The sequence below is a fragment of the Mercurialis annua genome, linkage group LG6 (genome assembly GCF_937616625.2).
Source record: "Mercurialis annua linkage group LG6, ddMerAnnu1.2, whole genome shotgun sequence".
Classification (NCBI taxonomy): domain Eukaryota; kingdom Viridiplantae; phylum Streptophyta; class Magnoliopsida; order Malpighiales; family Euphorbiaceae; genus Mercurialis; species Mercurialis annua.
In genome coordinates this window covers 559,779-663,755 of record NC_065575.1, presented here as the reverse complement: position 1 = coordinate 663,755, position 103,977 = coordinate 559,779, and the positions used below count along the sequence as shown (strand labels likewise).

Below are 103,977 nucleotides of genomic sequence, written 5' to 3'. Positions count from 1 at the left end.
CAACGATTGCCTTCTCTGTACGTGTGTCTGATACAAACACTCCAGTTTCTATCCAAGATGTTTTTGATAGCACTGATGATGTTTGTGTTTGCATTGATACTGTTGTCAGTTCTCAGGAGAGCCTCCACAGCTAACTTGCTGTCTATTTCTAAAATAATCTTCTTGTAACCATGCCGCCAAGCTATATCGAGACCATCGAGAGCTCCCCAAAGTTCAGCTTGCAAAACCGAGCAGTTGCCGATGAATCTGCTATAGCTAAACATCCAAACCCTTTCATTATTTCGAGCAATACCACCTGAAGCCGCCATGTTAGTTGATTTTAAATATCATTCTCATTGATCTCATAAGTATCATACCAGATTCCATCTTAAATATCATGCACAGTTACAACTAATTAATTAGGATTAGTGTTTAGGTTATGCAACTCAATAATTTGATCAAAATCGAGTGAATTAAGCAACATTTTATTTATTCTTTTCTACTCAAAAACCTATCAAATATTATACATCTCATTAGTACCATAAATATATTTTTCAAAAAAATAGAGCATATTAAATTTTAAAATTTTAAAATACATGATATATAAATAATACGTAACTTAAATGATATTGAATTATTGATACATGGTAAAGATACACAAAAGGCATATCTCTTAAACACTATCCATATACAAATATATTTCCACCTTAAACAACACTAAAAAATATCCAATTCTATTGAGTTTGAGTCATAGTGACCATTTATCATAAAAACGACTATTATTATCATGTGGTCAATTATTAGGATTTTTGACGGAAGGAAAATCCGTTTCTGTGCCTCTTGAAAATTAATTCTCAAATTTCGGTTTACGCCCACTGAATCCGCAATATCGGTGTTGTTAAATTTATTTCAAACTACTTCAAATTTATATGAAACATTCCCAAAATAATTATTGTTGATTTTTAATGGTTGCAAGCATTTGTGTGTTATTATTACGTGTTTAATGAGATTTTATTAATCGCTGAAATTTGTCTTTGTTTTTACTTTTGAGACTTAAAATGCAACATTTAATAACTTGAATCATTTTGTAAGTGCATCAAGAACAAAAATTGGAGCCCCCCCCCCCCCCCCCCCCCACCAAAAGCTATTTTCATATTGTAACAAAACTTAAAAAGATGTTTTAACTGTCAATTGAATGCATTAGTTGATTTTCATGTGTACAATTTTATCTATAAAAATCAGATTGAAATCAAATTTTACACAATAAAATATTTTAATGAAGTATTTGAGACTAAATTTCATATATTGAAAAGCTAACTAAGGCACTTTGAGATCCAATTTTGTATGATCAGCATTCCATTTAAGACTAATTCAGTTAGAAGCCAGTGATACAAGTTTCTAAAAATTTAGCAAATAAATTAATAAAAATAATAATTCAAATGCTGAATTAATTATTGTTTTCAATATTAGTCTCCTTCATTTCAGTCAACTATTCTCCTAGATTTTTCAAAATCAATACATCAGTTCCAACTGAAAAAAATAAGTTCAAAAGACTTTCAACTGAATTTGAATTATCACAACAAACAGCAATTGGGTGCTAATAATTCAAATGGAAAAAATGACCAGAAAAATCCTCCAATATTTAACTTTTGTCTATATATATTGTCATGAAAAGAACTGAATAACAAAAAAGTTACATCTCGACCAAAACCCAAAACGTTCTTTATTCATGCGGCAACAATCACAATAACTCTTACCTTTGGAATCTGAATTCCAGTATTGTAAGCAAACAATCTCTCATAAGGTTTTTTAATGACTTGTTAGCCCTTAGATTTCTTCTATTTGCCTTACGTAGATGGCTTGTTTACTTCTTTTGGAATGGGATAAAAGATATTCCACCCATATATACTCTCAAAGGCTCCGGAATCTCTACACCGTCTTCCTTCTGATAGTTCTCCAGGATGCAACAAAGGGTCCTCTCTGTTGCGGTGAGGGTAGAGTTCAATAGGTGAACGTATTGTTTTGCCTGCTCGTTGCTCTGCAAACGAGTAGAAAACAATTATTAGAACATGAGAAACTTAAACAGAAATTTATTTTTATGAAACCACGAGGAAAAAAGAAAAGATCAATGTCTACTTCTATGCGATTTCAGTTTTGAAACCTTCAGAGTTCATTTTTCTCGGAGCCATATGAATGTACTTTTAACAGTTTTATAGATCAATGTGCATTTCGACTGGTTTATTAGTCGTTCAAAAGAATGACTGCCAAGGATGCTATATACTCCTGCCATTCATCTTTCCTCTTTAATCTATTGAATTTATTGTCTAAAATCCAAACTTCTATTCAAATTTTATCAAAACCGATATTTTATTCCAGGCATTCTAGATCCTCACGTCCAATTACACTTACCCTGCCCATTTCACAAAATGAAAAGGAATGCAAAAATGATTTGAAGGAATTCAATAACATAAACTGTCGATGAAATGGTAAAAGCTGTACAGAGGGGGCCTAAAAGAACGAATTCATTATTTGGAACTGGTCCGCTTAGATAACCACCTATATGCAAATTCAAGTTGATAGAGAACAAGGTCCAATAGCAACTGGTACTACCTACAATAAGTCGAGCCAATCAGGCACTATAGTTGCAACATAGTTCTATATCCTAACATCAATGAGAGTTGACCACCTTTGAGAACTTCAGACTGAAGCATGGCTCAAGGAAGCTCACGTTATCAAGAGATCACAAGAACTCCTTACAAGTAATGCAAATGGGAAGATAAAAAGGTAAGAGAAGGTGAAAATTACTTGAAATAGTAAAAAGGTAAGAGAAGGTGAAAACAACTATCTAATAAAGGGGGGTATCCTAGGAAAACCGTATAGCATTCTCCTAGGGCAGCTCAGTTATTCAGTCTTATGGTCATGCTTCTTGTTTCTTAGTCAGTGCTTCAACTTTATGGTGATTTTATATCTCTTCCTTTCTACTTTTAGAAAAAAGAACTTGTAATATCAAAAAGAACAATTTGATAAATAAATGTCTTTCAACATGTACGGTATTTTTTATTGCTTTCAATTAGGAAAGCAGCTTTTATAAATCCAACATGACTAAAGAAGATATATGAATAGCTACCTACACCCTAGCTACACAAAATGAAGGTTGAAGATGTTCAAGAGCAGCCTAGCTTTATTTGGAAGTCCATTTTGCGATTATAAGTTGTAACCTAAGCTTAGTGCCGCTGCATTTAGATATCATACAAAAGAAATTAAAGATTTAACTATTTTGAGAAATTGCTACAAGTATCTGAAAAAATGGATTATACTCGAGTCCATTAATTTCCTCTTAACAATGCTTATTTGTCCTCCTTTGTTTATCTATCTCCAAAGAGCATTTTATTTTGTATTAATCTACCCCCATGAATTCCCACTTTTCTTAATACTGATGTATCATGGTTTTACGATCTTAACCCGTTCAACCATCATCTCAACTCCCACATGATTTTAGTTACAAGATAATGAATTAAGACTTATACAAGGACACATACTAGAAAGTTCCCTATTCACAGCAAACCATTTGACTTATTCATTTTTCTCCCCATGTAGCAAAGTTCTTAAATTTTGCAGGCCAGGAATATGGAGGAACTATTAGCCACATATATATGGTAAACATGGAGGCATAATTTAACAAATGAAAGAAGGGACTGGGACTTACCTTTTTCTGTCCATATCGTATTTCTAATTTTCTTGATTGATAGTCTGTGCAATTTGAACAGGAGACCAACTCTCTGTATGCTTTGGAAGCAGGAAACCATGCTTCCAAATCATACTTTTTTGCAGCAGCATCATTCAAAGCACCAGTAACAATAGCCACAACTTGGTAGGGGATGTTAAGCTGTTTGAGGAGGAAACCGTTAGAACACTTGACGTTTACTTTATCATGTATATGAGCTTGATAACAGAGAATAAATGAGGTATTTCCATGTAATCAATCCACTTTTGGTTATCAAAAACTATTGTTTGTTTGTCTGAGATTGCATTTACCAATTACTAAAACTTGTGGCAGGTGCCACATAAATAGCAAGCAGTGTTCAATTGAAACCCATTATGCATTGTTTTGAAACCAAAATAAAAAAAAAGAACTAAAAGATAAACATTAAATATAAGCACATTCTAAGTTTCCAAGACAAGGATAACATACCATCTTGTAGAAATCCTCGGAGTTCTTGATCATTTCCTCAAGCATATCCCAAGAATCGTTGCCATTTGGGCTGGTAATACAAAATTGCTCCACTTTTTCAAATTGATGAACTCGGAAAATTCCCAAAGTATCGCGACCATGTGTACCAGCTTCTTTACGGAAACAAGATGAGTATCCAGCATACCTGGCAAAACAGTATAAAAGTAATGAGACTAAATAGAATTATAGTTTTATGCTACAGAGACAGAGAATTGCAGCTTAATTACTTGATCGGTAGCTGTGAAGGATGAATCCAATCATCTATATGATAAGCACATAGCGGTTGTTCAGCTGTAGCGATTAAATATTTGTCATCTCCTTCACCAGTCACCTATTAAAAACCAGGTCACTTATCCTCACATTTAAGATTAATTGAAGCACAAATAGAAGGCAATTACCAAATAGATGAAAAAGATTGTTTTACCAGTATTTTCAGTTGTAATGAATTCACGGGACAAAACGGAACTATAGAAATAAAGTGAAGTGGTATTTTAAGACACAATTATTCACCTTCTATAGGTCTTCATCAAATTTTGCTAACCGAGCACAGTTCATAATTATTAATTCATTGATAAAAGCAGAACTAATGAAATAAACTGAAGATTGATTTTTTTTAAACAACTGTTTCACCTTGTATAGCTCTTCATCAAATTGTGCTAGTTGAGCACATTTTGCCATGATGTCTTTCCTCATGAAAAAGGGAGTCTGCAAGGCTGTGTATTCTCTCTTTTGCAAGAAATCTAGCGCAAAATTGATCAATGCCTGATTAAGCCTCACACCATCACCTTTCAAATAGTAGCCTCTACCTCCGGCTACATTGGCACCTAATCATTTAAAGTAGATCACTATTAAAACAAATATTACATTGCATACGAAAACAAGTACCACATAACAATGACCAATCCACGAATCCTAGAAAACTTTTATAATATTTCAGTCAACAATGAAATGCGGAAAAAAAAAAAGAAACGCAAAAATTACATCTTTTTAGTATTTATAACGAGGCCACTGCTATGCACAAGAATTGATAAAATTATTTTTAAGAATTAAATATTTTTCATTAAATAAACAAATGCAAAGCCCAAGGCTTGAGTACCTTTCTTGGTATCAGCGATTCCCAGAAGCTCAACAAGCTCGACATGATTTTTCAATTTAGGCTCCATCCGTTTCTCACCCCACTCACGAATAACAGCATTATTAGCCTGATAAATGTAAGAAATTCAATGTATTAGCAACAATTAAATGATACGCATTCTACTAACAACAAAATAAACAAAACACCGCCACAAAACAGACCTCATCGTTACTAACAGGAACAGAATCATGCACCAAGTTTCCAACTTCTTCCAGCTTCTTATTCAAAGCAGACGCAGCCTCACTCACTTCTTTTTCCTTTTCACCAGTCAATTCTTTGTTCTCATTCGAAGGTTTAATCAGTTCACTCGCATCCGCCCCTGCCTTCATTTTTCATTTACATCAAAAAATGAACATCAAACAATTCATAATATTCCACTAAAGCATAAGTAAACTAATTTTCTTTGAAATATAACTAAACTAATTAACTGAGGGAAAAAAAAACTTACAATTTTCAGTTTAGCAATTTGTTTGTTGATCTTATTAAACTCTTTACGGAGATTATCGACCTCATATTGACCTGATAAAAACAAATAAGAATTAAACGAATCAAAGCAATGAACAAACTAAAATTAATTACTTAAGAATTGAAAAATTAAATGAAGCTAGATTTACGCTGTCTCCACTCCTTGTCGAGGAGAATGATCTCGTCAACGACATTAACATTAGCAAAACGACGGCGTTGTGATTCGCGGATGAGTTCAGGGTTATGGCCTTTGTCTTCTCTGAATAAGTTAATGTCCAACATTTCTTCTTCTGTCACTAAGCACGGAGCAGTTTGCCGCCTGTGGAGAAATTGTTACACGTCTTCGGCCGCCGGCGACTGAGGAAGCGGCGATGGTGTGTGAGTGCGAAGCTTTTGTTTGGCTACTTCGAGGTGCGGACGAAAAGGGACAAAAATAGAGATGACCGTAGGGTTTATCTATAACGGCGTCGTATGATGACTTTTTTCAAATAAATGTCTTTATATTTATAAAATAAATTTTTTAATAGGCTTAATGCCTTCAAAAACCACGACCTTTCATCCTCTTTTCAATTCTACCATAATATTGAAAAAATTTCAATTGTATCCCAGTTTGCATTTTTTTATTTTAATTGTACCCTAAAACATAAAATTGACCTTTATTTATTTGACAAAAGTTCAATTTTTTTAAAATATGGTCAATTTAATATAAAAAGTTAATCTAATAAAAAAATGGTCAATTATAGAATTTTTGCGAAATAAAAAAAGGTTAATTTTATGTTTTAGAGTACAATTGAAATAAAAATGCAAAATAGGGTAAAATTGACAGATTTACAAAGTCAGGATATGATTGAAAATGAAATGAAAGGTCAGGATTTTTTTAAGACATTAAACCTTTTTAATATACGTCTTTAACATATATTTTTTTCAATATTATGTCTTTACATTTTTTTTTTGTAATTGAGGGAGAGGGCGCTTGTGGGAGGAATTGAAGTTACGATCTTTACAGTTTGCTGTCCAGCATTCATATCATTTAAATTACAGCTCGTTAAAAATCTTTATATGTCCTGATTTTTTGTAATACCCCAAAATATTTTAAGATAATTACGTCGTGCCACGTGTCGTGATTTCCGATAAATTAAATTAAGGAGAATTTAATTTAATTATATCGGAAATTCAAGAATAAAATTTAATGAGTCAATTAGCGGGATTAAAGGAATTAATTTTGAAAATTTGGATGTGGATACATTTTGGGGCTAAATTGTAAATTTTGAAAAGTTTAGGGGCTAAAGTGCAAATTAGCCAATTAAGCCCGAAAATAGAAATTTGGAGGATTTTAGATGAAAATCTATATTTTAAGTTAGTATTATTTATTCGGAGATAAATAATACGTATTTGAATTAATAGAAAGATTAATTGAATAAGTTTTGGACTAAATTGAAACTTTTGAAAAGTTTCAAGGACCAAAGTGCAAATTAGCCGGTTATGTACTAAAACCCTTCAGATGAAGGAATGAAAGATCCAGAGTCTTCATTCTTCATCTCTTTCTCATTTCTCTCGCTCCGTTCCTTACGGTTCGTCGCGCGGTTTCCGTTTCTCGTCCGTTTCCGACGTTTTATAACTCCAAACGATCGTATTCTCGAGGCGAATCACGGTAAGCTTGACGTTTTACCGTTTCGTTGATTATATTTTGAGTTATATCGATTCAAAGTTTTAGGCCACGAAACGATTTTATCGTTTTATCGAGTATAGGATTGAGATATAGCGTTTTGAGCTCAGAATACGCGTTTTGGTTGAGTTTGGAGCGTTTTTACGTATATAGCAGGTCGGAAACCCCGGAAATCGATTCCGGGGGATCGTGCACGACAGTACACGATCGTGTACTTGTGGTACACGAACGTGTACCATCAAGGTACACGAACGTGTACCTCCCTGCACGAGCGTGCGCCCTTCGATTCTCGCACCCCGAACCTTCGTACCTCGATTGAATTAATGGAATTTACGTATTGAATCGGAAATCGAATAGTAGATAACCTAATGAGGTTATAAGAAGATTGAATTGGAAGTAATTGCGATCCGTAAACGAGTTTGATATCGTTTAATGGGATATGCGTGAGAAGCACGACGATTAATGAAAGTAAAATGTGTCGAATCTTGAGTCTAGAGTCAATCTTAGAATAGGATCCTGATGTGAGTCAAATGTTTTGAAATTGTTTTAGATCCAGCGAGGCAAGAAGGAGCTGGACCAGGAGTTCGGGAAGCTTGACGTTTCTAAAGCCCCGACGTATTTTTGGATAAGCGTTTTCAGTGAGTTTATATGATTTGCTTTTAAAGTATTTATTTAAGCAATTATTTTATATTGCTTATTAATTGAACCGCATGTTTTATATGTGAAACTTTTATACGAATTGCATATGCTTGATTTGAAACCAGTATTGATCCGATGGAACGTGCTACCTATTGGGCGACAATAGGACTGTGTGATCACCAGTTTTGATATGCCTCAGCTGGGAGCTGATGATGAACATGAAATTTACGATTGGGTTATGATTTCGATACGAGAGTGAACTCGGCTACAGTGTAGCCTGGAAGTCCCCGTATCTAGTGGCTGGGCCACCAGCGAGTTGGACTCGCAATTGATATTTATGATTGGGTTGATCGATTGATTATTAGTATGTTTGAAGATTAAGGTTTCAATCGGATCCTGTACTTGGCTGCATACGATTGATTATGATTTTATGTTTTATTTGAATACTTATTAGTAAATGTATGAACTCACTCAGTATATCCCAATATACTGACCCCTCACAGATTTCCTTTCAGGATAAAGACGCTTTGAAGCAACAGACTTCTATCCTACTCCCAAAAGTCTGTATTTTTTAGTATGTAAAGAAACAGTACTTTACTCTTAGAGTTGCAGTAGATAAGTATTTTGTCAGTCAGCTTGTATATAAAATTTTCTGTAAATATTACTTTAACGTTTTAAAGTTTTAAACGTTTTACGCTTGCTGCGTTATATATATTGTGACTGCCAGGGGATATGTGTGCATGGTACGTGCGCTTCTGCATGACACGTGTTTATGTATGTCATGCATGACGTTTATGTTTCGCGGAAAATTATTTTACGTTTTTAGGCTTGCTACGGGTTTCGGAGCAACCACTCCCATTCCCTAGCGCCGGTCTCGGCTCTAAGATTGGGTCGTGACATTTTTTTTAATATTCTGAAATTTTGATATTTAAAAATTCTACGCTTAAGTTAAATTTTATTAAATTATCATGTTTTTATTTCTTTGGACTGTATATTAGTGGTATAATATGTCTTTTATGTAATTTATTTTTATACATAAATATAACACAATAATTACCATATTTCAGCTAGTTAGCTAGACTATTTGTATGAATTTTTTTAGGTAAACTCAATTTACCGCATCATCTATGAACTAAGTGTATTTTCATAATTTCGTTTGTTATTTGCATACACTTTTAAATAATAATATTATAAGAATATCTTCATTTTAATGAGATGCTATGATATGATTGGTTTAGTCCACGGATGATGTGGTGGACTCAGTCTACCTAAAAATTTCTTCTATTTATATACTTAAATTAAACTTAACATTATTGTAAAATAAATTAAAAAATCAGGACACAATTATAAAAATTAAAAGATTAGTGTCTAGTTGGGATTTATATGAAGTTCAGGTGAGGCAAGAGATATATTTTTCTTTCCTCAAAATCCAGGAATTCATTCTCTCCATACGTTGTCGTTTGCTGCTAAGGTAGTCTCTGATATGCTTCCCTCTTCAAATTTCCAATTGAAAAAAAAAGTTGATAATTGAGTAACTTCACCTGCTTTCTTATTTTAATTGTTAAATTTCTAGGGTTTCAGTAATTAGAAGGTGAAAAAATGGCTCATAGGCTGTTAAGGGATCTTGAAGCTGATGGATGGGAACGCTCGGATTTTCCGATTATTTGCGAGTCTTGTCTCGGTGATAATCCGTATGTCCGTATGGTAAAATCTCAGCCCTTACATTTTTATTATGTTTTAACTTAATTATGAGAGCTTGTTTGATTTAATTACGTGGGTTTGTTAATTTTCTTTAGTGGGTTGTGTTTATTTATTGTAGACAAAAGCTGAATTTGATAAAGAATGCAAGATATGCACGCGGCCGTTTACAGTGTTTAGATGGAGACCTGGTAGGGATGCACGGTTTAAAAAGACTGAGATTTGTCAAACGTGTAGTAAGTTGAAAAATGTTTGTCAAGTTTGTCTTTTGGACCTTGAGTATGGTTTGCCTGTTCAAGTTCGAGATACGGCCCTTCATATTAACTCTAATGATTCCATTCCGAAAAGTGATGTTAATCGTGAGTACTTCGCTGAGGAGCATGACCGCAGGGTATGTTTTTTCTTTCGTAAAAGATACTACATATGTGTTCATGACACTGACAGTAATGTAAATTGCGTAGTGTTTTGTGTGTATCAATGTATCTTACTAAGGCGTTGTTGTATAGAGTGCAATAGACAAGTATGATGCATTGCTTGTAGCTGTAGATTACGACAAAGTTAATTACCTTAATCTGTTAATTGGGCTATGTTTTTTACAATTATGCCTTTATCTTCAAAGAACATTGCTTGCAATTGGAAACTGTGTAGGCCAATCAATGCAGTTGTAGGTTGATTTGAATAAAACAGTAGCAGTAGTAGTATATGTTCTGTACCTGAATTTCTTTGATTATTTGACCTGGTGCTGACTGCTTTGGTTAATGCAATGATGCTTTTGATTTAGAAATTTGCTGTCCAATTGACTTTGTTTGAAGGAGAATCTGACATTGATCATTGTAAAGTTTATTTCATTTACATGTTCTATTGTCCGTGTTAATTTGACATCTATTATTGCTCAATGCAGGCGAGAGCTGGTCTAGATTATGAATCTTCATATGGAAAGGTGCAAGCAAGTGATACAATTTTGAAGCTTCAAAGAACAACACCGTACTACAAAAGAAACAGAGCACATGTTTGTAGTTTTTATGTACGAGGTGAATGCACACGAGGTGCTGAATGCCCTTATAGACACGAGATGCCTATCACTGGGGAGCTATCACAGCAGAATATAAAAGACCGTTATTATGGGTAAGTTAAATGGATAATTTCTTTTCTTTCAGTATGTTTTTGTCTTACTTGGGATAACTTTCTTTTATTATGAGCTAATATTTATGTGCTTATTCCTGGTTCTAGTTTCCATTTTCATTTTTTTGCTGAATTTCTGAAGCCTACAGTTTTCACGATGCGCCTCTTATAGTCCTCTCATTTCATGCTACACTGATTATTTAGCATTTAGGATTGGTAAAGCTTCTAGAATTATTCATATGCCTGGATAGTTTGCTCGCTTGTAATTCTAGAAGGAAAAGGAAAAGAACTTGAGTAAATTCTGTTATCTTTACTACCAATCGTAGTCCAAGTACTTTCTAGATCGTCCATGACAGTCCATGACAGACTTGTTTTATCTTTAAGATGAAGAATCTTACAGGTTTTAATCTGATGTTGCATAGTATTTTTTGACATTGCTGACTCTCATTTATGTGCTACATGAGTTAGAAATGAGAATTTGCATATTTCTTGACGAGAATCTGCAAAATCCTTCCTCCAAGATTGCCTGTTTATGTAAAAATCCATCTGTGTATTTGTTTGTGTTTCTGAACCGTGAATTTGTTTGTTTTTGTCGAATCGATGTAATCAAAATGTTGCCTTTTTACTTGTTATTCTTCTTGAGTTTTTGTTGTTTTTGAGAACATCAAGGTGTGTTGGTTTTGTCAAACATTAATTTAATAGGTCAAAGAATTGATTGAATGCGATGAGCCTGAGCAATGTGGCTTTAGTTGATAGAACTTCAATGATTTGGATTATTAACTTTATTATGTGCATATAAAATATGATCCTACATGCTAGAGTTAATAATACCATAACTAGAAAGTCACCTAGCAGTTTGATACCGTGAATCGATTTATTATTTGATTCTGGTATTAAAATCTCTATGATTGAAAAGTCTAGAGTCTGATCTTTGACAAGCCTGTTTAATTAATTAAATTATTTGAGCATAAGATAAAGTGAGTTTGTGCTAATTGATGCTTCAAGTTCAGTGCATGTGTGTGTAAAAAGTTAATAAAACCATAGTTGGAGTCTCATCTGACAACTTGGAACTTTGAGTTATTTGGTTGTTTGATGCTACCGTTATAAGGGTCGTGCTAATGCACAATTGCATCCATAAACCTGTTTGCCTGTTTGCTGAACCTTGTGCCTCATCAGATAGGCATCAACTGGTATTCATATATGTAACAACTATTTTCCTCATATATTTTTTTTCAAATATCTGCAGAGTTAATGATCCAGTGGCTTTGAAATTACTTAACAAGGCTGGAGAAATGCCTTCGCTGGAACCACCTGAGGATGAAGGCATCAAGACCCTCTACGTGGGCGGCCTTGATGCGAGGATCACTGAGCAGGATTTGAGGGATAACTTCTACGCACATGGCGAGATTGAATCAATTAAAATGGTGCCTCAACGAGCAATTGCTTTTGTAACCTACACAACCAGAGAGGGTGCAGAAAAGGCTGCAGAAGAGCTATCTAACAAGTTGGTTATTAAGGGTTTGAGGCTGAAGCTAATGTGGGGCAGGCCCCAAGCCCCGAGACCTGAATTAGAAGGTACAGAAGAAGCAAGGCAAGCCGCCTTGGCTCTCGGCGGAATGCTGCCGCGAGCTGTTATATCTCAACAACAGAACCAATTACTTCCACCTGGGACTCAGGACCAACCTCCTCAACCTATGCACTACTTTAATATTCCGCCACCCCCACAGCCGGAAAGAGCTTATTATCCATCGATGGATCCTCAAAGAATGGGTGCACTTGTTCCGTCGCAGGATGGACCTCCAACTGGGCCGACAGTATCTGGGGAGAACAGAAATGCGATGGAGAGGCAGCAAGGTCATTATCCTTATCAAGGTATGCCATTGCCGCCACCTCCTGGGCAACAATATCAGCAGCAACAGCAGCATTACCCTCCATATGGATATATGCGACCGATGCCACCTTATCAGCAGTACCCACCATATAACTCTGCAGCTCCTCCACCACCACCTGCTCAAGGTATCCATCAGCATCAGCATCAGCATCAGCATCAGAATCCGAGGCCGCCGCCGCCACCACCTAGGGCTGACCTAGCAGCTTCTTCAAGCTCCGGACCTCCACCTTCAGGACCTCCACCTTCAGGCCCCGGACCATCAGCTTCATCCAGTTCATGAAACCCGGGTGTCAATGAGATTTTGTGTTTTTACTTGGGATTGTAATTGCGTTTGACATGCACCCTAATATATGAAGTTGGATAAATTCATAAAATCAGGAGGCGTATTTCATTACTTTTTGTCATCAAAATTATGATCCTATGGATAAATAGAGTTAATTTTTGGCTGAACTATTTAGATGTACATCTTTCTTTCAAGGTTGATGTTGTTCCTGTAATTGCTCAACATCGGTTATTGTTTCTGTAACTTAATCGAATTTAAACTAAGAAATGTGAAGCACTGGTGGTGGTTAAACTGTGGCCACGTCTAGGTTTAGGAGTGTGCATTTAATTCAAATCAAATTGAATCAAACTGGAATTCTCCTTTTGCCAAAGAACTAAAATTTTGAAAAAGTATTTACAAACTAAATTGAAATTAACTGGTCAGTTTGGTTGGTTTGATTCGATTTTAGTAAATTTCTAAACGGAACCGAATATCCGATTTTTTTACAATTTATAACAGAACTAGCTTGATTCAGTTTGTTGGTTTCGGTCGATTTTGCGTACATAAAATTAGTTTACATATTTTTGAAAACAAATAAGATTTTAAATTATTAGTTGAACTACTTCCAAAGTGTACATTTTAAATACAAAAATTTCATCTCCATGACACTTGAACGTGTCCAATTAAACACACATTTAACCAAAGGGACTTTTAGAAAAATATCTAAAAGAACTTATAAATTTAGGGGAAATTAATAGTTAAATCCTAAATAATTATAAAAAATACTTCACATTTTGAAAATATTATAAAATTAACATTACTACCTTCATATCCGGTTTGTAACCTATAAAATAAGATAGAAGCTAACCGGACGGTTAACTACCCGATACAAATAGCGCCCACTTCTATTTATGAGCTATCGTAGTTCTTAAATGTTGTTTTCTTTTTATTAGCGTCCGTGTCTCTGGAAGTTTCTTTTCGCTCTTGTTATTCAATTCCTGCTATGCGTAAGAACTCAAAAAGAATTGAAGCATCCGAGTAAGTTCCTGAATTTTCAATTGCAAATCAGTCAATTTGATTTTGTCGCAGTTCAATTACTACTGTAAACTCATATGTTCTTGATTTCTTTAAAAATTATCTGTTCAATATTATTTGTTTGATGCTAGAATTAAGTGAAATATGTATATTTTTACATTGCTATTGATATTATAATTTAAATCACATTTTTATGACTTCAGTTATACTTGCAACATCAGCTTAGGATTATTCAATGTTTTTTTTACTGAGTTTGTTATTTCTAGGGTTTATTAGTAAGCCAGAGCTTGTTCATGACTATACTTCAAAATTTATTATTGGTTTGTTTGGTTTAACAGCTGAATTGGCTTATAGTCGATCACACTACAACGCCTCTTTTCGATGGTGAAGGGTCAAGCAGTTTCTGTGAAAGATACCGTTCACAAATTGCAGCTTTGTCTTCTTGAGGGCATAAAAAATGAAGACCAGCTATTTGCAGCTGGATCTTTAATGTCCCGTAGTGACTATGAAGACGTTGTTAGTGAGCGTTCTATATCTAACCTCTGTGGTTATCCACTTTGCAACAACTCTCTGCCATCAGATCGTCCTCACAAGGGTCGGTATCGCATTTCATTGAAGGAACACAGGGTTTATGATCTACATGAAACGTATATGTATTGCTCTTCTGGTTGCCTTGTTAATAGTCAAGCTTTTGGTGGGAGCTTACAAGAAGAGAGATGCTCAGTTTTAAATCCAGTCAAACTTAATGCGATTCATAGGATGTTTGATAACTTGAGTTTAGATTCTGAGCTATTAGGAAAAAATGGAGACCTAGGAATCTCTAATTTGAAGATTCAGGAGAAGTCAGAAATTAATGTTGGGGAAGTATCTTTGGAAGGTGAATCAAATGCAATTGAAGGCTATGTTCCACAGAGAGATCGTGTTCCAAATCCTTCTCGAAAAAATCGTAAAGAAGGTTATTATTAATTTTCAGTTTTGTATTAATTCTTGCTACTCTTGAAACATGTTTGCCCATATCATACTCTTTGGAGGTCAATTGTTTTTTTATTTTGACAAGCTTGCTTCTTTAATATCTTGTTGAATCAATCTTTAGCTCAGGTTGCACATTTGTAGGATTGGTAGATTCTTCACATCTGCTGCATATAGTTCAAAAAATAGATAAATTTTGATTTTACTAAGCCATATAGCTGTAAGAATAAAAAGGAAACCTTACACATTGTTTCTTGTCCTTCTAAATTTCTATTGGATCCTAAAAGGCGGAATCTGACAATGATATTTTCTTTTCTTAGGGATCCCTTTTGTAACTTCTCTTCCATCTTTTGTTTTGTCAGCAACCTCATTGTACATCAAATCTAGGAGATTTCCATGCTGAACTTGTTGATATTGCGAACTACATGGCTATTTCAGAATTTTTTGTTTGATGGTTCTCTTTTAATATTAGTGAGGTTTTTATCCTTTCTTTATACCTTTTTGATTTGCTGATTATGATCTTTCATAATCATGTTGTCGTGAGCTACCTAAATTAGCTTCATGAAATGTTGCAGGGTCAAAAGCTATTTGTACCAAACCAGTCAGTCAAAGGGATGATTTCTTCAGTGACATGGACTTCACTAGCACTATAATAACTAGTGATGAGTATAGCATTGCAAAAGCCCCATCCAGCTTAACAAGCTCAGTCTCTGGTGTTAAATTACAAGAGAAAACTGCAAAAGAAAGTAAAAAAGGCTTAAAGGATAAATCATCTTCTCCTGGAAAGCAGGACCCTAAGACATCAAAAAAATTAAAAGGGGGAAGAACTAAAAAGGTCTTAAAAGAACGACATAGCAGTCAAGACCTACCTTCATCTTCAGATTGTACTCCTGAAGTTGAAGAAATATCTCAAGCCTTGAAAGCTGCAAATTTGAGTGAATCGGTCCTCAAACCCTCTCTTAAATCTTCTGCTGCTAAGAAATCTAATTGCTCCGTTACTTGGGCTGATGAGGAAGCTGATAATGCTGGAAGCAGAAATCTTTGCGAGGTTAGAGAAATTGAAAAGACAAATACATATTGTGGCATACCAGAGAGTATGGAAATAGGAGATGATGATAACATGTTGCGCTTTGAATCAGCCGAAACATGTGCCTTAGCATTGAGTCTGGCAGCTGAAGCTGTTGCATCCGGAGATGCTGTTGCAAATGACGCCCGTAAGTTTTATGCAATTATTTTTGCTTAAATACAAATCTGAATTTGTTCCACTGTGAGGTTTTGATGAATTACACCTACATTTTTTTTTTGAAGCCACTGAATGAATATCTCGACTTCTTAATGGCACAACACATAAGTTCAGGGTATTGAAATCTAGGAGATTTTAGCGCTAGTCCTTGTATTTTAAAATCTGATTCATGTAAATTTGTAAGGTGGAATATGCTTCAGTCCCTAAGGGTTGTATATGAACAAAAACAAGAGTTGTTCTAGAAGTTTCTATGTTAGTAAATGTTTCCATTCTATTCTAATTGAATGAGCTAGGGGACACATTTCTTAGAGAAAGTGCATTTTAAAGGAAATTCTTAGGTTTGACTTGTGAGGAGAATGATTTAAGATGATTTGGAAGTCTTATACTTGTGGAATAAAATCATGCAAATTAGAACTGAAAATTACATATAGCCTATCATAATTAACTTGGGATTAAGGATTAGTTGAGTAGTTGTGTTTGGCAATTTCCATATGAAACCAATGTTTTGCTGGACATAATTTAAAATTTTGATTAAGATTTGTTCTTGCTCATTTTCTTTTATATGTATGTCCAGTGTCTGAAGCTGGGTTAATTGTATTACCTCCTCCACATGATTTTGGTCAAGGGGTTAACATGGAGAACACTGATATGCTTGAACAAGAACCTGCTTCTCTCAAGTGGCCAACAAAACCAGGGATTCCACATTCAGATTTCTTTGACCTTGAGGATTCATGGTATGAAGCTCCACCAGAAGGATTCACCTTATCGGTAAGTAATGGAGTTCAAATCTCTGTCGCGTTTATTTTATATTTATTATTTATATTGTCTCTCATTTTCAGTTATCCCCTTTTGCAACAATGTGGATGGCACTTTTTGCATGGGTTACTTCATCTTCCTTGGCTTATATATATGGGAGAGATGAAGGTTCCCATGAAGATTATTCATCTGTTAATGGGAGGGAATACCCTAAGAAGATTGTTTTGAGAGATGGTCGTTCTTCTGAAATCAGGCTGACAGCTGGGAGTTGTCTTGCACGTGTTTTTCCTGCAGTCGTTGCTGATCACAGGCTATCAGTACCAGTATCTACACTGGAGCAAGGAGCGGTACTTATTCGGGAACTTTTTATTTTATTGCAATATGAATTATGTTAATGTACTTGAAATAATACCCTAATTTATACTCTCTTCATCCCATTTAGGAAGTCCCTTTGTCATTTTATGCATATATTAAGAAGACATAAATTATATCTGTTTTTCTTGTTTTACCTTTATTAATTGTGCTTTGGAATTACACATATCATTAATTGTCTGATAAAATATGTTTAACCATTAAAAAAGGAAAATTGTGCTAAAAGATACAATGTAACTTTTTAAGTGGGACATAAAAAAAATATGCAAAGGGATTTTCTAAATGGGATGGAAGAGTAGTTATTTAGGAAAAAATATTCGTCTTGGTTGTAACATCAAGATTTTAATAAGCTAGTTTTTCATTATTGTTGGACCTTAGTTTAACCATGTATAGCTAGAACTGGATCCAAATAGAACATCTGTGAAGCAAATGAATAATGCCTTCATGCTCCAAGTGTGAGCAACTAGTGTCTTATATTCAAATTAAAAGTTAATTGTCTAAAATCTTTTTGCTACGCTAATTTAAATCGGCAAGGGAGCTTAGTTGGTGAACTGTCATACTTGTTCTTTTACTATTATTTAATTTTGGGAAAATGAAATTGGTTTTAAGTAAGATAGAGCCTGAAAATTTTATGTGTGGCACATAAACTGAGGAGAAATAATTGTTTTTGACTCTGATATGGCGTAAAACATGTTCAATGTAGGGGCACTTGTTGGACACAATGTCCTTTGTTGATGCACTTCCCGCATTTAAAATGAAACAATGGCAGGTCATTGCTTTTCTCTTCATTGAGGCTCTCTCTGTATGTAGGATTCCTTCACTTGCTCCTTACATGACTAATAGAAGGATGGTGCTTAACCAGGTGAGACCCTGTATATACGTTGTCTATTTACTGTTTTTCCTGTCATTCATTTGAGAAGCATGTAATATGAAGCGAACTGTGCATGAATTTGGCTTATCTAAGATCTCTGGTTTAATCTCGTGCAAAGTAATTTAGGTGATGTCAAAATTCAATCATGACTGTTGGGTATAGTTGCAAGCATAGTTGTCAAATTGAGTTTCAAATCGAGAATTGAAATACTTAATTGGAGAATCAAATTAAATTGTAAGATTCTATCCATATTTGTATTATTAGCTAAAAAATATATACTCGCGTAAACTATATATTTTTAAAATTTGAATCTACATTATTAAACTAGAAAGACCTAATGATTAATTAAATTGAATCTTTTCTTACTTCCAGTTACAACCAAACTTTTTAATTAGTATAATTATATCTAAATTTCAAAAGAAGTTCATAATTGTGTCCTAAATTGAGGCGGGTGTGTGTCAATCCTTACGTGTAAACGCTGTATGGAGTTGACGAGGGATGGAGGCAATGATGTGAAAAGGTTTGTTGGGGTGGAAATTGAAACGTTTGTGATTTTATCCAATACCCAAATTTTTCCTTTGTTGTTTTCCTTTCCCATCATGCTACTAGTTCCGAGGATTTATAAGATATCATCAACTCAAAATCAGTATCGTATATATGTTAATATCTTGTTTTCTCTTGTTGCTTGTTCAAAGTCCACCATCATCTTCAAAACATTCATTGATATAGTCATCGATGAATTATCTTGAGGTAATCTAGGATCTTAAACTTCGGTGATCTATCCATCATCGGATTTCATATAACACAAACAAAAAAGATCATATCTCTCACCTCTGGCTTCCCTTTTTGTTTATGTTTACTCATGTTGAATATGATATTTCAAAAACACAAGCATTTTATCTTTGTTGTTCCAAAAATCGATTTCCCTATTAGGAATGGACATGCTCAAACTCAAATGTTCTCCAATTTCTTTCACATCATGCAGCATCATTACATGTGAGACTTAAGACCCATATAAAAACACTTTGAAGTTCTTTACATTCTTTTGTCTAGCTTTTCCACCATAATTTTTTTTTTTAGAAAAAAGAACTAATTGAAATTATTTTTAAAAATTAACTTTATAATAGTCATATTAGCGATTACAAAACAGAAATTGTTTCAACTACCCAAGAGAATTAAACTTTGATTTTGTTTGAATATAACTGTGATAATAGGGACTGTTTGGTCGCAATTGTTAAAAGATATGTCTTCTTAGTATTCTGCTCTAATCCCCTTCTTTGACCTAAATTGATATCTTCAATAACATAACCTTTAAAGAAAGGAACAATACCATGTGGAATTTTTTCCTTTCTGTTTTCAAGATGCAAGAATTAGTTGATATAAGGCAGCAGACACCGAAACTTTTGTTCATACATAAAACTACAACGAACTTTCCTTCTCGATTACCTCTCTCCAAAACATTGCATATTCCAATATTTCTTGTTAGCTGTGATTCATAGTTACCCTATCCACTCTTAAGATTTTGTTAGATGTTTATCTGCAAATTTAAGGCAGTATTGGCATTTGATATATTAGTGTCGCTTTACGTGTTCCACACATGGCTTGTAGTGTGACTCGTCAAATAATAATAATTATATTTATTATAAATTATGAAAATTATTTTTATGTTTAATTAATAATTATTTCTATAATTATAAATTATATATTTAATTATAAAATATCAAATAATTGTTAGTTAATTAGGAATACTTTATCTTATGTATAGAGAATATAAATAAAAAATATATCAAAAAAAAAATTCAATAGTAATTTATAAGAAGTAGTTTATCTTAATTTGAATTTTAAATGATTAAATAATAATTAAAATAACAATTATTAAATCTTTAAAGTATTCTATTTTAGTTAGTACTCTAGACAATTATCTTGACATAGTATTCTAAGTAGTTTATTATAATTAGTACTTAACTCTAATAATTATCTCAATAGTTTTTTATTTAATAATTATATTTTATAAAGATAAAAGGGTATTAACATAAATGTGTCTGCCAATATATAGGCCATACTATTATCATTGATTGCGTAGGAAACAACTTTGATAGTTGTGCATCATATTAAGGAGAAATTTGTACATATATTTTGTCCAGCAAATCAGCTGAGACAAAGCCAATGATATTGTAACACATCAACAAAATAATGTCAATAATGTAATGTAGTTAGTTAAAAAATTTATACATTCAACGATGTGTTGTAATATTATTGATTTTGTCCACGGATGATGACATGGTGAATAAAGTTATTGTAAATATTTTTCCAGATTGAGATGTTACGATGTGACGATATGGGAATTTATTAGCCCTTACAAGAAAATCTAAGAACATGACTGGATTACCGACTATCTTACTGCAATTCGTAAGCTTAATAGGAGTAGATCCTTGCAGAACCAAACTGCTCATTTACTTAATGATATTCATTGCCTTAAGGGTCATGATACTTATATTTGTTTTGTTAAACAGTCTGCAAATGCAGTAGGCTAGTAGCCAATGTTTTAGCTGCTTATATTAGCTCTAGAGAGTCTGTATGGATGCATAGACTTCCTGTGTATGCTTTGAGCCAACACCTTCATGATGTATCTATTTCTCATTTATAAAACTTTACTTTTCACACTAAAAAAAAAAAAAACATGACTGGCTTTGTTGTTGGCCAAATAGGTGTTGGCTGGTGCCCGAATAAGCGCAGAAGAGTATGACGTTATGAAGGATCTTCTGATGCCTCTTGGCCGAGACCCTGAAGCACGAGGTGGAGCATAGTGTTTCAAATACATATCAGTCCAATGTTATGGATGGAAGTCGAAAACGTGAACTGTGGTTCTCTGGAAAAATATAGGTTTCATGAGTTTAGTCCTAGACATCAATTTTGATACTTGTGATAGAAAAAAAAGATGTCTTTAAATCATATGTATTGATTCCCACTCTTTCTTTCTTCATTTGTTGTTATTATAGTTTCTGGGTTTTGGTGATTCTGATTGCAACTTTTTATTTGTTCAAGACATTGGATATATGTTAGATAGTTAGCTAGCTTTTATGCTGTTGTTAAGGAAGCGTTTAGATTGTGATCCCATAACTAACAAACAACTCCTAAGAATTTCGTAATTTTTTGTGATTTTGTTTGCTACTTTCATCTGGGTATTGTTTGTTGAAAACATTGCATATATGCTAGTTAGCTTTATGTTGTTGTTGTTGTTAAGGAAACATTTAGATTGTGATCCCATAACGAACAACTCCTAAGAAGAATTTAATACAATATTAAGTGCGAGAAACCCAACAGAAATATCTATGGGTTTCAAGGCAACACGGAAATCCATGGGAAAAGGCTATCGCTTGGTCCCTCCAACATTGTCCTCCGCAGCTGTGAGCTCAAGAATACCGCTTGGGCAATTGGTGTTGCAGTATATTGCCCTGACAAGACTGTAAAAGTCTTCGTAAAAGGTGCTGATACATCCATGTTTAGTGTGGCGGGATAGATCTGTATATATGAATGTGATACGTGCAACTGAAGCCAATCTTTACAATTACTCTTTAATGCGTTTGAGAACTCTTGTTATTGGGATGCATGAATTGAGCGAGTCAGAATTTGAGCAGTTGCGCTGCTCCTTTGAAGCAGCTAGCAATAAAAGGTTGCTAGCAGTGTGGAGAGTGTCTCAGCATGCTTGGTTCTTCTGCCATCGAAGATAAGTTGCAACAAGGTGTACCAGAAGCCATAGAATGTCTTGGGTCAGCAGAAATTAAAGTATGGGTTTCGACTGGGGACAAGCAAGAAACTTCCATATCAATTGGTTACTCTTCAAAACCGTTGACTAATAGAATGACCCAGATTATAATCAACAGCAAGTCTAAGGAGTCATGTAGACAGAGTTTACAGGATGCTTTGATAATGTACACCACCGCTGCTGCTGTAAGCCAAGTGGTCTTGATTATTGATGGTACCAGTCTAGTTTATATACTTGACACTGAACTTGAAGAAGAGGTAATATATAACGTCTTAGCTCATGTTTCGCTCTTTTCACATTCCTGCATGCATCTGCTGATTTTGGCATTTTGCAGCTATTTAAATTAGCCAGTAAATTCTCTGTGGTACTCCGCTGCCGAGTAGCACCATTGCAAAAGGCTGGAATTGTTTCCCTTGTGAAGAACAGAACAGCTGACATGACGCTGTCTATTGGAGATGGTGACTTTCTCTTGCTTTGCAATTGCTTTAAACCAGAATTTTATGCTTCTAGGCAAATAACAAACACTTTGGGAAGCATAAGGATATTACAAAAGTATATTTTATTTTCTATTGTTGGTTTTCTATGCTAATCTGGTTGTGAATAGGTGCTAATGATGTTTCAATGATCAGAATGGCTGATGTTGGAGTTGGCATCAGTGGAAAACAAGGTCGGCAAGCTATAATGCCATCAGACTTTGCAATGAGGCAGTTTGAGATTCTTAGTTCCATTGGTCCATGGGCATTGGAATTACCAGCGGACGGCATACATGATAGTATGATACTGAATAATTTTTACAGGAAATTTATATTTGTTCTTGTTTTATTTTGGTGAGTGTTCATTTTCTTTTCTTATGCCTAATATATTTTACACAGAAGAGTCAGGCATTGAATTTGAATGCTAATTGCTGAATTCTAACCGACTCTGAACTTTAACGCTTGTTGTTATGAGATTGAATTGCTGTATTCTATCATCCGTTTTTTGCAGGTACGTGCTCTTTACAAGTTTCGTGTTGACAACCGCAATCAACGAGTGGAGCAGTATGCTGTATTCTATTTTTTATACTTCGGTGTCAACCATTGTTGTTGGTATTCCTGATAAGGACCTAAGTAGACGGAGTCTTGAGAAGTATTACCAGCTGTATGGAGGTGGGCAGAGACAAGAGAGCTATAACTCTTGTAAACTGTTTTGTTTATGCTTGCTTGCTATAATTGTCGCAGCTCTAGTTCCACGATTTTTCGTAAAATTAATTCATCAATACGCAATGCTGTCTGATATTTAGATTACAAGAGAATATTAATCTTATAAATATGAAAAAATTGTCATTTTTGTTGTTTATCTTCTTATACAGTTGAGTGTAAATTTAGGGGACCAAATAGAACATTAGTTACACAAATTCTTTTGTTTGATAAAGTTATACAAATTCATACAATTCTCAACTTCGACTATATCTCTTGTCCACAATGTTAAAATATTTTAATTTTAATTTTTATAAGGCCTAATGCCTTAAAATCTCCCGACCTTTTAGCCCCTTTTCAATTCTATCCTGACGTTGAAAATTTATCAATTTTACCCTATTTTGCATTTTTACGTTTCAATTGTACCCTGAAATATTAAATTAATGTATTTTTCATTTGGAAAGTTTTTAAAAACATTTTACATGTCTAGCATATATTAATTATATGTTTTTAAAATTTATTTAAATTTAGTTAAATTAATTAAGAATTTAAATTAATGTTAATTTGATTATGGTTTTTAGTTAGTTTTTAAAATAAAGGACTTATTTATACTTTTTGAATAAAAAAGAATTTAATTTCATCTTTAAACTTAGTTAATTGAATGATTTCATCACTTAAGTAAAAAAAATTACAAAAATTAAAAAATTGGGGTACAGTTGAAAATGGAAAATTCAAAATTGGGTAAAATTGACAACTTTTCAACGTCAGGGTGGAATTGAAAAAACATCTAAAGGTGAGGGGTTTTTGAGTGATTAGGCCTTTTTATAAATAATGACACGAGACTTTAAAATGAAATGGAAGAGTAATAATTATTTGATATTTTATTTACTTGTTGAAGTAGGATCTGATTACTAATTTTTCAATAGATAATTAAATATTTATACTCCTAAAATTTTAACGCTTTAGTTACTTATTCAGTTCATCTTTGATAGCGATTGTTTATACAAACTTAATTTTTTAGTTAGAGTAGAACATATTTTGAGAACCGTCTAATAAGCTTTAAAGAGAGAAATAAATAGACAGTTTTAACATTTTTATATAAATTAAGTCAAATGTTTAGCATTTTATTTTTTATTCTTGACCAAATTATTTTAGATATACATATCTTTGAATTTTTTATTATTTAAAAAGCATATATTGTACATTACTAAAAATAGTATATTTTTTATTTTCTAGAATAATAATTTATTATAATTTGACAATTGTGAATATTTGAATTAAGGTTTTAAGTTAAAAGAGATGATAGAAAAATAACAAATTTATTATTAAAATTATTGTATACTGTACTTTTTCATTAAGTTAGGATTATGTATCAAACAATTATTTTATTTAATACCGCAAAAACATCAAATTTGTTGACAAAGTATCTAACGGAGTTAAAACACGCAGGTATTATGTGCACCATTTTTTACAGCCACTTTAAGGATGTTAAATATCGCCCTAATTTTCTTAATTACCACACTAATTATTACAATTTCGACCTTTTGCTAAAAATTGAAAAAAAAAACACATTATGTTAGCACTCCACTTTAAATATTTTCGAGGGGCCAATCTGTACGTTTTGCAGCAAGAAAATGAATTAAGATGAAAAAGCTCCTCTGACGTGTCTCATTCTGATTACACCAAGTGGTCGGCCAGCAGTGGAAGCCAAATAACAAAAAGCGACGTAGTTTGGCAAAAATAAATCGCGGACTTTATTTGAGAATTGAATTAGATTTAATTCAAACTTCGGCGTCCGTATCTCTAGAAGTTTCTCTCATGTTCTAAATTCCAATCCCATTCATTTACCTCTATCCCCAAGAACTTACCAGATACGAACAAGGAATTTAAGCATCCAATTCTATAGAGTAAGTTCCTAAAAACTGTTATTTTTTCTGATTCAATTTCAAATTTATCAGTTTATTTTTCGCAGTTTAGATTTAGTCGCAATTCAATTAGTGTAAATTCATATGTTCTTGATTTTTTTTACTAATTATGTTCATTTGTGGTCAGTGATTTAGTTCTTGAATTAGTTAGTTTTTAATTTCTCGAGTTTGTTAAACATACTGAAAATAAATTTTAATTGACTGATTTTACGGAATTTTAAGGCTCAGAAGCCGAATTTGAAATTGAGTACGAATGTAACCTAAGTCCTGTTAGTTCAATTTTATTCTTCATTTGTTATGATTTATTAAGATTTAGCCTGTTTTTATTGTCTTGCTACTGCACCAGATGTCTTACTCTAGAAGGTCAAGGTATTCCGCTTCGCCTTCCCCATACAGGCGGTACAGCAGGTCGGTGTCTAGGTCTTTGTCGAGGTCAAGGTCGAGGTAATAATTGCTGAGCATTGTTGTTTTTGTTTATTTTGTGGCGGTTGGGATGTGATTAGGTCATTGCTTACTGTGTTTTAAATTGGTTAGCAGGAGTCCGTCGAGGGATGTGGAAAATCCTGGTAACAATTTGTATGTGACAGGGCTGTCACCTCGGATCACCAAGAGAGATCTTGAGAAGCATTTTTCTACTGAGGGAGAGGTGTGTCCCGGATAAATAATATCTTATCTATCTTTTGATCTTTCCATTACAATCTGGAGACACTATAAATTTTCCTCACAATAGAACCGTATTGGATTTATAAGTAGTCGTGAAAAAAGCAAGCCCTTTGTTTCTGGATTTAAGGATGAGTTCTGTTTTGTTGCTGTGCTCTAAACATTAGATATTTGGTGTTGTAGGTGATTGATGTGCAACTCGTGGCTGATCCATGGACTAGAGAATCTCGTGGATTTGGTTTTATAACCATGTCCTCTCTTGCGGAGGCTGATCGTTGCATTAAGTACTTGAATCGCTCAGTTCTTGAAGGCCGAGTTATCACGGTGGAGAAGGTAAAATCTTCGCTTTTTGTTCATGAGAGCCAACTCGTATTTTTTGGCTTGGCTACTTTGATATAGTTAAATTTGTCTTGAGTATTCTGGATGATTTGCTTCTTGTGAGTTTGAAAGTTGTTTGCTTTGCACTTGAAGTTTTTCTGGCAGCAGGTCAGCTGTGTGTAGCAGCTCTTCATCAAACTTCAAAGTTCTTACCACAACTAACCAAACAACTCAAAAACAGATCAAGCAGTATCAGATTGTTAGGGTTGGATGCCCTGCATTTCTCTCTTTATTTAGCAATTAAAAGTTCAGCTATTTAAGTTTATGGACCATTATTTATTTTTATCAATTATTTTTCTTTGAGTTCTAATTTTATATGTATGTGGATGAAAAAAGAAAAAGAAAATTGGTGTACTATTATTTGACATGATGTGGCATAAATTGATGAATTGATCCAATTATCTTCTGTTAGGCTAAGAGGCGAAGAGGACGAACTCCTACTCCTGGAAGATACATGGGGCTTAGAACAATTCGTGGCAAGTGTAAGTGGCTCACATAATATGTTGGTGATGCTCCTTTGAGTTTCAGGTGTTCATTGTATTTCTAATGTTTCTAAACTGAGTTGTTTGTTGCAGTGCGACGCAATACACCAAGTTATTCTCCCTGTCGGTCTCCCAGCTATCCTTCTTATCGAAGGAGCCGAAGTGGTTCACGTTATTCATCTGAGCGCAGTAGGAGTAGGTCGTATTCTCCCTACTACAGAGGCCGTCTCCGATCATATTCACCATATTATTACAGTCGCCGACATCGGTCTTACTCTCAATCTCAATCTCCTTACAGCAGGCGTGATTCGAGGTATGACTCACCTGTCGACCGGTACTATAGAAGACATTGGCATGACTCTGATTCTTATAGTCCACCTCGAAGGTCAAGGAGAAGTGCAAGGAGCTACTCACGCAGCATTTCTCCTAGTCCGAGGAGGGGCTACTCTGTTAGCCTCTCCCCTTCACCGAGGAGGAGTTACTCTAGAAGCCCGTCTCCAAGAGTGAGGAAGAGCTCAAGCAGTAGATCTCGAAGGGCTATGGCTTCACCGAGGCGGAGTTACTCTAGAAGCCCGTCTCCAAGAGTGAGGAAGAGCTCAAGCAGTAGATCTCGAAGGGCTATGGCTTCGCCAAAGCGTGAACCTAGTTACTCTAGGAGTCCCAGTGCGAGTCCTAGTTCCAGATCTGGTTCTAGGTCTGGTTCTCCTTCATCTTGAGGAGTGGAAATTTGGGTGCTACTGTATTTCTACGGAACATGTGGCTTGTAGTTCTTCCCTTCATGGCTCGGTGTGGAATATAGCTTCGTATAGATTAAAAGCCTGTCTTCTGAATAATTGTTGAGTTGTAATGTTAGTAGACATTATTATGGTAGCTTTGTACTAAAAATTGTTAGCTTCACTGGTCATATTTTGTTCTTGTAAATTGTTTTGACTGGTTATTGATGATGGAGATGGAAAAATTTAAGAATCATTTAACTTGTCCTAGAATTCTGTTGGCAAAACCCATACAGAGGCCCCTCTACTTTATCATTTTTATTCGAGAGGCCCCTATTTCAAAGTTGTTCACGTTTGGATTCCTGTACTTGGCAAAATCCAATTTTTACGCCCTTACTTGGACGGAATTTGGCAAGTGTATCTCACCGTTAACTAAGAAAACTGCCGTTAACTTTGAAAAAAAATATTACATAATGCCACATCAACATTCCCTTTAAATAAAGAAAGAAAATTTGAAGGAGCAAATTGATATTTTACCATCTTCTCCGAAACTCAGTTTTGTAACAAACTGAAAACAAAACTCCGCCTCTCCATCGCCTTTTTGCCTTCTCCATCTTCGACGGTTCAGCAACCTCTCCGTCGCCTTTTCGCCTTCGCCATCCTCGACGGTCCAGCAACCTCTCCGCCGCCTCTGCCAACTGAAAACCAAACTCTACCTCACTTTTATGGTGCCTGAAACCGATCTAGATTCGACGTTTCTGCTGCTACCGCCGCCTCTGCCATCTGTTGCTCCTCGCATGTCTTTGCCCTGTCAATTATCGAACAAAATCTAACTCTTATGTTAAACCTCCCATAAATACAGTGCCTCTCCTACTTTTAATCTCCGCCACTCGCCGCCTTTTCACCTCCACCATCCTCAACGATCCTGCCGATGCCGATCGAGTTTTAACTATACTCTTGTATCTTTGTGATGGGATTAGGGTCTGAAAAACTCATAAAATTTTGTGTTGTCATTACCTTCATCTTTCATACAACAACACTAAAATTTCTGCAACTATTTTGTTTCATTTGTTCTAATTGGTTTCTTGTTTCTTGTTTCATTAATTTCAGTTTGCTGGTGGATTTTGCTGCATACCTATCAAGTGTTTGGTAAATTGCCGCTGAGAAAATTCTTTGTATATGAAGCTCGGCCATTTTGTGTACAATGGAGATGAAGGATGTTGGAGATGCTCTGTTTTCATGTGGTCCATAGAGTTTTTGAGAATGTCAGTGTTTTGTAAGAAATAGGCATGCTGCACGCATTTACATTGTTACTGGTGTAAGCTATTCTTGATTTCATCCCTTTGCAAATACATGAATCTGCATAATTTTGTATGAATGATCATATTTTTTTGTACTAAGAAATAATAAATTTTTTCTCTGCTTTTTGTTCATGGCCCACCATTTAACATCTGACTACTGCATGCGTGGCATAAAAATTGATGGATTATTTATTCGACTCTCTTTGACGGCAAGTGAGATACACTTGTCAAATTCCGTCCAAGTGAGGGCGTAAAAATTAGATTTTGCCACGTACAAGGATCCAGACGTAAACAACTTTGGAGTAGGGGTCGTTCGAATAAAAATGATAAAGTAGAGGGGCTACTGTATGAGTTTTGCCAATTCTGTAGTCATTTTCAATCCATGGTGTCTAAATGATACTTCAAAAGGAAACCATATTGTTTAACATTAAATCTTGTAATTTTAATTATTACTATTATTAGCTTTAATCTATTGACAGAATAAGTTAGTACTTCTGGATTTCATTTGGAATTGGAAAATGCATCGGTATACATCACTGTACTCTGAAACTAGGCATAGAAGCTTGGTTGTCAAATACAATGCCCCATACATCCCCTTGCTTAACAATACTCTCAATCCCAGAAGGTGAAAATTCCTGAAAGTTCTCAGAAACCAATTCCTCTGGAAAGAGAAAAAGTATCCCGGTCCGAATTGTTGTGTGGATTCATAACATTCTTTCCTTCGAACACGGAATCTCCAGTTTCCAAGTTTGATTCATCTTCTCCAACTTGAGCAAGAATTTCAACAAAACCTATCTAATTTTACATAATTGTTAATTATTTTAATCCATTTAAAGTGAAATTCTCTTTTAGCATGAATTTCAAAATTTTAAAGAGGATAAAATATAACTTGGCATTAAATATAAGATGTAATTTTTTTTTTCACGTGACAATCTCATAGTTAGCTAACGTATGTTTAGGATTTAACCATACAACTTTCTCTAAATTAAATACAAATACAATTAAATTTCTCTATTAGTCGATAGAGGAGCAAATATATATATATTTTTTTTTTTGGTAAAAGTACCATTGTATTAAAGCTCAAAACTAAGCAAAACTACAGATCCAATAGCTTATAAAACGCTAAGGACCACAAAGCTATACAAAATTAATCCAGTTCCTATACAACTCAGCAAAACTAAGATTCAGACTTCTTTTACCATACATCTTCATAAGTACATCTTGTCTGATCCAATGTTTAATCATTCTGGCATCAATCACCTCCTTCTCAAACACAATTCTGTTTCTACCTCTCCAAATGTGGTAGATAGCGCAAACAAAAGCCATTCTTCTAATACTTGCCAGAATATTCTTGCCCACAGCTTTCTTTCCAAACCAAGCCCATTCCCTACTCCAGATACCAGGCTGTCTATTAATCAAACAAGCTTTTAAAACACAACCAATGATATTACTAGTTATATCACAGTTAAAAAACAGATGCTCTACAGACTCCACACTTCCTTTGCAGAAAACACAGGTATCATCCTGGATATATCCCCATTTTTTAAGCCTATCTTTAGTTCTGATTTTCTTCTTAATCACCAGCCAAGCAACAAAAGTATGTCTAGGCACATACCCTTTTCCCCACAAAACTTTCCACCATGAAACACTTGGTTTGTTCTCTCTAAAATGAAACCAAGCAGAGATAATGGAGAACTTACCTGCTTTGTTTGCATTCCAAATAATACAGTCTTTGATTGAACTGTTAACAATATACTTCTCTTTGATCTCATTCCAAGCCTTAGCAGTATGGTCATCTATGGGATCAGGGAGATGCCAATTACCTCTGCTAAAAAGATCTTTAACACAAGCATTCCTAGGGATATCAGAATCCTCAATTGAAATTTCTGGAAACACCTCAACTAAAGATCTGCCATCAAACCAGGGGTCAAACCAGAAGGAAATATCACCTTCTCCAAGCTTGTAAGTGAAGCAACTCTTAGCCATATCTCTGAGCTTAATTAAGTTCCTCCAGCTCCAACTTGCACACAGGGGTTTAGTGATGCCCCAAAAGCTTATCAACTTAAGTTTGTTCTTAATGATCCACAGAGCCCAAAGAGAGTCTTTTATAGTCACCAGATCCCAAATCTGCCTCATTACAGCCATTTTATTCCATAACCTGAGATCTTTGACTCCCAAACCTCCTTCTTTCTTGAGGTTACACACATCCTTCCAAGCCACCAGATTGCCATATTTGTAATCAGCTGAACCTTTCCAAAGATAGTTCTTACAGATTCTTTCAACCCCTCTTATAACTGCCACAGGAAGAACAAACATAGTACTCCAGAAAACTTGGATGCTGAATAAGACAGCGTTGATTAGCTGAAGTCTACCAGCATAGGATAGGTGTCTCATAGTCCAGTGAGAAATTCTTTTAGTAATCTTCTCAACAAGAGCATTGCAATCCTCCTTAGATAACCTTTTGCTAATTAAAGGCACACCTAAGTATCTGATAGGTAGGGATCCCTCCTGAAACTTAATCTCATTCAGGATTTCCTTCCTAATGCTCACCTCCACACTGCTGAAATAGATGCAGCTCTTCTGGTTATTCACTTGCAGGCCAGACACCTCATGAAAATGATCCAACACTTGAGCAATCTGCTTGATACTTCTCAGCTTTCCCTTACAAAAGATGAACAAATCATCTGCAAAGCACATATGCTTAATCTTTAAAGCTTTGCAACCAGAATGATAATCAAATTCATTGTCTTGAATGTTATGCAAGGCTCTGGAAAGATACTCCATCACCAAAACAAACAGCAAGGGAGACATAGGATCTCCCTGCCTAATTCCACATGCCCCCTTGAAAAAACCTTCAGGACTACCATTAATCATCACAGAGTAAACAGGGGTCCTAACACAAGTCATAATCCATTTAATGAATTTATCTGGGAATTTAAGACCTATCAAAATCTCTTCAATGCAATCCCAATTAATTGAGTCATAGGCTTTCCTCAAGTCTATCTTCATGGCACAGTCCTTCTTTCCTTTGCTCCTATGGTAGTTATACACTAATTCATGAGCAAGGAGGATGTTATCCCCTATCTTCCTTCCTGGCACAAAGGCAGACTGAGCCTTATCCACCAAATATCCCAGGCACATCCTCAATCTGGTTGAGATAATTTTGGTTATGCACTTATAAAGTACATTGCAGCAAGAAATAGGCCTGAAGTCACTTAGCTTATCTGCATTATCAATTTTAGGGATAATGGTGATGATAGTGCTGTTCAACTGCTTCAGAAAGTATCCATTCTCAAAGAAATCTCTGATGGCTTCACAAATATCATTTCCCACTATATCCCAACTCTTCTTGAAAAATAAACTGCCAAAACCATCTGCCCCTGGAGCTTTATCATTGCTAATGCTAAACATAGCATTCTTGATCTCTTCATTAGTCACAGGTTGACAAATCCTGATACTGTCCTCCTCTCTAATACTCACCCCAGTGTTTAATACCCTGAAATTGACATTGCAAGTTCTATTCTTGTAGTTACCAAACAGGTTTTTATAGTAACTAACTATATTGTCAGTTATGCTAGCCTGATCAGTAACCATCTGACCATCAATACATAAATGGCTAATTCTGTTGGTTGAATTCCTTTGTTTGACAGACTTGTGGAAGAAAGCAGTATTCAAATCCCCCAACTCAATCCACTGAACCCTAGATTTCTGTCTATAAAACACCTCTTCCCATCTTAGCAACTGCTTTAAATGCTTAACACTAGCTTTTTCTTCATCCAAAAGCATAGCATTTAGAGGGTCCATCTGGACTCTTCTCTGAGTATCTTCAACTCTACTCCTACTACTAATAACTTGGTTAGAAATGTCACTGAACTTGGATCTATTCAAGCTTTTCAAATCATGTTTAAGCATCTTCAACTTCTGAATAACAGTGAACATCTTATGACCACTCACACCTCTATTCCAACCATTTCTAATAATATTCATAAATTCGGGGCACTCACACCACATATTAAAGAAACGAAAAGGCTTGGGTTTATGAACAACAGGATCATTGAACATAATAATAAGGGGAGTATGATCTGAAATACCTTGGCTCAAGATTTTGACCTCAGCGCACTCAAATCTCTGCATCCAGTTTTCATTGACAAGAACCCTGTCTATCTTCCTCCATACCCTGTTGCTTCCTTCTTGGTTATTAGTCCATGTAAACAGACTGCCTGACCACTTTAGTTCAATCAAATTAGTCATCTCAATACAACTCTTAAAATCATCACAGTCTTCTTGATTAACAGGATTGCCTCCACATCTTTCACTATCTGTTAGCAGGGCATTAAAGTCACCCATAACACTCCAAGCCTCATTACAATCTCTAGAGATCTCAGTAAGGTCTTTCCATAAATTCTTCCTGTTAATAGCATCATTTGCTCCATAAATGAAAGAGCAAACAATGTCTTTCCCATCCCCTATTGCATTAATGTGAATTAATTGCTCAGACTTCCTCAAGCAAATTACATTCCACATATCTTCCTTAAAAATCACCCAAATTCTACTCAAATTGCTACAATCCCCATTATGAATCAACTTCCAACCCTTAAGACCCATCTTCTTCCACACTTTCTCAATGTTAATCTGCCTCACTCTAGTCTCCACAATAGCAAATAGAGTTAACTGGTTTTTAGCAATCCAATTCTTCACCTCTATTTGCTTAATGGGGTCATTAAGACCCCTAATATTCCAAACACCTATCATTTACCCCTGTCGGGGGGAATGTTAGGTTTTCTAACCCTCTTATCTCCAATAACTCCAACTGCTCCAATTCTGGATCCACCTGCTACCATAGTATTAACCAGGCCAGCTTGAGTGTTAACAATCACTTTAGTTTTTCCTTTAGAGACAGGGCTCTTAGTAATCATTTTCTGAGGTTCATTAGCCATGGGTTTGCTCTGGCTTGAATCCATAGCTACCTTACCCTCATCCTCCTTACTACCTTCCACTGCCACATTCACTTCCTTTACTGTCTCCTTCTGCTTCCAGATCTTTTGAACAGTTTCTTTGTCTTTACATTGCTGAGTATTGTGCCCCATAACCTTACACTTAGTACAAGCCTGAGGTCTCCACTCATAGTGAACTTTCTGAACAATCTGATTCCCTAATTCATCCTCTAATATTACTTCCGGTGGAAAGTCCCCAAACACCTCCATCTCTACTAAAACTCTAGCATATGATAACCTCGAAAGGTCACTAGTACACTGGTCCGTATACATCGGCCTTCCACACAGGCTAGCAATTCTACCCAACATATTTGGCGTCCAGAACTCCCATGGGAGATTTGGAAACTGGATCCAAATAGGAACCTTCATCATCTCATCAATCTGGAAACTCATTCTCTTCTTCCAAGGCTGTAACACAACCGGTCTTCTATCGAAGAAAACTGGACCATCATATAGAGCTTGCCTTTTACTCACTTCATCATCAAACTTAAGAAGGAACATCTTAGGATTAACCTGAATCACTTCCTCCAACCCATCCTTACGCCATCGATTCATTAAGAAATTCTGAAACCTAAAGAATTTTGGTTCCGTACCTATCACAGAACAAACCAGAGTTTTCTTCCATTTCTCTTCTTCTTCACTGATCTCAGTAGAGTGGAACTTGACCACTCTATTCCCATTACTCACAGATGGTGGATGATATTGCAGTTCCTCCCCATTCTCCTTTTCTCTATTTGCCGTGAAAAGAGATCTCCAAGATTTTGCTTCCACAGCCTTCTCCTCTACTTTTCCAACTCTATCTTCTTCCTCAACTAACTCGTTAGGGTTGATCTCAGAACCTGGTTTCACCCCTATCCTAGATCCAGTATTATTCAAGCTTTTCTCACTCGTACCAGCCTTCATGCTCTCCGATTCATCTTTGTTAACATCATCCTCAAGATTGGCTATTGCCTCTCCTGAATTATTTCCCAACATCTCTACAGCTGCATCTTCTTCTATGTTTTCTTTCTCCAAAACTTCCTCCACTAGTTGAATATATATATATTATTTGAATTAAAAATACATATTAAAAAATTAAAATTGAGTATTGTGGAATTGCTTATTTATTTTATATATTATTTTAAATAACTTGGTATAATTGGCAATTACTTAACAAAGTAATAATTGAATATTTTTAATTTTATAGTATAAATTTTAAATCATATATATGATTGCGAAAAAATTTAATATTTAATTAGAAATAATTATCACGTTTTTTTTGTTTGTCTTATAAAAAGATTTCGATAATATTTTTCTTTTTTTCAAAGATAGGTAGATATATAGATAAAAAAAAAGGAAAATTACAGGTAAAAAGTTCAAAACACAGAAAATTATCACAAACATGAGTCTAAATTTGTCATGGCAGTGTTACCGAGCTATATTTGTGACTAGGCGCGTCGACATCCTAACCCGCCTAGTCCATCGAGACTGAGCTACTTCCAGAACTGGGCGAGTGATCTACATTCACACCGGGACGTGACATCGTGGGCCTCGTCCGCATTTCTCGATAAACGGGGGCAAACAACGTTTAACAGTTATCCATCAAAGGAAAGCTATAAATATTCTCATTTCAGCAGTGAGCAGAGGTTAGCTATTCACATCTTTACAAAATTACCTTAATCTCTTGTACAATATATTGACTTTATTATTGGAGTGGTTTCCAAACTAACCCAGCTTGATTTCTTCTCACATTATTCTCTGTGCAGGTGCTCCATTCCTGTTCATTTCGAGAGTTACTCAAGAGAGTCAGTTAGAGCCAATTACTAACAAACATAAATGCATACTGAAAGAATATATTTGCACAATAAAACCTTATTTATAAAAGAAAAGAATTCAGGTACAAAGATATCCAGGCCATTTAGCACTTCACATTAAAAAATAGGGCTTTTTATATAAAATATTGTTTTTTTCTCTAACATTTACTTTTTTACTATCCATTTTAAATTTCTAAATCTTTAGTTAATAATCACCCATGGCCCCTGAACTTTAGGGTTACGGACACAAAACGGGCGCTAAACCCCATGATTTTTGTGACAGCGCTCACAAAACCCCCTGAGACCAAAAATCACCGATTTTTGTAAAAAAAAGGGTGACGTGGCAGCGATTTTCAAATGTCAGGACTTCATATCAATCCATGTTCGGTGTCAGGTGACACCTCACCAAAAACACCAAATAATTTAAAATACCCCCAATAATACAATTAAAAAAATTAAAAATTAATTCAACCCAACCATTCAAATCAAACCCAAATAAACTTAAAAAAACCACTTCACCCCCTACCCTAATCGCCGGCCACCTGCCTCCGGCCACCACTGCCTCTGGCTATGGCCGGAATTGTTTTTCCCGGCCACCACCTTTGTTCTTCGAGTGATGGTTTGTTCTTGAGTGAAGAACAGACCACCCCGGGGGTCTGTTCTTAGGAAACGGCCGGCCGGAAAATATTCCGGCCGTTAATCAAAGTCACATATTCAGTCATAGAACAAGAGTGGAAAATTACAAGAATGTTTCAAAATCACGGGTCCTGAAACTAACCAAACTCGACCACATTGGTTAACTATGTACGTGAACTTCGTGTTGCTACCTCGAAAATATTTTTAGTAACCGAGTCTATCTAAAATTTTATCTATAACTATATTCATCTCTTGTACAAACACATAACTAAAAGTTATAAAAGACATACGAATGTGTTAAGCTTATTTCTTTATGGGATAAAAGGAACATATAAACTTATTAAATAAATAAATAACAAACAATATTTTTAGGCTTTAGCATGGTTACATTGGCATAGCACTGCAGTAACTTGAATGAGCGCTAAATTGGAGCACAATGTAATAGCTGAACTTGTTTACAGCATCTGCTTCTATTCAGGTCTTACATGATAACTATTTTCTTTTCTGGATTCTCGGCGATTACGGTACCCGGCACTCCTTTATATTCCATATCTCGTTGGCGTATTGAGCAATTGTGCGATCGCTGCTGAATTTTCCGCTGCCAGCGGTGCTTAATATTGACATTTTCAACCACCTCTTGCGATCCCTGCAAGCAACATTTCGAGTTTTCCGCAGATCAGTGACCGGTTCACTTGACTTTACATATTAAATCTAGGTGTCTCATTGCAGGGTCATGGAAAAGGAAATAAAAGGAAGGCTTGTAAAACAAATTTTCCATCCCTACAGGCTTAAGTGATCGTCTTTTTGTCTGGTAATTGGGTTATTTTGTCAAGGCATCCTGTCGCAGCAATATGAATCTTAAAATTAAGTCAAATTCAGAACTAAAACACTCGGTATCTTACTTGTAAGCTTCATCTACTCTGTCCTGTGCGTCCAAATAGCTTGGGAAATCATGCCCGACAAGAAAATAATCACCACAACCATAACCAGAGTTGCCCTCGAGAGACTGTAAAAGTGGATTGTAATCGTAGCTTCCAAATGCTCCGCTTCTAACGAATTGCTTGGCCTCTTCAAAGCGAGGATCTGGTTTGAACTGCAAAATTGGCCAAAGTATTAGACAAGAAAACACAGTTCATCTCACTATGGAATCAATAAATGAAAGAGTGGAAAATTAAGAAATTTAATTTCTAAGCAACAGAACAAAACAATCTGAAAAATCAAATTATCGAATTAGATTTTCATACTATCCTTTTTCTTCCTATGCACAAGCCACAAAGAATGACTCACATTATCGAAACAAATCCGATAGAGTATATATGACTGATGACTTGAAGTAATTTACTAGCTCATTTTAACTCATTATCTAAACAAATTCATTACAGAATATAAACGACTGATGATTCGAAGTGATTAACTAGATCTTGTTTTCAACAAGTTCAGTCACTCATCACTGAAAATTTGTAAAAGTAAAATCGGGATTCAACTTGCAGTAACAATGCCAGTGTTAGTCGAAGATGTTCTTACCAGTCCATCCTCTCTTTCCTTGCGCAGTTTAGGGACTTCATCGGCTGTTGCACCAAAAAGAAAGAAATTTTCCTCCCCTACTTCCTCTCTGATTTCCACATTAGCCCCGTCGAGTGTTCCTATTATAAGGCAACCATTGAGTGCAAACTTCATGTTGCTTGTGCCACTTGCCTCCATTCCTGCGGTACTAATATGCTGTGATAGCTCACTTCCCGGAATCAGCATCTCTGCTACAGATACATTGTAATTTGGAACAAATACTATCTGCAAACAAATTTTTGAGTGCAAATCATACGTTGTTAATGCACAGTAGGAGTACATATGTGCTTATCATTTCTGTGGATGAAACACATTGCTTTAAATGTAAAATAACTGGGTATAGTAACAAAATTCAAATGGACTGGTGATTTGATGCAAGATTTAAAATTTATGATTAAGTATCTATCTCAAGATCTTGTCAATCCTCATGGAAAATAGGTCCAGGATCATTTTTTAGTAATCAGTTAAGACTTCTAGCAATTCAATAGCTAAGCAGAAAGACAAGTCTAACAGAAAATAGCTGAATACCAGAAACTGAAGGTCTCCGAGAAAATTGTATCACTAAACATCACTTTTCTTAATGCCTTGAGAGGATTTATTTTTGCCTCTATTTGTTATCTCTCTTGGCCTTTCTAACCACGGCTTCCCTCCACCATAAGTGAGGATTATCAATAAATACCATGGCGACCCAACTTTTCATTAAAAAAAAACATTACAACTGAAGTGGGAGGCTGACAGTGGGTTGATGGGCTAGTCTTTCAGGATGTAGTTCACATGGTCTGAATGGGGATATTCCCCGTCAATTACAAGGTTTTGAGGAACAAGTAGTTTTAAAAGTGAACCTGGAAAATAGGTGATGTTCTAAAAGCATTACTGCACACATCGCCATATTAGATTTCTCCCCATCTAATAATATTGCTAGCTAAATCAAGGTCTACAGGTGCAGTCAAAGTCTCAATATAAAGTCAGCAAGGAATTAAGTTTCCCTGATGAAAGCCCTATCAGCTCAGTTCTCATTCATGACTAATTTTCAGATGTCATTTGATGAAGAGCTAACTTTAAACAACACTTTGCTCGACTCAATTAGACAAATGAAGTTTCCACGTTAAAGTACGCTTTTTGGGCAGCACACATGAACAACAATTTCGAAGAGTTCAGGTTTTGGACCTTTTGGTTAATTGATACAATGGCTTCTATTGACATCTCAACTCTTAGACTAGCAAATAAAACAAGATTTTCTTAACAGTTTAAATGCTTAGCTGAGCAAATTTGTTAAAGCTCATTTGTTTGGAGATGATTGATGAATGGGCCAAGTCCAAGCTAGTATAGGAACTGTTTTATAATGTACCAAGAGCATTATATTCACCCAACATCCAATTTAAACTGATTACCTTCAAATAGCTATTGACTTCAGGATCAGTGTTGACAACAGCACCAACATCATTTACCAGCTTCACTATCCTTTTAGCATTCGTGTAAGTTGCAAATGCTTTTCCTCCAATCATAATAGTGCGCGGAGTTGTCTTTTTCCGCTCTTCAGCACTCATCTCCTGCCAGAGTCCATATAAAGGAAATCCAAAATTAGCAATTGAGTCACGCAAAATCAAACGATAAAGAGTATTAAGCATGGAATATGGTGATACAAACGCGTGATAGCTTCGATCATTTAAAAACAAGCAATAACTTCCTCAGAAATCAACTCCACTCACCTAAACTAGAAACTGCATTTCTAACTTCTCATCAGGAAGCTCTCACATACAGTACAATTAATAAGAAACAAAAACTCAATCACTAAAACCAGCAGCAATTTCACCACAAATTTGGCTCGTCACCAGTTCTAATCACCTAGAGCATAGCATAGCCTAACATTTAAAAATGAAGCTACAGTAAGAAGGAAATTTTTGTCATAATTTATTTTCATCAGAAAGAATATTCAAAAGAAAAAAAATAAAAAAATTGCAGTATAACAATGAAAGATGATGACAAATGTGTTGATGGGGAAAAATACAATTAAAATAATAATCCCCATCCATTACTTTGCAGTGTGGTGTCCGCAACTAAGGAGGAAATACGGCTTTGGCATCACAAATTGCTACAGCCTACAAACACTGAGTAGAGAAACAACAGATATTGGATCCTAAACTGATAAACCATTATGCGATATATTGCTAAGCAGGGCCATATGCTGGTTTATTTGAATTAGATAGTCGTTTATTAAGAAGAAAGAAACATGAAAGAGGAGAAAGAAAGAAAAAGGAAGAAAGCGGAGACCTTGTACCTTTAATTTCTTGTACCTATAGACGGCACCCAAGATATTCATAAGCTGCCTTTTGTACTCATGGATTCGCTTTACTTGTATGTCAAACAGACTATCTGGATCGATGCTTTCACCTGTCACTCGCAATATGTACTGTGCCAAACGCTGCTTATTAGCCATCTTGGCAGAGTCCCATTGAGCTTGGAGGTCTGAATTCTCTGCAAACTATTTAAAAGAACACCCATAATTAATAACAAATGGAAGCATTTCAAAGTTCATTCACACGTGTAGTAGCAGATAGCCAGATACTTACTTCTCGAAGACCTACAAGCAGGTCAAGGTTGGTAACCCATTTGTCAGTTTTTAACCATTTTGTGATAATGTTACTGAGCTCAGGACTACAAAAACGGAGCCACCGGCGAGGGGTTATGCCATTTGTTTTATTTTGGAACTTTTTCGGCCATATTGAGACGTAGTCTGAAAACAGTTCAGCTTTTAAGATATCACTATGTAACTGGGCAACACCATTAACCTGCAAATTTGAGTTACTTTGAAATTTTAGATGAAGCAAAGTTCAATAAATTAAAGAGGACAGAAGAGAACAAAGGCAAGAAATTATCCAAGTTTAGGGGTTTCCAGTTGAGTGATGATGCCTAGGGACTTCTAAAAATTAGTAGACCATGAGCAAAATAAGAAAAACTAATAAGAGGATGACAAGCAGGTATGAAAAACATTGTTTTATAAAACAATTATATGCTTGGGTAAAATTTTAAAGTCTTAACCAGAATAATATCGAGTTCTGATAAAAGGAGGTTCTGAGCTACGGGAAACTATCTGCAAGTATATATCATGCCCACTGGCCAGTTCAAAGTTATCATCATTAAATAGTGTGATCAACATGCTTATCAGTTATCAATTCAATTCTAAATGCTGAGTCTTTGGAATTCCACAGAATTGGATCTCTTACCGTATGTGAAGAAACTACACATAAGTTTGCCATCCGAACAACCGGCTTTTGAGGATTGTTATCCAAGATGCGCATGTTCGGAAGCTTGCTCTCAAGATCAACTCTACTGCTACGTATCATCGCAATGAACTGCATAATTTTCATTTTATTTTCAAATAGTGAAGTACATGTTTAAATATTCAGGAATGCAAAAAGTGAGATCATATACCCTCTTGTCTATTTCTTCTATAATCTCCATATGACGTGGAAGAAGTTTCCACATCACTGCTTGTGACCACTTCTCCAGTGCTTCAGGAAGGACTGTGTGATTGGTATAAGCGACAGTCCTGTTTAATTAATAATTTTCAAATATCCGTCAATATCTCAGTAGATAAATGAAAGGTACGTTGTGGAGAAAATTCATAAAAGAAGAAGCACTACAAGAGAGACACATAAAGAAAATCAAGTGAAAAGTCACCTCGTTGTCAACTCCCAAGCTTCATCCCATCCAAGTCCTTCATCATCCATTAGTAATCGCATAAGCTCTGGAATTGCAAGAGTAGGATGAGTATCATTCATTTGTACTGCAACTTTGCTGGGAAATTCAGACCAGTCCCATGATCCCTTCCCAGTTCTTCTCTCCTTAAATCTGAGAATGATATCCTGCATTTGGTCATAAGTTAGAGTAGGCTGTGAAGAAAATTACCCTAACACCCAGACATACAATGATACAAATGAAATATTAGAACAAAGAGAAACATGAGTTTGTTACTACTTTCTCAAAAACATCCGCTCAATTTCAATCCATTTATCAAGGGAAAATCAAAGAGAGTATGTGCTTAAGCATACACATGATGGAGAGTACCACAAGCCATGAACAAAATGAATAAAAAAAAGATCAAAGAACATGGTTAATTCCCCTACCTGAAGTGATGCGCTACAAAGGAAATACTGTTGTTTTAGTCGTAAAAGCTTTCCATCTTCTGTTGCATCCCCGGGATAGAGGACTGCACATATCTGCATAAACACAGGTTAAGCTTTTGGCAAAAATTGGAATATTAGACAGCTATGCATGCCTTATTATATGTTAAATTTTTCTTTATTTAACATTAGATATTATGCAAACACCTTTTATGATCAGAAACTAAGACATTCTCTTTATCACATGAAAAAGATGCTGACAAAATGACATTTTCTCATGATATAATTAAAACTGACCTGCTGAGCTCGAGAATGAAGTTGTGCAGCTGATTCATACTTGCCATCATTAAATTGGAACAGGTTGAAGTCCTCGGCGGATGCTTTTGCTTCCCATAGACGAAGACTATTGGTATTCTTGGTTTTGTATCCTGGAATTGGCACATCATAAGCTAAGGCTTGCACGACCTCTCCGCCAACCCATTTTCGGCTGTATATACAAGAGGAACCACCTCACAGTAAATTGCACACCATAGGAAGGATAAAAAGGACCGATAGACACTTTGTAATGTGAAAGTGATTATGGCCCTTTGTTACAGGAAGAAATCATTATGCACTTTGAAGTAAGGTAATTAATTAAAAAATGATTCACAATTAATTTAACACTTACGATCCATCTGGAGTGACCTGGACTTGACCAAAGAATCGGACAGGAAAGACAACATCGTGCCTGACAACTTCCCAGGGACTGAACTTCTGCATAAGTTCAATCAATTAAAATGTCAACAAGTTCACATGATGTTTGTGCCAAAATTTGACGTAGGAACAAACCTCAAGCCAGTCCTCAGCAACTTCTTCTTGGCCCTCCTTGGCGATCCGTTGTTTAAAGAGCCCATATCTGTACCTCAGACCATATCCCCAAGCAGGCAAATTTAAAGTTGCCATTGAGTCTAGAAAGCATGAAGCAAGTCTGCCTAAGCCACCATTTCCAAGTGCTGCATCCTTCTCCTATAATATCAATAGCAGAACGCATGTTAGGAGTGAAGATAAATGAACATTCCATAAACCTTAATTATGATTACAAAACGTAAGCTAACATAGATCTTCCAAAAACATATTTCACAATCCAGTAATCCACTAGTCACATTTATGAACTCGATCCTTTTGTTTTACACCATCAAATCAGAAATGATCTCTGCTAACGTCCAATGGACACATGCCAACAAGGCAGTAGAAACAATACAGGTTGAGAAAGACATTTACCAAAAAAACAAAAAACCATTTCGAGCATGTTTGAAAATAAATACCGAGTTATCATATCGATAGAATTCCAAAATTGGATTCCAGCCCCGCTATTTCTAGGGATGATTAGTTTCAAAGATCAGAGAGAGCTAAATAATCAGTAACTTGGTGAGCACAGTTGTAAGCAGAAGTAATTAGTTTTATGAAAAGAACTATTTAAACAAAACATAAATGCAAATCGACAATAGACTTACCTGCTCGACAATTTCTTCAAGTTGATGCCCCAACTTATTTAAAGCATCAGCATATGCACCTTGAATATCCAAGTTCCCAATTGCATTCGTCAAAGCTCGTCCTTGAAGAAACTCCATGGACAAGTAGTACGTCTGCTTTGGATCAACTTTATGATAATGAAGATAGGTCTCATTCCATTGCTACACAGATTAAAAAAAAAAAACATAAACATCATCACAAATAAATTGCAAAAACAACCATAATCTTTCTTCATTACTTTTTTTAACAAAATTGAAAATATTTTATCTAAAGTTCGAAAATAAACTTTCTGAAGACACAAACTTTCTGTTTCCAGATAAACTAAGAACATCTGAAGACATAAACTTTCTGTTTCCAGATAAACTACACATAATTAACAATCAATATGAAAACTAAAACAACATTAAAACAATAAATAACCATATAATAAGTAAAAATAGGAAATAAATACTTGAATAAGGCGATCACGGACACTCTGAGCAGTGGCATAGTAAGCTTGTTCTGGTTCAAATTTGAAAAGAGAGAAATGAGGAGAGTATTGTGCATGGTAATTGATATTAGAAGCAATTTCTGATGGATCATTAGCTAATGGATTTGCAGTTGGTGGGATTTTAGAGGAAGAAACTGCTGATACAGAAATGCTTCTACTTCCATTGCTTTCTACACTAGCCATTGATTCTTGATTCTTCCCAAAATAAAAAACAAGAAAAAAAGCTGAATCTTTTTTACTTATTTTGAGGACCCAGTGGCAGAAATAACAAAAAGATTGTGAATTTGGAGAGGAAAAACAAGTGGGTGATTGAGTTTTGAAAGGTTAGAACAAAAAGAAGTGAGATATTTGTAGAATATGCGGTTCTTTTGTAATTGTAAAGAGGGAAGAAGACAAAACAGAGAGAGAATCATGAAAAAGAAAAGATGAGTGAGATTGATTGAAATGGGAAGATAATGAATCACATGACGAGGGAGTGAGAATGGAGAATGGAGAGATGGGCACGTAATGAGGGTTGCATACTCTTTACTACTAAAAAGCAGAGTGCACGTGTGGCTTCATTCAATGAAAGATGCCTCAGCTTCCGGATCTTGAATTCACTTCATAACTTCATTTTCCATGTTCTTCATCCCCGTGAATATTCCATATTTTAGATTTTGCTTTCATTTATAGTTCAAATTTATAATGTTACTAGTTTTATTTTATTTTTAGACTTTTAGTTTCAATATTATCCATCTTTTCATATTGGAATATTTCCACTTAAAAAATTTCTAACATATATTTTTCATATTTGACAACTCTTGAGAACAATTAGTGTAAATTATCCCATAATACATCACAATACTCTATTATTTCTTAATAATATGATATTAATATTGACAAAATCAAACTCTTAAAATGTAAAAATATAATGAATTTCATAAAAAAGCAAAAGTATCATAAGAGATTCTTTTACATAAATAAAATATAATGATAACTTAATTAATGATATCTTACTTTATTTTATTTTGGGACAATGATATCTTATTTATTTATGAGCTTTATAGTACTCCCTCCGTCCCAATAGAGTTGTCCACTTTGAGAAAAAATTTGTCCCAAAACTATTTTACACTTTTAAAAAGTAACTAAATTTTACACTCAATTTTTCTTTATTACCCCTATTTAAAATCTACTAATGAACAAATTGAAAGTAAATTGCAAGTGTATCCTATATTAAATAGGGGTATGACAAGAAAAGTAAGTAAAATTTTATAAAACTTATAAACAATAATTGTTTTTCTTAAACTGTGTGATAAAGGCAAAGTGGACAATTCTATTGGGACGGAGGGAGTATATTTTAAATCAATTGAATTAGTCCATAATTAATTTTCATTTTCATAGTAGTAAAAAGTAACCATCTTATAAAAATTGATTCAATAAAATTAGATATACATCTTTAACAATTAAAATTGCAGAATTTCAACACTGCTTTGGATTTAGCTATCTTAATGAGCAGTTCAAGAACAGATCAATCGAAGATTAAAGACTGCAAACAAAACCACCCACTTCTCAGACTTCAAGAACATTAACTTAGCAAGAAAATAATTGTTTGAAGAAATCTCATATTCTCTCATGCAGAAATAAACTTATACTCTCCTTTAATCCCAAATGTTCTTTCTCTGCTCTTCTTTGGATCTCTTGCAGGAAAATTTGCAGACTGATGATGAGATGAAGATGCTGAGGATGAAGATGCAGATGCAGATGCAGAATTTTCTTTCAACTCTTTTCGGATTCTCCATAGAATCTCAACACATTGTTCCATGGAAGGTCTTGATGGTCTTAGAGAGGCAACACATTTGCTAGCTAATTCAAGGATTTTCTCTACTGCCATGTTTGAACCAGGACTTCTCTTTACCCTTGGATCCATAACTAATATAGCTTCCTTCTGTTTTAATTTCTGCATTGCCTGCACATTTAGATGCTCTTCATGATTAGTAAAGGGAAAAAGTTGTTTATATCAGTTTAATCTTATAATGCACGGGAAACTTGCCGAGTCCTACATTTCAGCGTTTCAGCGCTTCGTTTCATTTTCAGAAACGCTTCAGAAACTTTATCTTCATAACCTATACTTAAAAAATGTAGTTTCACTCTTTCTTATTTTAATACTTTTCTGTGTCAGCGATTCTTATTCGGTGCAACAATTTAGTAATGCGAGCCAGAAGAACAGAAAGCTGAATCATGGCGCTTCTTAGTTTGAGGACTGAAATCAACAACAATTTTCTGAAAATTCAAATATACACTACTACTGTTTCATAGGGATGTGCATTTGGTTCTAACCAAACCAAATAGAAATTTTATATTTTATGAAAACCAACCAAATTTTTTAGAAATCTAAAATTTATAAACTAAACTGAACTACTTAGGTCGATTGTTTTTTTTGGTTCGTTTGCTCTAAAACTTAGCTGAATTTTTTTTATGCTCAGACCAAATCAAACTGAACCAAAAAACTGAAAATTTTATTTATTATCAAACTAAACCGAACTAAATTTATCCGTTTGGTTCAGTTTTTGCACGCCTCTAAGCATATATGAATAAAAGAAAATTGAAGGACTCACCCATCTTACAGTTACTTTCTCTTTCAATGGTCTCTTATGATCAATTGGATGTCTTCCTGTCATCAGTTCAACAAGCAAAACACCAAAAGAATAGACATCACTCTTTTCAGTGAGTTGATATGTCATAAGGTATGCAGGATCTAAGTAGCCTGTTGTTCCTTTGATATTAGTTGAAATGTGAGTATCACCAGAATCCCCAGCTGTCAGTCGTGCGAACCCGAAATCTGCTACTTTGGCACGGAGTTTTTCAGTAATCAGGATGTTTGATGCTTTTATATCTCTGTGGATTATAGGATGATCTGTCAGAAAATGAGTGAGTTTTTTCAGGCTTATAAAAAAATTATATTATCCGAACACAGCGATATGCACAATCAATTATCTTGAGTATCAAGTCACCTGTATACATATGAAGATAGGTAATCGCATGAGCTACATCAATTGCAATGTCCAGACGTTGAGCGATCTCTAGTCCATTTCCTCGTGTGCCTACACCGTGAACATTATCATCTAATCATAGAACATCCGCATACAAGGACTCTTTAAACTTTAATCCATACACTCCCATTTATTAATAATTGTAGCATGGTATTAAATAAGCAATCATTGATGCACATGCACTTACCATCCAGATGTTGTCGAAGATTTCCATTGCTGACGTATTCAATAACAATGACCCGCTCGTCTCTATGCTCTAGATATCCATATAATCTCACCAAATTCAAATGTTCAATCTTAGAGAGGGTAAGTACTTCATTCTTGTATTCCAGAGACAAACGCTTGTCATAATTATTCTGCCACAGAGTTTCAACTAGTTATTGATGCCACATTTCATTTCCTGCCATACATTACAAATATGTACCTGTTTAGCACGCTTTACTGCAACAAGAGATCCATCTTTGAGCTTCCCTTTATAAACTGTTCCAAAACCACCATCTCCAATCTTATTTGCTGGAGAGAAATTTTCAGTTGCCTTATAAATCTCTTCAATGGTGAAATTGACTGTTCCAACCATTCTGCTTGCAGTGCTAGAAGATCCATAAGAACTAGAGAAAGTGAATCTTGAATTACTCTTACTGCTTCCTGTTGAAAGATCAGTTGAAACTGCAGGTTGTAAGCAAAATTAGATTCTGAATCAAGAATAAAAGTTTGACTTTTTCTCGCATAAAAATGCAGAGTAAGGAAAAGTATAGCTTACAGGAAACCTTCTCAACCAGATTGTTGCTTTTCTTTGCAACAGTTACATCTCCTCTAGCCTTTTTTCGCCGGAAAAGGAAAAATGTAAAGACTCCAGTAACCTTGCGTATATATTTCAAGACAGGATATGTTCTGGTTACAGAATTGTGTCTTCTTTGGCTTGATTGTAAATTGTAGGGAGTAGATGTGTTCCTCATTTGCAAAGACATCAGATGTGTATGCCTTGTAAAAATTGATTATCTATGTGTATATATCATATTTATAGGACTAATTCAAACAAAAATACTTTTCTTTTTGTCCTATAGGAAAGATGTTCAAACACAACAGACTTTTATATTATTTAACCAAGTCAATAGAATCCCGCCAATTAGCACATATATGTATTAATTGTTTTATCTTAGAATCAATTATATTTGACCAAATCTGCCTATGATAGAGCTCTTACGCACTGATCCCATTTAGCCAATTGTCAAGTAAATCTGGCCACCTGAAACTTGGCTCCATATATCTCATAACATACAAGCAGTTCTATCTGAAATTAAACATCATATTATAGAAAAATAAGGATGGGACAAGAATCGAACAACCATGCTGCCGGGAGATTACATACTCCTCCATATGATCATAGCCCCCAGATGTACAAAATAAATGTCAAGATGGTATTACTGAGCAAATCTAGAATTATACCTCCTCGCACGAACTTTGCTAATTGTGTCGAGTCAGAAACTCTGACACACCTGAAGCAGTGAACTATATACTCGAGGGGCTACAAAGATAGCCTTGTACATTTCTTATTTTCTTTGATATCATACAGAACAGGCAAAACAGAAGTCAAAACAAGCAAAATCTAAACTCTATATCCTGTGCATGAGAGTATGACCCCAACTTCTGTACTACCTTGAACAGCTCTCTTTGTTGCAACAACAGACCGCATTGTATAATCCAAATCTTGTCTAGTATTTTGTGAAGGGCATAACTTGTTCTGATAACTGTCAGTCAAAAGTGTAAACGCAGTTCATTAAAAAGCTGAACGGCAGAACCAAACTACTTAATAGGGCCATAACTATACGATGTGTATCAATTATTAATCTAGCATGCATTCCAAATTGCAAGAAGTGACGATGAATTTCAACTATTTGTGTTTTATCACTTGGAACAAAAATGTCAAATGCCAACAGGTTTTCAGTGCAAACTATGCTTAAAATTGTTTCCCAGGCACTATGAGGATACGTAAATGAATGGAAAATTCACTATAACAAAGAGAAATGAAAAGACAATGAGAAAGAAGGGAAGTTGTTTATACTAACCCAATTAATCAAAATTCACCCTTTCTCCAGTAGAAAAGATAATATAGAATGTGGCAGAGAGAAAATATAGAAGTGATGTAAGCAACAGAAATCCTTGGAAAGAGCCAACCAGATCAACAAAGAAACCAGCTCCGACAGTTCCCACTATGGCAGCTAAACTTCCAGCAGTATTTGATATTCCTAAAACACAGTGCAGACAAGTTAACACATAAATAAAGATCTAAAACCTTTTTGACACCGACTACTTCCTCAACAGTTTCTTAAACATTCTACCCCTTAGTTATCTCGTTTACTTCTCCAACCAAATACTATACTTTTGAACTCTAGCTCACCCCACCATCCTTTCCCCATTAACAAGCCTATGAGTTGTTTTCCTTTGATCTATATCTTCTACATGAATATATTTTCTAGTAAAAATAATCGGCAAGCAGCATATTGCAGCAAATCATATAGAACCCAATTAAAATTATATTTACCATGTATGACACCAGAATACTTCGGAGCGATCTCCTGAAAAAAGAATATATGAAAGGTTAGAGAAACACAAAAAACAAATTCTACCATCTTATAATTTGAGTTTTTCTCTACACCAACCTGAAAGTTCACAAGAAAACCAGAATGACTAAAAGCTTTCAAGGCAACTGCTACTGTAAGCCAAGCAGATGCAACAAGTGGGCTTTTTGCAGTTGTCAAACCAATAAGAGCAATCCCTGGGCCAATAAAACCAATTGACTGCACGAGACAAATTAAACAATTAGCATGAATAAAAAGAGAAAGCCAGATCATAGATATACATGCAAACAACCATTAAAAAAAGGCATTGCAAAAGTTGTGGAAATAAAAAATGAAGTCTCAAGGAGTATTTTTACATAATTTGTAAGCAGGATTATGGAAGAGAGAGAAGTGAGGTGTAATTCAGTTGCAGTCATATCTCTGAACAGATATAAATTCTCTCAAAGACCTTTATACACCAAAGATAGATAAGACTTAAACAACACTTACATAATGCTTATATTGCCATAAATTAAACTATAACATACAGAATAGGTGTGAGAGAAATATTCAGAAACCATGTGTGTGCAGAAGTTTAACATTTTTGACTTGACTTAAAGGATATGTATTATTTGTTGCATTTCTAGGACATCAAAAGACATACTAACCTTAACGAGAAGTCAAAAATTTAATTTCACTAATTTACTTATTTCCTCCTGCTTGGACTAAAACTAGATGTGTAATGACCAGCAGTCGGTTGTAAAGTTGTATATTTAACATTAGAACAGATGAGATGCATATAGATTGTATACTAAATACACCTGCATGGTCTTGCGAGTCAAAGTAATGCTTATGCCATTCCTTATCATCAAGTCTGACAGCATGCCACCAAAGTATCCCATAAATGCCATAACACTCCATGGAACAGCACTAAACCATGCTGCTCGTTTGAGGTCGACATGATAAATCTGCAGTTGCATGTTACCCAATATCACTTGAAATAATCTGCGGAAAACCCACAGTGAATAAAGAATAAGTATAACTAGCCTGGCTCTTGGCCTTACCGAGTTAAAGTAGATAGGCATCCACGAAAGAATGACAAAGAATCCCTGCAGAAATATATTATTTTAAATTAGTGCCAAAAACAATAATGCTAAAGTCAAAGGAATATACTCAAATTTTTGTATCATAGAACTTAGGGCTGGGCCCTATGGTAGAATGACCTATAGTACTACAGTTCGAGTAATGATCAAGAAACAGATACATGAATACAAGTAAATAGTATGTCAGACATACCCAGCTGTGCATGGAATTTGCAACAATTAGAGCCCATGTAGGCATTTTAGATAACAGGCGTTTAAAAGGTGGGATCATTCTTGTTGTCTTTGGTGTATTCTCAACTGGGTAAGATTTCTTCTTTGCCTTTAGAATGTAGTCCAATTCACATTTTGATATCTGAGAACTTCTGTCGGGGGAGCTTGATATTGCAGATAACCAAACCAAAACCCAAAGGAATCCAGATAGACCAAAAATTACAAATGGCCCAAATATACCACCTCGTGACATTAGGATTGGGGATAGCGTGAGTCCAATTGCACATCCAAGCTGAAATCCAGCCATCGCAATTCCAACAGCCCTGGCACGTTCCGTCGGCGGAAACCATCTAAAAGAAAAGGGAGTCATATAATTTCTTCAACAATTTAGCTTCACCGCTCTTTAACTACAAAAGACAAGTTGTAGTGAGGCTACCATTAACTAATACCTCGCCACCATGTTGTTCATACAAGGAAGAGCCACACCTTCTGCAATGCCAAGCAAGGCTCGCATCGCCATTAGAGCCCACAAAGAAGTTTCAGCTGCAAAGGGAGTAAGAAAGGTAGCTAACGACCACAGGGCGACTCCCCATCCCATAACTACCTTACCCCCATAATGATCCACTAAAGTCCCCCCAACTATGGGCGAAATTAAGTATCCCCACAGAAAAGAAGACTGCCACAACGAATATCTACCAATCAATCACAACTCAACAAATAATTAAAGACAAAGTACTAATCAGTAGCCAATTGTTTATAAGCATTACATATTCATAATTACTATGCAATGAATTTGATTGTAGAAGAATTACCTGAACAATCCCAGAGAAAGCACGGGTCCAACCATGAGCAAGAGACAAAGGAACAATAGCCACAGACATAACAACGCGATCTGCATTACATAGAGATAAAGCTAATGCAAGCATTGCTGCTACTTTTATTCTCTCTGATGTTATAAACTCTCTAAAATTACCACTTGATTCTCCTTCTATTACCTCTTCTTCTTTAGATAACGAACTGAATTTAGCAGCGGCATCTTCCGATGAAACCCTAACTCGAGAGAATTGGTTTCTTTTAGCAGAATTATGATATTGTAACTGCCGGAAATGTAATGAATTAGCGTTTCGAGGATCGGAGAAACGAGAGGGAGCTGGGGAATGAAATGGAATTGAAGTGAAACGTTTCGGATTTGTTATGGTGTTCTGGTGTTTGAATTGAGGAAGAGAGTGATTTAGAGCTACTGAATTACAAGAAGACGACTTCATTTTTGGATTAAATTTGAAAAATGAGGGAGTGATGAATTTGTTTTGTTGAACTCTGTTCTTATCAGCTGAGTCCAGAGGCAGGCCATATTCCACGGTGTCGTTTTGTTAGCTGAGTAGTAAGTACCAGTGTTTAGTCTAGTTGCCTTTTCTTTTAGAAACATTAAAAATGAATAAATGAAAGGTTGAGAGATCAAGATTTTTTTAGCTTAATCAAAATTCAAAGATTCACTAAAATTAAATTTCAATTTCGTTTGTTCTGGTAGCAGTTGGAATTCAAATCTTATAGTTCAATAGTTGGAAACGAATTTATGTCGATATAATGCTTTACTATTATTCTTCACCGTACCAATAAGATATAGTTCAAATTGTACAAGCGTTAAGCAACATTGTCCTATGGTGGATTAAATTAAATCTTCCCTACCTCTATCTGTTATCTATACATATTATTTAAAATACACAAAATTGACGAACTGTGAATTTTTTTTATTCAAAACCACGAATTTAAACTTTTTTGATCCATTGTGCTACATTGTGCTAAATTGGAGGTGAAATGAACCACTGTAGAATATGTTGCATATTCTCTGGCATGAGAAGGCACAGTTTTGCAACCGTCTATAATCATCAAACAATGTTTTTTTCATGGGAAATTCTTACCTGGACCGGTTTTACGAAGAACCCCTCTCCCGTGAGTAAACTCCGCTATTTACATGAGAAGGAATGAATGATCCATGAAGATCTGGTGTGATTAAGAAATTCCCCTAATTCTATAGCAAGACGCACTTATTAATATTACTCTGCACTTATTAATATGACTGCAATTATGAAACATCCACTTCTACAAACATCAAGGACTATCCTGGTTAGCTTCACTATATAATCACAATGTTAAAAATACCACATTTTTCAAACTAGACCATTGAAAAATCATAAATAAAAATCAATCAAATAGAATCAGATAGTGATGTTAATCAGATATGCTAAAAGAGCAATTTGAAAAAACTATTCCTCTGCCAATACACATAATCATTTTTTTCATTGAGTAATGTAAAGCTTACGGGTACAAAAAGGATATTCATACACAACAAGATGCAAATTATTGCTGTGAAATGACACGGTAAGTGTACAAGCGGTTACCTAACCTAACAAGAGAGACATAATCACATTTTGCTAGTATGTTTACCGAATAATGAATGCCGGCCTTCAGCAATTATCTCCCCTGTTGCTTTATTTTTCACAAGAACACTTGTTCCAGCATACCCTCCTTTTCTTCCTAGAACCTTACCGGTGATTTCCAATTCATCCTGAAACCCAACAAATATAATAATATAAACTAAAAAGAAAGATACGAAGTCTTAATCACACAGCCTTGACCAATCAAATTCTAATGACCATGAAGTTGCTATGTTGTATGGAAACTCGTTGAGACTTGAGACCAACATTTCAGCATTTTGTTTCTATTTTCGAAATCGCTAATGAAACTCGCGAACTTCATATTTATAGCCTATTCTCGTTAAAAAAAAAAATTGCTTCATCCTTTTCCATTTTAGCATTTCTGTACAACATAAGCAAGGTGCATATCAACTACTAAATATTATAACAAGCGCCAAGCTCGGTACAAAAGTTCATGTTCTCCAACTCATACATTGCGTATCACGATACAAACTACTAAAAGAAAGTCTGTATACTAGAAGTTCAAAAACAAAAACTGTAATCGATGCATTGCTAAAAACTGTAATCAAAAGTCTTTACGGGCTTGGCCTAGTGGTCGGTAGGGACATTACATTCAATTTTGGAAGACCCGGTTCAAACCTCCCTTCCCACGTTGTAAAAAAGAAAAATGCATTGAGCACAAACAAAAACTGATCTGATAAAACTTGTTAGCTGCATATCATGTCCAAGAATTCAATTCAAAGTTACAACAGTTTCATTTTCTGCAAAAATGGCTTACTATTTCAAGTTTAAAAGATGGAATTTCAGTAAACTGTGATCTTTAACCTAACACCAAAATCACTAAAGTAGTAATCAATTTTAATTCATTTTTTCCCCAGCATATTGTTGATTACTCAACCACTGATGCAAGAATTCAATGAACACAAATAAAATTGAATTATAAACAGAAAAATTAATAAAAACCAAACAGAACAAAGCGAAAACAATATAGATAAAGAATTAAAAATTACTCACATTGAGATTAGCAGAGGAAAGAAAAGAGATAGACATATCCACCGAAACATTCATCGGAAGTCCCTCCACATACACCACCGCACCGCCTACTTCATCCACTAAATTCGCAATTGCTCCCGTCGCCAATTTCCCGCTTCTATCCTGTCTCCATAAAATTATCCAAACATTTCTAATCAAATTGTAATTACGGAGTAACTTATGATTATGTATTTTATTATTAACTTACGGTGAGACGAGGAGGGACTTTGAAAGTGCAGGAGACGAAACCGGGTTCGACTCTGTCAACTCGGATGCCTCGTAGAGCAAAATCTTCGAAGAAGCTGCAATCGATTCCGACTCGGTGAGGCGTAAAGGTGAGTTGCGACACGGTTGCTGATTCTTCTTCGGTTAATTTGAAAACTTCTTTTGCTTTCTCCATTTGTGATTTTCTTTTTTGAGCTCTGACTTTTGATTTTCAAACGACGGTTCTTTTTTTTTCGGAAATATGTTTTCTTTTCAAAGATAACAGTACATAATTATATATATATAAAAAAAAGGTCATCTCATAAAAATGATAAACCATTTTTAAATAAAAAAAACTAAAAAAAAAATTAGCGGCTAATAATTGAGCCATCCAATTACTCATTGATTTAACAAATCATAATATTAATGCATGATATAATTTGTTAAACGAATGGTAACAATATAAAATGATAAAATTTAAAAATTAAAATTGCTTACTGTTGGTATCGACTAAAATAGTATAAAGTATTACCTTAATTTTGTAGCATGTAAAATTAAAATGTCAAAATCATTTAGAGTAAGAAATACCAGCATAGCGAACCTGATCAATTAACTTAAAAAATAGTAATATAAATATCAGATTAATCATACTTGATAATAGCGGAGCTCCATCAGTTGACGACAGAGGACGAGAGTTAGAGGGGCCATTTGAAAAGCTCCTCTTACCTAAGCAAATATTACTATAAAAATACTCTCCATATACCATATATAAACACCCACAAAGAAAAAATAAACATCCAATAAGGTTTCGACAAAAAAAAACATCCAATAGGAAATGGAATAGATTGCAATATGCCCCCTAAACTTCTAAGCAATGTGCCCCCTAAACTTCTAAGCAATGTGTAATTAACACACAAATTAATTTGGTGGGCAAATCAGTACACGAACTTGGTGATTATGAGCAATTTGTCCCATTTTGGTAATTTGCCCTTTTAATTTGTAAGTTAATTGTATTTTAAATTGACAATTTGTCCCGTAAATTTGCAAGTTAATTTGCCAAAATGGGCTAATTGCCCATAATCACCAAGTTTGTGTATTGATTTGCCAACAAAGTTAATTTTTGTGTTAATTGCCGATTGCTTACAAGTTGAAGGGGCAAATTGCTAATTAAGTCGAATGGAATATAAACAACAAACTACTAAAAACAACTTGATAATAAAAACTAATTAAAATAATATGATGTAAATTAAAATTATAATTTATATAGTAAAATCTAAAGAAACAATAGAAAAATGTACTTTTGAAAAAGTTTATGATAATCGATTATAGAAAATTTTAGCCCCAAGTTAGAATAAAAAAAGGATTGAGATTCCCTAAAGTTTAAAATGAACTTGAGTGGGTCATGTTCACGATCTACACCGTTTATTGTAAAATGAACGGTGTAGATCAAAAAGGTACAATTTTAATCAAATTAATTTACACCGTTCATTTTACAATGAACGGTGTAGATTATGAACATGACCCCTCAAGTTTATTTGAACTTGAGGGAATCCCAATCCTAAAAAAATACAACAAAAGCTAAAATGATTATAACGCCGCCGACATTATAGAAGAGTCATCATCTTCATTTCCTCTATTACTCTTTTCATTTTTTTATGATAATGAACAGTTGGAATTGAAACTCGATAAAAAATGCAAAGATGATGAGTGTGCTGTTTTTGTAAAGACTTTCTTACAAAATATATTTCTTCTCTCCAATGGAATTTGTTTGGGTGAGAGGTAACCATTTTATTGATCATGCAAAATCAGGCTTTCATTTTGAGTTTCAAAATATATAATCTAAAGGTATTATATCCATGAACACATAAAATCCATATTTATATTTTTTTCTAGTTCAGAACAAATCAATTTAATTAGAATTTATCAGTTTAGAGTGAATTCTAAAAATAATCTACCCATCATCAGATTCATACTACTGAAAAGTGATAAAGCAAAAGTCTTACTTATGACGGAGTACTTGCATTAACGGTTTGGACTTTCAGCACTTTTATTGGCCCGGTTCAATCACTTATGGTGGTCGTGCTGCCATGTTGTGGTGGTGCGGGTGATCATCGAAGTTAGTCGGAAGGTGGAAGTGCATGCGGGCAGTTATTGCAAATGGATTGAAATAACTGTCAATGTCATCGCCAGATTTTAATTTCCGTATAACCGCCGCCGGAGACAAAGGAGAACCGTCGTCTACCACGACACTGCTTATGGCACTGATGAGGAGCGGTTAGTGCTTATCAATCATCTTCAATGAGCAGTTACAGAACTTGGCCTCGTTATATTACCGGAGTTTAAAAGAATGGGACCTGAGAAATTTAAAATAATAAGGTTTAATTGTTCAATTTTTAAAATACAAAGGCTTAATTGTGCCCAAAAAGTAAAAAAAACTGCTTTCTACCTTGTAGTTAATATGAAGTATTATGAAAGTCTATTTTATATTCGCACTCTGATAATTATATTATTGCTTGGATTATAAAAGTTTAATGTTTAAATGGGTGAAATTGATAAATGTAGTAGTGTTAGCTACACTAGTATCATGTGGTAAATTTTACACTAACTATCGACTAAATTTTAACTATTAATAATAATTTATAATTCTATTACTACTATTTTTTTACACTTGATATTTTTCACATATTTCGTTTTCTTTTTTCTTTTTATTTTATTTTAAATTGTATTCTTTATCCTTTTATTTTTATAATTCCGATCAATTATCTTTCAATAGTTGGAGACACACTAATACAATCAAAAAAATTATTGATATATCGTTCATCGATTATCTTAATACTTTTACAAAAAGAGTTTATTAGCATATTAAAAAAGAGAGCAGACAAAAGTAATTCTAAAATATATGATTAATATATTATCAAATAATAAAATACAGTATTGTTATTATTTATTATGATAATATATATATATATACACTGTATTTAATATATTTTTAAAAATATAATTAAAATATTATATTAAACATAACATTTTTTTATTTTCTATATAAATTTAGCATTAAAAATGTGTCATTCTAAATTTCTAATGCTAATTTTAAAAGAAAAAATGATTTGTTATTAGATGATGGGTCTATGTTTTTCTGCAGGACCACTTGCGCACGTGCAATTTGGAAAGGTGTTCCAAGAATCGGAAGCCTAGGCTACACACTTTCACTGATACTAGTGTATATTTTCGGTTATACTATTATGCTCGTCCAATAGAGTTTTCACTTTATCTTTATCATATAGTTGAAATAGAGCAATTATTATTTATAGATTTTATATAATTTTTTTTTTATCATATGCCTATTTAATATAAAATCCACTTATAATTTACTTTTAATTTATTCATTAGTAAATTTTAAATAAAAATAATATAAGAATTGTATATAAAAATTAGTTACTTTTTGAAATTGGACAAAAAATTTAGTACAATTTTTTTTAGAGTGGACAATTCTATTGAGACGGAGGAAGTATTTATTTTTTCTATTAACTCACTGTTTGGAATTTATTTTTCAGAAATATATGAATTTTATTAAACTTATAAATTTCAAACTTATGAAACTAAACAAATAAATTTAATTTCATAAAAATATGTGATATAAATTTAATTATTAAAATTATGTATAAAAATAGTAATTTATAAAAATAATTTTAAATCAATAAAATTTATACCAAATAAAAAAATAAAATTGATATTGGTTCGGTTCGACTGAGTTTCATTTTCAATTTAATGATACATGAATAATTTTTTTCTATAAACTTAATGATATAAAAACATTGGATTTAATAAAAAAAATTGATAATAAATTTTTAGAATTGAATATTACTAACTATAACTAAATTGTATATTTTAATTAGTTAAATTAAATACATATAAAATAATGTTATTTAATTATTAAACTGCATAGATAAAGTTTAATTTTTAAAAAATAAAATCAGACTAACAAATTTGTTAAAGAATACAATAAATTAATTAAATTAAAACCAAACTAACTAAATATTTTAAAAAAAATACCAAAAAGGCTAATTAATTAATTTTGGTTGAATTATTAAAAAAATTAATTTTGGTGGATTTAATTTCTCTATTTTGATTCGATTATCTACATAGCCTAAGTATAATGTAAAAGTGCAGTGCACGTGCAATTTGGTAAAAAGTGTTGGATCTAAGTTTGGTTAAAATAATAATTTAGCTGAATAATATAAACAAAATAAAAACAAAAAAGAAAAGAATCCTAAGGTTCTCTATTTCCAAGATTGACATTGTAATGTGAAATATTTGTAGTATAATGTATGGGACTATCACTATGACTACAAACAAATTTGGCTAAAATTTCGATGCAAATTACAGTGTTCTTTCGTGGGTTGACCATTTCATCATTTAGAGTTTAGACACACTTGACAATCCATAATGTAGTAAAATAGATTGATACAGATTTATGTAATTTTTATCAAAAATATTGAGTAATTTATCATGGTAGTAAAGAGTTAATAATAAAAAAAACAATTATTACAGTTGTACAATTTATTAAAATTAAAATATTTTGTTTAACCAATGAGTTATAGCTTAAATATTAACGTTGAGTAACAAACTGCCATATCGTGGGTTCAAATCCTTTCACAAACGCTTATCTCTCTTAAATTATATATAAAAAATACTTCATTTACTAAATTAACTAGTGTTAACAGTCATATAAATATGGGCACTTTCTAGGTAGAATTGAACATTTTGTTTAAAGTTTTGATTCGAATTCTGACTTGTACTTCAAGTCATACTCATGAATATTTACTCCTTTGGCAAGCAGAACATGAAAAAGTGGAAGACCAAAAGTAACCCAACCACATCAAGCATGCTCCAAACCATGAAGTTATGGAAATTTAGATTATTATAAAATAAAGTTCAACAAAACAAAGGATAAATAATTCAATCTTTTACCTTCAACAGAACTAGTATCTAATTCTTTCCACATACTTTCAATTACTACTTTATTAGACTACATAGCCAAATAAATAAAAATTCCAAAAGCAACATATAAGGGATATATCTTCTCAAAAATACAATAATACAAAAATATGCTATAATAAGATACAATTAATTTTTTTCTGTACATCATAGAAAAAAATTGAATTCTCCAAATGAAACAAAAAAAAATTAATTAAATATTTGTTTAGAGAAGTCGGAGTTGGCCAGTTCACTTACATATCGAAATGTGTTATTTTTAAAGTTTAACTTTTATTACCAATAAACTATATTTTAAATGATTTCAGTATCAATAAAATATCATTTCTTTTATAAGTATAAAACATCTTCCCTCTCCAAATGATCAGAAAAAACTTCAAGTCCAGTAATCACTAATCAACTTTTGAAAATGCAATTAAATTATAAAATATATAAAATCAAATTAAATTATTAAATTTCTAAATCAACATATAAGGATGATTTCTTCTCAAAAATATAATTATATAAGAATGATATAAAATATGCTATAAAAATATACAATGAATTTTTTCAGTAAATCATAGAAAAGAAATGAATTTTCCAAAAGAAACAAAAAAAATTAATTAAATGTTTGACTAGAGAAGTCAGAGTTGGTCATGTCATTTATACATCAAAATGATATTAATTTTTTAAAAGTTCAACTTTTACTTTAATAACCAACGAGTGATATTTAAATAATTTCAATATCAGTAAACATCATTTTATTGAGGATACGAGATCATTTTTTTCTTATAAGCTTTAAATATTTTCCCTCTTCAAATGATCTAAAAAAAGTTTAATTCAAGTAATCATTCATCAACTTTTGAAAAATATAATTAAATAATTAAAATGTACTAAATTAATTAAAATTATTAAATTTTTGTAGTTTGAGAATTATTATTTTTTCCTGATATTGTTGTATTATTGACTTAGAATTCAAAACTAGAAAAATCAAAATAAAAAAAAGTTTATGTTATCAGATTTGTTTACTTAATAAATAGAATTCCCAAATCCCAAATTTAAGAAGGGTTTATGAAGGGGTTTTGTCTTAAAAAAATGTCCTTAACAGACCACACCAACTGCTGACTCACTTCACTGCCCATTCACTACTCTCTCTCTCTCTCTCTAACACTAAAAGAGATGAGCTTACTCCACACACTACACCACCACCACAAACCATGACAGTACCACCACCACCCCAACACCACCTCCCGCCCCTCCACCACCACCGCCACTCCACTTGCCACCGCCACCCCTCCAAACCCATCACCGGTTTTTGTGCCTGCTGCCTCCGTGAACGTCTTGCAGGAATCGACCCTGACACCCACCAAGAAACCCCTCTCACCCACCTCGCCGCCGAGCTCCGCCGCTGCAAATCTTATTCTTGCAGCTCAAATCTTAACAACGCATCCTCCTCCTCCACTAGCACCACCGCCACCAACCCTTCTGATCAGCCACGCCGTAAGTCTTGCGATGTCAGGTCAAGAAATACTCTCTCTGATCTCTTTAACAGTGATGATAGTAAGAAAAGATTTAGCTTTAATAGCAAGTTAAAGGTTGAAAAATTGTGTCTTGACTTGAAAGAAGAAGAGGAGGAAAATGAAGGTATAATTAGGGTTTTTGATGAGGTTAGTGAGAGAAATGTTGATGATTTTGATGAAGATGGGGAGTTTAAAACTATGAAGGAATTTATAGATCTTGAATGGGAGACAAAGAAAAATGGAGGTAAAGATTTTAGCTTTTGGAATGCAGCTTCTGTTTTTAGAAACAAGTTAGTTAAATGGCAGTTAAAACAGAAGAAAAAAAGTGATAATAGCCATAAGAAGGAAAACCAAAATGGTGGCGTTGTAGATGGTGATAAGCCAAGTGTTAGAAGATTGAGAGATACCCAATCGGAGATTGGGGAATACGGGCTTGGTAGAAGATCTTGTGATACTGATCCAAGGTTTTCAATTGATATGGCTAGATTATCTGTTGATGATTCAAGGTATTCGTTTGATGAACCTAGGGCTTCATGGGATGGATATTTGATTGGTAAAACGTATCCAAGACTTGCTCCTTTGGTTGCTGTTTTAGAGGATGCTAAGTTATCAGCTAATGGGATTGAGAATCAGAATGAGGCTTTGGATTTGAATAAAGAAGGTGAGAGTAGCCCCGGAGGTACGGCTCAGACTAAGGAGTTTTACTCTGATAGAAGGAGGAGGAAGAGTTTTGATCGTTTGAGTTCCAATCGGAGATTGACTTTAGGCGATGAGGAGTTTAAATCGATTTCAAATACTAAGGTATCTCCTGAAATTGGGTTATTCCATGGAGCAAAGTTGTTGGTTACAGAGAAAGAATTGAGGGATTCGAATTGGTATTCACTTAAAGATTATCATAGGGAGAGCTCTGATGCTCTTGCTAAGGATGTTGATTCCATTGCTGCGAAGATTAGTAAGAAAGGTTTCAAATTTAAGAACAAGCAGAAATGGCGTAGCGTGTGGAATATTTGGGGTTTGATGCAGAGGAGAAACGGTAGCAAATGCGAGGATGAGGAAAGTAGTATTGGTGGAAACGAAGTCGATGAGCGAATAGAGGAGTCCGTACATAAGGTTGGTGGAGTAGCCAGCGTGGAAGCAAACGAAACTGTCAGTCAAAAGCTTATACGGAGTTATACTGTTAGCACTAGAGATGCCAGCAAAATGGCATGCAGTGCCAGTAGTATAACTGATGTGAAAATGCTGCAGCGTAATAAGAGTGCAAGATATTCACCAAGCCACCTTGATAACGGGATGTTGAGGTTCTACTTGACTCCACTGAGGAGTTATGGAAGAAGCAAATCTGGAAGGAGTAGGCTGCAGAATTCACACCCTACGGCAAGAAATGTTCCGTAGAGGTGAGTTTAGTTATTCTTCAAATGGAATGTGATGTTGTAAAAACATGGATTAATGTGTTTCCTTGTTCTATAGATAAAAACAAATCAAATTTATCTAACTCTTGTCTTTTCTTATAGATGTTTCTAATAATTCAGCAATGGTAGGTAGATAATTTTGTTGCCAGTTAATTTAGTTCAATAAATGATGCTTATCAGGCAATGCAGCTAGCATTTTTATTTAAAAACCTAGAATAGCTAGTGATCATAGTTATATAGCAGTGTATTTGCTTCTCGGGAAACGCCTGGTTGCTTGTTGAATGAATTGGATTCTCATTATAGTATGAATTAAGGGTCACTGTAGAAACACTGAAATGGAGAACGGCTAAATGATATTTTGATAAGAATTGGTTATAAGTATAGAGTCTGAAATTTTTGGAGGGTTTCTGAAAACGGAAACGAAATGCTGAAACATAGGATGTGAGATGTTTTCGTGCAACAAGAAAGAGAGTCATTAGCACCGTATCCGTATGCTTCAAAATATCCTATCTTGAGGTGTATGGTTGAAATGAATGATACTTTTATTTGCTTGAGGTGAATATGAATGATAGAAATGAAATAGATTGTTGTGCCCTTGTGACAATGTAGAATCGTAGTGTCGACTTATGGTGTCACTTTCAAGAGGCTGAATCACCCCCCATTGGAAACAAAGCCGATAATATGCTGTCACTTTCTTTGATCGTAGGACCACTAGTGTCCTTTGTCGTAGCATTGTCCTCCGCCAGCATCCAATACCTCTGGTTTATGAGCTTGTTCTTGATTGCAATAACGGTTGCACTTGTGCTAACCGAGTCACCATTGCTATCAGGAGAGTTAGAGATCTGCTTGCTTTGATGCAGCTGTCCGAGTCACCATGGGTATCAGGAGAGTTGGAGATCTGCTCGGTTTGGTGCAGCCATCGCCTTCAATTACTCCCTAAACTTATAAATTCTACTTGGTTCAGTGCAGCCATCACCAACTATTTACAGCAAAAAAGATATATCTGACATCCTTCAAATAGAGTTGCTATTGATGATTATCCTTAGACATGTAAGCAAGCAGGACTAAAATACTATTAAATTTAAGCTCGATTTCACTCTAAAATTTAGAACTCAGTTCAAGTTTTCCTTCTGGGGCTCAAGCCAAACTACAAGCGGAACCTTTCGTTGTTGGCATCACAAACAATTTATGCTAACCTTCCACTAAACACTTTTGAAGAAATAACAGAAAATCTTCTGTTAATAGTTAATCAATAAACCATGCATGCTTTGCTATGACACAAATTCGTCTCCCTTATTCCATATGATACATCATAAAACAAAGTCATACTAGACAGGATTATACTATAAAGAGTCTCATCCTCAAACATGTAATTATATCAAATACAATATCTTTTCAAGCATTCAAATTGAAAAACCCACAAACTAAGGAGCATAGCATCCAACACTAATCACTCAACATCGTACCCTTTCTCTTGAAGTTCTTGAATAACCTCATTCCTCATTCGAATCCACAATTTCTGCGATTCTTGTTCGAACTTTTCCTTCTGCAATTCCTTCTGATAATTAAAAGAATCCTTATCATTTTCAAGGTTCCCTTTCGGCCCAATTGCAGTACCAATCATTCCTCCTTGAGCAACAAACTCTTCCATGGCTTCCGCATCCCCCGGGTACGGATACTCCTTCCTCTCATACAAGTGGGCCAACTCCCTCTCCTCCTTTGGCATTGGCTTCAATGTCCACCAGCCAAGTGGTGATGTCTCATTGTAGACCCAAGCCGCGCCGAAAAGCGTGTAGGTACAGACCAAAGCCTTGCCTACTTGCTTCCAGAAATGCCAGTCTTCTCTTCCCAATCCGACTTTCCTCAAGTACTTGTCGTAATTCATCGATTTTATATACTCAAAGCCTGAGCAAAAATGAAAATATAAAATTCATTCAGGCATTTTATCGAACAGTTGGAAGGTAACTTCGTTTTGATCTAAACTAAAGAATAAATCCCGTACCTGTTTTGGCTTCTTGGTAACGTTTGCGAACCATTAGAAATGGGTAGAGGAAAAACGATGGTTTGATCAATTTGGTTGATGGTAATATCAGTTCTTAAATCTTAAAAAACAATTTTTATTGGAGACATAGAGTGGCTTACACATATGCAAAAGACGGACCTTTCTTGAACAAACCTATTAGTGACAAGAAATGGGCTCAAGCCCATATTATGTGTATTTCCTAATTAAAATTAGGGAATTTATAAAAAAAAATCTCAAATTTTAATTTTATTTGTAAAATATACTCCGATTCTGTATTTTAATTTTTTACTCTTTTACTTTTAATAATTTTTGCCCGCACTATCAGATTATATAAAAATTACTCTGTTTAAATTTATCTTAAAACAATTTGAAATTGTTAGAGACACTGTTGTGTTTTTTAGAAATTGTTTTTTACAAACGGCCGCAACATGTATTTTTAGAGATTCGTTTGAAATTATTTTTAGAAAAATACGCAGGAATATAGTTTGGAGCAGTAACTCAAATATTGTCTAACTAGATCAGAAAGTACAAATATCTAAAAAAACTCTAATGCTATGAAGTTCATAAGTGAAAAAAAAAAATGCTGAAATGCGCTAGGTAGAATTTTCAAATTATAATTTTGAGGTAAGATTCGCAAATATTTTTATTTTTTTAGTTATATGTTTTTGTAAATATTGTATTAGATCGGAGGAATTACTATTTAAATCCATTTACAATTAGTATATCAATAACTATCATTACCAACGAGCTATACCTCGAATGGTATAAGCGTCGAACATCATTCTGATAAAAAAATATCACCATTATGTATAGCGAAATCAAGTAATTTTGGCTTATTTATTGTTATATTTCACAAAAATTAAAAATATTCAGAAATTTTTATATAAATCTGAATATAATTATACCCCAGGGGCCAGGATTGGATTAAATTACATGTTTATATTTTTATACATAAAATTTAAAATATTAAGAGTAAGTTTTAAATTGAACCGACTTGAACTCCTCTCGTTTCAGTCACTTTTCAGTTTAGTTTGGTTATTTTGCTTCAATTTATATTAGAGCTTAAACAATTTTTTCTAATTTCAATCCAAACCAAAAAATCAAACATTTTATAACATTAAATCGATCAAATTCTATCGGTTCGGTTTGATTTCTTTGTTTAGCTTGATTTTTTGCACCCCTTAGTGTCCAGTATATAGATTAATTATTTAATTTCCGCAAATACCGTTAATTAATTAACTACAGTACCTGTTTATTCAGTTGCATATATATATACTAGTAGTCCTTTATTAAAAAGGATTCTTTTGATCTTTTCCTATCTTTAATACACTAGTGGAGAAATTATTAGGTAGACTTAGTCCATTACGGTCCAATTATTTATGGACAGAGCAATTATATTATAACACGTCATTAAAATGATGGTAGTATTGTAATATCACTATTAAAACAGCCAACTCTAGAAACCAGTCTTCATATTCTCTATAAATTTCATTCTTTCTCCCTTTTTTTAAACCTATTTCTGAATTTTGATCACTGTTGGTAATTTGCAAACCATGGAAAACATTCAGAATGAATGGCTTCTTTTCTGCGAGAAAGTACAATCCAAGATATCTGGAGAAACTTATTTGCTTTTCTTGAAGTGCTTCTATAACTACAGTCAAGAAAAGATCGACAAGTCCGGTTTCGAGAATGCGGTTTCTGCTTTAATCTGTGATCATCCTAAACTCATGGAAGAATTCGCGCATTTGATGAATATTTTGCAAAGTTTCAGTTCAGGGTTTTCAAGTAATAACGTCAACAAATTTACAGAAAAGAAAACTTGTACTGCAAGTCATCCCAAACCTGTTCAGCAAGATGGAGAGTTCAAGAAGATACGTATTGATGAGAATCTAAAAATTAAGTACAAACGTGAAGATCATATGCATCAAGCGGAGATGTTGTTGATCTGGCTAAAGTCCGCTGCGAATTACGCAAGGGATTTGTCCAACGGTGTGGAAGTTGAGTCAGGAATGTCTAGAACTCACTTCGAGAGATGCATGGAACGTTTATATGGCGATGAGGCTGACGATATCTTCGAGCATTGTGGAAAAAACCCTAGGGTTGTTTCTGCAATTATACTATCTCGGTTGAATCAGAAAATCGAGGAATTGTCCAACTTTAGCGCAGAGATGGAGAAGATTTGGATTGATGCCTAATGATGGGGATTTATGAAGAGTTAGCATCTGAAATCAATCAAATACTCTTCTTTATTTTAATCTCACCAAGAAAAAATGTAATATTGTGATACTATATGTACTTTATTTTTATTTAGACAATGAATTGGCCTATTGGTTTGATTTGTAATTTTATTTCAGAGTTATGATAACAATTCTTTCAGATTTTGGTGTTTGATTTGAATATGCTGTTTACAAGAAAGTATTGCTTCTTATTTGTTGAGTTACTTCTGAACAGAGAATTGAAAATGAATAAAAGAAAGCAAATATTATATTTTTAAGGTATTAATGATTCTGCTTAATTCCTTAGATTACAATATCATTCTGTATAGCATTGTTTTTTTTTTTTTATCAGAGGTAGACCTATTCTAAGGTTAGATGTTAGCGGAGATTAGCGGGAGTTAGTTGTTGGGTCCAGCAGTAGCTCAAGAGGGGGGGGGGGGGGTGAATTGAGACTTAAAAACTTTTGCTTAAATATGTAAAGCTAATGGAATAGCTTCGTCCTGATGAATGTAAAGTCTTCACAAGCTAATCAAATATGGATCAGTTTGAGAGCTGCGTGATATAGACTTATGAAAACCTTTTTAACAGAGTATAAAAATAGAGATGATGTAAAGTTATGTTTAGTTTAAATGAAAAGCTTTCTTTCAAAAACAGTTTTAGATGAAGCTAAAGTAAAGCAGAAACTAAAGCATAAAACTGAACACCAGATTTTTATAGTGGTTCGGCAACCCTGCCTACATCCACTCCTTAAGGATCCCCATCCTTAAGTATTCCACTCTGAGATCTCTATTACGGGCTAGAGATAAAGCCAATAAGAATACAACCCTAGTTCTACCCAGAAGCTAGTCTGTAACTTACAAGCTGATTTGATAGCTTCAGCAAACTAATACCCTTTGAAGAATAAATCTGATTCTACCCAGAACCTATTCTATTCCTCACAAGATGATTACAGAAAGATGGTATGAACTCTCACTCAAACTATTCCTAGTTTTCTTTGAGATAAATCACCACGGATTGAAAGCTCTTGAGAATGTGGAAACTTGATCTTTTTCACTTGATTTCCCACACCTTTGCAAATGGAGAAGAATGCCTTTTATAGACTCCAAGAATCTTCTAGAGAGTAGGGCTGAGTCACATCAGGATATTCCTTCAATTCTTATCCTCTATGCAAGGTGTACATGGTGACAAGAGGAGGAGCCTATTCTAGGCTGATCTGGCCAATCAGGTTGAGCTCAGGTTTGTTTGGTAGTGCTGGCAGCCTGATTGCAGTACAGGGTACACTGACAACCTGATAGTGCTGGGCTGGTATATTTCAAGCTGATTCCGAAAATACCCTCCTTCATTGTTGCTAGAGGAAAGATCAAGATGCTTCTAGAAATTGGGCCTTGCAATAATTCAATCAACACATTAGTGGGCTTTAGTTATCATCAAAACAAGGGATAAAAAATAAGGGCCTATAGCCAACAATCTCCCCCTTTTTGATGATGACAAAACCTTTCCATTTGCAAGATAGGAATATTTCTAGAAGAGTAGTATGAGTTATTTAGCATGCTCCCCCTGAATGTATGGCATATATGAAGAAGCTAAATAAAACAGTTTCATAAATGACATGCCATGAAATATGATCATAAATGCACAAGGCAGTAAAAGCTTTAACAAGCTAACAAAATACCATGAAAAGAGGGGCTACTACTCCCCCTTTTTGTCAGTCATCCAAAAAGGCAAAATAAACCAAGTTCAGAAATAAAAAGACAACATAAACAAAACATAAGTAAATCAGGTTCAGAAAACAGGCTAATTCAATTAGCCTCACAGTTCTTCAGGCCTGTCCTTTGACCCAGGCTGACCCTTCGGTATTGGAACAGTCTTGAAAGAGCAGCTTGATCGAGTTGACCGTCTGATGGGCAACTTGGGAGGTCTGGAGGCTGGTTCAGTTTTGGTTGACAGTCTGTCAGAGTCAGATGCTTTCTTCTTGGGGAGGCTGATGACCGGAGCTGGAACAGGATTAGCTTCAGATTGAGCTAAATTGACTAGCTTGGAGAATTCTGCTTTCATAGCTAGCATGCTCTGGTCAAAGGTATTCCTGCAAAAATTCTCAAAGACAGCAAATTTACTCATTAGCTCCGAAGGCAAATTAGCCTGAGGAATAGGTTCACTGGGAGCTTCGTCTTTGGGATCTGCAGAGATAGCTTCTGGATCAGCAATCTTGACTGTGTTATCAGAATGAGGCTCAGTCTGATTTGCTTTCTCAGCACTTTGTTCTCCAACTGATTCTTCAGATTCCTTGTCCCGTGAGGTCTTCAGTAGGCCACCTATGATCCTATCAGCTTCAGTCTTGGCAGGGGCCTTTAGCTTCTGTTTGTTTTTCCCAGAAGCTAATCTTTGGATGGCAGCTTTCCTCATTAGCAGAGGCTCATTGTCTGATGAGCTGATATCTTTCTCACTGGATTCCTTATCTGAACCATTCTTCACACTGTCAAGAGAGTTGGTTTTGGAGGAGCCAGAATCACCTACCTCCACAGTTTCAGTTTTCTCACTTTCAACTTGTTTCTCCTGTTTAATCTTCTTAACAGCTTGAAAACTCCCAGATTCAATACCTCTCTTCTTAGTACGAGTAGTAAACAGCTTGGACACCACATCAGTATCAGCAATATGAGAACATTTATAGGCAGATAAATTCACTCCTAAATGTTTAAACAGCAGGGTCAAATGCATTCCATAGGGCAGATTTTTGTTCTTTTTCACACCAAGCATAACAGTCATTAGTAAGTAGCACAGGTTGTAGGGTTTTAGCTTGACTAAATGCCACATGAAAAAGAGCTCAATACTGCTAACATAATCGTGACTACCAGATTTGGGGGCAATGAAGCATGTAAGGAATTTGTGAATGACCCTTAGTCTAGGAATGAGAGATGCAGAGCTAACATGTTCGGAACCTTTTACCTCGGATTGAGCGGTGGCCAGAGCTTTGAATGTACCTTCGTTGAAGCCCGTGTGTTGACAGACTTCTTTCTTCGTAGCACCTTTAGTTCCTTGGTTAGGGATCTGGAAAGCCTCGGATAGTGTTGATAGTGTGATGAGGTACTTCTTTTTCCTGAGAGTCACCGTGAACTCTGTTTTCCCTTTCGGTTTGAGTGAGTTATAGAACTCATTCACCAATTCTTCATATATCCCAGTTTTGATCTGAATGAAGGCTGTCCATTGTTGAGCTTCAAACCATTCCTTGAAGGAGAATTTTTCTTTGCCGTAGAATGCCCAATCGATTGATTTGGGAGGGATGAGAGTCCTTCTCGGTTGCTCAGATGATTCTGACTTGGGTGTGCTTTCAGTCATGCCAAAAAGGAATTCGGCTGTTGTTCTACTTCCTTCGGGTTCCTCAGTGATTTTTGCAGGTCTCTTGCCCATGGTGAGAGGTGATGATAAGAAGAAGAAGTTGTTTTGAAGAGGAAGATGAGGTGTGCGGCGGTTTTGGAGATGAGGTGGAATAGATAATTAGGTTCTAATGAGATGGGTAGGGTAAGTGGGGTAAGTGGGGTAAGTGGGAGAGAGAGTGGGCTTTTTAAGAACCATATAGGAGTTTTGGGCTTTTGAGTGATTGTCTTTACTTCGGCCCAGAAAAGAGGTAATCTGATTAGCCTTGGCCCTGAGCTGATTTAATACCTGTTTCTGAAAATGATTGCTAAAGACAGAAATGATAAAATAAAATAAAATAAAATAAAATAAAATAAAATAAAATAAAATAAAATAAAATAAAAGAGAGAGAGAGAATGTGTATTTGCCAAAGTGATTGAGTTTGAACTTGTTTAAGAACTGATCTTCATTAGTCCAAGTTCTCCTCTTATTTTGCAATACTGATCTTCAGAGAGAGGTTTGGTGAAGATGTCTGCAAGCTGATTTTCAGTAGGCACAAAGATTAGCTTGATGTCGCCAGCTTGAACATGATCTCTAATGAAGTGATGTCTGATCTCAATGTGCTTTGTTCTTGAGTGTAGCACAGGATTTTTTGACAAGTTGATGGCACTTGTGTTGTCACATAGAATGGGGATGAGTTTATAGATTAGCTCATAGTCCTCAAGCTGCTGCTTGATCCATATAATCTGGGCAACACAGCTTCCAGCAGCTATGTATTCAGCTTCAGCAGTGGATAAGCTAACAGAAGTTTGCTTTTTGCTTTGCCATGAGACTAATGAGCTTCCTAGGAATTGACATCCTCCTGAAGTGCTTTTTCTATCAATTTGACAACCTGCAAAATCAGCATCACTATACCCAACCAAATCAAATGAAGTAGCCCTTGAATACCATAAGCCTAATTCATCAGTCCCAAGTAAATATCTAAGAATGCGTTTGACAGCAATAAGATGAGATTCTTTTGGGTTAGCTTGAAAGCGAGCACATAAACAAACACTAAAGTGAATATCAGGTCTACTAGATGTAAGATAAAGAAGGGATCCAATCATACCTCGGTAGAGCTTAATGTCTACCTCTTTACCTTTTTCATCTGTAGTTAGCTTGGTAGTTGTGCTCATTGGTGTTCGGCTTTCCTTAGCTTCTGTCATTTTGAACTTTTTGAGGAGTTCTCTTGTATATTTAGTTTGACAGATAAAAATCCCATCTTGACTTTGCTTAATTTGAAGACCGAGAAAGAAAGTGAGTTCTCCCATCATACTCATTTCAAACTCATTCTTCATTAGCTCTGCAAACTGATTGCACAAGTTGCTTTGAGTAGCTCCAAACACAATATCATCTACATATACTTGGACAATGATGATTTCTTTCTGACTTCTCTTGGTGAAGAGTGTGGTGTCAACTTTGCCTCTTACAAATTCGTTTTCAAGAAGAAATTTGCTCAGCCTATCGTACCAGGCTCTAGGAGCCTGTTTTAGCCCATATAGAGCCTTGGTTAGCTTGTAGACATAATCAGGTTTAGCAGCGTCTTCAAAACCAGGGGGCTGATTGACATAGACTTCTTCTTCTAGATATCCATTGAGAAAGGCACTTTTGACATCCATCTGGAAAAGCTTGAAGTTCTTGTGGCAAGCAAAGGCACATAACATTCGAATAGCTTCAAGTCTAGCAACCGGGGCAAATGTTTCATCAAAGTCTATTCCTTCAGCCTGATTGTAACCTTTAGCTACCAATCTTGCTTTGTTTCTGACCACATTTCCATCTTCATCAAGTTTGTTCCTAAACACCCACTTAGTTCCAATGATAGACTGATTCTTTGGTTTAGGAACCAATTGCCAGACTTTGTTTCTCTCGAATTGATTTAGCTCCTCCTGCATAGCTATTAGCCAGTTTTCATTAGCTTCAGCTTCTTCAATTGTCTTTGGTTCGATCTTAGATACGAAGGCTATGTTTCCTATCATATTTCTCAGTTTGCTCCTTGTAACTAGCCTGTCTGAAGGACTGGAAAGAAGATTTTCTTTAGAGTGATCTTTGTGGTATCTCCATTCGGTTGGTAGATCAGTGTGGATCTGTTCGTCATTATTAGCTTGGAGATCATTAGCTTGTTGATCATCTTCCCAGTTCAGAAACTCCTTTTGCTGATCATTATCAGGCTGAGCCTGATTGAACAGTTCTATAGTTGTATCTCCAGATTGAGCTGTTTCATTAGCTTGAGGTGTCTTTTCTTGGTTTGAACCTGTTTCTTCATCATCAATAGATTCTCTCCTTGATAGAGAGGGATTAGTTTCACTAAAAACAACATGAATAGATTCTTCAACAACAAGTGATGTTTTGTTGAAGACTCTATAAGCTTTGCTATGATCTGAGTAGCCTAAGAAGATACCTTCAGTAGCTTTGGCATCAAATTTAGCAAGCTGATTCTTGTTGTTATTGTGAATAAAACATTTACAACCAAAAACTTTGAAATAGCTTAAGTTTGGAGTTTTACCTTTCCAGAGCTCATAAGGAGTCTTTTTCAGAATAGATCTTACCAAAGCTCTGTTTTGAATATAACAGGCTGTGCTAATAGCTTCGGCCCAGAAGTATTTGGGTAGCTTGGCTTCATTGATCATGGTTCGAGCCATTTCTTGAAGGGTTCTGTTCTTTCTCTCAACCACTCCATTTTGCTGGGGAGTTCTAGGTGCTGAGAAGTTGTGAGTGATTCCATTATCGTTGCAAAACTCCTCAAATAGCTTATTTTCAAATTCCCTTCCATGGTCACTTTGAACGGTGGAAATCTTTAGCCCTTGTTGATTTTGAATTCTTTTGCAGAGATTTGAGAATTTCTCAAAGGCTTCATCTTTGTGAGCAAGAAAAAGAACCCAAGTGAGTCTTGAATAATCATCCACAATCACAAAGGCGTAAGACTTACCTCCCAAGCTAGTTGGAGTGATTGGACCAAATAGGTCAAGGTGAAGTAGCTCCAGAGGTCTACTAGAGTTTAGCTGTCCTTTAGATTTGAAGGATGATCTGGTTTGCTTCCCCTTTTGACATGCATCACAAATGGAATCTTTTTCGAATTTTAGGCTGGGCAGTCCTTCCACAAGCTGATAGATGGATAATTTGCTGATTAGCTTCATACTTGCATGGCCTAATCGTCTGTGCCATAGCCAACAATTTTCTTCAATGGTAGCGAGACATAGATCAGACTCATTAAGTTTCTCTAGATCAATGAGATATATGTTGTCTACTCTATCTCCAATGATTAGAGTTTGGTTGCTAGACAAGTCTTGAACTTCGCATTTGTTAGGTTCAAAAATCACTCTTCTGTTTTTGTCACATAGCTGGCTGACACTGAGTAGGTTGAATTGTAACCCGCTGACCAGAGATACATCTTCGATAGGATGATTAGTCCCAATAGTTCCTGAACCGATAATTTTAGCTTGACTGTTGTCTCCAAAGCTAACTGATCCTCTTCCATTTAGTTTGAGCTGGGTGAACTTGGATTTGTCACCCGTCATATGCCTAGAGCATGCACTGTCCACGTACCAGTTGTCATGTGCCTTTTTGCTCCTTAGGCAAACCTGAAAAGATCAGTTAGTTTTAGGTACCCAAGCTAAATTGGGTCCTGATGGGTTAGCTTTGACATATAAGTTGTTCCGAGTCTGATTACCTTGAGTGGCTTTCTTTTTGAAATTGCAAAATTTATCCGAGTGGCCTTTTCGGTTACAGTAAAAGCAAGATTCTTTAGTGACAAAAGGTTGCGCTTGATAGTTAGATCGAGATGGGCCAACCATGGCTTTCACAAACTGAGTAGCTTTGGGTTCTTGAATTTTTAAAGAATCATACCCAATGCCAGCTTTGCTTTTAGATAAGCGCATATCAGTAGTTCCAAGGAGCATGTCAAGATTGGATCTACCTTTTGTGAAAGTCTCAAGATCTCGAGTTAAGCCAACGATTTTGATTTTCAGATTTTCATTGAGTCTAGCAAACATTTTCTTAACATTGTTTGAAACTTCAAGTTCAGTTTGGAGAAATCTGATTTGGGATTTAGAGTGTCTAAGCTCTTCAATCAGATCGCTCGAAGGCTGAGTGAGATTAGCTTCAAGCTGATCAACATCAGTCTTAAGCTGATTAGTTTGATTAGCGCTAGCATGGTCAGGCTGGCTAGTCAAATTATCAGCTTCTGCGATCTTGTATTTTCCTTTTAGATTTAGATATTTTAAAGAAACCTTGGTGTATTCTTTGAAAAGAGCATTATATAAATCTTGAAGATCAAGAGAGCTAATGTCAAGAGTTTTTACCTCATGATCAATTTCTGAACTGTCAGCTTCTGAACATTGATTAGGTTGAGATCCTTCAGCATTGTCTTGGGGATCACACTCTTCTCCTATTTTGGCCATTAAGCAAACAATGGCATTTCCTGGTGTTTCTTCTTCTGAGCTGGATGCTTCACTGTCACTCCATGTGGCTTTCATAGCTCTATCAAATCTTTCTTTCCGATATCTTTTCTTTAGCTTTGGGCAGTTAGCTTTGAAATGATCCGGGCTGTTACATTCAAAGCAGTTAGCTTCCAGTGTTTCCTTCTTAGCTTCAGGTCTGGGATTGTATGATTTCTTTAAGTCATTCCTGTATCTTCTTCCACCTTTCTTGTACATCTTCTGAAACTTTCGAGTCATGAGAGCTATTTCTTCTTCTGAGTTATCTGAATCACTCTCTTGATTGACAGTTTTTAGAGCTAGATCAGTTTTCTTCTTTTTATCGAAGACTGATTCTTTCCCTTTCTTAATTAGCTCGTGAGTGAACAGCGAACCCATTAGCTCGTCCAGGGAGTAATCTTTTAGATTTCTTGCTTCAAAGATGGCATCTACCTTGCTGTCCCATTTATCGGTAAGAGATCTTAGAACCTTTTTCACAAGTTCTTCTTCTCTTATGTTTTCCCCGAGACTCTTCATTCCATTTACAATATTTGAAAGGCGAGTGCTTAGCTCCTGAATAGATTCATTAGGTTGCATCTGGAACAGCTCATACTGTCTCTTTAGCATGTTGATTTTGGATTCTTTAACCTGATCTGTTCCTTCAAACGTGGTTTGAAGTTTTTCCCATGCTTCTTTTGCTGTTGAGCATCCTCGAATTCGATTATACTCGGTGGCATCTAATGCACAATGAATCATGTTGATAGCTTTGGCATTGAGCTGAACAGCTTTCCAATCTTCATCGGTGTACTCTTCTTCAGTCTTTTCTCTTCTAGTTCCATTAGATTCAGTAAGTGATGGAGGTGTGATTCCTTTCAAAATGATTCTCCAGCATTCAATGTCATAGGCCTGCACAAAATTTTTCATTCTATTTTTCCACCAATCATAGTTAGATCCATTAAAGAGTGGAGGTCTCGAAACTGAACTCCCTTCTGGTACCCCAGAAGCACTAGAAACGCCTGTTGAGCTAGTAGCCATTAGGATCACTTTGGCAAGCTGGAATATTAGCTTGAGCGAATATAACCTGCTTTGATACCAATTGTTGGGTCCAGCAGTAGCTCAAGAGGGGGGGGGGGGTGAATTGAGACTTAAAAACTTTTGCTTAAATATGTAAAGCTAATGGAATAGCTTCGTCCTGATGAATGTAAAGTCTTCACAAGCTAATCAAATATGGATCAGTTTGAGAGCTGCGTGATATAGACTTATGAAAACCTTTTTAACAGAGTATAAAAATAGAGATGATGTAAAGTTATGTTTAGTTTAAATGAAAAGCTTTCTTTCAAAAACAGTTTTAGATGAAGCTAAAGTAAAGCAGAAACTAAAGCATAAAACTGAACACCAGATTTTTATAGTGGTTCGGCAACCCTGCCTACATCCACTCCTTAAGGATCCCCATCCTTAAGTATTCCACTCTGAGATCTCTATTACGGGCTAGAGATAAAGCCAATAAGAATACAACCCTAGTTCTACCCAGAAGCTAGTCTGTAACTTACAAGCTGATTTGATAGCTTCAGCAAACTAATACCCTTTGAAGAATAAATCTGATTCTACCCAGAACCTATTCTATTCCTCACAAGATGATTACAGAAAGATGGTATGAACTCTCACTCAAACTATTCCTAGTTTTCTTTGAGATAAATCACCACGGATTGAAAGCTCTTGAGAATGTGGAAACTTGATCTTTTTCACTTGATTTCCCACACCTTTGCAAATGGAGAAGAATGCCTTTTATAGACTCCAAGAATCTTCTAGAGAGTAGGGCTGAGTCACATCAGGATATTCCTTCAATTCTTATCCTCTATGCAAGGTGTACATGGTGACAAGAGGAGGAGCCTATTCTAGGCTGATCTGGCCAATCAGGTTGAGCTCAGGTTTGTTTGGTAGTGCTGGCAGCCTGATTGCAGTACAGGGTACACTGACAACCTGATAGTGCTGGGCTGGTATATTTCAAGCTGATTCCGAAAATACCCTCCTTCATTGTTGCTAGAGGAAAGATCAAGATGCTTCTAGAAATTGGGCCTTGCAATAATTCAATCAACACATTAGTGGGCTTTAGTTATCATCAAAACAAGGGATAAAAAATAAGGGCCTATAGCCAACAAGTATGCATTTTTTAAAGTTAAATCAGGCAACCACGGCCTGAGGAGAATCGGAGGTTCGAACCCCCGACCTCATGCATTTTTTTTTATCAGAAGTGGAAAAAATGACTAATATGAGATTCTTTGAACTGTACTTTACAAATTTCTGGTAAAAGATACCACATTTTCAAGCACTTGCTGAATTTATCTACAGTTGTTTTAACTTTTAACAATACAACTACAAATCTATATGATCATCGATCAACTATGTAGCACAGACAAGGAAAAACTGAAACAAAAAACAACGAAACAGCACTGAAATAGGCTATAAACGACATTTCAAAAGTATTTAAATGAAACACTGAAACGTAGAACTCGAGAACTTTCCATGCAATATCGTTTTTTTAACGAAGAGTTCCCAGTGGTGTTTTGTATGTGTACCATTTTGAGATAAAGAAAAAGGCTCCTACATTCAGCACACTCATTACTGCCAATACCCAGAAGAAGTAGTCAATATGACCATAATTCAAGTTATCAGGTATCCACCCTGGTTTTCCATTTCGAGTGGTGATGCTCATAGTGATGGTTACAAGGAGAGAGCTCAAGTAATTACCTAGCGCAACAGTTGTGAGCGACAAGGCAGAACACAAGCTCCTCATGGCATCGGGTGCTTCCTGGTAGAAGAATTCGAGTTGTCCGATAAATGTGAAAACTTCTGCACATCCTATCAGAAAATACTGCGGAACTTGCCAAAATACTGATATGGGTACTTCTTTAACATCATAAGAGTTGTGTCTTCTAACCATATCGAGTCGTACGAGTTCTAAAACTGCAGCAGATACCATGGCAAATACGGAGATAATGAGACCGATGCCCATCCTCTGGAGTTGAGTCAAGCCATGTTTGTAACCTGTGATTTTTCTAGCAGATGGCATAATGATTTTGTCATAGATAGGAACCCAGAAAATAACACTAAGAGTGTCGAAGACGGAAAGAGACGCAGATGGGATCTCGAAAGTGGAATGGCCAACAAATTTGTTCATTTGATCACCTTGTAACACAAACAAGTTGCTCATCTGGCTGTAAACTGCAGCAAAAATTATACCAGTTGCCCATATTGGAAGCAACCGAATGATTGATTTTAGTTCCTCCACTTGAGTTACCGTGCAAAGTCTCCATGGGTTTATTGAATCCTTTACATTGTCTGTTTCTGTTTCTACTGCCGCCTTGTCAAAGAAACTGAAAAGGACCAAGATTACAATAATAGATCAGAAATTTAAATGCTGAAACGAAAACGTTAGGAGGATATAACAAATAAGATTATCCGTACCTAAAATCTTTGGTGTGCTCTATGTTGCGGCTTCCTTTGATGTTTGATTCATCATCATTTGCAATCTCATATAAAAGAGCCTTGTCAGCGGGAACTTTGGTTTTGTATTTCCTTATAGACGCCACAATCACCCGGAAGAGACGCGTGAAAGGGCTGCCTCCGGGCTTTTGGTACCGGTATAGCCGAGTTCCTGAAAAGAAACTAACAACAGCAATTGCCATGGCTATTGCAGGAATGCCGAAACCCCATCCCCAACTCCAGTTCATTTGTACGTAAACCAGCACAGACGAAGCAATCAAAGCTCCAACATTAATAGAGAAGTAGAACCAATTGAAGAAAGAACCCTTGTGCTTCTTCTCACCCTCATCGGTATCATCAAACTGATCTGCTCCGTATGTCGAAACACAAGGCTTAATCCCTCCTGTTCCCAGTGCTACTAGGTAAAGTGCAACAAAGAACACTGCACTTTGTGCTTCAGTTGGATCGCAGTCGTCTTTAGCGTAACATCTTGGTTTTATACCAGGGACAGATGCCGATAATGCTAAAAGTGTCATCCCCTGTGAAAGAAATACCCGTTAGGCACGAATGAGCGGTTTTGAGTTAGTTCGCTTAGCTGCCCTTCCCTGATGTAAGCATGAGCCAGTCCCGAGAGCCAAAAATATCAGGGACCAGCGTAATGCGTTGGCAGGGCAAGGCAGCATAAAGAGTGAACTGCCTTTCCTCCCCGAGGCGATCGAGGATTTGTTTTATATTATGTACTCAATATTTACATTCCACTTTTGGTTTCAAAATGCTACATTATCAAAAGTTGAGCTTACATCTTCCTCCACAAGTTGAAACTTTACAGATTCAATATAGAACATCAGAATTTTCAGATGGGTAATACTTACGATGACATATATGATTGAGAAGATTGCAATAGTCCAATATCTTCCAAAATAAGCATCAGCCAGAAATGCTCCGATCAACGGTGTGGTATAACATGTTCCACTCCAATCAGAGTTGTTTTTAGTAGCAGTAGCACTTGATTGATTCAGTATGTGCTTCATATAAATAACCAAGTTTGAACTCATCCCATAGTAAGCCAATCTTTCACAACATTCATTTCCTGTTTATGACAACCAAACTTAATAAGCATGTTCAATTACATTTCCAGATCCCAATACTTATTGTCTATGTTGCACGGAAAACTTCTACGTTTCAATGCTTAATTTCCATTGCCGAAAACGCTTTTTAAACTCTCAAAGTCTTTTTTTTTGTAACCTATTATAATAAAATTTGTGATTTCACTATTCTGTTTTGGAGTTTTCACTTTCAGAGCTTTACTTAATATCTATGATGCACGAAAACTTCTACATTTGAATGTTTCATTTTCATTATCGAAAACACTTTCTAAACTCTGAAACTCTATATTTATAATCTATTATAACAAAAACTGAACTGTCCCCGTTTTCTGTTTTGGAGTTTTCGGTTTCAGACATTTACTTACTATCTATGTAGTGCAAAAACTTCTACACTTCAATGTTTCATTTCCGTTGCCGCAAACACTTTTTAAACTCCAAAACTCTATATTTATAACCTATTACAATAAATCATATGCTTTCACCTTTTTCTATTTTGGAGTTTCCTGTTTCGGCGTTTTTATTTCCGTTCTATATAAGCTTATTATAAAACAAGAAATTGCAGAAGTACCTATAATAAAAGGGCAAGCTCTCCAGGTTCCAGTTTCCTTTTTATTAGCAGGATTCCCTTTATAGTCAATAGTTCCATCTTTTGTGTAGATATCATCCTCTTCCATAGCTGCCTCCTTACTCTTTGGAATTGGTTAGTACAGAAGTTGAGATTATCTTAACACTGCCAAATATGAAACCAAACTGAAATTTAGATTCACTAGCAAATACATCAGATAATAAAGATAGAACTAGTATTTGGAAAAATATGGACACTGAACCTTAAATCAACATGAAAAATTGGAAACTAGATCGAGTTTATCAGAAACATACTAAAACAGGCAAAATAAGAATCTGAAATTTATGATATGAATCACTACTCAAGCTCAAGAAGCTCAAAGCCAGACAGTTCATAGTTCATACCCTTAATATGTCTGATCTTTAATGTGGAAAAAAGATACTAAATACAGCAGTGAGAGCTTGATTGCAGCTTTGACTAAAATATCTAAAAAGTGACCAAAAAGAGAGTTGAAAATTCTAAGTCATCATCATCATCAAGCACGTGCATACACACACAGAGAGAGACCCAGACGTAAAAGACTCAAAATTTACAGTTCTTGAAGGTTAAAGATTATGGCTTTACTGCTTAACTGAAGCTAAAACTGCAAATTAAGTACAAGGGTAGTCTTAAATTAGTCAAAAACTACAAATTAAGTAAATGGGCAGTCTTAAATAAGTCAAAAACTACAAATTATGTATAGATTTGCAGAAATATAAGGCAAGAACATATATAAATGAGGTATGAATAATCTTACCTTTATTTTATTTTTTTTTCCTGAATAATCTTACCTTTATGAACTCTTAACCATTGTTGTAAAAATAATGCGGCACATCCTTTGCATAAGATAAACAGTTGAAAAATTAATAAATAAAAGGTCTTCTAATTTAACTCTTCATTGTTTTCAACTATAATGGCGTTGGATTCAATGGATTTTACTCTATTAATTCCATTTCATATTGCTGTATCTGTGGATATAGAAATTCACAGCTATATATAAGGTGATGCAGATTCATAGTAATAATAAAAATATTAACAAATTGGATAATTTGTTCATACTTGGAAAATTACGCTATCACTTGTTTAATCATTGGAGTTTCTTTCGTGATGTGGGATTGAATTGACAAATTTAAGCATTATATGATAATAATTTATACATATTCTGTTAGTATCTTAAGAATCTGCTGTCTCCTTGTCCTTTTTTAATGGATTCAAATGATAAAATGTATAAAAATATACAGCTCTGTCCAACGGCCAATGTACGGGTCAAATACATACTCTCTTGGCGTACGTAACAGAAATTTGAAATAAAATAATTTAAATAATTGATAAAATAATATTTTTTATATAATAATAGAGTATAAATATAAACATAATGAAATTTATATAAAAACTTAAAGAGTCTTTGTATAATATGGATTTTAGGCCATAATCAAATCCATGCTTAGATCATAAGCTTTGATTAGTGCATGTGAATGTATTTAATTTTCACTATTATATAAAGGTATGAACTTAGAATGTAAACAAAAGACTTTATGCGATCAGCAGCTCCATCACGTTGAATTCTTCTCATAAATGACATAAGCTCATGACAAAAAAAACACTTATTCATTTGTTTTTTTTGGTTATATCATTTAATTGATAATATCCCTTAAGATAAATGAAGGAATAATTATTGAAAATGTCTCTTTCAATACAACTTGCCAACTCAAAACTTTTGAAATTATTAAATTGATAAATGGTGTTATAGTGTTGAAGCTAATGGTGCCACTAAAAAAGATTATAGGCCAAAAAGTGCAAAAAAGTAGAACTCCATATAGTCAGTTGAATAATTATTCCAGTTTCAATAATGCTTCTTCTTTTTCAATATAGATATATTTCAGACAAATTAATTTTAAGTATTTATAATTTTAACCGTCTTAACAATTTATTATATAAAAAAAATCAGTGTGATTTGTTGATGTTGTGAATTGAGATAATTATATTCAGAATATTTTTTTTTTAAATAAGTTGTGTTTGATTCAACATGTATAACGTTTTTAGATTTATTTGATTAGTTCAGTTAGAAAAAAATAACATATCATACTGTATTGAAATCATAAATATATAAATTCATTTATCAATAATTAATCATGTACTACATGTTTATTAGTAATTCAAGTCAATATGAAAACAGTATTGGCCCTACTAATTTTTGTGGTTTGCTGTTAAAATGAAATTTAATTTCTAACCCAAAAAAGAAAATTAATATTCTAGCAATAAACTTCTGGTTATTTTTAAGTAAAATTTTTATTTTCAATCTTTTAAATTAAAAATATAAACCTTATCTATTTTTTACGTTCAAATTGCAGCAGTGGCTGTGAAATTGGACATTACATGTTGTGTTGGAGAAAAATGAATTTGCATCAATTATACACTTATACGCCTGCTTTATAAAATAATAAGGGCCAAATAAGACTACTTTACAAACAATACAAGGCCATTTGATTTAGCCCATTATTTCTAAGATAAAGAAGGATCGAAAAGACAGTTTAGCCCTTCATCATTAAAAAAAATAAATGGAACGACGTCGTCCCCTTTAAACCTAAAAAAATATCAGCTTTCTTTTCCTTTCCTTCTTCTTTCTTTCTCCAAACAAGCAGCAACAGCCATGGCTACCTCCAAATTCTGAGCAAGAAGACAGTATTATCGGGTATAACAAAATCGGTAATTCAAAATACGAACTGGGTTTCTCTTTTGAGCTTTAATTTGGTAGTTTGAGAAATTTTAATTGTTTTCTATGATGATTACATGTGTTCTTACTGTAATATTGATTGCCATTACAATAAATGAACTTTGGATAAGCTTAGCGTAGTGCTAATTGTACTGTTGTTGTGTGCTTGAATTTCGCAGCTCAGGATACTGTTTTGTTTAGCTTACTTTGTATTTCTTTTCTTTAGTTAGCAGCACATTAGAGTTTGTCAAAAATAGTCATAATGGCTATTATTGTAGAATTATAAAACTTCGAATTTGAGAAGAAATGTGTTTGATTGTGTTAGAGTTGAAATTTGTTTCTGTAAGTAGCATAAAATGTAATAAAAAGGATGCTTTTGGAAGTTGGTTTCTGTTTGAATATATGAGGGTATTTCTTGAACATCTTTGTCACTAAAGATTCAAATGGGTATAATTCTGAATCCTGCTTTATTTATCAAAGGTTAATTAGTTTCTTTGTAGATTATTGGTCAGAGATGATGCCGAAAAGTATGTATAGATACAAACAGGTTATTAGACTAATTCTGAATGCCTAAGTTGAGTTGAATATAGATGAAGGCCTTTTTTATTCTTTGAATCATGATATTGTTTATATTAATGAAAACTAAATGAAATATACTGGCTTTTGCATATTTAAAAAGAACACGGTTATTGATGTGCAAGTACTAGATAGTAGAAAGGTAGAAGTGCCATGTCGCATAAAGTAGACATGATATCTGACATGTTTTGCTGTATGCTGTGTGCCGCCGACGATTAAAATGCTTAGGAGAAGTAGATAGCAGAATTTGATACTATAGCACTTCAGATTTATTGTAGTATTGATAGTGGAACTATGAGTGAAGCTGTAATTGACAGTAATCATTTGACCATAATGGAATGATAGTGATATGGAGGATAAAAATTTCACTTTGTTTATCAAATTATTTATGGGTTAGGTCTATGATTACTGAAACTTCATCCATTTGCAATAGCATGTTACGGAATGCATTGTGATCGATGATCATAGTTCTCTACTTCTCTTCTTCTATAATCATTCACTTTTCTTTTCAGTTGTATGGTGTCTAGGAATTCAATATGGCCCAGTGAGTACATCTAAATGCCAAAATGTTTTGAAAGAAGGCATGGAAGACCACCATTCTGTTAATAGTCCTAGAAGAGTCTTAAGTTTTTCAAAGAGGAGGAGAGCAACCATATCCTTTCTAGACCCTGATGACAAGGCTTCTGGCTTCGGAGTGTCTGGAGAGCATGGACCAAAAACTTCCGAGGTTTATGGTTTCGTAGGGTCCATTACAACTATTGTCGCCACAGGTCTGTTATGTCCAACCCATTCGTTTTTGAGTTTATGTATTCTTCTGTCTGAAATTTTATGAACACAATGTCTTCTTGAACGTGAATATTTATACATTATCAAACAAGACTATCAATTTTATTCTCGTCTGTTATTAGTTGACGACTGCTTTGATTTGATCTTTGCATCTGTTATGAATCTGCTGCACTGCTTGATAAGATTCCATTAGTTGTTTTGTATTATCCGGTCCATCATTTAACTTGTGGATTAAAAAAGTCTTCATGTTCTTTATTGTTTGCTAGTAACAAATCTTGTTTTCTTCTCAAGGTTTAATTTGAATTATCGATAATTAGCCGATTTTGCTACTTCATCGTGTCACAAAGTTTTTGTATAAGCACAATACCTAAGGATCTACTACAAAAGGGGGTGGCTGTATTAATTCCGTTCTTTTCCATGCAGTTATTTTCCTGGTATGGGCATATCTTCCTGAGCCTTGGCTACATTCAATCGGCATCTTTTACTATCCTAACAGGTCAGTGGCATTGCATATTATCTTCAGCTTTGGTTGATTGAAGATGATTTCTAAGCCATAGGCATTACTATATGGATAAAAGAATACATAAAGAGCTCAAGTCTTCTTTGTGAAGCTATTTGATCGGCTTAAATACTCTTAAGCTTGTTACTGGCGTTCATTTTAGGTACTGGGCACTGGCCATCCCAACTTATGCAATGGTTAGTATAGCACTGGCACTTCTATTTTACGTCGGCCTCAACTTCTTGTCCACTCCTCCAGCAACTTCGTTATGTACTGTTTATGGTGAGGCTTAACTTCTTTTTATGCTCTTTAATTTGGTTATACAGTAAATGTTGTTATAACACTCGCAAATGTTAATTATGCTGCATGGAAACTTTTTCGAAACCAGTATTTGATGTTTCGTTTCCAGATTCCGGAAACATTTTTGAAACACCAGAATTTTAAATTTATAATCTTGTAAAAAATGTTGTTTTGTTGTTTTTCATTTCAGCGTCTTTGTTTCAACATTTGCTGTCGTACTTTTGCAAAGGTTTCTTTGTTTCAATCTTTTGCTGTTGTATCTTTGCAGACGAGTTCAGTAGGGAACCTGCAAATCGTGTTGCTTTAATGGAAAGATACGATGAGCATCCCATTGAACCGATGTCGGATATTAGTATAAGTAAAATGAATAATCTCATGTTTTCTGATGTAAAGTAAAAGATCAACCCTAGATAAATGTTCATGGCTTGTTTCTGTTTTAAGAATTTATTTCTCAACTGTAAAATAGAAAGTTACGATCATTTTGTCAGAACAATCTGAAAATACAAGCAATGACTAGAGGAGGCAATTTTTGTAGACAAAAGTCGTTTCATTTTAAAGCCATTTATTTTGTCACTGTTTTTTTTTTCAGATTCTGATGATTTCACCATGAATGCTCATTACTATTATGTTTAAATCATTAAAAAAATCACAAAGTTTAAACACAATAATCAATCCACAAACAGATTTGTTTTTGGTTCAACTTTTTTTATTTTGTGATTTTTTATTTATATTTTTACTATTATGTTGCGACTAATCTCAAAATATTGTAATAAATTAATCTCCTATGTAATTTAGGATTAAATTAAGTGTGAGGGAGTTGCCAATATGGTTAATGGGTCCAAAGCAATTTCTAGAAGAGAAAAGGGTTATGATTAAAAGCACTTAATTTGGTGACAAAGGGGGATTAGATGAAGTAGGTGTTGGCCAACAACAGCAAATATCAATGATAACTATTTCTCAACCATATTATTATCTCATTTACTTGTATCCATCATCTACCCACTCTCCCCATTACATTACTTAATTTATTTTATCACAAATACATTCTTCCATTATTTACACATTGTTCTTTTTTATTTTACTGCTTTCGAAACATTAAATTTTTATCATTTTTATATGCATTTGTTTAGTTTAAATCATTAAAAATTGCTTTGCTAAGGCATCACAAGTATGTTATCATCACTTGAACGCATGCTACGAGTTTGAAGAATAATATCCATTACGTCTGACTCAACGATCACATTGGCACGACTTTTAACCCAGCTGAGAGTTTCCCTGACACCCAAAATCTCTGCCGATTTGGGAAGAAAAGTCAATTTTATTATACTTTTAGTTTTATCAACAATGGATTATGTATATATATGTGCACTTTTTTCCTCAAGTTTTCCTTTTTTTATATATATAGGTTTATATAACCTCCAAAAAAAAATTAAATATATCATGTCACATGTCAATTAAGCAATTTTTGAAAAATTAAACATTTAAATTTATCGAAATTAAGTCTTTATTAGATTAACATAAAGTTAAAAAAAATTAAAAAATGAAGTTTTGTATGCATTATTCGTATTTATATGATTTTCTTTATATATTCATCATGAGAATTATGTCATTATTTTCTTTTGGTGATGAAAATTTAGTCATTATGGGATCAACATATATTTATGTATCCGTTATCTACCCTTAAACTTTTGGCTAGTCTTTTGAAGATCATCGAGTGCAAAATTAGCTAGCTTGAGAGACAAAAAGAATTTGAAATTAATACTAATTAGTTATGATAATTATACCATATTTTTCTAAGAGATGGGGCTCCTAAAGTGATTAATTTAATTAATGTATCACTTTTAAATCTAGTAAAAGTTTCTAATTAATACGCCTATCTATAGATGTACTTGTTTAATTTTTCATCTTGTATATGTTCTTGAGTGCCTTTCCGATATGCTTATGCTCCAATCAAGTTTGCAAAATTATCTTACAACTCATGTTAGTTAATTAGAATCTTATGGTTTAATTAAACTGAAAAATGATTAAATTTAAATAATTATATTATAATCAACTTTTAATTTTTTGCAATTTGAACACCTGAGAATTTTCTGATAGAAAATATTGATGTGAATTGTTTCGATATCACTATTAGCACCATTTTATCGTAATATTATTCAATGTTTCGAATTATAAAAAAATGATAGTTCGTGTCTGATATTGTTAATATTAAAAGTGCTTAAAACAAGTTAAAATTCATGGTTTCACTTTTCAACTAACTCTATAAAATACTATTGAATAAAAGTGGTAGAATGTTAAGGTTGTTGGCTCATCTCATTTCTTTTTCCTCCCTTGAAAAAATAGAATGAAAAATGAATATTATACATATGCACTTTTTTTGGTGATGCGTTAGATAGTGATTCGGGTGTACTTTACCCAATACGGTTGGACCAAACCCAAAAATTGCTGACTAGACCACCTAGTCAATTGAAAAATGGCATAAGGAGAATTAACTAGCTTAGCTTCAAAAACTGTCTTTACCTTTGAAAGATAACTAATTTGTGTGACACACAAGAAACCCACTTCAAGTTTATTCTTATACTATTTATAAAGCATGTATATATTACTATCAGTGTCGGAATCAGAATTTTTTTATAAAAAAAATAAATCAAAATATATTTTATTTTAATTTTATAAACATAGACAAAGCTTTATTATTAAATCTACATTAATAATGTTATTTAAAAAAATTAATTTATAAAATGAATAAATTATTTTTCGTACGCTCACTACCACATAAGTCACTTTCAGCAACACCGGACAAGTGTTGCTGTATGTACAAAAACGGTTGCCTTAGGTCTACTGCAACGCTTTTCAATCGGCTACATTTGCGGCCGCTGCAATAGGTTTTGATTGCTATTGCAACAGTTATTTTATACTATTGTAATACAGATAAAAGCGCTGCAATTTATAACAAAAGCAGCGGTTTCAAACATCTACTGTAACAGTTTTGTAATGCATTTTAGGCAACATTTATTTTTTTAAGGCAACGATTTGTATAGTACTTTAGGCAACATTTATTTTTATAAGGCAACGATTTGTATAGTACATTAGGCAACATTTATTTTTATAAGGCAACAATTTGGATAGTACTTTAGGCAACACTTATATATACTGATGCAATGGTTTGGCTAAAACATTAAATAACGGTTATATAAAATACGCAACAGTTTATATTTACAGCGGGAATTATTATTCACTAAATTTAGAAACGGAAAACATTCACCAAAATGAGATAACAAAAAATATACACTAAAATTGAAAATGGAAAAATATTCATAAAATTCAAAGTCTAAAGATATTCCATCCATCTATTACATCACAAAAAGAAAATATTCACCAAAATATTCTTAAAAAATAACGATTATACTACTAAACATTGAGCGTCTCTTCTGCTACGGAATCATTTTCCACAAATATCTTCCTGAAATCCTACAAAACCACATAAACATTATACCCAGAATATGCAAACATAATATATAATAAGATAAATGCGCAAAAGAATGAGTACTTGACTAGAGGAGATGACACTCAAAATAGCGCTTTCAGAACCGAATTTTAACGTTTCAGAATCCGAATTTTCACTTTGTTTGCCTTTGTTCTTGTTCAGTTATTAGAACTGAATTTGCTGCAAAAACAAATACAACAAGAAAGAAAGAGAAAAAGGAAATATCAACTCAGTCCGTAGCACCATACATGTAATTACAACGATATCATCTTAGTCTATAGAACCACATAATACAACAAATAAGACTAACACAACAACCACTGATACATTTTGCATCCATTCAAGGAAAATCATTTCACATGGAAACTCATACAAGGAAACAAAATTACAGTTAATGAGTTTGTAGAATACGAAAGATATATAAAGCATAGGTAAACCATATGAAAGACATACATTTTGATAATCATAGGTAAAATGCGGAGGACATATAAAGCATGTAAACCATATGAAATTCACATGACTTGGCACTTGCACACATTTGTGAAATTAGTAAATGAGGTTATAAGTGAAGTGAAACAACCATCCTAATTATCATTATTTAAAATGAGGTTACAAGTGAAGTTAAAAAATGGAAGGAGACGCCAGGTTGGCTCCCCAACTGATGGTCTGAGTGTATAAGGAATTCATACTTACACATAATGATCCGGAGTTTAGTAATGCACACTGCGCTTCTACTTCTTCCATCCTGAATTTTAGAAAGAGAAGCCCAAACTTGTCAAAAGGGAAGCCACATAAAGAACATGAAATAACACAGATGACAAATAAAATTAAGCATCTTATCGTGTGTATTTATACAATAGAAAATAACAAATGATCAACAAAGAAAATACCAGCAACAAAGATAAGAGTACAGTTCAAAGAGGAACGAATGAGTAAATATATGGAAACATTGCTATATCAAGAAAGCAAAAGAAACACATAAAATCTGTTGACAAACTAAAAAAACTCCAGACAACATTGACCAGAAAATAAAAACCAACAGGATACAAGAAACATTTTAAACCAGTGAAGAATAAAATACCAAGCACATAAACAAATGGTTAAGAGAAATTCATCAAAAGACAATGTATTAGTACATTTTCATCAAACTTTACCTGCATAAATAATTACAATGTTAGTCCCATATTTAAAGCTTTACAAATAAAATTAACTGGAGTGAATGCATCAAAGCTGCCAAGAGTGATGGTTGGATAAGCAATCAGGCTATGTTTATCCATTGCATGCCCATTATATATAATCAAATAATTGAAAACCTAAACTTTGAGTCTTCCATTTTCACGATGCCCACCATTATCCACTGCATGCCCAATTAATTGCATATGCAATTTACCACCCCTCGAGATAATGGAATATTTGGTCATTTGGACTTGGATGTTAAGCTCTATATCTTGTATCTCAAACAAGGGAGACTAAATTATTCATATATTGCTTAAAGTTTATGAAGGTAAAACTTGGTACAATTAACTCCTGTATTTATAATGAGAAAGCAACTCATATAGAATGGGAAATGCCATAAACTACCATGGATAGTCAAAAAGAAGTAAGAACTCATTCTCTTGTAAAGTTCCTGCATAAGCAACAATTATCTATGCATTAAGAAAAGAAAAATCCAACATTTAAAGAAAGTTAAAAACTTCAAAAGTAGATGAAGAACACATTTGAATAACAAATCCAGAAGATGAATTATGCATAAGACTGAAGAAAGACCAAATGTTTAATAAAAACTTTTAACATAATTGCCTCAATAAGCTTTGATTTGAATTGCACTAGACTATTGTTGTAGCTTTACAAAATTTATTTTACTTGAGTTACAACAATGTCGGCTGAATTATTATCTATACAACATTGCAAAATTACAATTCTTTCTCAATAAACCTAAACTTTGTAGATTGCTTAAACATAGCCTGATGGTCAAAATAGTTTATCAAACAACTGAGGTTAAAATGACGAGATATGACTATAAGAGCTTACAGTTGAAATTAAAATGACGAGATATGAATTGGCGAATAAACAAATTACCGGAAGCTTCACTAGTTCTCTGTTACAAGTTATAGCTACATGAGTAGCTCCTTTCTGTATAATTCATCATAACAAGTGAGATTGGATGAGAAAGAGCACTTAAAATTGACTATTAATGATAATAAATTAATGATACAATGAAACAAACCTCGTATGCTATATTAACAGCTGAAGCAACATTGTCAAAATCAAAATCTGAAAGAATCTTACAAAAAGCAAAATCAAAATCAAATCAAATCAAAATTAAAATTGAAATAGAAATTGAAAGTGAAAGTGAAAGTGAAATCAAAGTCAAAGTCAAAATCAAAATCAAAATCAAATGATTGAAAATCTAAAAATTATGTATAATCAGTGATAGAAAGAATCATAACTGGAATTTCATGCGCACCTCATGATAGCAGAATGTGATATAATTGTTCTGGAGAAATCAAGCTCGCCTCCTAAGAGAAGTGAAACCGGTGCTGGAATTGCAATGGCCTTCTTCCTCAACAAAGCATCAAGACTCTGCAGGAAAAAGAAAAGTAGTTGAGTTTAGATGATTGGCAACCGCGAAAGCTGAATCACCTGCTTAATTGAAGTAACAGATGGCGATGATGATTTCACAGCGGTAGAGGCGGAGGAGGTGGATGAAGGTCGTCGCTGCTGTTGGAACCCTAAAAGAGAGAAAAGGAGAGCACAAAATAAAAATTGAAAATCTGCTCCCGATAATGTTAGAAACTTTTTGAGCCTTTTGAATGGCATTTGATAGGGGATATTGGTGTAATTTTTTATATTTGCAGCTCTTTTGGCCCGTTTATCCATTTTGAAGTTTTAAGTATTTATCAGCTTTGTCTTCACAAGATTATCTTTTTTGAATGGCGTAAAAAATGGTTATGAACTTTAAAACTTTATTTTCAGATTTTGATTTAAAAATTGAGAGAGTGATTTAGCTTTTTTAATAAAAAAAGATATAATAAAATTTTGCCCATTTTAACAAAAAACATTCATATATTTTGTATTTACAATAAAACAACAGTTTAAAAGTGTTGCTAATTTCAGTCAAACTGTTGCATTTTCTTAAACTAATGCAACAGTTTTCCATATCTGCTGCCTTAGGTTGTAAATTGCAGAATTTTGTTAATTTCTTTGCAACGGTTTTTAACTGTAACCTTTCTGTTGCCTTATATGTGCTATTGCAACAGTATCGTTAGTGTTACTATGCTAGTGTTGCTGAAAGTGACTTATGTGGTAGTGGCTCCATATAAGTCCGCATATGTATATAGGAGAGCTTGGAATTGAAGTATAGTTAATAACTTAATATTTGTACCTAATTGTGTAAAACGACATGGCATCAAGAACTATGCCTTTATAAGATTGCATTGGACAGGCAATACCAAATAAAATTATTAGAAACTCAAAAAATAAGGTTCAAGAACTAGCGGATATGGAGATAGCACCATGGGTTCGAGTCTTAGTTCTTGTGGCTTGCCTTTTTCCGGCATCGGTGGATTGCATGGTTAGACATTATAAGTTCAATGTGAGTATTCTTTTATATGCAAATTATTGCTAATCATCATCAATTAATTCTTGTAAGGGTTGCATGAATAATGACATGTACTTTTTAAAGAGCTATATTTAATCATCATTTGATTGAAGAAATGGTTAATTATGCCTCCTTAAGTACTAATGATTAAGCCTATGATTATATGCCACAAACTCCGGAATATGATCAAATGAATCAATCGAATTGTTTTATCGGATCTACATGGAAAGTATGATATTATATGCTTTATATTGTTAGATTTTTAAATAATATTATGATACCTATATATAATTGTAATTACCTTTATACAATCATAATAAAATATAAATATCATTATCTTTATAAGTGCAAAAAGGGTTTTAATGATATCATTATTGCTTGTTTAATTGACTATTTGCATATAATGATGAATTAGTAAAATCTACCGATGCAAGCTTTCCGTTATGAAAACTTAGCTATAAATAAATATATTTGGTTGACAGTCTCTTGTCAACTTTATTCATTTTCTTCTCTTAATAAGCAAGATTGCATGCTCATGCATCCTTTTTTTTCCCTCTCATTTTCCTTCCTAAAATAACCATATTTATGTCAATTAGTTATTTCTTTTTGGTTACTCAAAATCTTTGCTTCCTTAATGAGAGCTAGGATTTTAATTGTCAATTAATATTATTTTCATCAAATTAAATAGTTTAAAGTTTTACCAAGAAGTTATAACTGAAATGGTATGAATATTATGCAACTGTTAGGTCGTGCATTCGAATTTTCCCACAAGCGCTTCTCCTCTCCTATTATAAAAAAAAATAGTCTAAATTTTAATACTTTTGCATGTATAATTAAATATATGGCCTCTTTTGATATACTTGGGAATTAAAATTAAAATTTTAAAATTCTCTATAATTGTTTTGATGGAGTCTTAATTAATTTGATGAAGGTGGTGCTGAGAAATACAAAAAAAATGTGTTCATCAAAATCAATTGTGACTGTGAATGGGAAGTTTCCAGGACCAACTATCGTTGCAAGAGAAGATGACACTGTCCTCGTCAAGGTGGTCAACCATGTCAGTTACAATCTTAGCATCCATTGGTCAGTCTTCTCAATTACACCTTAATCATCATTTACTTCTAATTAAGTCCGTAATTATGCTTTCAAACCCTAATACTAATTCAAGTGCCCACCCTACTAATATGGTTGTAATTTTGGAATTTTATATAGGCATGGAATTAGACAATTGCGAACCGGGTGGGCAGATGGTCCAGCCTACATAACCCAGTGTCCCATCCAGCCAGGGCAGAGCTATGTATACAATTTCACACTTACTGGCCAAAGGGGTACCCTATGGTGGCATGCCCATATCCTCTGGCTTAGGGCTACTGTTCATGGTGCTATTGTTATCTTGCCAAAACGCGGCGTTCCATATCCATTTCCAACACCACACAGGGAGAAAGTAATCGTACTAAGTAAGTTACCATTACCAAAATATAATATTTTTCATAAATATTCTCTAAAAATGTTGTAATCATGTATTTTTTTAGTTAATTATGTTTGATACTTGAACAAGGAATGTTAAGTATTGGATAATTTAGAATTAATTGGATGGGTGTTTGGGATATAATTAGGTGAATGGTGGAAATCAGACGTTGAAGCAGTGATCAATGAAGCTTTGAAATCTGGATTAGCACCTAACGTCTCAGATGCTCACACCATCAATGGTCACCCCGGCCTTGTCCCTACTTGTCCTTCTCAACGTAAACCTTCTACCAATTTCTTCTACGATACTTATTATAATTAAATTAAAAAAATTCAGTTTGATATTTAAAAAAAATATGTAATTATTTTGTTTGGTATTATTTTCTGACATAAAAAATCAATGAAATTTTATAAAAGATACGACGTTGAATATTTTAATATTTGAACTCGGTTTGAAAATTGATTAAAATAGCTCGAACTTGAGCTAGTCTCAATTGTTATGCAATTCTATTGATTTCGAATCAATCCCTAATAATTCACAAGTTTATTCCGGTTACACCTAATTGAAACCATAATATCTATGATGATAGAGTTTTTGAGTCTAATTTAGCACTGATTAAATTTAGAAATGACTCATAATTTGGTTGAAATGCAGGAGGATTTAGCTTACAAGTACACTCAGGAAAAACATACATGCTAAGAATAGTCAACGCTGCACTTAATGAAGAACTCTTTTTCAAGATCGCCGGCCACCAACTCACCGTCGTCGAAGTAGACGCCACGTATGTCAAACCCTTCAATACAGACACAATTCTAATTGCACCAGGCCAAACCACCAACGTTCTCCTAACCGCCGCCCGAAGTTCCGGCAAGTACCTAGTTTCCGCCTCCACTTTCATGGACGCCCCCATTGCCGTAGACAATATAACCGCCACCGCCACCTTACATTACGCCGGCACCCTTTCTAGCTCCCCCACCACCCTCACCGCCACACCGCCTCTGAATGCCACCTCCGTCGCAACAAGCTTCACTAATTCTCTTCGTAGCCTCAACTCAAAAAAATATCCGGCCAACGTGCCGTTAAAGATTGATCATTCCCTTTTTTTTACGATCGGTCTCGGCGTTAACCCTTGTTCTACCTGTGTTAATGGAAGCCGGGTGGTTGCGGATATTAATAATGTTACTTTTGTTATGCCAAAGATCGGTCTTCTTCAAGCTCATTTCTTCAACATTAGTGGCGTTTTCACCGATGATTTTCCCGGCAAACCGCCGGTGGCTTATAACTACACTGGGGCACAGTTGACGAACTTTCAGACTATAAATGGGACAAAGCTTTATAGACTTGCTTATAACTCGAGTGTTCAGTTAGTTTTACAAGATACGGGTCTGATTACTCCTGAAAATCACCCGATTCATTTGCATGGTTTTAATTTCTTTCAAGTTGGGAGAGGAATTGGTAACTTCGATCCCAAGAAAGATCCCAAGAACTTCAATCTTGTTGATCCGGTGGAGAGAAACACCGTCGGAGTTCCTTCCGGCGGATGGAGTGCTATAAGATTCCGAGCTGACAATCCAGGTAATTAAACTCATTTTTATTTGATTTTCATGCACTATAGATCAGCGATAAAACTATGTGGAGTCTAGGGTTTCTGCAAAAATAGAACCAACTCGACAAATTTAATTTGGTTCGATTTGATATTGTAAACAAATAAATTACTTTTCAGTTTCAAAAACTAAAAAAATTAAGTTCACTTTTAGTATAAACAAGTTGAATAGTGCGATTCATTTTAATTTTAAAAAAAGTCTTATAGATACAGTTAGGTTTAATTTACTTTTCTAATCAACCATGCATTCAGAATCCAAACTCAAAATTTCTAATGAAGTTAAAATAATTTTGCGAGTAATATCGTATCCAAAAATTAGTGGGTAAAATAGATTTTGAAGATGATCAAATTTATATCATTAAAACTACTAGAAAACAACGGACTATCAACGGAATTTTCCATCATGTTAGAAATTTGTAGCTATAATTTATTTTTTATTTAGAATTCTAAATTTATAAGGTGGATGGATGTCTATTATACTCTTTTTGTAGGTCCCTCTTTGAGTAATGGTGAAATACATACCTTGTAATGCAAGAAATCAAGAAATTTAAAAACGGAGTTAAAAAGTTGTTTAATTAAATTGGTAATTGATGGGATTTTTTTGTGTGTGTATATATAGGGGTGTGGTTCATGCATTGCCATTTGGAAATTCATACAACATGGGGATTGAAGATGGCATTTGTGGTTGACAATGGCAAAGGTCCTAATGAATCTCTTCTTCCTCCTCCTCCTGACCTCCCCAAGTGTTAATTAGGGATGGATCTGTACACAAACTTTTCTTTTTCTTTTTATATTGTTATAAAGAAATTAATTAAGGAAAAAATTTGGAATTTGAGAAGAAAAATTGTTGAGCTTAGAGCCAATAAGAAGAGTTGTTTTGAGTAATCTAAAAGTTAAATTGCTCAGAGTGGATACAAAATAAATATGGGATTCTTTTTATTTACTTTCAATTTTCTGTATTCTAGTTTTCCTCTTTATTGTTTGCCTTTTCTTTATAATTACTTGTATATCTATGTAATTATGCAGTTTATTCAACCAAAAGCTTCAAGTTTTTAGCCCAATCCTTAAGTTTATAGGGGTTTTTTTTTTATGAATGATAAATATATTAATAAGTCATAAAAAGTGGCAAAAAGAACTCCACCATTTAGAAAGTTGACGTACACTACAAGGCCACGACTATGAAAATTCAAGAAAATCATCAGAAAAGAATACAATCCCGACAAATAGCTTATAATTAATTAAGATTTGATCCAATTCTAATATGGATGATTGGAAAATTAATGTGTATGCAGTATAAAATCATGGTACACAAATATATATTTGATCACATCATTTGTACATGTTGTGATGGCAGTAGCTGATTTTAGTTTCAATCTAAGTAGAATTTGTTTAATTTTAACTCCAAAACTGTAATTATGTATAACTTCAACATTATAACCATGAAATTATAATTGTGTTTCATACTTATTTTCATAATTAATACTACAAATCTTTTATTCATGTACTAATCTTAGTAATAATTCATAAATATGTTTGGGTCAGCAACTTTTGGGTTTATGGGCCAGGGTATATGTATCAAAATAGGCCATAACTGAAATTGAGGTTAGAACATTTAGGTTTGTTAAAGCTTTCTCAGAAGACCTCACACATTGGACCCAAATGATGAAGTTATGGACCCTTGAATAGTCCAAGCTCGCATTATATCTAGGGGAAACTACACTATGTAACTTATTTTTAATGAAGTTTACATTACCGTCCATAATTTTATTTTATGTAAAACTTTCTTAATATCTTTTAAAAAATAATTATTATTTTTGAAAAAATTATGTTTATAACTCAAAAAAAATCCAGTCCTATGTCACCTCTTATGATTAGGTGCAGTGGCGGAAGGCGGTTGTCTTATATTTTGTGTTAAAATGTATTTATTATAAATTGCGAGCTATAAACACAAATTTCAATGTTTTTTCAAACTGAATCAAGTTAGATTAAATTTAGATTATATATAGAAGTATTAACATCGATTGATTTCAAGTTAAAGCTGTCCAAATTAAGTTCATGATTAAGTCTACATATATGCATAGTATAACGATAAATGTTATGTTTTTAGTATAAATTCAGACAGTAACATATAGCTAAATTTTTTTATGAGGAAACTCTCAGTGTAGTCCGACCACTTCTAAGGGCGGAGCCCGGCTATCTGGATAAATCCTCAGGAAGATTAGCTGCATTTTGTTTCAACCCGTAAATCAATGTTTAATTTGTAGGAAGAATAAGATCTAGATTTCAAATATTAACATAAAATGAGTAATATTATAATCAAATTCTTACATTGAAAAGAGGCAGATGAGTGGGGAAAAAACAGTGAGCCTCCTCATATCTCAATCAAAGTGTCTCACCTTTTTGACATTTTCATTAGTCCTTATAAATTGGAATCTTTCCTTTTTTGGAAAACAATTTTCTGATAGTGCCAACTCACCCTATTTTTTTATTATATAAAATATTCATTTATTACAATTATTGAATACATTAATAAATTAAATATTTGTTTTAATTATGATGATGCATCTGGGCTTTGTTCTCTAGTCACCATCCGTTCCAACAGCAACAATTGCCCCAATTGATGTCCCTCCCTCCCTCTCAAGGGTCACTGCCTTAACTTCTTTGGTACATTTACTTATAATGTACTTTAATAATTTTATTTCATATATATATTTCTTTATAAAAAGAAAGCATATAAAATCTCATAATTATTTAGTTATTTAAACTAACATTTATTTATTATATTACTCAAAATTGTATAATAGCATTCTTTACTTAATCTTGAACTTTCAAAATTAATTAAAACTAAATTGAATTTTATTTTTAAAAATTGAACCCTTTTGACAAAACTAGAGTTTAATTTGAGTCAACATTTAACCTCTAATGTATTCAGGGGCCATTAAATTTAGACAGATAGAGAAAAAAACGAGTCAAAACATTTTAAAAAACAATCGCCGTTTTTTTTAGAAAAATTATAATACAAATACAAAAACACTGATACTAAATAGAAGCTCTAATTGGTAAGTTTTCATACCGATTATAAGTGAACGTAAAACTTGAACTTCTTCCCAAATAAATTTGTGCTTCCGATCAGGTTGGACGTCCTTACGCCTCCGCCTAACTATAACCATTTAATTCGCCTCTGCTAAAATATTTGCAGTTCAAGCTTATTCTTTCTGTATTCTCAATTTCACTATATATTTTATTTCTTTCTCTTAAAAGTTCGACAACATCTCGAATTAAACCCTACTCTATATCGTATGTAGATTTGCTAGTGCTTTTGATGACGTTGTGTATAATTTAACAAAGAAAAAAATAATTTAATATAACTTGGGGGTTTAAATAATTATTTTTAAATTTAAATAATAAAAGAAGAGCATATCATTTATAATATTGTTACCAGAAAAGGTTGACATCTTATTTTTGTTTCGAGAAAACCAAATTTCTCTCTATGATGAAATTGATTTTCAAAGAAGCAAATCCTGTCATAATTAGCAAAGAATTGGTATTATTATAAATGAGACAACATTGAGTGGAACAACTAGAAAGCATATATTAATAAATAGCTTAATTAATTTCATGATATATTTCCTTTGAAGGCGCACGTCCTACCAAATTCTTTTTGTGAATTTTATTATTCAAAAGCCAGCTATATTAATTTATAAAAATTAGTATAATAATCAATTGTGCTTTTTTAATTTTTCTTTCTTATGTTTCCCATATTCTGTATGCTTTCCCACAAACAATGTGAATATATGACAAAAGCAACAATTTTCAAAACTGATCTTTTCAAATTTTATAGATATATATAGAGACTATATATTATTTCATGTGACTACAATTTTATAATCAATTTTGATTGAAAATTTGAAATCTTATAGCAAGAGAGACTATATAATTTCATGAAAACAGACCAAAATTATATTTCCAAAGTAATTGCACGTGATAGTATATTTCATGTGCAACCTTGTTTTGGGAGATCTAAAGTTGATTTTTTTTTAAATAATGAAAATTTATAGAGAAATAAAAATACAATTTAATTAAATATTAAATAAATTAATACATTTAAGAGATACAATAATAAAATATCAATAAAATAACCGAAAATTATATCTAATTTTTTATATCGTGTTAATGTGACTTTTCTGAATATGCAACTCGGCGATCCGTCCGCTCCACTTAATGATTATTTTAAATCACAAATCCACTCTTTATTTTTTAAATGAGTCCAGTTGAGAGAATATCATAAATAATTTTTTTATTTATAACACTTCAAATTACGCTCTATAACTACTACCATCAAGTAAATAACAAAACTCATAAAGGGTAAGAATCTAAACTTCACTGAAGAAAACAAAACATCCATATAGAAAGAAAAAAAAATACTAGAAGCTCTCATATATGTGATTATTGACACAAAATAAACTAAATACGAAATTTAAGAGAAAAAACTATTTCTTGTTAAATTAGATGGACTTATTGAACTCAAAAAAATGATGAAAAATTCTAAACACTTATTATTCAAGAGATTTAAATTTTTACGTTTTAAATGAAGCAACAATTATATTGAATATTCTCTCCGTCTCAATAAAATTGTCCACTTTTTCTATTTATTTTCCAAACTTTTATTTATTTACAATAAACAAAAAATTTAAAAATAATTTCTTTATATTGTCTTTATTTAAAACACACTAATGAATATCTATTAAAATATGCAAGAAAATAAAATTCGGTAACTATATTAAACAAGAGAGAATAAAAAGATTATTAAAATTATAATATTAATTATATTATTTTGAAACTGTGTGATAATGAAAAAGTTGATAACACTATCAGAACATTGAAAATATGTTTTACCAATAAATGACTGAATTCAGAGAAGTAGGGCGAGTAACTACTTTTTTTTATCATCACATTTTATTTTTTTTTATATTTATATTTTATATTTTTCAGCTATCAACTATTTCAGCCCCTCTTTTATTCATTTTTTTTAATTTATTCCGTAATAAAAATAAAAGTACTTTCCTTAGTAATTATTTATTATGATTACATCCACACATCGAAATAAATTTTCTACATTTATATTCTTAATAGTCGTATATAAAGATTGGATTTTGATGTAAATAAATTTTTGATAAATACTCCCTCCGATCTATAATATTTATCGTATTTGAAATTTTTTTAGTCTATAATATTTATCATATTAGAGTTTCAAAAAAGCATTAATTGCTATTTTTCCAAATATATTCCTAACAATAAATGACTTAATAAGGTTAGATGACTAATTAAATATAAAATTAGTGGTAATTAATATGAACAATTTAATAAAAATATATACAAATCAAAACATATCTATTAATTTCTTAATTCATGTGAAATAGTCATTTGCGATAAATAATATATACCGGAGAGAGTAATCAATTTGGACTTAATTTTTTTATGTAATATAAATGAGAATGAAGAAGTTGGAATCATGTCCAATTTTAATGTTTGGAATAAATATTTTGGAATGACTTTAATTTATTGTCATTAATTTCAAATTCACTAAACATTTTGATGAAGAGAAAAATAGTGAAGTGGATGAAATGTAATGTAATGTGACATATGAGATTGAGTAGAAGGGTAGGGTATTAAATGAACATGTTGTCCCATTGAATTGGGGTGAGCAATTCTAAGCATCATCCAATTGCAAATATGATAGTCAACAATACAATATGTTACATGTGCATAAACTTTTTTTTCCCGAATAAATTACTCTTTCGGATTTATAAGTGTAAAAAACTTTTAACTTTTTTGGAATAAAAAATATTAATAATATTATATATTTTTAATAGTATTTTAAAAATAATCTTTAAATGTACGCCAATAAATGTATTTTAATTGACTACAATTAAAAAATCTATTGATTTTACTAGTAATAGTTCATAGTTGTTTCATAATAAATAAATAACTATTTTAAAAAAAAATTAATTAAAAGCATTGTAAACATAGTTTTTCTATATATATATTTAAAATAGAAATGCTTTTTTATATAATTTTGAGACAGAAAGAGTATATAATTTTATTTGAAAAATGAACTATAAAAATTAAATTAAATTTAAATTTGTAACTATGATAAGTAAAATTGAATCAAACAATTTCGATTTAGTGGATTCACACTCCTAATATTTTAAAGCACCTTTATGCATCTAAAATACAATCATATTGGGGTCCTCTTTTCATTATTATGTGGTCCTCGAAAAAGCAGCATTTTTTCAACAGGGAAAAAAAGAAAGTGCATTATTTGGTATTTGTACTTTAGAGTTTAGATTTTGTTTACTAGATTTCCATTTTGTTGAGTTCTTTTACCCAATAATTTCTTATAAAAACATGCAAATGATTTATTTTACGATACAATAGAATATATTTTTTGAGTAAATAAAATTTAATCTAGTGTATCAATCAAAAAATGAATTTCATTGAATTTTTCACTTTATGAAAATTATATATATATGAATTTTCAAATTTTAATTTCCACACGACAATATATATCTATATAATTTTAAAAAATTCATCTCTGTAATTAATATACAAATGAGTACTGTTTTTAATTGATCAAAATAGTCGAAAATGAATGATTTGATTTCAAATTGCAAGTTTAGGGACTAGATTGACCCTTTATTGTATAACTTTTTAATCTCTTATATGGGATTTGACAATTGCAAAATAGAATCTAACCATAAAAAAGTATTATTATTAGCATAGGTAAGAGTTGCAAAGTGTTGAGTAAGATTATGGCCATTCTAAAAAAAAAGTAAGATTATGGCCTTTTTTTATTGCAAAGTATCGAATTAAAATATTCTCACCCACTACTAAATTAAACGTGCAACCTCTAATTAACATTCGAATGTACTTTGCTTTTGATAAAAATAATTAACATTGATCCAATCATTACTAGAAAATTAATTATGATAAAGAAAGGAATGTTATTACTCATACTGTGCAATTTATGTTGGAGTACTATTTACCTATGAAGTGAGACACTAATAAAAAAAAGGAGCTCTACTTATTTTTTTATTAGGAGTCCTGTGAGTACTTATTAATCATATTATGCAACACACTTAGTGAATACATATTTGTCATAAAAAGATGTAGAAAGCATGAAAGTTGATAAGTACATTAATTTTTTAATGATTGGAAATTTGGAAGATAAAGGCTAAATTATGTTTACAACCTTAAATTTAATATTTTAATCATATATACAATTGAGCTTTCTAAATATTTTATTACATTTAAACACTTTCAACTAAGTCATTTTTTTTATAATAACTAAGTCATTTAGTATGGGAAAAAATTGTCATTTAGTCAGCATATTGTATGTAATATAAAAATTTAAATGTGAATCCTTTTAAGTTAATACTAATATTGTCAAAATCGACCCAATTATAAAACCGGTAAAAACAGAGTGCGAAGGGTTAAAGGTTCAACCGGAGATTAAAAAAATCTATATGTTAACACACATCTATTAAATTAAATTAAATTATTTAATTTATGTTTATATTATGTAAGAAATATATGACCTTTTTAAAAGTTTTTCAGTCCATTAAAATCTTGAATTGTTTCTCAAAAAATAATAATAATATCATGAATTCTATTAATATGAAAATAATATAATAAGTACAATTCCAACAAAATTAAGCACTTTCCTAAAAAAAAATTAAGCATTGATGGTCTTAGGTAAATTAATAAATTTGGTACACCTGACATTAGTCTATTCACTTAATTATGTTTAATGTTTTGATAGCTAACTTTTTGGGATTTTATTATTTGGAGGGAGAGAGCACAAAAGCAGTGGAACTGCTGGTCACATCACCACTGGGAGGGACCCCTTAGTCGTTCGGTTGAGGCGGCCAAAAAGTAGTGCACCGCCCAGTTTTATGATGCGTGGTATTCACGCTCCACCGTGAGGTTGACACGAAACATAGCACACTGGTTATGCGGGATCCACCACTGTGTATTTTGAATTTTTCTGTTTAGTTTAATTGACATTTGTAGTGAGTGATGGAAGGAATTAGTGACCCAAAGTCACCTTCTTCTTCATTTACAAACAGACTAATACAATACTAAGATAGCTTAATATTTCAACAAATTGATTTTTTTTTTGAATAATTCTACTCTTGATGTTAGAACCATTTATTAATAATCAATGGTATAATAAAACAAAAACAAATAAAATAAAATAAAATAAAATAAAGATGGTTAAAAGAGTATTAGAATTCTAAGTTTTTTTAAGAATAACTTTTGTTTAATCGAAACAAAATAAAATAAAATAAGATGATTAAAATAATACTATAATTGTTAGTATTTGTTTAAAATAGCTTTTATTTGATCACAATAAAATAAAATAAGATGATTAAAATAATTTTAGAATTGTTAAAATATATTACAATTTATTAGTGTATTTTATTGTGTAAATTTATATAAACTAAAAATCATTTGAAAAACTAGAGTGAATTTTAATGATATTAAGATATAAAGGTTGTTAAAACTTTACTCAATTAGGTAAAAATTTAACATGATATCAAATTTTTTAAGACTAAAATGTCTAGAATTAAATCCTTGTTAATGCCCATTTAATTAACAAAGATTGATTTGTACACAAGGTAAGACGAGTCGATGTGCTTCTTTGTTTATTTGCTCATGTCCCAAACCTAATAAATATAAAGCGAGTGAGGGTGTGTCAAATTATAATGATTGTTAAAGTCTCATCCAACATCTTGAGATTTATGATAAAATCGTAATTTGACAAATAATATAAATTGAAAAATTAATCCATTTTAAGGTTCTTAATTTTATTTTTTTTTTATTTATATGGTTCCTAAACTTTCACTTAATTTTATTTAGTTTCTAAATTTAATTTTTCAATTCCACGAGTCCTCAAACAGATGAACGTTCATTCCATGGTCTCACGAAACGGTTTTATTGCTTTTTCATATGTGAAAATGATTCTATTATTTTTTATTAACTTCACGAAGCGTGATACGACAGAATATATGAATATCTGTTTGAGTATCTCAGAAAGTAGAAAATCAAAATTTAGGGACCATATAAAATCAAAGGGAAGTTCACATATAAGATAAACAAAAAATATAAAGTTAAGGGATCACATAAGATCAAATGAAGGTTTAGATACCAAATAAACAAAAAATATAAAGTTAAAGTACAAGATAAAATCAAATGAAGATTTTGAGACAAAATAAACAAAAAAAATGTAAAGTTAAGAGACCTTCAAACAAATTTATTTTTAACTATCATATATTTTTGCTAAAAAATCATTTTTTGAAGCGTTTATGATACAATTTTTACACATAA

General features: G+C 33.7%; 14 protein-coding genes, 1 long non-coding RNA gene, 1 other non-coding gene and 1 pseudogene across 27 annotated transcripts; 8 read left to right on the top strand and 9 right to left on the bottom strand.

Moving 5' to 3' along the window:
- Window positions 1-1,598: 1,598 nt before the first annotated feature.
- Window positions 1,599-6,280, bottom strand: LOC126688061 (serine--tRNA ligase-like). Its single transcript, XM_050382629.2, has 9 exons — window positions 5,960-6,280; window positions 5,794-5,864; window positions 5,507-5,668; window positions 5,307-5,412; window positions 4,841-5,034; window positions 4,438-4,541; window positions 4,172-4,355; window positions 3,686-3,865; window positions 1,599-2,017 (listed from the first exon to the last, which is right to left on the bottom strand). Exons 1-9 carry the CDS (start codon window positions 6,090-6,092, stop codon window positions 1,844-1,846), a joined length of 1,308 nt encoding a protein of 435 aa, XP_050238586.1. The 5' UTR covers window positions 6,093-6,280; the 3' UTR covers window positions 1,599-1,843.
- Window positions 6,281-9,481: 3,201 nt separating this feature from the next.
- On the top strand, window positions 9,482-13,276 carry LOC126688176 (zinc finger CCCH domain-containing protein 49). Its single transcript, XM_050382784.2, has 5 exons — window positions 9,482-9,586; window positions 9,689-9,819; window positions 9,935-10,204; window positions 10,715-10,938; window positions 12,182-13,276. The coding sequence occupies exons 2-5, from the start codon at window positions 9,715-9,717 to the stop codon at window positions 13,104-13,106; spliced, it is 1,524 nt and encodes a 507-aa protein (XP_050238741.1). The 5' UTR covers window positions 9,482-9,586; window positions 9,689-9,714; the 3' UTR covers window positions 13,107-13,276.
- Window positions 13,277-13,951: 675 nt separating this feature from the next.
- On the top strand, window positions 13,952-21,431 carry LOC126686808 (putative RNA polymerase II subunit B1 CTD phosphatase RPAP2 homolog). The gene is made up of 7 exons (XM_050381054.2): window positions 13,952-14,126; window positions 14,462-15,078; window positions 15,668-16,306; window positions 16,910-17,103; window positions 17,175-17,438; window positions 18,167-18,325; window positions 21,043-21,431. Exons 2-7 carry the CDS (start codon window positions 14,505-14,507, stop codon window positions 21,139-21,141), a joined length of 1,929 nt encoding a protein of 642 aa, XP_050237011.1. The 5' UTR covers window positions 13,952-14,126; window positions 14,462-14,504; the 3' UTR covers window positions 21,142-21,431.
- Window positions 21,432-21,629: 198 nt separating this feature from the next.
- On the top strand, window positions 21,630-23,435 carry LOC126686809 (phospholipid-transporting ATPase 1-like; annotated as a pseudogene).
- Window positions 23,436-25,048: 1,613 nt separating this feature from the next.
- Window positions 25,049-27,689, top strand: LOC126687321 (serine/arginine-rich splicing factor SR45a). 4 transcript variants are annotated; one of them, XR_007644104.2, is made up of 6 exons: window positions 25,049-25,182; window positions 25,547-25,644; window positions 25,738-25,846; window positions 26,044-26,193; window positions 26,332-26,443; window positions 26,651-26,720. XR_007644104.2 is itself a non-coding variant. In XM_050381854.2 (6 exons), exons 2-6 carry the CDS (start codon window positions 25,547-25,549, stop codon window positions 27,434-27,436), a joined length of 1,038 nt encoding a protein of 345 aa, XP_050237811.1. In that variant the 5' UTR covers window positions 25,049-25,182; the 3' UTR covers window positions 27,437-27,689. The 4 variants fall into 4 exon arrangements, 3 of the variants coding, with proteins under 3 accessions (XP_050237811.1, XP_050237810.1, XP_050237812.1); XM_050381854.2 differs by lacking the exon at window positions 26,332-26,443 and adding an exon at window positions 26,814-27,689 and having other exon boundaries at window positions 25,547-25,632; XM_050381853.2 differs by lacking the exon at window positions 26,332-26,443 and adding an exon at window positions 26,814-27,689.
- A 706-nt stretch (window positions 27,690-28,395) lies between these two features.
- Window positions 28,396-28,480, top strand: LOC126654217 (small nucleolar RNA snoR97). Its single transcript, XR_007632473.1, has one exon. It is a non-coding gene; the product is annotated as a small nucleolar RNA snoR97 (small nucleolar RNA).
- A 7,996-nt stretch (window positions 28,481-36,476) lies between these two features.
- On the bottom strand, window positions 36,477-44,400 carry LOC126686494 (alpha-glucan phosphorylase, H isozyme). The gene is made up of 15 exons (XM_050380552.2): window positions 43,808-44,400; window positions 43,338-43,517; window positions 42,673-42,849; window positions 42,512-42,597; window positions 42,142-42,331; window positions 41,848-41,940; window positions 41,402-41,586; window positions 41,153-41,270; window positions 40,945-41,073; window positions 40,291-40,509; window positions 39,999-40,202; window positions 39,112-39,270; window positions 37,682-37,945; window positions 37,060-37,250; window positions 36,477-36,803 (listed from the first exon to the last, which is right to left on the bottom strand). Exons 1-15 carry the CDS (start codon window positions 44,027-44,029, stop codon window positions 36,677-36,679), a joined length of 2,544 nt encoding a protein of 847 aa, XP_050236509.1. The 5' UTR covers window positions 44,030-44,400; the 3' UTR covers window positions 36,477-36,676.
- An 826-nt stretch (window positions 44,401-45,226) lies between these two features.
- Window positions 45,227-48,064, bottom strand: LOC126687249 (calmodulin-binding receptor-like cytoplasmic kinase 1). The gene is made up of 6 exons (XM_050381733.2): window positions 47,636-48,064; window positions 47,300-47,541; window positions 47,063-47,231; window positions 46,837-46,926; window positions 46,441-46,739; window positions 45,227-45,791 (listed from the first exon to the last, which is right to left on the bottom strand). The coding sequence occupies exons 1-6, from the start codon at window positions 47,841-47,843 to the stop codon at window positions 45,456-45,458; spliced, it is 1,344 nt and encodes a 447-aa protein (XP_050237690.1). The 5' UTR covers window positions 47,844-48,064; the 3' UTR covers window positions 45,227-45,455.
- Window positions 48,065-48,212: 148 nt separating this feature from the next.
- On the bottom strand, window positions 48,213-52,109 carry LOC126687248 (probable anion transporter 4, chloroplastic). Its single transcript, XM_050381730.2, has 9 exons — window positions 51,559-52,109; window positions 51,196-51,422; window positions 50,730-51,096; window positions 50,498-50,542; window positions 50,255-50,401; window positions 49,536-49,673; window positions 49,418-49,451; window positions 48,942-49,121; window positions 48,213-48,623 (listed from the first exon to the last, which is right to left on the bottom strand). Exons 1-8 carry the CDS (start codon window positions 52,009-52,011, stop codon window positions 48,946-48,948), a joined length of 1,587 nt encoding a protein of 528 aa, XP_050237687.1. The 5' UTR covers window positions 52,012-52,109; the 3' UTR covers window positions 48,213-48,623; window positions 48,942-48,945.
- An 822-nt stretch (window positions 52,110-52,931) lies between these two features.
- On the bottom strand, window positions 52,932-54,650 carry LOC126687434 (uncharacterized). The gene is made up of 3 exons (XM_050381995.2): window positions 54,422-54,650; window positions 54,196-54,336; window positions 52,932-53,312 (listed from the first exon to the last, which is right to left on the bottom strand). The coding sequence occupies exons 1-3, from the start codon at window positions 54,611-54,613 to the stop codon at window positions 53,169-53,171; spliced, it is 477 nt and encodes a 158-aa protein (XP_050237952.1). The 5' UTR covers window positions 54,614-54,650; the 3' UTR covers window positions 52,932-53,168.
- A 5,836-nt stretch (window positions 54,651-60,486) lies between these two features.
- Window positions 60,487-62,419, top strand: LOC126687115 (protein OCTOPUS-like). The gene has a single exon (XM_050381496.1). It carries the CDS (start codon window positions 60,609-60,611, stop codon window positions 62,301-62,303), a length of 1,695 nt encoding a protein of 564 aa, XP_050237453.1. The 5' UTR covers window positions 60,487-60,608; the 3' UTR covers window positions 62,304-62,419.
- A 1,175-nt stretch (window positions 62,420-63,594) lies between these two features.
- On the bottom strand, window positions 63,595-64,458 carry LOC126687116 (uncharacterized). The gene is made up of 2 exons (XM_050381497.1): window positions 64,323-64,458; window positions 63,595-64,225 (listed from the first exon to the last, which is right to left on the bottom strand). The coding sequence occupies exons 1-2, from the start codon at window positions 64,354-64,356 to the stop codon at window positions 63,771-63,773; spliced, it is 489 nt and encodes a 162-aa protein (XP_050237454.1). The 5' UTR covers window positions 64,357-64,458; the 3' UTR covers window positions 63,595-63,770.
- Window positions 64,459-73,498: 9,040 nt separating this feature from the next.
- Window positions 73,499-75,396, bottom strand: LOC130015650 (uncharacterized). The gene is made up of 2 exons (XM_056106201.1): window positions 73,617-75,396; window positions 73,499-73,527 (listed from the first exon to the last, which is right to left on the bottom strand). Exons 1-2 carry the CDS (start codon window positions 75,394-75,396, stop codon window positions 73,499-73,501), a joined length of 1,809 nt encoding a protein of 602 aa, XP_055962176.1.
- Window positions 75,397-76,613: 1,217 nt separating this feature from the next.
- On the bottom strand, window positions 76,614-80,516 carry LOC126688346 (protein NRT1/ PTR FAMILY 8.1-like). 5 transcript variants are annotated; one of them, XM_050383012.2, is made up of 5 exons: window positions 80,312-80,516; window positions 79,519-79,680; window positions 78,717-78,934; window positions 77,827-78,383; window positions 76,614-77,735 (listed from the first exon to the last, which is right to left on the bottom strand). In XM_050383012.2, exons 2-5 carry the CDS (start codon window positions 79,622-79,624, stop codon window positions 76,901-76,903), a joined length of 1,716 nt encoding a protein of 571 aa, XP_050238969.1. In that variant the 5' UTR covers window positions 79,625-79,680; window positions 80,312-80,516; the 3' UTR covers window positions 76,614-76,900. The 5 variants fall into 5 exon arrangements, with proteins under 5 accessions (XP_050238969.1, XP_050238968.1, XP_050238965.1 ...); XM_050383011.2 differs by having other exon boundaries at window positions 80,346-80,516; XM_050383008.2 differs by lacking the exon at window positions 80,312-80,516 and adding an exon at window positions 79,920-80,236.
- A 1,574-nt stretch (window positions 80,517-82,090) lies between these two features.
- LOC126685678 (phosphatidylinositol N-acetylglucosaminyltransferase subunit P) lies at window positions 82,091-85,001 on the top strand. 2 transcript variants are annotated; one of them, XM_050379599.2, is made up of 5 exons: window positions 82,091-82,246; window positions 83,356-83,613; window positions 84,053-84,125; window positions 84,292-84,410; window positions 84,697-85,001. In XM_050379599.2, the coding sequence occupies exons 2-5, from the start codon at window positions 83,427-83,429 to the stop codon at window positions 84,822-84,824; spliced, it is 507 nt and encodes a 168-aa protein (XP_050235556.1). In that variant the 5' UTR covers window positions 82,091-82,246; window positions 83,356-83,426; the 3' UTR covers window positions 84,825-85,001. The 2 variants fall into 2 exon arrangements, with proteins under 2 accessions (XP_050235556.1, XP_050235555.1); XM_050379598.2 differs by having other exon boundaries at window positions 82,135-82,260.
- Window positions 85,002-87,995: 2,994 nt separating this feature from the next.
- LOC126653709 (uncharacterized) lies at window positions 87,996-90,834 on the bottom strand. 4 transcript variants are annotated; one of them, XR_008791009.1, is made up of 7 exons: window positions 90,366-90,834; window positions 90,143-90,189; window positions 89,995-90,048; window positions 89,264-89,542; window positions 88,997-89,069; window positions 88,609-88,660; window positions 87,996-88,095 (listed from the first exon to the last, which is right to left on the bottom strand). It is a non-coding gene; the product is annotated as an uncharacterized LOC126653709 (long non-coding RNA). The 4 variants fall into 4 exon arrangements; XR_008791008.1 differs by lacking the exon at window positions 88,997-89,069 and having other exon boundaries at window positions 89,070-89,542; window positions 90,143-90,199; XR_007632295.2 differs by lacking the exon at window positions 88,997-89,069 and having other exon boundaries at window positions 89,070-89,542; window positions 90,366-90,833.
- Window positions 90,835-91,361: 527 nt separating this feature from the next.
- LOC126653514 (laccase-4-like) lies at window positions 91,362-95,537 on the top strand. The gene is made up of 6 exons (XM_050347421.2): window positions 91,362-91,510; window positions 92,448-92,599; window positions 92,729-92,973; window positions 93,133-93,261; window positions 93,639-94,559; window positions 95,207-95,537. Exons 1-6 carry the CDS (start codon window positions 91,418-91,420, stop codon window positions 95,335-95,337), a joined length of 1,671 nt encoding a protein of 556 aa, XP_050203378.1. The 5' UTR covers window positions 91,362-91,417; the 3' UTR covers window positions 95,338-95,537.
- Window positions 95,538-103,977: the final 8,440 nt, after the last annotated feature.

Excerpts from the sequence above, each read along its gene's own strand:
- LOC126688346 (XM_050383012.2), bottom strand. The coding sequence starts at position 79,624 with ATGGAAGAGGATGATATCTACACAAAAGATGGAACTATTGACTATAAA. Across the intron at positions 78,935-79,518 it reads AGCTTGCCCTTTTATTATAG|GAAATGAATGTTGTGAAAGA; the intron begins GTACTTCTGCAA and ends TGTCATAAACAG. Across the intron at positions 78,384-78,716 it reads TCTCAATCATATATGTCATC|GGGATGACACTTTTAGCATT; the intron begins GTAAGTATTACC and ends TTTCTTTCACAG.
- LOC126687321 (XM_050381853.2), top strand. The coding sequence starts at position 25,547 with ATGTCTTACTCTAGAAGGTCAAGGTATTCCGCTTCGCCTTCCCCATAC. Across the intron at positions 25,645-25,737 it reads TTGTCGAGGTCAAGGTCGAG|GAGTCCGTCGAGGGATGTGG; the intron begins GTAATAATTGCT and ends ATTGGTTAGCAG. Across the intron at positions 26,194-26,650 it reads GAGTTATCACGGTGGAGAAG|GCTAAGAGGCGAAGAGGACG; the intron begins GTAAAATCTTCG and ends ATCTTCTGTTAG.
- LOC126687434 (XM_050381995.2), bottom strand. The coding sequence starts at position 54,613 with ATGGAGAAAGCAAAAGAAGTTTTCAAATTAACCGAAGAAGAATCAGCA. Across the intron at positions 54,337-54,421 it reads AAGTCCCTCCTCGTCTCACC|GATAGAAGCGGGAAATTGGC; the intron begins GTAAGTTAATAA and ends TTATGGAGACAG. Across the intron at positions 53,313-54,195 it reads TTTCCTCTGCTAATCTCAAT|GATGAATTGGAAATCACCGG; the intron begins GTGAGTAATTTT and ends GTTGGGTTTCAG.
- LOC126687115 (XM_050381496.1), top strand. The coding sequence starts at position 60,609 with ATGACAGTACCACCACCACCCCAACACCACCTCCCGCCCCTCCACCAC.
- LOC126687249 (XM_050381733.2), bottom strand. The coding sequence starts at position 47,843 with ATGTCTTTGCAAATGAGGAACACATCTACTCCCTACAATTTACAATCA. Across the intron at positions 47,542-47,635 it reads TCTGGTTGAGAAGGTTTCCT|TTTCAACTGATCTTTCAACA; the intron begins GTAAGCTATACT and ends TACAACCTGCAG. Across the intron at positions 47,232-47,299 it reads CAGTAAAGCGTGCTAAACAG|AATAATTATGACAAGCGTTT; the intron begins GTACATATTTGT and ends ACTCTGTGGCAG.
- LOC130015650 (XM_056106201.1), bottom strand. The coding sequence starts at position 75,396 with ATGGCTACTAGCTCAACAGGCGTTTCTAGTGCTTCTGGGGTACCAGAA. Across the intron at positions 73,528-73,616 it reads CAAAAAGAAAGCCACTCAAG|GTTTGCCTAAGGAGCAAAAA; the intron begins GTAATCAGACTC and ends TGATCTTTTCAG.
- LOC126688176 (XM_050382784.2), top strand. The coding sequence starts at position 9,715 with ATGGCTCATAGGCTGTTAAGGGATCTTGAAGCTGATGGATGGGAACGC. Across the intron at positions 10,205-10,714 it reads CTGAGGAGCATGACCGCAGG|GCGAGAGCTGGTCTAGATTA; the intron begins GTATGTTTTTTC and ends TGCTCAATGCAG. Across the intron at positions 10,939-12,181 it reads ATAAAAGACCGTTATTATGG|AGTTAATGATCCAGTGGCTT; the intron begins GTAAGTTAAATG and ends AAATATCTGCAG.
- LOC126653514 (XM_050347421.2), top strand. The coding sequence starts at position 91,418 with ATGGAGATAGCACCATGGGTTCGAGTCTTAGTTCTTGTGGCTTGCCTT. Across the intron at positions 92,600-92,728 it reads TACAATCTTAGCATCCATTG|GCATGGAATTAGACAATTGC; the intron begins GTCAGTCTTCTC and ends AATTTTATATAG. Across the intron at positions 94,560-95,206 it reads ATTCCGAGCTGACAATCCAG|GGGTGTGGTTCATGCATTGC; the intron begins GTAATTAAACTC and ends GTGTATATATAG.
- LOC126685678 (XM_050379599.2), top strand. The coding sequence starts at position 83,427 with ATGGAAGACCACCATTCTGTTAATAGTCCTAGAAGAGTCTTAAGTTTT. Across the intron at positions 84,126-84,291 it reads ATCTTTTACTATCCTAACAG|GTACTGGGCACTGGCCATCC; the intron begins GTCAGTGGCATT and ends CGTTCATTTTAG. Across the intron at positions 84,411-84,696 it reads TTCGTTATGTACTGTTTATG|ACGAGTTCAGTAGGGAACCT; the intron begins GTGAGGCTTAAC and ends GTATCTTTGCAG.
- LOC126688061 (XM_050382629.2), bottom strand. The coding sequence starts at position 6,092 with ATGTTGGACATTAACTTATTCAGAGAAGACAAAGGCCATAACCCTGAA. Across the intron at positions 4,356-4,437 it reads CCTTCACAGCTACCGATCAA|GTATGCTGGATACTCATCTT; the intron begins GTAATTAAGCTG and ends CTGTTTTGCCAG. Across the intron at positions 3,866-4,171 it reads CCGAGGATTTCTACAAGATG|CTTAACATCCCCTACCAAGT; the intron begins GTATGTTATCCT and ends CTCCTCAAACAG.
- LOC126686494 (XM_050380552.2), bottom strand. The coding sequence starts at position 44,029 with ATGGCTAGTGTAGAAAGCAATGGAAGTAGAAGCATTTCTGTATCAGCA. Across the intron at positions 41,587-41,847 it reads TTTGTAGCGCATCACTTCAG|GATATCATTCTCAGATTTAA; the intron begins GTAGGGGAATTA and ends GACCAAATGCAG. Across the intron at positions 36,804-37,059 it reads AGAGTAGATGAAGCTTACAA|GGATCGCAAGAGGTGGTTGA; the intron begins GTAAGATACCGA and ends TGTTGCTTGCAG.
- LOC126687116 (XM_050381497.1), bottom strand. The coding sequence starts at position 64,356 with ATGGTTCGCAAACGTTACCAAGAAGCCAAAACAG. Across the intron at positions 64,226-64,322 it reads TTACCAAGAAGCCAAAACAG|GCTTTGAGTATATAAAATCG; the intron begins GTACGGGATTTA and ends ATTTTTGCTCAG.
- LOC126686808 (XM_050381054.2), top strand. The coding sequence starts at position 14,505 with ATGGTGAAGGGTCAAGCAGTTTCTGTGAAAGATACCGTTCACAAATTG. Across the intron at positions 15,079-15,667 it reads TCGAAAAAATCGTAAAGAAG|GGTCAAAAGCTATTTGTACC; the intron begins GTTATTATTAAT and ends GAAATGTTGCAG. Across the intron at positions 17,104-17,174 it reads CAGAAGGATTCACCTTATCG|TTATCCCCTTTTGCAACAAT; the intron begins GTAAGTAATGGA and ends TCTCATTTTCAG.
- LOC126687248 (XM_050381730.2), bottom strand. The coding sequence starts at position 52,011 with ATGAAGTCGTCTTCTTGTAATTCAGTAGCTCTAAATCACTCTCTTCCT. Across the intron at positions 50,543-50,729 it reads CAAATTCCATGCACAGCTGG|GGATTCTTTGTCATTCTTTC; the intron begins GTATGTCTGACA and ends ATATTTCTGCAG. Across the intron at positions 50,402-50,497 it reads TGCCTATCTACTTTAACTCG|ATTTATCATGTCGACCTCAA; the intron begins GTAAGGCCAAGA and ends ATGCAACTGCAG.